Source organism: Hylobates moloch, unplaced genomic scaffold (genome assembly GCF_009828535.3).
Source record: "Hylobates moloch isolate HMO894 unplaced genomic scaffold, HMol_V3 SCAFFOLD_5, whole genome shotgun sequence".
NCBI lineage: Eukaryota > Metazoa > Chordata > Mammalia > Primates > Hylobatidae > Hylobates > Hylobates moloch.
In genome coordinates, this window is record NW_026652280.1 from 76,039,845 (window position 1) to 76,165,237 (window position 125,393).

At 49.0% G+C, this 125,393-nt stretch overlaps 3 protein-coding genes and 1 non-coding gene across 10 annotated transcripts; 1 reads left to right on the plus strand and 3 right to left on the minus strand.

Moving 5' to 3' along the window:
* Positions 1 to 48,584: 48,584 nt before the first annotated feature.
* On the minus strand, positions 48,585 to 73,846 carry TNKS1BP1 (tankyrase 1 binding protein 1). Of its 3 annotated transcripts, none has more exons than XM_032152897.2 (12): positions 73,737 to 73,846; positions 70,655 to 70,813; positions 68,952 to 69,585; positions 66,684 to 66,753; positions 61,397 to 62,752; positions 57,234 to 59,395; positions 51,420 to 51,783; positions 51,021 to 51,171; positions 50,754 to 50,890; positions 49,833 to 49,990; positions 49,477 to 49,549; positions 48,585 to 49,029 (listed from the first exon to the last, which is right to left on the minus strand). In XM_032152897.2, exons 2-11 carry the CDS (start codon positions 70,746 to 70,748, stop codon positions 49,489 to 49,491), a joined length of 5,187 nt encoding a protein of 1,728 aa, XP_032008788.1. In that variant the 5' UTR covers positions 70,749 to 70,813; positions 73,737 to 73,846; the 3' UTR covers positions 48,585 to 49,029; positions 49,477 to 49,488. The 3 variants fall into 3 exon arrangements, with proteins under 3 accessions (XP_032008788.1, XP_058294677.1, XP_032008789.1); XM_058438694.1 differs by lacking the exon at positions 73,737 to 73,846 and adding an exon at positions 73,288 to 73,349; XM_032152898.2 differs by lacking the exon at positions 73,737 to 73,846 and adding an exon at positions 71,102 to 71,180.
* Positions 73,847 to 74,879: 1,033 nt separating this feature from the next.
* SSRP1 (structure specific recognition protein 1) lies at positions 74,880 to 84,755 on the minus strand. The gene is made up of 17 exons (XM_032152901.1): positions 84,595 to 84,755; positions 83,934 to 84,106; positions 83,329 to 83,514; positions 82,302 to 82,407; positions 81,817 to 82,007; positions 81,483 to 81,713; positions 81,241 to 81,344; positions 81,010 to 81,138; positions 80,526 to 80,747; positions 79,726 to 79,798; positions 79,162 to 79,300; positions 78,964 to 79,009; positions 77,188 to 77,317; positions 76,603 to 76,773; positions 76,317 to 76,405; positions 75,592 to 75,778; positions 74,880 to 75,371 (listed from the first exon to the last, which is right to left on the minus strand). The coding sequence occupies exons 2-17, from the start codon at positions 83,985 to 83,987 to the stop codon at positions 75,300 to 75,302; spliced, it is 2,130 nt and encodes a 709-aa protein (XP_032008792.1). The 5' UTR covers positions 83,988 to 84,106; positions 84,595 to 84,755; the 3' UTR covers positions 74,880 to 75,299.
* LOC116470098 (small nucleolar RNA U13) lies at positions 77,751 to 77,853 on the minus strand. The gene has a single exon (XR_004248527.1). It is a non-coding gene; the product is annotated as a small nucleolar RNA U13 (small nucleolar RNA).
* A 2,429-nt stretch (positions 84,756 to 87,184) lies between the features above and the next one.
* On the plus strand, positions 87,185 to 121,477 carry P2RX3 (purinergic receptor P2X 3). 5 transcript variants are annotated; one of them, XM_058438698.1, is made up of 13 exons: positions 87,202 to 87,504; positions 95,370 to 95,505; positions 95,942 to 96,013; positions 96,248 to 96,311; positions 97,007 to 97,100; positions 97,464 to 97,541; positions 98,603 to 98,744; positions 99,539 to 99,675; positions 117,083 to 117,176; positions 117,446 to 117,511; positions 117,644 to 117,859; positions 118,435 to 118,512; positions 119,475 to 119,671. In XM_058438698.1, exons 1-13 carry the CDS (start codon positions 87,386 to 87,388, stop codon positions 119,520 to 119,522), a joined length of 1,344 nt encoding a protein of 447 aa, XP_058294681.1. In that variant the 5' UTR covers positions 87,202 to 87,385; the 3' UTR covers positions 119,523 to 119,671. The 5 variants fall into 5 exon arrangements, with proteins under 5 accessions (XP_032008793.1, XP_058294681.1, XP_058294680.1 ...); XM_058438697.1 differs by having other exon boundaries at positions 118,958 to 119,580; XM_058438699.1 differs by lacking the exon at positions 87,202 to 87,504 and adding an exon at positions 91,991 to 92,112 and having other exon boundaries at positions 118,958 to 119,580.
* The last annotated feature ends 3,916 nt before the right edge of the window (positions 121,478 to 125,393 follow it).

The following is a 125,393-nucleotide window of genomic DNA, read 5'->3' on the forward strand; positions in this document are numbered from 1 at the left end:
TCCCCGATGCTACAGTGTTGAGAAGTGGGAACTTTAAGAAGTGATTAGGTCATTAGGGCTCATGAATGGATTAATGGATGGATTAATACCGTGGGATAGCCGGGCGCGGTGGCTCACGCCTGTAATCCCAGCACTTTGGGAGGCCGAGGCGGGCGGATCACGAGGTCAGGAGATCGAGACCATCCTGGCTAACACGGTGAAACCCCGTCTCTACTAAAAATACAAAAAATTAGCCGGGCGAGGTAGCAGGCGCCTGTAGTCCCAGCTACTCGGGAGGCTGAGGCAGGAGAATGGCGTGAACCCCGGGGGGCGGAGCCTGCAGTGAGCCGAGATCGCGCCACTGCACTCCAGCCTGGGTGAAAGAGCGAGACTCCTTCTCAAAAAAAAAAAATACCGTGGGATAGACCAGTGCTCATAAATGGATTAATTCCATGACCTCAAAGTGGGTTAGTCATCATGGCAGTGGGTTTCCACTAAAAGAGTAAGTTCAGCCCCCTTCCTTTCTCTTGCTGTCTTGTGTTCTCTTGCCCTTCCACCTTCTGCCATGGGATGACACAGCAAGTAGTCCCCGGCCAGATGCTACCACTTTGACACTGGACTTCCCAGTCTCCATAGCCATGAGCCAATAAATTTCTATTCATATGAAATACCCAGTCCATGCCATTCTGTTATAGCAACACAAAACAAACTAGGACACTAGACTAAGGTAGTAACATAATATCCAAGTTTTAGCTGGGAACACACTACGCAGCTATAGACTAGATGTTCCACCTCCCCTTAGAACTACCTGCAGCCTTATCAAAGTGATATGAACAAAGTAATGTGTGCTTCTTCTGGGTCACATTCTTTAAAAAAGGAAATTGCTTACTCTTTATATCCTTTCTTTCTCCTTTCTCATATGGTGGAACATGGATGTGGGATAGCAAGCCAGCTTTGACCATGCAGATGAAGACAACATCCAAAGGGAAGCAGGGCAACAGAGCAACAAGACACTGTGTGCAGGAGAGCTGAGCCACCCATCTACCTCTGGCTTATTAATAGAAAGAAAAATGACTATTTTTAAAGCCCTGTCTCTCTGCCTCATATCTTAACTTGTACCATAACTCACACTTAGGGAACAGTGGAACAAGACCAGGCTTGAATGCAGTTTAGGGCGTGTTGCATTTGAGAAGGTTTTGAGAAATCTAAGTGAAATAGCAATTGATAAGTTAGGCACAAGTCCAGATATCAGAGGAAATGTCTGGACTGAAAATACAAGTTTGTGAATAGTCTCCCTTTCACGTGTGGCTGGTAATTAAAATCTCTCTGTGTGAGAGATGGTCTAAGGAGAAGGAAGAGGGTGAGAAGAGAAGGATGCCTGTGGTAGGTAGCTTCTAAGGTGACCCCAATTATCTGCACCTCCTGGTATTTTTGTCCATTTGCAATCCTCCCCACTGAATGTGGGCTGAACCTAGTGGCTCATTTAAAAAATATATAATATGGCAAAAGTAATGGGATGTCACATCCCAGACTAGATGATAAGAACACTGGCTTCCATCTTGAGTGCCCCCTCTCTCAGTCACTTTTTTTGAGAGAAGTCAACTTTCATATTGTTAGCTGCCCTGGGGACAGATCTATGTAGCAAGGGCCTGAGGAAGGCTTCCACCCAACAGTCAGTGAGGGATTGAGGCCCTTAGTCCAACACCTTGTGAAGAAAGGAATTCTGCCAACTACCTGTGAAAGAGCTTGGAAGCAGATTCTACAATCCCTCTCAAGCTTTCAGATGACTGAGCCCCAGCTAACACCTTGCAACACCTTGACTACAGCCATATGAGACTCTAAGTCAGAAACATCTAGCTAAGCCACAGCCAGGCTCCTGACCCAGAGAAACTGCAAGATAAAAAGTGCCTATTGTTCTAAGCTACTGAGTTTGAGGAGGATGTGCTTCTCAGCAATTAATAAATAAGACAGAGCCCATGCAAGACCCTGGAGGACCCCGTCATTTAGTAGCTGGTAGAGGAGAATGAGCGTAGAACCTTATACATCAGGGTAATCCAGGTGGGTGCCAAATGTCTTTATCAATTTTGTGCTGCTATAAAAGAATGCCTGAGGCTGAATACTTTATAAAGAAAAAGGGGTTATTTGACTCATGATTTAATGGCTGGAATGTTTGAGATTTGGCCTCTGCATGTAGTGAGGGCCTCAGGCTCCTTCCACTCATGGCAGAAGGTGAAGGGGCGCCAGCTTGTGCAGAGATCACTTGGCCAGAGAGGAAGCAAAAGAGAAAGGGGTGGGATACCGGGCTCTTTTTAGCAACCAGCTCTTATGGGAATTAATTGGCTGAGAAGCCACTCGCCTCTGAGAAAGGGCATTAATATATTCATGAGAAATCTTCCCTCATGACAAAAACACATCCATTAGGCCCCACCTCCAACACTGGAGATCAAACTTCAACAGAGTGTTGGCGGGGACAAACATCCAAATCACCAAGTCACAGAATCCAAGAGAAAAGGACTGGTCAATAAGGAGGGAATAGTCAAGAGTGTTGAGATGCTGCTGACAGATCAAATAAGATGAGAGAAGAATACTTGATTGACATTGAGATGCAGAAGTCACTGGTGACCTTAGGACAGAAGCCAATATCTCAGGACTGATAGCCCTGGAAAACCCAACCATTTAAAGTCTCTAGAAAATATCCTAAGGGTATATAGCAAGTGAAACTTTTATTCAAAAACTGAAGTTCAATAAAACAGCAAGAATCTGTGGAACTTGAGCAATGACATGTGTGCTCACTCTTTTTTTTTTTTTTTTTTTTTTTTTGAGACAGAATCTCACTCTTTTGCCCAGGCCGGAGTGCAGTGGCGCTATCCCGGCTCACTGCAAGCTCCGCCTCCCGGGTTCACGCCATTTTCCTGCCTCAGCCTCCCGAGTAGCTGGGACTACAGGCGCCCGCCACCACGCCCAGCTAATTTTTTGTATTTTTTTAGTAGAGACGGGGTTTCACCGTGTTAGCCAGGATGGTCTCGATCTCCTGACCTCATGATCCGCCTGCCTCGGCCTCCCAAAGTGCTGGGATTACAGGCGTGAGCCACCGCGCCCGGCCGTGCTCACTCTTTTGCTCACTCTCTTTCTCTCTTTCTTTTTCCCCTAGTCCTACATTCTCATTCCAGACAGACAATAGAGGCCTCAGTCTGAATGGGTGTGGTCAAAAAAATGTGACTCCTTGTTCCCTAAGTTCCCAGACAAGGGACATAATATTTCACTGGGAAAGACAGACCACCAGCATTTCTCATTTCCCCAAACTCCAAAATGCAGAGGATAAACTCCTGGGAATTGTGGGCAAAATATCAGGAGCTCACTTTCTCCAGCTAGTTCTCACTCATGGAGCAGAGATTCACCCCAGGCACAGCAGACTGAGAATATGGCGGTCTTGATTATCTTTAGTTTTAAGGCAGAGGTTCCAGGCTGGAGGAGGCAAGCTGAGAAGAGGAAGAGTTAACCATTATCACTCAGTGCCCTGCTCTAGTATCTGGGTATAACTAACTCTAAGAGAAGTGGGTCACTATCCCTGTTCCCAGATCCAGAGAAGAGGTTCAAAGATTTTGGCCAGTAGGAGAGGCAGTTCATAAGAACAAAGAGCTCCAAAGCTCTCTCAAGATGAACTGACTTTATTTGAAACAGAGTATAGGGAAGTTCAAGCCTAAGGGTGCTCTCAATAACAGTGGAGATTTTGGTAGTAAGCAATAATAAATGGAGGCCGGTAGCTCCATTAGGGCAGCAAGATAAACCAAAGTCCAGATCATTTACCAGAGATAATTATGGTAAGAGTCAACTAAGAAAAGGCTTCCTGGAGTCAGGTAAAATCTATTGTTGAGTTCCTTCAAAGTCTTGCCTTTAAAACTACCTCCGCAAAAGTCCTACATTTAATTTGATCAGACTGCAAAGCAATTTATGTTCCAGCGCATTGTTAAAAACAATAGAGAAATCAGATGACAATTAGTGAAGGGTAAAATCTCAATGTTATACTAGCAGTCAGACAGTTTAACAAAGAGATCTAAGAAAGAGACAGTCAAAGACAGTCCTGCTGAGACTAGTCATGCAGGATGACTGTATGCATGCCCATGGCTACACTCTCTGAGGAGTGACATTAGAGGCTTCATATTAAGGGGGAAATAGGCTTCACTAAAATAGTTCAGCCAAGTCACTAGACAAATAAGCACACAAAGAACAACAAGAACAAACCATGGAGGGAAGACAGACTCACTCTCCGGCATTCCTAAAATATATGACCTAAAATGTAAAATGTGCCCCATACCTGGGGGGTATAGTAGACAACAGAAAATGCCTGTGAGATGGCACAGATGTAGATTTTAAAGATGTCAAAGCAGCCATGATCAATGCTTTCAAAGAACTAAAGGGAATTATATTTAAAGAAGTAAATGAAGGTATGATGACAATGTCTTATCAAAATGAGAATAAAAATAAAGAGACAGTGATTATTTTAAAAAGAACTGAATGGAAATCCTGAAGTTAAAAATATATAGCTGATATGAAAAACTCACTGAAAGAACTCAACAATAGATTTTACCTGACAGAAAAAGAAATCAATGAACTTGAAGATGGGTGAATAATGATTATGCAATACAAAGGACAAAGACAGGAAAAAAAATGAGGAAATGAACAAAATAGAACACAGAAATGTGGGATACCATTAAACACAGCAAAATATGCATAATGAGATTGCTAGAAAGAAATGACAAAAAGAAATGAGCAGAAAAGAATACTCAAAAAATGGTGGAAAACTTCTTATTTATTTATTTATTTATTTTGAGAAAGCCTTGAACTTCTGGGTTCAAGTGATCTTCCCCTCTCAGCCTCCCAGGTAGATGTGCACCACCATGCCCAGCTAATTTTTTTAATTTTTTTCAAGATGAGGTCTCACTATGTTGCCCAGGCTGATCTTGAACGTGTGGTGTGACCTCAAGCTATCCTCCTGTTTCAGCCGCCTGAGTCACTGGAATTACAGACATGAGCCACCACTCCCAGCAAAATGTTTTTAAATTTAATGAAAAAATACCATCCAAGAAGCTCAATTAACTCCAAGTAAGATAATATACAGCAATCCACATCCAAACACGTCATGGTAAAAATGCTGAAAGCCAGAGATAAAGATAAAATTTGAAAGCAGTGAAAGAAAAAATGACTTGTCAGCTAGAAGACAATCCTAATAACATTAACAGTCAACCAGCAGACACAATAGGTACCAGAATGCAGTAGGATTACATACAAAGTGCTAAAAGAAAAAAAAAATGGTCAACTAAGAATCCTATATCCAGCAAAAACAGTAAAAAAAGACCAACAAGCCAACTTTTAAATGGGCAAAGGATCTGAAAAGACTTTTATCCAAAGAAGATATACAAATAGCCAATAAGCATGTGAAAAGAAGCTCAACATCATTAGCTATCAGGAAAATGCAAAGCAAAACCACAGTGAGAAACTATTTCATACCTGGTGGGATGACTATAATCAGAACTGCAGACAATAGGAAGTGTTGGTGAGGATGGAGAAAAAGGAACCCTCATAACACTGCTTGTGGAAACAAACAATGGTGCAATTGCTTTGGAAAACAATCTGGCAGTTCCCCCAAATGAGTTACCATATGACCCAGCAATTCCTCTCTTAGGTATATACCCAACTCCTATTATCTGGATGTTTATGTCCCCTCAAAATTCTTATGTTGAAATCCTAACCCCCAAGATGATAGTATTAGGAGGTGGAGCCTTTGGGAGGTGATTAGATCATGAGCTAGGAGCTCTTGTTAATGGGATTAGTACTCTTACAAAACAAGCCACAGAGGGCTGCCTTGCCCCTTCCACTGTAAAAGGACATAGCAAGTGACACCATCTGTGAGGAACAAGCCCTCAGCAGACACCAAATCTGCCAGTGCCCTTGATCCTGGACTTTCAAGCCCCCAGAACTGTGGCAAATAAATGTTTTCTCCTTATAAGCCACCTAGCCTGTAGTATTTTGGTTATAGCAGCCCAACAGACTATGACGCCAAGAAAAATGAAAACATGTGTTCAGACAAAAATCTGTACATTCATGTTCATAGAAGCATTATACATAGTAGCCAAAAGGGGGAAACAACTCAAAGGCCTATCAACAAAAATGTGGTACCTCCACACAGTGGAATTTTATTTGGCAATAACAAGGAATGAAGTACTAATAGCTGCTACAACATGGATGATCCTTGAAAACATTGTGCTAGGTGAAATTAGCCAGTCACAAAGAACCACATATTGTATGATTCAATTTATAGGAAATGTCCAAAATAGACAAATCTATTTTTAAAAAGTATATTAGTGGTTGCCTAGGGCTGGGCAGGAAGAAGGGGAGGTGAAAAGGGCAGTGACTGCTAATGGGTATGGGGTTATTTTTCAGAGTGATAAAAATGCTCTAAAATTATTATAGTAATGAGTGCATACCCCTGAGTATTCTTTAAAAAAATTGAATTGTACACTTTACACTCCCACCAACAGTGTATAAGCATTCCCTTTTCTCAGCAATCTTCCCAGCATCTGCTGTTTTTTACTTTTTAATTCTGACTGGTATGAGATGATATCTCACTGTGGTTTTGATTTGCATTTCTTTAGTGACTAGTGATGCTGAGCATTTTTTCAGCCCTTGTGAAAAGCAGTGTGGTGACTTCTCAAAAAACTTAAAACAGAATTATTGGGTATGGACCCAAAGGAATATAAATCATTCTACCATAAAGGCACATACATGCGTATATTCACTGCAGCTACTCACAATAGCAAAGACATGGAATAAACTCAAATGCCCTTCAACAGTAGGATGGAAAAAGAAAATGTGGTACATCTGTACCGTGGAATACTATGCAACCATAAATAAGAACGAGATCATGTCCTTTGCAGCAACATGGATGGAGCTGGAGGTCACTATCCTAAGCAAACTACCACAGGAACAGAAAACCAAATACCACATGTTCTCACTTGTAAGTGGGAGCTAAACAAGGAGAACACATGGATACTAGGAGGGGAATGACAGACACTGGGTGGGAGGGGGGAGAGGATCAGAAAAATCACCTATCTGGTACTATGCTTATTACCCAGGTACGCCAAACCCCCATAACATACAGTTTATCTATATAACAAACCTGCATCTGTATCCGTGAGCCTAAAATAAAAGTTAAAAAATAGGCCAGGCATGGTGGCTCACGCCTGTAATCCCAGCACTTTGGGAGGCCAAAGTGGGCGGATCACTTGAGGTCAGGAGTTTGAGACCAGCCTGGCTAACATGGTGAAACTCCATCTCTACTAAAAATACAAAAATTAGCCGGGTGTGGTGGCACCCACCTATAGTCCCAGCTACTTGGGAGGCTGAGGCAGAAGAATTGCATGAACTCACAGGCAGAGGTTGCTGTGAGTTGAGATCGTGCCACTGCACTCCAGCCTGGGCAACAGAGCGAGACCCCGTCTCAAAAAAAAAAAAAGTTAAAAAAAGAATAAAAATAAACAAAATTTTTAAAAAAGAATTGTACACTCTAAATAGGTGAATTGCATGGTAGATGAGTTATATCTTAATATAGCTGTTATCATTTTAAAATGAAAAGAATCGAGTTAACAAATAGGTGAAAGCAAAAAAAGATAATGATAGCTACCTAGGGGAGGAATTCAAGGACACGTTGAAGGGATAGACGTAGGCAGGAGGACAGAAACTGCCTACCCAGGGCACTGGGATGAATGCAGGTATTATAGGTTTGAAGATTTGGATTTGAGAGTATGACTGTTCTCATCTGATGGCTGAACAGGTAGACAGAGGGTAGCAGCCTTGAAGTTTGAAGAGAATGAGAAGAAATGAAGTAGTTGTGGAGGTGAGATTGTGGTCGCTGAGTGTGCTGCAGTACTGATGTTGCCTCACACTCCTGCCCACTGGCGCCCTCTTCCCACTTCTCCCTTTGGCTCTCCATGCAATTCATAAAGGGCTTCTCAAACGTAAGTGCTCGTTGGGAGTCAGAGTGAGGGAAATGGTTGCCAGGCCAATGAGAAATTGATAACCTTATTCAGATCTGGAGAACAATGACAGAGAGAAAGTGCAAAAGAGGAAGAAGTCAAAATGGAAGGGGAGAGGAGAGGGAAGCTCCAGCTCCACTCAGGACTTTTCTGAACCTTTCAGCAGGGCCATCTCAGGAGCACGCAGCCTGTGCCATTGCACAGAACTCCATGGCGGAAGTGGCTCCCTGTGGTCTCATGTTCTGCTCTCACTGCCTTGAAATTCTTAACATTGAGCTTTTTTGTTTTGTTTTGTTTTGTTTTGTTGAGACAGGGTCTTGCTCTGTTGCCCAGGCTGGAGTGCAATGGTGCCATCTCTGCTCACTGCAGCCTTGACCTCTCAGGTTCAAGCAATCCTCCTACCTCATCCCCCCAAGTAGCTGGGACTACAGGCACATGCCACCACACTCAGCTAATTTTTTTGTGTCGAGATGGGGTTTCACCATGTTGTCCAGGCTGGTCTTGATCTCCTGAGCTCAAGCAATCAGCCCACCTCGGCCTCCCAAAGTGCTAGGATTACAAGCATGAGCCACCGTGCCCAGCCTAAAATTCTTAACAAGTTTTAAATAAGGAAGTGCACATTTTTATTTTTCACAGGCAATGTAAGCCATCCTGCCTTATAAAGAACACTTGTCTATCCAGAACACGGACAAGAATGTCTCTCTACAGCTAGGAAAAAATTACAAAGCTCAGACCTGGATTGACCCAAGAATAAAACCCCAGATCATTTGTCTTCCATAGCCTAGTTACTCTTACTTTCCACAAAATTCCAGTGAGGAACTATGGTGTTTAAACGTATTCGTTGCCACTCCTTGAGGAGGGGGGATTATGCTTCCTTACCCCACTGACATCTGGCTTGGTCGTATGATTTGCTTTAGCCAAGAAAATACCTCATTTCTAAGCAGAAGCAGAACTTGCACATGTTTCCTGTGTTTTATTTTCCTTCTGTTACAAAACCACTAATGGGTGGCTGGGCACGGTGGCTCACACATGCAATCCCAGCACTTTGGGAGGCCAAAGCTGGGATTGCTTGAGCCCAGGAATTCAAGACCAGCCTAGGCAACATAGTGAGACCCTGTCTTTACAAAAAAATACAAAATTATCTAGGCATGGTGGTGTGCACCTGTAGCCCCAGCTAGTTGGGAGGCTGAGCTGGGAGGATCACTTGAGCCTGGAGGTCAAGGTTGCAGTGCCATGATGGTGTCACTGCTCTCCAGCCTGAACAACAGAGCAAGACTTTGTCTCAAAGCAAAACAAAACCCAGTAATGCCCCACATATTGGCTACCAATCAGCCGAGATGTCATGGGGTAGTGCTACAGCTGACCTGGGTGGAGACGTAGAGGAAACAAGAGATACATTTGGTTGCTTTAAGCCACTGGAATTCAAGAGTTATTTGTGATTGCAACATAATCTAACTTCTCCCAACTTATACAGAATGGCCTCATTTTCCAGGATCACATCAACTTAAAATCAGCAAATTTTGAGATCCTAGATGGCCCTTCTCTAACCTTTAGAATCTGGCTTTACAGAGAATATATATTTGTTAAATTCATAGAGGGGAACTCCTATTCCCTCTGAGTCAGATCCAAACTCCTTCATCTGCACTCACAACCCTCCTTGGCCAGTCATTTCAGCCTTGCCTCCTACTACCCCACAAACGAACAATTTGTTCACTCACCTGCACACGCTTTTCATTTGTTCATTCATTCTTTCATGTACTCTTTTATCCAATATGTACTGGTGCCTGCTCTGTGACAGGAAGTGTGTGTGATGCAGAATTGTTTACACAGACATGGTCTCCCTGCCCTGGTGATTTAGTCCCCAGACCTTGGTCTTGCTGTTTCTCTCTGGCAAGAGCATTGTTCTGACTCCTCTCTGCCTATCTAAGCTGCTAGCCCTCCTTCTACACACAACTCAAACCGTGCCTCCTTCCACTAACTCATCACCCCACTTACTCTGGTGCACCCTTTCCTTCCTCTCAACTCCTACACCAATCATTTTCTTATTGATTATGTGGCAATTAGTTACATCCTGCCTGATAGTCTCTCTCCTATTTTGTTTTTTGTTTTTTCGAGACAGAGTCTGGCTCTGTCTCCCAGGCTGGTGTGCAGTGGCACCATCTCGGCTCACTGAAAGCTCCGCCTCCCGGGTTCACGCCATTCTCCTGCCTCAGCCTCCCAAGTAGCTGGGACTACAGGTGCCCGCCACCACGCCCTGCTTATTTTTTTGTATTTTTAGTAGAGACAGGGTTTCTACTATGTTGGCCAGGATAGTCTCGAACTCCTGACCTCGTGATCAGCCCACCTCGGCCTCCCAAAATGCTAGGATTACAGGCTTGAGCCACCACGCCCGGCCTCCTATTTTGTTTTGAATGGCTATTGAAATCTCACTATTAAAATATGTATACCTTTTTTTCATGTTCTTAAATAGGTCCATAGAAGCAGCACATCCCCTAATGCAGGCTGAACTAATTAATTAAAACCAAGTGTAGTACCTTTATTTACGTTAGAAGACTTGTCTACATTCAACCAGTTTTGACCTAGAAAAATGGCACTTTCCCAATAATCACATGAAAAAAAGCTCAACATCACTGATCATTAGAGAAATGCAAATCAAAACCACAATGAGATACCATCTCACACCAGTCAGAATGGTGACAATTAAAAAGTCAAAAAATAACAGATGCTGGCAAGGTTGCGGAGAAAAGGAACACTTTCATGCTGTTGGTGGGAGTGTAAATTAGTTCGGCCATTGTGGAAGACAGTGAGGTGAGTCCTCAAAGACCTAAAGAGACACATGCCACTCTGAAGAATAGGACCTGGAGCCAGGAAACCTGAGAGCTTCCTAGAACTAAATCAGAGACCCATTCAGCTATGACAGAAAATATTCTCTTCATTTACATAGGGCATACACCCAGTAAATGACTTTGTAACTTTATGCTTTTCATTTACATAAGGCGTACACATGACTTTGTAACTTCACTTCATCCTCTTTTGGTTTTTTTTTTTGTTTGGTTTTGTTTTTGAGATGAAGTCTTGCTCTTTCGTCAGGCTGGAGTGCAGTGGCATGATCTCTGCTCATTGCAACCTCCACCTCCCAGTTCAAGCGGTTCTCCTGGCTCAGCCTCCCAAGTAGCTGGGACTACAGGTGCACACCACCACACCCAGCTAACTTTTGTATTTTTAGTAGAGGGGGGTTTCACCATGTTGGCCAGGATGGTCTCAATCTCTTGACCTTGTGATCCACCCGCCTCGGTCTCCCAAAGTGCTGGGATTACAGGCATAAGCCACCATGCCCAGCCTACTTCATCCTTGTTATTTACATAGGGCATACACCAAGTAACCAATGGGAAACCTCTACAGGATATTGAAACCCCAGAAAATTTTGTAACCAGGACACTTAAGCCACTTGCTCGGGGCCTGCTCCCACCCTATGGAGTGTGCTTTCATTTGCAAAAAATCTCTGCCTTTGTTATTTCATTCTTTCCTTGCTTTGTTTGTGCGTTTTGTCCAATTCTTTGTTCAAAATGCCAAGAATCTGGACACCACCCACCGGTAACATCTTTTGGCCAGCAAGCCAGGAGGTAAACCCAAAGTTTGGGATTTATTTTTCTCCTTTCCCTTTTCCCTTCTACTCCATACAGAGGAATCTCTTTTTTTCTCTCTCTCTTTTTCTTTCTAACTCAGGACCCTTGGTGGGCAGTTCCTAAACACAGAGGCAACTGCAGGTTTCTGGCCGTGGCCACTCTCCGGTGAAACTAAGGAGTTTCCATGTGGAGGCTTCTAACTGCCATCACCTGGTTCAGGTGAGAGACCTGGGTCTTTTTCCCTTTTTTCCTCTTTCTTTTTCGGTCTTTCAGTGGTCACTTCCTAGCAGCTCCTTGGCAATTGAGGGCAACTGGCCAGGGCCACTCTCCGGTGTTGCCTGAAGGCCAAGGAGTGAACAGGGATATTTGCCCTGCCTGGAGAGGGAAGGACTCTTTTCTATCTTTTTTGGTTGTGGTCCCTGATTCCTACATGTGGCCCAGCTCATTCGGGCAAATTCACATACGTTTCAGGCCACTTAAACCCTCTTTTCTTATGCTAAATCCTTCCCTTCCTCTACTCAACTGGCTAAGGACAGAAGAAACCCACCCAGCCTCCAGTTCCTAACATGAAAGTTCATGGAACGGGAAGCATGGGAATGTGTGGCCATATCAAATTATAAGGATGCTGGAAGTCGAGGTCTTCATCCAGGGACAAAAGGAAAGTTCATAGTACGCCATTGCCTCTGGAGGGAAAATATGCAAAGCGGCACCAGTGCCCACCTAAGGTCAGAGATGTCTGAAACTCTAAGATTGGACACCAATGGGGGAACACCCCTGGGGATCCTCTGGACCTCAAGCTCTCCAAAGGGGATGCCCTCGGCAGAGGTTCTGACGCCTAGTACTAAGCCTTCCTTAGAATTTTCTCTCACAGCTGCAATACCGTTTGGCCCCAATATTGTTTGGAATCTGGAGTTTGCTATTGAATGGGAAAGCAGGTTGGAGTTGTAATAGCTAGGCTTTTGTGCTGCTGTTCTAAGCAGGATCAGGCCTGGTTATTACTTGATGTTCTTCTGTGGTGCTGTCTGACCCCGGTGTTCTTTGGAGTCTGGGGAGGTTTGGCCTTTAAAAATCAAACGGCCATGGAAACTGCTGTGCCCAAAATTTTGGTTCACAGCCTTCATTGGATTACCGGTTGGGGCAAACAAAGTAAAACTGGTGAGTTTGTATTGCTATCTCATGGCTAGGGTTCCAAAATAAAAGCTATTGGATCTTCATTTATGTGTGTGTACATATGTCTACATGTGTTTATTTGTATGTACACTTATTGTTGTATATTGTGTCTACTAAATTGGCTTATAAGTGAAAGAGCACTTATAAATTAAGTAAGTCTAAGCAATTTTCGAGTGCACATGACTTAAGTATAACTTTACCAAACAAGCTGGTTTTAAAATTATTGGTAAAATAAAAATAGAAATTCCTTCAGAATTGTCAACACATGGCCAGGTGCAGTGGCTCATGCCTATAATCCCAGCACTTTGGGAGGCCGAGGCAGGCAGATCACCTGAGGTGAGGAGTTCAAGACCAGCCTGACCAACATGGAGAAAACCCATCTCTACTAAAAATACAAAATTAGCCAGGTGTGGTGGCACATGCCTGTAATCCCAACTACATGGGAGGCTGAGGCAGGAGAATCGCTTGAACTTGGGAGGTGGAGGTTGCAGTGAGCCAAGATCACACCATTGCACTCCAGCCTAGGCAAGAAGAGTGAAACTTCGTCTCAAAAAAAAAAAAAAAGAATTGTCAGCATACATTTCTGTCTGGATTTTATATTTGTCTCTGCTAGATATTTTGAGGTGTCAGGCTTTGGCATAGAAGGTTATAAAGCTATAAGCCAAAACAAAATGATCTTGTTTGCATGCCTTTTTCTGACAAATAAGAGTAATTTAATGTTGGTAGCTGAATCTTCTGAGTTATTGGCAAAAATACCCGGGCATTTAACTTTTACTTAGGTTTAGGTGAGCACCTGATGTTCCCTGGCTATTCAAAACAGTGATACTGTCTAATATCTCAGCTTACAGAAGTAATCTAGATAAACTATTAAAAATGAAAGAATTGAGTACAGTAAATAAGATAAATATTTTAGGTAAACTTTTGCGTAAATTAAAATCTTAAAATTATTTTTGATGCTCATTGAATATCTGGGTTATTTCCAATTAAGAAGGGGTTGTGATATGGGGAAATATGTTTCTAAAATTGGGGGAAAAGTTTAGATAATAAAATATTCCTTAAAACCTCATAGAGAATTGGAGACATTTGACTAATTAACATTTTCATAGTTAAAGCTCTTAGTCTTGATTAAAGAAAAATAAGAAATATTGTAAAGAAATATGTTGGCTGTTTGGCAATCCTTTTTTTAATATAATTAAGCATGGAGCTGGATTTAGTGTGGAGCCAAATTTCACATAACTGCTTGCTTCACACTATGTTTACTGTTTTTCATGGATAGTGCTGGCACTGGAGTACTTACTGGTCATGTGCCTAGAGTAAATTTCTTGATTGCACAGGATGTATGTTGATATTAGTGGACTTAAGGATATTAAATTGTGGAATAAAATATTCATTATGTGGGTTTTTAGGGCATCTGGGTAACAATGTAGCCTCCAGGGTAGATTGAGTAGGAAACATTTATGGTTGGTTGTCAGTTTATTTGTTTTTGCTTCTAATATTCTTTTGTTTGCTATTTATTCTCCTCTGGGCTTTGCTTATGTATGGAGATATATAAAGCCATGATGCTCTCTTTTTTTTTTTTTTTTTTTAGACAGAGTTTCTCTCTTGTTGCCCAGGCTGGAGTGCAATAGTGCAATCTCAGCTCACTACAACCTCTGCCTCCCAGGTTCAAGTGATTCTCCTGCCTCAGCCTCCCTAGTAGCTGGGATTGCAAGCATCTGCCACCATGCCCAGCTGATTTTTTGTACTTTTAGTAGAGACAGGGTTTCACTATGTTGCCCAGGCTGGGCTTGAACTCCTGACCTCAGGTGATCCACCCACTTCAGCCTCCCAAAGTGCTGGGATTACAGGCATGAGCTACCATGCCCAGCTAGCCATGACGCTTTTTTAGTTTCTAGCAGAAGGATTTTATTTTGTTCTGTGAATAGTTACTTTGTTTCCTATGTATTTCTAGCAAGTAATCATTTATTTCATTTATCTGGAATTCCTAGACTACCTTTGTCCAGCCTGCAATAACTGATGGAGCACAGCAGCTTTTTCTTAAACCTTAAACTAACTTTTTGGATATTAGGCTTCCTGATACTTTGAGTGTGTTGAGTATACATTCGTAAATAGCATTTGAGTCATAGTTCTCTCTCTGCCTAATTTCTCCAAAATTTGTAAATTATTTGTGAATATTCTTAATTCATTGCAATGCATTTGTTTGCATACAGTTGAGCAGGGTTGCTAGGGCCACTCAGGGAAAGAGAACCCTGAACCTGACATGCCACCAATAAGGTAAGAATTTCTTACCAGTCAGACTTCTGCCCCATCTCTCTGTGCAAACTGGTTGAATGAATGGTAAAAGATTATAAGAAGAAATAGGAATGTAATTTTGTAAACCTTTAACATCTTTAATAGACTTCCCAACATCAAACTTCACCTTTAAAATTGTCATTTCTGACATCTAACTTTGGGATGCTACAGAGGGCCCCTGAAGCATCCGAAAGAGAGATAAACAGGATTATTTGACATGTTTAGTTACATGGGAAGCATTGTCAAAAAAAAAAAAAAGTTTAGTCTTTTTCAGGTTAGTGAATATTAACATATGTTACAAAAGTGTATGGGATTTCTAAAATTCTAAATATGTCTGAGTATATACTATCAGTTATAATGTTTATTATGTTAAGTTACTGTAGACCACAGAAATAATCAAATTTCCTTGTATAAAACTACTAACCCAAAATTAAATGAATACCAAGAAAATACATTGCCAGATTTGCATGCTAAATCAGCTGATACTGAAATTGTTTAGATATACAATTTGAATGAACTCCATGGGCTAAGTCAAATTACCTATGATAACCCATTAGTTATCAGTGCTATGCGTCTAAACTGGAGAAACAAATGGTATTCAAGAGGACATAAGTTCAACGTTAAGCATGGACTCAGGGAGAACCAGAATGGCTGCCTGTCCTTCCTGAGTCCTAAAAGCTCTTGTTATTAAGGGTTCTGCTTTCCATGGCCTGAGAAGGACTCCGTACTTCTATATTTGAGACCTTGTGAACAAACCGTAACCTAACTTAGGAATATGCACATGTAACAATAGCTGAATCTTGGCCAATCCCAGCAACCCAAAATCAGGCCAAGAGATAAGGTACTTGTTAAAACATGGAAGGGGAGATCACCTGCTCTGGATAATAGTGGCCATTTTTATATTGCCCCCTTCCAAACAGATGGAATTACTTCCTTTGTAGTAATTAAGCAGAATGTTTCAATTCATCTCTATAACAAACATTCTTGACAGCATTGGTATCCACCCCAATATTCCCATTCAATCTTTTAAACAAATTCACATCCTCTTGCCAAGAGACCATCAAGCTTCAGAAGATCATGTGACAAGGTTTCCAGCAAGTTCCAAGTGAAGGCACTATCTCCTGCCATCAAGAATCTACCCTGCCTCCACTAGACAGAGTAGGGCGAGAGTTCTGTGATTCCCAATAGGTAGGGACTACAGCCCAAGCCAACATGAAGCAGTTACAGAAGAAAGACCATCAGTCCCTCTGCCTCCCATAAAGATTTATGGGGATCACATCTTTCTGGGGGAAATGAGGTAATAGAATAGGGCCTGGAGGCAGGGAAACTAAGGACTTCCTAGAACTAAATCAGATGGAAACACTTGAGCTATGACAAGAAATATCGTCTTCATTTACATGGGGCATACACCCAGTAAATGACTTTGTAACTTAACTTCATCCTCTTCATTTACATATGGCATACACCAAGTAACCAATGGGAAACCTCTAGAAGGTATTGAAACCCCAGAAAATTCTGTAACTGGGGCCCTTGAGCCACTTGTTTGGGCCTGCTCCCACCCCATGGAATGTGTTTTCATTTGCAGTAAATCTCTGCTTTTGTTGCTTCATAATCTTTCCTTGCTTTGTTTTTGCGTTTTGTTCAATTCTTTGTTCAAAACACCAAGAACCTGAACACCCTTCCATCAATACCAATTCGACCCAGCAATCCAATTACTGGTTATATACTCAAAGAAATATAAATGGTTCTATTATAAAGAGACATGCATGTGTATGTTCATTGCAGCACTATTCACAATAGCAAAGACATGGAATCAATCTACATGCCCATCAATGATAGACTGGATAAAGAAAATGTGGTACATATACATCATGGAATACTATGCAGCCATGAAAAAGAATGAGATAATGTTCTTTGCAGGAACATGGATGGAGCTGGCAGCCATTATCCCTAGCAAACTAATGCAGGAACAGAAAACCAAATACCGCATGTTGTCACTTGTAAATGGGAACTAGATGACGAGAACACATGGACACATAGAGGGGAACAATGCACACTGTGACCTTTCAGAGGTTGGAGGGTAAGAGGAGGGAGAGGACTAGGAAAAATAACTAATGGATACTAGGCTTAAGACCTGGGTGATGAAATAATCTGTACAACAACCTCCATGACATAAGTTTGCCTATGTCACAAACCTGCACATCCTGCACACATTCCCCTGAACGTAAAATTAATGTTAAAAAATAAATAAATAAAATGGTGGGGGAAAAAAGGTAATTTCCTATGGTTCAACCTAATAATTCTACTACAAAAAGTAATCTGTTAGCTTTGGAGGCCTCCCCCTTGCTAGGGGTTTCTAGGGAAGAACACACACGATCTGTCCTCACAGGGGCCCCACCCACTGCCTCTGCCCCACAGGCCCCAACACTTGCTAAAATATGTGTCCCTTAGAGAAAGCGTTGGCAGGCATTGGGGAAAGAACTGTTTCTGGGGCATCAGCCCCTTTCAACCTGCTGACCAAGTCCTCCCCTCTCATTCTGCAGTAGGAAAGTTTACAAAGATACAGTAGAAAGAACAGAGAAAACCAAAAAAGGAGAAGGTACTAATTGTTGAGCATTTACTATGTGCCAGGCACTTAGGCTAAGTGTTGCATACATATATGCCTATTGATCCTCCAGGACAATCTTGAAAAGTGAGCACTTCCCATTTTCCAGAGAAGGAAACAAGCTTACAGACATGATGTGTTGTGCTCACAGTCACTGAGCAGCGAAAGCCAGTGTCCCCTTATCTGTGACATTCACACAGCTGGTTATTTGGGAGTATTTGATGGTTTTGTGAAGCCTGTAGCTGACTCCTCTTGTACCCATCTGCTTGATGAATACAATCTCCATCACACAGTTGCAGAGCTGAGCCGCAAAGACATTGAGCCTCGCCTCTCCCATCACACGACAAATGAATGGCAGCAGGATTGCTTCAACAGGGCATGCCAGAATCACCCCACTCAGCCTGGCAGCTTCATTGGCACGGCTGAGCTGGCAACAGGACACTCATGCAAGGCAACTGAATAATCAGAAGCAGTGAGGCCTGAACTCTAACCACTATCATTTTAAAGATTATTATGTGCAGTTATTTCAGCTAATTAAACCTTGAATGCCTGCCAGCTCAGCTTCCAGCTCAGAGAGGAAATGCAGGCATGCGTGGCCTCAGCTTCCCTTCCAGCCTCTGTCTGCCTTGCAGGGGGAGCAGAGCTCAGGGCCTGGGGATGGAGGGAACAAGGACAGCAGCAGAGCAAGGGAGGGGCCCTCAACCACTGTGGCCACTTCCCCTTGGGAACCCAGAAGTTCTGATTCTTGCCACGGGAAAAATCCCCTGACTTTTGTGACCTCTCAGGTATGGGAAGTTCTTTACTGGTTCATCAAGCCTGTTCTTTACTGGTTCCTCGAGGAAGAGTCAGGTCTGGCTTGACGCCTGGAATCGATGCCAAGAGCAAAGTTGAGGTCCCAGCTTTGTGGCTGGTAGCTGTGAGGACCTGGATAATCTTCTGTTTTCTCACCTGCATGCTCTCTGAAATTTAGCTTTTGCACATAAATGTGGAGGTAGGGTACCTAGTGCTGTGCCTATCCAATACAGTAGCTACAAGCCACATGCAGCAGTTTAAATTTCAATTTCAATCAATTAAAATTAAATTAGATCAAAAATTCCATTTCTCTGTCACACTAGGCAATTTCAAGTGCTCAGCAAGGCTACTGTATTGGACAGGGCAGCTACAGAGCATCTCCATCATCACAGGATGTTCCACAGGACAGCACTGGCCGTGTGATTGAGGGTGTGAACCCTAATTCGATTCAAGGCTGCAATTCCAGCTCCACCTAGCTTACTGGTGACCCTGGGCAAGTTACTGAACTTCCTCATCCTCAGTTTTCTCATCTATAAAATGGGAAATAATAGAATCCAGCCCAGAGTTTTTGTAAAGACTAAATGAGAAATGTGTGTAAGATACTTAGAAGAATGCCAAATAATGATAAGCACACTATAAATATTAGCTCTTAGTAACGCATTTTGGGGAGTATGTATAAATTCATTCTATTACAGGGCTTTACAGTTCTATGAAGCAATTTCAAAATCACTATCTCATTTGAATTTCACAAGGGTTCCATGGGGCAGGCGGTGGCACAAGTAGTTGGCTGAGCCCTTTTATTAATACAAGAAGGCAAACTAAAATCCACAGGTTACCTGACTGCCTGAAATGGTGGCAGAACTAAGAACTAGGACTTGAACTAAGTGAATAATTCAAGAACTAACATTTGTAGACTCCTTTACACCTCATGTCCTATTTCAGCTTTAGCATAATCTAAGGAGGCCAGGAATGTGCCTCCCATGTTAAGAGTGAGGTTCTGCGATGGGAGTAATCCCAACACTCACTAGCCCTTACATAGCACAGCCCTTGGTGCTCTTGCACTTGGCCTCCCTCCCTCTCCATGTTCCTTGTCCATTGCTACCTTGGGCTTCCTTACAGCATGGTGGACCCAGGGTAAGTAGAGTTTTACATGGTGGCTGGCTTCCAAGAAAGAGGTGGTGAAGCTGCTAGTCCTCTTTGGTCTTACCTGTATGCCAGGCACTGTCCTGTAATCTCCACAACTCAGTAGGGTAGGTACACATATGATTCCCATTTTAGTGATGATGAAGGTAAAGCACACAGAGGGTAAGCAACTTTCCCAAACTCACACAGCCAGGAGCTGGTGGAGTCAGGACATCAGAGCCCAGGAAGTCTGACTCCAGCCTGGCTTCAGAGATGTCACCATTCACCCGCCCACATCCCTGGACAGGTGCAGGAAGCAGGAGGACAGAGCTCTTTGTTCCCAGGGCCTATTTCTCTCCTTCTCTCACCTGTGTCTAAGGACAGGAGAGTACGGGCCCCTCTCCCAGCCTCAGGGGATTGCTGGGGGACACAGGTGCCTTTCTGTGCCTCTTGCTATCACCCTGTATCCCTTTGCTAGTGCTGCCATAAAAAAGCAACACAGAACAGAGGGCTTAAACAACATAAATTTATTTTCTTGCAGTTCTGGAGGCCAGAAGTCCCAGCTCAAGGTGTCAGCAAAGTTGGTTCTTTCTGAGGGCCATGTGGGAAAGATCTGTCCCAGGCCCCTTTTGTTTGGCTTGTAGATGGCCTCAGTCTTCCCATGTCTTCACATCCTCTTCCCTCTGTATAGGTCTATATCCAAATCTCATCTAAGGAGGACCCCAATAGTACTGGATCAGGGCCCACCCTAATGATATCATTTTAATTCAATAACCTCTTTAAAGACCCTATCTCTAAATACAGTCTTAGTGTGAGGTACTGGGAGTTAGAACCTCAATATGTGAACTGGGGGGCATAGGGAACAGTTCATCCCATAACACCCTCTGTCTGCCTCCATCCCTCTTGCTCAAGTCATTTCTTGGCCACCTGGAGATGTCAGTGGGAGCGAGGTTCTGGGGGCAGAACTGTAAGGAGCTGATGAGTGGAAAGGAGTGTTGATGAAAGTGGAAACTCTGGAGACCAAATGACAGCCTAAACCACTGTTCACTGAGATGATGGGGATGGGCCTGTGGGGAAGGGAAGCATTATTAATCATTGCAATTAGCCTGGGCAACATAGCAAGATCCTGTCTCTACAAAAATAAAAATAAAAATTGCCGAGTGTGGTGGCGTGTGCCTGTAGTCCTAGCTACTCAGAAGGCTGAGGCAGGAGGATACCTTGAGCCCAGGAATTTGAGTTTACAGTGAGCTATAATTGTGCCACTGCACTCCAGCCTGGGCAACAGAGTTAGACCCTGTCTCTAAAGATTTTTTTTTTTAATTCACTGAAATTTACTGACTACCTTCTCATTTCATCCCCACAACAGGCCTGTGATAACAAGTTGGTATTATTATCCCATTTATAGTTCAGAAAAATGATACTCAGAGTGATTTTTAAAACATCTGGGTTGAGGAAGCCATGGAGCTAAGGATCATGGGTCCTAACTTCTCAGGATAAGAGCCAGATCAGGCCGGGTGCAGTGGCTCATGCCTGTAATCCCAGCACTTTGGGAGGCAAAGGTGGATAGATCACTTGAGGTCAGGAATTCGAGATCAGCCTGGCCAACATGGTGAAACCCTGTCTCTGATAAAAATACAAAAAGTTAGCTAGGCGTGGTGGTGCACACCTGTAATCCCAGCTACTAGGGAGGCTGAGGCAGGAGAATCGCTTGAACCCAAGAGTCAGAGGCTGCAGTGAGCCCAGATAGCGCCACTGCACTCCAGCCTGAGTGACAGAGCAAGGCTCAATCTCAAAAAAAAAAAAAAGCCAGATAATTCATTCTATTTGTTTGGTGATTATGTAAAATTAATAACAAAGCTTTACTCTGAGTATGAAAATAAACAAAAACTATTTCTATACCCAAAAAAGTCTCTGACACACACACACGCACACACACACACAAAAGGGTATTTCATTCATGCTGAACCTATGCAAAGTGAAATGAAGTAACTCATCAAAAGTCACCACCTAGCATATCGCAGAGCTAGTGCTGATTCATCCATGTTTTTTCAACTTTAGCATGCAGAAGGGGTAACTGGAAAAAGACCCCACTACCCTAGAAATCTTAGAGCAGAGTTCTGGAATGAGTAGGCTCAGTAGTCACCCTGCTTGGTGAGTGTAGAGATGGAGTTTGAAAGGTTCTTGGTGTGGTCAGTAGTTTATAAAAATGGTGCCATAGATTCCTTCCCTCTCTGGTCTCATTCACAACTCCTCGCATCAAGAAGTTAGCTCTTTTTTTCCTCTCCTTCAACTTGGGGGGGCCTTGTGATTTGCTCTAGTGACTGAAATACGACAGAAGTGACACTGTGCCTATTCTGAACCCAGACCAAAAAGGACTAGCAGCCCTGCTACCTCTTTCTTGAAAGCTAGCCACTATGTAAAAGTCTAGTTACCTTGGGTCCACTATGCTGCAAGGAAGCCCAAGGTAGCTATGAACAGGGACACATGGAGAGAGAGGGCAGCCAAGTGGAAGAGTACCAAGTGTCAGATACATGCATGAAGCCCTCTTAGGCTTTCCATCCCAGGCCCAGCTTCCAGATAAATGCAACTGAGTGAGTGACTAGAGCAGAAGAACCACCCAGCTGAACCCTGCCCAAATTCCTGACCCATAGAATAATGAGAAAGCATAAATCATTGTTGTTTTAAGACATTAAGTCTAGGGATAGCTTATTTTGCATCAAGAGTTAGTTGAAATACTACTCAGAGGGAGAAGAGCTATGGAGGTGTGTTAGAAAAAAGATATGTCATCAACAGGCAGGGAGTAGGGAGGGCAGGTCAAGACAAGAACAAGAAAGAGAATATCATGAGCCTTAGCTGGGCAGACAAGGCCTTCTACAGTCTGGCCCCATGATGCTCTCTGGCACTTCAAGCACACATAGCTATGGGGTGATCTCTAAGCCTCACACGGCTTTGCCTTTTCACATGCCATTTCTTCCTCCTGGTGTGCCATTTGCTCACTTATCCTTCCAGATCCAGTTCAAAGACAGACCAAAAACCCATAGGAAGGCAATGGGTTTTAAGGCCCTTAGAGTCTGACTCCTGTCTGTTTCTCCAGCTTCATCTCTTACCCTCTCCTTTCTCTGTGCTCCAAACACATGGGTCTTATTATAATAGTTATTTGCACCTTTTGCTCCTTCCCTTGCACCTTTTGCTCCTTCCCTCTACAGAACTTTTGGAGGTGCTGTTTCCTCTGCTAAGGATGCTTCCCCGCCTCCACACTCATTCCACTTAGCCTAGTTAATTCCTGCTTCTCCTTCAACTATCAACTGAAGCATTTCATCTTCAGGGAAGCCTCCCATAGATCCCAAAGTCAAATCTGGTTCCTTTGTTATTTATTCTCATAGCACCATGTTCCTGCCCTGCCCCCAGGGTTATTCTGAGAAATCTAATGCTCCCGTTCTCATAGACTATCAGTTCCTTTAGGTCAGGGACCATATCTGTCTGTGGTCACCACTATATCACCAGTGCCTAGAACAGTTTCTGGCACATAGTAGATGCTCGGTAAATATCTACTGAATGAATGAATAAATATTATCTCCTCTAAATAGCTTTAATTGACACTCCTCTCCCTCTGAGATTCAGGCTTTCTTTCTCTTCTTAGTTCCCAGGACACTTAGTTTTTATCTCTGTACATCTTATACTGAACTGTTCTAGTTATGTTTGTCACCCCTTCTAAACTGTGACTGTGATAAGGCCCAGGTCCTGTTTGTTTTTCTCTCCCAGGAGCACAGCTCCGAAACTGGTGCAGACTAATTTATCCATTGTAAAATGTGGAAGCTTGGAAAGATGGAAGGTGGATATGCATGCTAGTGGTGAGATTCCCCATCTCATCGTGTTCAGAAATCCAAAGATGTTCTTTAGAAAACCATGCCAGTGTACCAGTCAGGACTCTCAAATAACTGAAAAAGTCAGCCACCTTCAGGTATGGTGGGATGCAGGGTCTCACACGCAATGGCTTCAGGATGTGGCCTCTGTCTTTCTCTCAACACTAAGCTTTGCTGTGTTAGCCTCACTCTCAGGCAGGCTTTATCTATACTTACTAACTTCCAAAAGCTCTAGGTCATATCCTTCTAACTATGAGTCTATTAAAGAGAGAGATTCTATTCCCCAATAGTTCAAACAAAAGTTCACCAATAGATGCCAAAATTATTACAGCAAAAAAAAAAAAAAAAAAGCTTACCAATAGAATCTCATGGGACCAATTTGGTCACATGCCCACCCCTGGGCCAATCACTGTGGCCTTCAAGAATCAACACTGTAATTTATCAAACATACATCACTTGCCCATTCCTGGAGCTGGAGAGAGAATCAGTCCCACTGAACCTATGGGTTTAAAGTGGGCTCAGCAACCAGGAGACAGGGCAATGGACACGGAGCACATAAAGTCCACCACATTCACTCTGCCCAGACTTTACAGCTCTGTTCACTGGAGCTCCAAACACACCGAAGGGTCTGCAAGGGATGTTGCTGCAGAGGCCATGACAGGCTGCGCATGGTGACATTTCCCACTCACTGTGGCTCTAAGATTTCACTTGAGTGGAGCATAGCCTGGCTTTCCATCATCCTGCTCTCCTTCCACCAGCCCAGAAGCCTGGTGGAGTGAAAGCCAGAGACTCCATGACTAAGGTGCCCTGGGATGGAGATTCCCCTCAACCGCTCCTCCTACAGAGAGAACCCACACCAAGAAAAAGCACTTAGCCTTGTTGCTGGTTTCCTGTCACTGCCCTTCCTATTGAGATGTCATTGGCCTTGGCTCCCTTCCTGACTTTTCTATTTTTTTCTACCTCCTGTTAAAGAGGCAACCAGTCCATAAAAGATTTCTCCCATAACCTAGTGTTTCAGGCTCTATCTCCATGTTGGTTAGACACCCTGACAGATTAATAAATTGACAATTTATTAATTGTTTTGTTTGATGGATGGACGGGTGGGTATATGGACAGATGGACAGATGGGTGGATGGATGGATGGATGGATGGATGGATGGATGGATAGATGAATGTATAGACAGATGGAGGAATGCAATGAAAGGTGGATGAATTGGTTCTGAGTGCCCTCAGAACACTCTATCTCCTCATCTTCTCATATTTACCACCCTAGGCTCCAGATTACTGTAAATATAGAAAGCCCTTTACCTTGTCCTGAAATCAGTTTCCCAGCCCTCTCTTATTATAACAATGACTGATATTTAACATGGTTAATTATTATCCAGGCACTTACCCTGAGCTAAGTACTCATTCAATCTTCACAATTCCATTGTCTGGGTGCTGTTATTGTCTACAGTTTACAGTGAAGGAAACCAAGGCTCAGAGACAGGAACTTGTCCAAGGCACACAGCCAGTCAATGGCAGAGCCACAACTCAAAGTGTGTGACCTTAGCCACTATCTTCTAGGGCCCTATGAACATGAACCTCAGCCCTGTCTACACCAATTTTCTCCTTCTCCCTTGAATATGTCATATCTTTATTCATGGTGCTCTGCCTGGAATAAGGTCTTCCTCCTCACCTATTTGTAGACTTATATCAAGGAATACATTCATCAAAGTAACACTAAGCTACACTCTGAACAAATAAATCCTCAAATTTCAGCAGCTTATCGCAACCAAGATTTACATCCTGCTCATGTTATGGACTAATGTGGGGCAAGTGGCCCTTCTCCATCTGATAGGGGGCCTCCAACAGGGGAAGGGAGAGGTGGAAGAGGAGCACTGGCTCTTTGCTGCCTCAGCCTAAAGGGAACACATGTCACTGCTGCTCACATTTCACTGACCCAACCAATTAGTGTGGGGACATTTGGTGAATACATCCCATCTCTGCCACAAAGAGCCATACACTCCTGTCAGGGGTCATGCAGAAGATAAAGGCTCAGCCAGCCCAGTCAGTACAAATTCGGAGGGCGGAGGAGGAAAAAAGAGCCAAGATTCAAGCTGGTGGCTGGGCAGTGGAGAGAGATGGATAGGATTCCAGAATTAACCAGGTACAAAGCACCCAACACTTGGGTGGTACCCCATGTCTATTGTCTTAAATATTGCTCACAAGTAAGCCAACCCTAAGCTTCTTGGCTAAGACTCAGAACTCTTGTTATCTAAGTTTATGGCTGTTAATTACAGGATTTGACCTGAATTAACTGAACAATGCAGTAAGAATAACAATCCGTGACTTTTCAAACTTCAGATTTTCCAAATCATACAGCAATCATCTCATTTGACCCTCACAATAACCCTATGACGTGGGTATGCTATCTCTACCTCTATTGTGCGATAAGGAAATTTAGAGAAGGATGACGTAATTGACTGAAGTCGCTCAAAACCTGTGCGTGCTGGAATACATCTCAGTGCCAGTTTTCTAATACATGCTAGGGGCTCTTTCTTCTACAGTTCAGCTGTGTCTCATGCAAATTTCTATGGAAATCGACAATGTGAAAATGAACATCCATAGGATTTGAATTCAAAAGCTTGGGTGCTCTGTGCACCAAGAAGGAGTTGTTTAAGCGTACAGGTGTTGAAGTCAGATGGCCTGAGTTTTAATCCCAGTTCTGCCACCTGCTAGCTGGGTGATAGCTGGCAAGTTAATCTACTTGGGCTCACTTTCTTCATTTGGAAAATAAGGATCCACTGTACCTAACCCATAAGATTATGGTGATGATTAATGAGACAAGGAACATAAAATGCTGAGCACGATGCCTGGCTCAACATTAGAACTTAATAAACACTGAAGGGTGCTGCCAAGATCTTTCTTGGAGACTAAAAGATGCCACTATTCCTTTCTTCCTCCCCCAGGGCATGATCATGTCTCACTACATGACACTCTTGGCTTCAGCTGGAGAACAAACTGACCACCTAACTCGGCTTCACGTGCAACTGCCCGCGAGAAGAGAATGTTTTCTTTGTCTGAGAATCGACACTAGTCACTGCCGCCAATCCCGGGTCTTCGTCTCAGATTTGCTGCCACCCAGAGGCCATTTCATGCCATGCCAGGATGACTCTCCAAAGCATTCCTTGGGACAGTAGTTTTCAAAAGAAAGTAGGACGTGGGGGCGGGGGAGGAAAAGGAAAACATGTCCAACTCTTGGAGGCAGGCGAGACTGTGGGGGTTGAAAGAATCCCGCAGGGGACCCTGGCGTGCCCTCCACTCTGTGCACTTGAGGTTGTCTGATTTCGGGGAAGCTGAAAAGAGAGAAAAGGGGAAAAAGGAGTCAAAAGGATCCCGTCTGTCTTCACCAGCACCAGGAATGTATGTCAGCTGGTGCTTCCAAGGGGTGTCAGCTCCACCTCGTGGAATGAGAGCCAGTGATTTGTTTCTGATGCAATTCTTCAGCCAGTAAACACAAGAACAAGGAAGTTATGACATGACCTTTCTAAAGATCTTTAAAAATACACCAGCCAAAGGGACGTGTATGGAGAATATGTAAAGGATCCTTGCAACCTGGCAGAGCATGGTGGCTCATGCCTGTAATCTCAATACTTTGGGAGGCCAAGGTGGGTGGATCACTTGAGCCCAGGAATTCAAGACCCGCGTGGGCAACATCATGAGACCTCGTCTCTACAAAAAAAAAAAAAAAAAAAAAAAAGAAGAACTTTTACAACCTAATGTCAAAAGACAAATCAGCAAAGCGTTTTGTATTAGTTCTCACATTACTGTAAAGAAATACCTGAGACCGGGTAATTTATAAAGAAAAGAGGCTTAATTGGCTCATGGTTCTCCAGGCTACACAGGAAGCATAGCAGCTTCTGGGGAAGCCTCAGGGAGCTTTCAATGATAGCAGAAGGCAAAGGCGGAGCAAACAACTCATATGCTCATATGGCCAGAGCAGGAGGAAGAGAGAGAGTGAGGAGGTGCCACACGCATTTAAACAAGATCTCGCGATAGCTCACTCACTATCAGGAGAACAGCACCGAGGGAATGGTGCTAACCCATTCATGAGAATTTGGCTCCATGATTCAATTACCTCCCACCAGGCCCCACCTCCAACACTGGGGATTACAATTCAATATGACATTTGGTGGGAGCACAGATCCAAACCATATCAGGTCCGAATAGACATTTTTTTAAAAGCCAATAAGCACATGGAAAGGTGATCAACATGATCAGCCATCAGGGACATGCAAAGCAAAATGACAAAGACATGATGTCACACCCATGAGGTGAGCTAAAATCAAAAAGACAGGTGTTGGTGAGGATGTGAAGAAACCAGAACCCTCACACACTTCCGGGGGGTGGTGGGGAGAATGGAAAATGGATGCAACTTCTTGAAAAACAGCCTGGAGGCTTCCCAAAAGGTTATATAGTTACAGTATGACTCAACAATTCCACTCCTAGTTATATATATATCCAAGAGATGAAAACATATATCCACACAAAAACATGCACACAAGTTCACATAAAAGCATCATTCGTAACAGCCAAGAAGTGAAAACAACCCAAATACGCACCAAATAAGATGTCTGTAGTCGGCAGGGCATGGTGGCTCACGCCTGTAATTCCAGCACTTTGAGAGGCGGAGGCAGGCTGGTCATTTGAGGTCAGGAGTTCAAGACCAGCCTGGCCAACATGGTGAAACTCATCTCTACTAAAAATACAAAAAAATTACCAGGCATGGTGGCACAAGCCTGTAATCCCAGCTATCAGGAGGCTGAGGCAGGAGAATCAATTGAACCCGGGAGGCAGAGGTTGCAGTGAGCTGAGATTGCGCCACTGCACTCCAGCCTGGGCAACAGAATGAGACTCTGTCTCAAAAAAAAAAAAAAAAACAAGATGTCTATAGTCATACAATGGAATGTTATTTGGCAATAAAAAGGAATGAAGAACCAACACATGCTATAACATGGAGGAACCTTGAAAACATTATGCTAAGTGAAAGAAGCAGTCACAAAGAACCGCATATTGCATGATTCTGCTTATATGAAATGAAATGAAATGTCCAGAATAGGCAAGTCTATAGAGACAGAAAGTAGATGGGCAGTTGCCTAGGGCTGGTGCAGGTGTGAGGCTGGGGGTGGGGGTAGACAATTATGGCTAAGGGGTACAAGGTGTCTTTACGGGCTGATAAAAATGTTCTTAAATTGCTTGTGATGATGGTTGTGCAACTCTGAATATACTAAATGCCATTGGATTGTACACTTTATTTTTTATTTTATTTTTTTTTTTTTTGAGATGGAGTCTCGCTCTGTCACCCAGGCTGGAGTGCAGTGGCGCAATCTCGGCTCACTGCAAGCTCCGCCTCCCGGGTTCACGCCATTCTCCTGCCTCAGCCTCTCCGAGTAGCTGGGACTACAGGCGCCCGCCACCACGCCCGGCTAATTTTTTGTATTTTTAGTAGAGACGGGGTTTCACCGTGGTCTCGATCTCCTGACCTCGTGATCCGCCCGCCTCGGCCTCCCAAAGTGCTGGGATTACAAGCGTGAGCCACCGCGCCCGGCCGAATTGTACACTTTAAATGGGTGGCTTATATGGCAGGTAAATTATTTATCAATAAATGTGTTAAAAAAGTAAAATAAACCAAGCTCTTCTTTGTACACCTGCTTGAGGCAAGGGCAGTTTCCAAGCCCCTATATTCCCAACAGTATGAATCACGTAAGGAAAACAAAATCAGGACCTCTGGAGGCTGGAGGCAGGAGAGTTGTGTTGTACTGCGACCCTCAGTGCCCAGAGGGCTCTTCAGTCCTGGCAGCAGCTCATTGCCAGTGGCCAGCATGGCCAGGCCCATTGAAGCTGGAGGATACACTGTAACCAGCTGACACCATGTACCAAGGAGAGTAACACAGCTCTACTAGCACCAGGTATGGCTGTAAGGCCGGTGTGGCATAAACTCTGCCAGGTCACACATGGGCTCCAGACCCACAGACACCTGCTCTAAAGACAGAGACAGAACAGAAGCAACATGAGCTTTGGCAACAGACAGACCCAAATTGGCACCACATCCCTTCTATCTATCAGTTCTATGACCTCAGGCCTATACTCATCTTTTAAAAAGTTCAATAATAATGCCTATCATGTGAGCTGCCCTCACTCTTCCCCTCCCCAGTTTGTTTTCTTTTGTTGGGCTAACATTTATTGAAGGTTTACTAGGTACTAAGCAAATGCTGTACAGGCATTAATATCTCTGTTAGTCTTCACTGCAATCCTGGACAAATCCAGAATGATTTCTTATTATGCCATTTTTAGGTATGCAGGAACGGAGGTTCAGAGAATTCAGACAACTTCTCCATTGTCACAAAGCTAGCAAGTGGCAAAGACACTATGCCCAAGTCATCATTTTAAGTGTCATACTATACCCTATCCATATAGCAAGAGTGACATTTCATAAGTAGATAAAGAGCTTGACACAGAGTTGGGCCCTCAGAAGAGTCCTGAGAGCCAGGTGTATCAGTCTGTCCCCACATTGCTATAAAGAAATACTCGAGACTGGGTAATTTATAAAGGAAAGAGGTTTAATTGACTCACAATTCTGCATGACTGGGGAGACCTCAGGAAACTTACAATCATGGCGGAAGGTGAAAGGAAAGCAAGGACCTTCTTCACATGCAGGCAGGAGACAGTGTGAGCAAAGGGGAAAGAACCCCTGAAAAAACTATCACATCTCGTGAGAACTCACTGTCACAAGAATAGTATGGGTGAAACCGCCCCTGTGATCCAATCACCTCCCACCAGGTCTCTCCCTAGACACATGGGGATTACAATTCAAGATGAGATTTGGATGGAGGCACAGCCAAACCATATCACCAGGGTACCAAAATCATTCCCCCTGAGTGGTGTCCCTATCCAGAGGCCACAGACAGGACACCTGGCATGAGAAGGTGACATGGCTTGGATGTGTGTTCTCTCCAAATCTCGTGTTGAAATGTGACCTCCATTCTGCAATTATAAAAGCAGTAAGAATAAAATAAAATGAAACAAACAAAAAAGAAATGTGACCTCCAATATTGGAGGTAGAGCCTAACAGGAGGCATTGCAACATGGGGATGAATCCCTCATGAATGGCTTAGTGCCATCCCCTTGGTGATGAGTGAATTCCCTCTCAGTTAGTTCATGTGAGATCTTACTGGGGAACCTGCCCTGATAGTCACATAGGTTCTTTTCTATTTTCCCTAAGCGTCAGCCAGTTTGAGAAATAAAGGGACAGAGTACAAAAGAGAGAAATTTTTAAGCTGGGCATCTGGGGGAGACATCACATGTCAGTAGGTTCCATGATGCCCCACAAGCCACAAAACCAGCAAGTTTTTATTAGGGACTTTCAAAAGGGGAGGGGCTGTACGAATAGGGTGTGGATCACAAAGATCACGTACTTCACAAGGTAATAGAATATCACAAGGCAAATGGAGACAGGGCGAGATCACAGGACCACAGGACCGGGGTGAAATTAAAATTGCTAATGAAATTTCGGGCACCATTGTCATTGATAACATCTTATCAGGAGACAGGGTTTGAGAGCAACCGGTCTGACCAAAATTTATTAGGTGGGAATTTCCTCTTCCTAATAAGCCTGTGAGCGCTATGGGAGACTGGGGTTTATTTCATCCCTACAGTCTTGACCATAGAAGATGGCCATACCCAAGGGGGCCATTTCAGAGACCCACCCTCAGGCACGTACTTTCTTTCCCAGGATGTTCCTTGCTGAGAAAAAGAATTCAGTGATATTTCTCCCATTTGCTTTTGAAAAAAGAGAAATACGGCTCTGTTCCGCCCGGCTCACTGGCGGTCGGAGTTTAAGGTTATCTCTCTTGTTCCCTAAACATTGCCGTTATCCTGTTCTTTTTTCAAGGTGCCCAGATTTCGTATTGTTTAAACACACATGCTCTACAATTTGTGCAGTTAATGCAATTATCACAGTGTCCTGAGGTGACATACATCCTCCTCAGCTTACGAGATGACACGATTAAGAGATTAAAGACAGTCATAGGAAATCACAAGGGTATTGATTGGGGAAGTGATAAGTGTCCATGAAATCTTCACAATTTATGTTTAGAGATTGCAGTAAAGACAGGCATAAGAAATTATAAAAGTATTAATTTGGGGAACTAATAAATGTCCATGAAATCTTCACAATTCACGTTCTTCTGCCATGGCTTCAGCTGGTCCCTCCGTTTGGGGTCCCTGACTTCCCACAACAAGATCTGGTTGTTTAAGAGTCTGAGACCTCCCTCTTCTCTCTTCCACTCTCACCATGTGACACACCTGCGCCCCCTTTGCCTTCCTCCATGATTGTAAGCTTCCAGAGGCCCTCACCAGGAGCAGATGCCAGTGCCATGCTTCCTGTACAGCCTGCAGAACTGTGAGCCAACTAAACCTCGTCTTTATAAATTACCCAGTCTCAAGGAATACTTATTCTTTGATAGCAATGCAAAAACAGACTAATACAAAAAAATTGGTACCAAAGAGTGGGGCATTGCTATAAAGGTACCTGAAGATGTGGAAGTAGATTTTGAACTGGGTAACAGTTAAAAGTTAGAAGAGTTTGGAGAGTTCGGAAGAAGACAGGAAGATGAGGGAAAGTTTGAAACTTCTTAGAAACTGGTTAAAGGGTTGTGACCAGAATGCTGATAGAAATATGAACAATGAAGTCCAGGCTGATGAGGTCTCAGATGAAAACGAGGAACTTATTGGAGAGTGGAGGTCAACAAAGTTCACCCAGGTTACACCTTAGCAAAGAGCTTGGCTGCTTTGTGTTCAGGCCCTAGGGATCTGTGGGAGTTTGAACTTCAGAGTGATGACTTAGGGTATCTGGCAGAAGAAATTTCTAAGCAGCAAAGCGTTCAAGATGTGGTATGGCTGCTTCTAATAACCTACGATCAAATACAGAGACAAAGAAATGACTTATGTTTGGAACTTGTATTTAAAAGGGAAGCAGAGCATAAAAATTTGGAAAATTTGCAGCCTAGCCATGTGGTAAAGAAAGAAAAAGCATTTTTCAGGAGACGAATACAAGCAGGCTGCAAAGTAACCACTTCCTAGAGAGATTAGTGTGACTAAAAAAGGATCCAAGTGCTAATAAGCAAGACAATGGGAAAAAGGGCCTTGAAGGCATTTTAGAAATCTTCTAGGTAGCCCCTCCCATCACAGGCCCAGAAGTCTAGGAGGAAAGAACAGTTTCAGGAGCCACTCCCAGGGCACACGCTGCCCTGCACAGCCTCAGGACACTGTTTCCTGATTCAGGCCTACTCTGGCTACAGCCTTGGCTCAAAGGGGCCCAGGTACAGCTCAATCTGCCACTCTAGAGGGTTCAAGCTGTAAGCCTTAGTGGCTTCCACATAATGTTAAGCCTGTAGGTGTGCAGAATGCAAGAGTGAAGGAGGCTTGGTAGCTTCCACCTATATTTCAGAAAATGCATGGAAAGGCTTAGGAGCCCAGGCAGAAGCCTCCTGCAGGGGTGGACCCCACCACAGAGATGTTCTACTAGGGCAGTGCAAAGGGAAAGTGTGGGGTTGGAGCCTCCACACAAAGTCCCCACTAGAGCACTATCTAGTGGAGCTGTAAGAAGGGGGCCACCACTCTTCAGACCCCACAATGGTACAGCCAACAGCAGCTTGCATCCTGAGCCTGGAAAAGCCTCAAGCACTCAACTCCAATCTGTGAGAGTGGCCATGGGGGCTGCACTCTGCAAAGCCACAACAGCAGAGCTTCCAAAGGCCTTAGAGTCCCACCCTTCCATAAGTGTGCTCTGGATGTGGGACATGGTATCAAAGGAGACTATTTTGGAGCTTGAAGATTTAATAACTGCCCTGCTGGGTTTCAGACTTGTGTGGGGCCTATTGCCCCTTTCTTCTGGCTGATTTCTCCCTTTTGGAATGAGAACATTTACCCAATGCTGGTACCACCATTGTATCTTGAAAGTAAATAACTTGTTTTGATTTTACAGGCTGATAGGTAGGAGTGAGTCTCAGATAAAACTTAAAACTTTGGACTTGATGCTGGAACGAGTTAACACTTTGGAAGACTGTTGTGAAGGAATGATTGTATCTTGCAATGTGAGAACAACATGAGATTTAGAGGGCCAGGGGTGGAATGATATGGTTTGGATATTTGTCCCTTCCAAATCTCATGTGGAAATGTGACCTCCAATGTTAGAGATGGTGCCTGGTGGGAGGCAATTGGATTATGGGGGCGAATTCCTCATGAATGACTTAGCATTATCCCCTTGGTAATGAGTGAGTTCTCTCTCCATTAGTTCATACAAGATCTGTTTTTTTTTTTTTTTTTTTTGAGACCGAATCTTGCTGTGTCGCCCAGACTGGAGTGCAATGGCGCGATCTCAGCTCACTGCAGCCTCCACCTCCCAGGTTCAAGCAATTCTCTGCCTCAGCCTCCCGAGTAGCTGGGATTACAGGTGCCCACCACCACACCCAGCTAATTTTTGTATTTTTAGTAGAGACAGGATTTCACCATCTTGGCCAGGCTGGTCTTGAACTCCTGACCTCATGATCCACCCACCTCAGCCTCCCAAAGTGCTGGGATTACAGGTGTGAGCCGCCATGCCCTGCCAGATCTGATTGTTTATTGTTTAAAAGAGTCTGCGACCTCCCTCTTCTCTCGCTCTTGCTCTTATTTTTGCCCTGTGACGTACCTCCTCCCCCTTTGCTTTCCTCCATGATTGTAAGCTTCCTGAGGCCCTCACCAGGAGCAGATGCCAGTGCCATGCTTCCTCTGCAGCCTACAGAACCATGAGCCAATTAAACCTCTTTTCTTCATAAATTACCTAGCTTCAGGTATTTCTTTTTAGTGGTGAAAGAACAGACTATATGGAAGGGAAGGATAATGCCTTTGGTAGGCACATCTCTTGAGCACTGTGTGCTTGGGACTGTGTTAAGCAATTTACTTGCACATGCCAGAAACTATCTGTCCTGCCCAAATATTCCATGTGCGCACTTCTTCAGGAGACTCTGATAGAAAGACAACAGTCTACAGGAAAAATCACACCCTTACCAGAAGATGCCTTTTGCTTTAGAGGGAAATGGGGCAGACAATTTACAACTGGCCTAAAGTGAATAAGAGAAGTTCTGAAGACAGGACCAGAGGACGAGGCCAAGGCAGGGCTGTACATCAGCCAGTAGACTTACTGTGGAACAGCCACCCAGTGAGAAGGCTAAACTTACCCTTCCCAAGTCCAGCCACTTCTCACCGTGTGTTCCAGTTACTATTGCTACATAACAAATTACCCCACAATTTAGCATCTTAAAATAACCATTTTTATTATGTACCTTTATTCTGTGGGTCAGGAACTTGGGCAGGGCATGGGGTGAACAAGATGACCAGAGGGATGACTTGTCTCTGTTCCATAATCTGGGGCCTCAACCAGAAAAACCCGAAGGCAAGGAATGATTTGATGGCTAGGGCTGTAGTTATCTGGGGCCATTTTGCTCATATGATGGGAGACTCAAAGGCTGGGATTAACAACAGAGCACCTACATGTGGTCTCTCCCTGCAGCTTGGCTTCCTCAATGCATGATGGCCTTGGAGTACGGAGACTTCCTACTTAGTGGCCCAGTGCTCCAAGCACCAGTATTCCAGCTACTAAGGCAGAGGAATGTCAAGGAATTAAGGAATTTGGAGGCCATGTTTTAAAGCCTTCACACCCTGGCTTCCAGGAAGGACCCAAGCTCAAGGGCATATGCAAAAGAGACTCCAGAGGATCTTCCCCTGTCCGGGGACCTATTTCCTGCAGAATCCAATGGCAGAATCTCCCAGGCATAATGATAAGCAAAAGAACACAGGTGCAAAAGAGTGCTAACTGTGTGGTTCCATTTATGCAGCATTCAAGGAAAGACAAAACTAAGTTCAGAATAGCAGTTACCTGCAGGTGGGGTGCAAAGGGGCACAAGAGAGGGAGCTTTCTAGGCTTCTGGCATGTTCTTTATATTAATACATTTGTTACACAAATGTATTCATATGTAAAAAACTAATCAACTCCTACACTTAAAAGTCATGCATTGACCACACTATGCATTTTCTACCTCAATAAAAATTTTGTAAAGGAATTATCCTCAGGAGGAGAGGAGAGGGGGAACAAAAGAATTATCCTATCCATTCAGAGCAACTCACTCTCCATCCCTTCCCCTAGCCAGATTTACATGCCCTAGAAAAGCAGATTCCCAGGCCTCCCCGCTCTGGCTAGTCAATGGCATGTGGATGCAGCTCTTTAGGGGAGGCGTTTCCAGCCCCTCCTCTGCCCTTCTGCCCGGACTTCCTTCTCCGTTTTAGAATCCAAAAGTGCTGGAAGGTGCCAGGACTATCGCGGTTTCATTTCATACCGTCATTTTATGGAGGAGGAAAGCAGGAAGGGGAGTGGTGGAGGGACTGGAATGTGCAGCCAGGGAGGCAGGTGAGGCCCGGACTCCTCTGACAGCCAAGGCAGAACTACAGTCTTAGGGTCTTTCTCTTCCTCTCAGTGAGGCAGAGCCCTCCATTGCCCGTAAGACTGCTTAGTGTGGGCTCTGTGCATCCATGTCTATCCAAATGGGAGTTTCTGGAAGGCAGGAAGGTTTCTCACTTGATAAGCTTCCGGGACCCACCCAGCTGGGTGGGGATTTTCCACAGGGCCCAGGCAGAGGGATAATGCTAGCCGCTCCTTGGGGCGTGGCTATGATCACAGACCCTGGGGGCTGTGGGCCTGAGAGCTTTCACCCCTCCCAGAATTACCAGAAATGGGATGGGAAGCTGAGATGCTTTCGCTTTCCAGTGAACCTCCTAAGGATCGAACCAGAAGCCAGCATCTTAAATCCTAAAATGTGAAGCCCCAACAATCAAGCTCTTTCCTGATCTGGCTTTGCCCATCCCCCTACCACCCCCTGTCTTTTGCAGTCAGCTTCTATTATGGACAGAATGGTGTTCCCCCAAAATTCATTGGTTGAAGTCCTGACCCCCCAGCGCCTCAGAATGTGACTATATTTGGAGATAGGGTCATTAAAGAGGTTAAGTTAAAATGAGGCCCTTAGGATGGTCCCTAATCCAGTCTGACTGGTGTCCTTATAAGAAGAGGAAATTTGGACACACGGACACACCAGGGATGTGCAGAGGAGGCAGGGCAAGAAGTCAGCCATCTGCAAGCCAAGGAAAGAGACCTCAGAGGAAACCAGACCTGCCAATACCTTGCTCTTGGACATCCAGCCTCCAGAATCATAAGAAGATAAATTTCTGTTGTTTGTGTCTGCGGCGTTTTATTACAGCAGCCCTAGCAAACTATACAACTCCCATTTCCTAAATGTAACACATTTTTACACCTGCCTGGGGTGCCTTTCCCTCCCTCCTCCCTTGACCCTCTGAAAAACACCACCTTCCAGTCCCTCCCTGCCAATTGCTCCATGACATGTCTCTTCAAGCCCCGAGTCAGTGAACTGTGCTACACGGTCTTGCATTGTACACATGTAACCATTATCATCTCTATGACACCATATTTGAGTTTATCTTCTTGCCAGACCTTGATTCTGGAGACAGGGGCCATTCCTTATTCATCTCCGCATCCCCAGCCTGAATAATAAATGGTTTGATAAAATGTCTGCCGGATTGAACTGAACTGGAGAATTTGCTGAGTGCTTCAGCATCCCCTGGCAGGGTCTCTGGCCCTCAGACCCCACACTTCCCCTTCACTGTATCCACCTTGCACCCTGCACAAATGCCAAGAAAGGCTTTAAGGTCAAAAGAATTAGCACTGTCTTAGAAATTGTATAGAGGTGGTCCAGATGGTCCCCAACTTACAATGGTTCAGCGTACAATTTTCTGACTTTAAGATGGTGTAAAAGCAATACACATTCATTAGAAACCATTCTTCAAATTTTGAATTTTGATCTTTGCCCAGGCTAGCAATAAGTGGAAATACGCTCTCCTGTGATGCTGGGCAGCAGGAATGAGCTGCAGCTCCCACTGAGCCACACTATCATGAGAGCAAACAACTGGTACTCAACAGTATACTGTGTTGCCAGATGATTTTGCCCAACTGTAGGCTAATGCCAGTGTCTGAGCATGTTTAAAGTAGGCTAGGCTAAGCTATGATGTTCAGTAGGTTAGGTGTAGTAAATGCATTTTCAACTTACAATGGGTTTATCGGGCACTAACCCCACATCATAAGTCAAGGAGCAACTGTATTATAAAGCAAAGACTGGGGGAGGGCAATGTTTAACCTGGAGACGTGGATTGCTCATGATAACAATGTAGGATGCCAGGGGCTGAACACAGCAAACTTGAGGGGAAGGGAGGTCCCTTCTCACCTATCCAGCACCCCAAAGCTTGAATCAATAGCTCCTTCCCACGCTGGGTGAAATCAGCCCTGAGCTGTCTGTGTTGGAGAGGGTCCAGGGGAGGGATGTATATGTGCATCCTGAGGTGGAAAAATCCCTAAACTCACTCACTTGTGTGGTGAAGCAGCAGGGCTGGAGGCTTCTAGAACCCTAGGGAGGGCGCAGCCTTTGACTTTCGGACAGACCTGGTTAGAAGCCTCACTCGTTTGCTGCCAGCTGATAAAGGAGCCAGACGAAAGGGCCCAGCATAGCTCCTGGCCTTTGGAGCATGCCCTTTATCCATAGGATGCTACTCTTCTCCTGATGTCCATCTTCCCCTAGTGCTGAGCCCAAAGCACAGAAGGCATCCTGTTCCGGGCCAGGCTGGCTGGGGTTAACAAGAGAAAGGCAGCTGTTTCCCGAAAACAAAGGGCTGGGTCAATAAATCTGCCGCGGCAGCCATTGATCCGTGAGGGCAAAGGCTCCTGTGGGGAGCAGCCAGCCAGTTTCTCTGAAACGTCTAGAACAGAGCCATCCAGGAAAGCAAGGCTGAGGCTTGAAAGGCCCTTAGGTAGGCCTGTCCTGGGGTCAATATCCTCAGAGCACAGGGTCCCTCTCCTCATCCCCAGCACCCTCCAGGATCAGACTCAGAGTCTCACAGAATCACAGAGCTGGAAAGGACCCCAAGCATTCTCCAATGCAGTTTTTTATTTGGGACCATGTTAAGAATTCATCCATCTATGCACTTGGATGGGTCAGGGGGAAAAGGTTCACTAATCTATAACTGAAATTTAGCATTTCTTTCTATCATGAACCTAAGCAACAAACTACAGTAGAATTTGGAGAACCTAAGACTTTGTCACCAAGAGACATGACAGGCATTTTTATAGCTCAGTACAGGCATTCCAGAATTCTCAAGACATTGTTCATTAATACTACCTCAAAATTGTGGTAATGATCAGGGCCACCACTAGATCTCGCTTAATGTATTAATAAATAAGCATTGTTACTGCTATATCACAAATTTGTTTTTTTATTTTGACAACTGTATTTTGGTATCATTAGTTAACTTTGTTATTCGATGTATTTTATATTACCAGCCTTCAAAAGTGTCCACGACACAGAAAGGATTAAGAATTCCTACTGGGCTTTAACCCTCACTGTAGATGGAGAAACCAAGGTCCAAGACAGGCAGTGCTTCTTCTGGATGGATGGATGGATGGATGGATGGATGGATGGATGGATGGATGAAGGGACGGACGGATGGTGAGTGAACAGATGGTGAATGGATTAATGGATAGAAGTGCAAATGAAAAAATAGCACAGTAATAGCAATAATAATCCTCATGGACTGCTTACCCTGAGCCAGGCATTATTTTAAACTATTTAATTCTCGCAACAACGCTATGAGACAGATAATATTATTTTCTCCATTGAACAGATAAGAAAACTGAGATATAAAGTTATGAAGTGATTTGGACAAGGCTACAGAGCCAGTAAGAGGAAGAGCCATGTATGACTCAAACCCCTGAGCCTCTCTTCTCTATGACTGCTCTGAAGCAGTCTGGTGAAGCTTGGTTTAGTGCTGAGCTCTGGGATCATAAAGCAAGGACTGAATTCCAATTCTGGCCACTTGCAAGATGGTGACTCTGGGCAACTGATTTCACTACTGCAAATCACGGTTTTCATCCATAACATGAAGACAGTAGTATCACCTCCATCACGGGGTCATATGTAGATTAATAAGTCAGGGAAAGCACATAGCACAGTGCCCAGTACATAGTATTGCTAGATAATTTTGTTTTTAATGAATGACAAGACCAAGGCATAGACCCATTTAGAATGGTGATATGTGTCTCTGTGCTAAAATTGCCAAAAATCAGAAAATTAAGGTAACAAGTCTGGAACCCAGATCCCAGATCCTGGCAAAATTGAAGGGTGTCAAGAACTAACAAGTTGAGGCTGGGTGCATTGGCTCATGCCTATAATCCCAGCACTTTGGGAGGCCGAGGCGGACGGCTCACTTGAGGTCAGAGGTTCGAGACAGGCCTGGCCAACATGGTGAAACCCTGTCTGTACTAAAAATACAAAAATTGACCGGCATGGTGGTGGATGCCTGTAATCCCAGCTACAAGGGAGGCTGAAGCATGAGAATCACACCCGGGAGATGGAGGTTGCAGTGAGCCAAGATCGCGCCACTGCACTCCGGCCTGGGCAATAGAGCGAGTCTATGTTTTTTTTTTTTTTTTTAAAAAAAAAAAAGAATTAACAAGTTGACTTTCAAACTGCAAGAGTTGAAAAAAAAAAAAAAGAAAGAACAAGTGCCTAGTGAAATTTTGCTTTCAAGATGGTGTAGACAAAGGGATGAATTTAGATTGAAGTAAATATATGAAAATTCTAGTAATTAGCAATTCCTTCTGAAGAGTATGGTATGGAAAGGGAGGGAAAGAATAACCTTGCAGTGGAGAAATTCAACAAGCACTACCCCAGCCAGCTGGCCAAGATTAAAGTTACCAGTGATAAATCACGTTGATATGATAGACGTATCATAGATAGATGGCACTTTACCTCTAACTTCCAAAAACTCATGTACCCAGTCTAATCATGAGAAAAGTATCAGACTGACTCAAATGGAAGGACATGCTACAAAATACTTGACCAAAATGTCTCAAAAACTATCAAGGTCTTCAAAAAACAAGCCTGAGAAACTGTCCCAATCTAAAGGAATCTAAGGAGATAGGATAACTAAATGTATTGCAGTATCCTGAATAGGATCCTGGAGCAGAAATAGGACATTAGGTAGAAAGTAAGGAAATGTGAATAAAGTATGGACTGTGGTCAACAATACTGTATCGATATTGCTTCATTCGTTGTGACAAATGTGCCATACTAATGTAAGCGATTAACATTAGGGGAAACTGGGGGTGAAGTACAGGAGAACTCTCTGTACCATCATTTCAGCTTTTCTGTAAATCTAAATCTATTCTAAAAAAGAGTATTCGCTTTCAAAATGCTAGTAGTTGATCTGGTGGTGAGATTACAGGCAATTTCTTTTCTTAGTTTTATTTGTCTGTATATTTTTAATTTTTCTTCTTTTTGAGACAGGGTCTCTCTGTGTTGCCAAGGCTGGAGTGCAGTAGCTATTCACAGGCTCAATCATAGCATACAACCGCCTCCAACTCCTGGGCTCAAGCACATAAACTGAGTCTGTAGCTGCATCTGTATTTTTCAAATGGTCTATGAGGAATACATACTGCTTTTGACATCAGAAAAAAAATTCAATGAACATTACTTTTTTAAAAAAATGAATGGATGTTAGGCTCTTTGGAGATAGTACTATATACATAAAAGTATAACTAGAGTCGTCCTTGGACAGTGACTAAAGCCCATTTTATCGGCCGGGCGTGGTGGCTTACGCCTGTAATCCCAGCACTTTGGGAGGCCAAGGCGGGCAGATCACTTGAGGTCAGAAGTTCAAGACCAGCCTGGCCAACATAGTGAAACCCCATCTCTACTAAAAATACAAAAATTAGCTGGGCATGGTGGCGGGTGCCTGTAATCCCAGCTACTCAGGAGGCTGAGGCAGGAGAATCTCGTGAACCCGGGAGGCGAAGGTTGCAGTGAGCCGAGATCATGCCATTGCACTCCAGCCTGGGCAAAAGGAGTGAAACCATGTCTCAAAAAAAAAAAAAAAAAAGGCCAGACGCGGTGGCTCACGCCTGTAATCCCAGCACTCTGGGAGGCTGAGGCGGGAGGATCACAAGGTCAGGAGATCGAGACCATCCTGGCTAACACGGTGAAACCCCATCTCTACTAAAAATACAAAAAATTAGAATTAGCTGGGCATAGTGGCGGGCACCTATAGTCCCAGCTACTCGGGAGGCTGAGGCAGGAGAATGGTGTGAACCTGGGAGGCGGAGCTTGCAGTGAGCAGAGAGCGCGCCACTGCACTCCAGCCTGGGCAACAGAGCGAGACTCCGTCTCAAAAAAAAAACAAAACAAACAAAAAAAAACACTTTATCACTCTGCACCCAGGGCCTGGCACTCTCCCCGGGGGAGGGTGGTGTGCTTCTGAACCTGCCAGCATTTTTTCTATCTATGAAGCACTTGCTGGTAGAGGTCAAAGGGCTATCCCGGGTGAGCCTACACTGCTGGCTCGAGAGGCCCCAGGCAAATCAGCCCCAGGAAAATCTCGTCCATCAGCTTCTAGGCCAAGCCTCAGCCTGCTCTAGGTCATCAGTCTGGGAGGCAGGAAGACTGCAAAGGGTCCTCAGTTCTCATCATACGAACAAAAGACAAGACGAGACTCGCCAGGAATGTGTGGTTTGTCCCAGGCACTTTGTCCTGCATCCAGACCTCAAGCAGCTGATTCTTTATTTTTGCACTTCTTTTAAAGCACAAAAATAAAGCTGATTCTTTATTTTTGCACTTCTTTTAAAGCTCAGGCTCAGAGAGAGAGTCCCCAGTTCACAAGAGTCAGAAGCAGGATATAAACTCTGATCTACTCACTCCAGAGCTGCCCGCAAGAAGGACACCTGTCTCTACCTGTCTCGGGAACGTGCCATGACCACAGCAGATGGCTGGACTACATTTAGGAGACAGGATGCTGGAGAAAGGAAGTGGCAAGCAGTGGGCAGCACCCTTCAGACTTCCCCTGAACCAACCACTACCACCCCAATACTGCGGACTCCATGGACAAAGGCCAGCTCGTTCTTGGGCCCAAACACCAGTTGCAGCTCTTGGATCCTGGGAAACGTCAGAAAGCACCAGCGACTGCTCCCTGGGCTCCACTCTTGTTCCATTCCCAAGGGCATCCTCCATCATCCTGGTATCCAATTCCTAGGCGGACGGGCCCTCCCCTTGCTGAGGACCTCCAAAGCAGGGGCCAGGAGAGAGATGGTGCTGACACATTTCTACTGTAATTGCATTGGGACCAGACTGTTTCTCTCTCTCAGAGTTGGCAACAACAACCCCTGAGAGGAACAACTCAGCTTTCTAACAGGTAGCCTTGTTTTTTTTTTTTTTTTTTTGAGATGGAGTCTCACTCTGTCACCCAACCTGGAGCTCAATGGCACGATCTTGGCTCACTGCAACCTCTGCCTCAAGCAATTCTCTCACCTCAGCCTCTGGAGTAGCTGGGATTACAGGCACACGTCACTATCCCTAGCTAATTTTTGTATTTTTAGTAGAGATGGGGTTTCATCATGTTGGCCAGGCTAGTCTCGAACTCCTGACCTCAAGCGATCCACCTGCCTTGGCCTCCCAAAGTGCTGGGATTACAGGTGTGAGCCACCGTGACCAGCCACAGGTAGCCTCTCTAAAAGGCCTTTTTTTTTTTTTAATACAAACACTGAGATGTTGGCTTCAAAGTGGTCCCCTGAAAGGCTGTCCAGTTATTCTAGTGAATTCTCCAGAGCTCATTCAACTCTTCAGAAATTGCCTTCAGGGCAACCTTTGACCAAAATTGGTCAACCTGCTTGATTGTCCAAAGTATTCCCCAATACGGGTAGCCAAAGAACTTTCAGCTATTTCCAAAATCCAAATTCAGGTTCAAAAGACCAAGAGCTGCCCCTCTGAGGCCACTCCCAAGAACCCTGGGCATAGTCTGAGAAAGGGCTGCATGGCAGACATATCATTACTTTCTCAGTTGTGTTGTCAGACAACTGCCTTTAGGGTCAAAGCTTGTGTGTGTTGGCTTCCTCCCTCCCTGATTCCCAACAAACGCTCTGAACCATTCCCCAGATCTTGGCAGAGTGTGGGACACCCTCCTCTGACTTCCCCAGAAGCGTGGCCCCCTGCCCCTTCTCCCTCCCAGCACAGAGCCCCTGTGCTGGGATCAGCCCAGGCTCCACTTGTTCCTCTAATGAGTCTTAAGTATTTGGCTTGGGCTCCTGCCAGACCTACTCCTACAGGGAGGAGGGAGTGGGAAGAATGGGCCAAAGCTCATGCCAGCTCAGTTCTGCTCGGCCCTGGGCAGACTGGCACAGGGGCTGCCTGGCCCAGACCCACCCAGGGGTGCAGCCAGGCACCCATTTGAGGCCCACAGCCTTTCTTTACCCTCCACTTCAGGGGCTTCCCACAGTGCAGATTCCTGGGCATACTTCCTGGGTTGGAATCCTGGGGTGAGGCTCAGGAATGTGCATTTTTAATAAACACCTCAGGAGATTGTGATGCATAATGAAGATCAAAAACCAGTGCTCCGGAAAGTCAATGACAGGGATTCAGGCTGGCTTGTGAAATTGTGTATATGTGCATTTTTCTAGAGTCCACAGTTGTCAAATTCTCAAATTAGGTCAATAGTCCCCATAACCCTTTAAAAGTTTTTTAAAAACAAGCCCGATGTGGTAGCTCACAGCCTATAATCCCAGCACTTTGGGAGGTAGAGACAGGAAGATAGCTTGAGGCCAGAAGTTCAAGACCAGCCTGGGCAACATAGCAAGACCCCATCTCTACAGATAAGTAAAAAAAATAATAACTTAGCTGGGCATGGTGACACATACCTGTAGTCCCAGCTACTCAAGAGGCTGAGGCTCAAGGATCACTTGAACCCAGGAGCTTGAGGCTGCTGCAGTGAGCCATGATCATGCTACAGCACTCCAGCCTGGGTGACAGAGCAAGACACCATCTCTAAAAAAAATTAAAAATTAAAACAAAAGGCTAAGAAGCACTAGTAAATGAGATGATTCCTAAGTTCAGTTGTAGCTCTGACCTACTACAACTTGATGACCCTGTTCAGGCCCCCATCAGGGCAAGCCCCCAGGATGCTCTCCTTTTACCAAACCTCAGGGAAAGATAAGGCTGGCCTTGAAAAAGGCTGGCAAGTCTGGGGAGACCAGGATGACATAGAACTAGGCTGAGGGACAATAGGATGACAATGGCCATGGGCTTGGGTAAGAAATGACACAGGACCCTTAGATATCAATGAAGGCAAACCCCTGGCAAGAGGGGTGAATTTTTACCAATATCAGGTCCTCTCTCTCTGGCCACATAGCTAAACTACATTTCTCACTCCCCTGTAGTTGGCGGAGGTAATGAGTTGAATTCTGCCCAATGCAATGTGGATCTCTGCTATGGTCTGGATGTTTGTGTCTCCCCAAAATTCATATATTGAAGTCCTAGCCCCTAAGGTGATAGGTTTAGGAAGTGGAGCCTTTGGGGAGGTAATTAGGTCATGAAGGTGGAACCCTCATGAATGGAATTAGTGTCCTTACAAAAGAGACCCCAGAGAGCTCCTTTGCCCTTTCCACCATATGAGGACAGTGAGAAGGCACTATCTATGAACGAGGATGGGTGATATGGTTTGGCTCTGTGTCCCTACCCAAATCTCATCTTGAATTGTACTCCCATAATTCCCACGTGTTGTGAAAGGGACTCAGTGGGAAGTAATTGCATTATGGGGGCAGTTTCTCCCATACAGTTCTCGTGGTAGTGAATAAGTCTCACGAGACCTGATGGTTTGATAAGGAGAAACCTGCTTTGCTTGATTCTCATTCTCTTCTCGTCTGCACCATGTGAGACATGCCTTTCACCTTCTGCCACAATTGTGAAATCTCCCCAGCCACATGGAACTATAAGTCCAACAAACCTTTCTTTTGTAAATTGCTCGGTCTCAGGTATGTCTTTATCAGCAGTGTGAGAATAGACTGCTGAGTTCACATGAAAAGGCCCTCACAAGACATCAAAGACATCAAATCTGCCAGTGCCTTGATTTTGGACCTCCAAGCCTCCAGAACTATGGGAAATAAATGTTCGTTGTTTGTAAGCCACCCAGTTTAAGGTATTTTGTTACAGCAGCCCAAACGGACTAACAACAGAAAATGTGTATCAAGAAGTAGGGTGCTGCTATAACAAATATCTAAAATGTGGAAGAGGCTTTGGAATTGGGTAATGAGTAGAAGCTGGAAGAATTTTGAGATGAATGCTAGAAAAAAAAATCTACATTGCCATAAACAGACTATTAAAGGTGATTCTGGTAAGGGCTCAGAAAAGGGGTGCTACAGAGAGAGCCTCACTCTTCTTAGAGATCACCCAAGTGGTCATCAGAATGTTGGTAGAAATACAGATGGTAAAGGCTGTTCTGATGAGGTCTTAGATGAAAATGAGGAACATCTTATTGAAAACTGGAGGAGAGATGACCCTTGTTAAAAAGTGGCAAAGACATTTGGCTTTTGTTCATGTCCTACTGTTTTGTGGAAGGTAGAACTTGTGAGCAATGAAATAGGATATTTGGCTGAAGAAATTTCTAAGCAAAGTATTGAAGGTGCAACTTGGCTCTTCTTAAATGCTTATAGTAAAAAGCAAGAAGACAAACTCTAAAGATGGAATTTTTCATCAAAAGAGAAGCAGAACTTAAAGATTAGGAAACATCTCAGCCTATTTATATTGCAAAAAATGAGAAAGTGTGCTCAGGCATTTGCTACAGAGACTAGCATGAATCAGACATGTGCTATTCATCAAGACAATAGAAAAATGGCCCCAAAGGTATTTCAGAGATTATAGGGGCTGCCCCTTCCATCACAGGCCTAGGGTGCCAGGGCCTAAGGAACAGAATGATTTCAAAGAAGGAGCCACAGGCCTCCACAGGCCCTCAGTGCTCACTGTCCAGCATCACCTCAAGGCTCTGCTCCCTGCATTTCAGTGTAGTCCTCCTCACCATCCCAAGTTCAGCTCCAGTGGCCACCCTCCTCCCACCCCTAAAGGACATAGGTGGTAAATTTTGGTGGCATCCGCATGGTGCCATCTCAGCCAGTACACAGAGTATATAAAGGCTGTCCTGATGAGGTCTTAGAAAGACTACTACTACTGTGGGGACATGGTTACCTTCACCTAGATTTCAAAGATGCTCCAGAGAGCCTAAGGTGCCAGGCAAAGAACCACCGCAGGGGCAGGGCCACTGTAGAAAGCCCCAACGAGGGCAATGCCCAGGGGAGCCACGAAAGTAGGGCTACCTTACAACCCAGACCAGTGGGGCCACCAGTGTGTGATCCCAGCCCAAGATAGCTACAGGTGCACAGAGCCTCCACAGAAAATGGGACCACAAGACAGAACTGCCATGGAGGCAGGACCACCACCCCAGTGGGTCCAGAAGACAGGACCTCTCTACCCCTGTGGACTTAAGAGGGCAGAGCCTCAAGTCAAAGATGACTGTTTTCCATCCTTAAAGTTTTGCACTTGCTAGGGATCTGTTACTCCTTCCTTCCTATTTCTCCCTTTTGGAATTAGAATGTCTATCCTATGCCTACCTACCCCACCAGTGTATTTTGGAAGCACATATTTCACATGTTCACAGCTGGGGAACATTTTGCCTCAGGATGAATTATGAATTATGCTTTGAGTCTCATCCATATCTTTTTTGAGATGGAGTCTCACAGTCGCCCAGGCCATAGTGCAGTGGTGCAATCTCAGCTCACTATAACCTCCACCTCCAAGGTTCAAGTGATTCTCATGCCTCAGCCTTCTGAGTAGGGGCTACAGGCACACATCACCATACCTTTTTTTTTTTTTTTTTTTTTCTGTATTTTTAGTAGAGATGGGGTTTTACCCTGCTGGCCAGGCTGGCCTTGAACTACTGACCTCAAGTGATCCACCCACTTTGGCCTCCCAAAGTGCTAGGATTACAGGTGCGAGCCACCACGTCCAGCATTAGATAATATTAAGATGAGACTTTAGATGGGTAGAAAGCCATGGTCTGAATGTTTGTGCCCAACATTTGTTAAATGTTGTTAAATTCCTAACCTCTAAGGTGCTACTAGGAAGAGAGGCCTTTTCTGAGCATGGTGGCTCAGGCCTTAATCCCAACACTTTGGAAGGCCAAGGTGGGCAGATGAGGTCAGGAGTTCAAGATCAACCTGGCCAAGATGGTGAAACCACGTCTCTATTAAAAATACAAAAATTAGCCAGGTGTGGTGGCGAGTGCCTGTAATCCCAGCTACTGGGGAGACTGAGGCAGGAAAATCACTTGAACCTGGGAGGCAGAGGTTGCACTGAGCTGAGATTGCACCACCACCCTCCAGCCTCAGTGACAGAGCAAGACTCCATCTCAAAAAAAAAAAAAAGGGAAATGTTTAGTTCATGAGGTTGCAGGTCTCACAAATAGGATTAGTGCCCTTATAAGAGAGGCCCCAGAGAGCTCTCTTGTCCCTTCTACCATGTATGCAAGGATGCAGCAAGAAGGCACTCTCTATAAACCAGAAAACAGGTCCTCACCAGACACTGAATCTGTTAGTGCTTTGTTCCTCAGCTTCCTGGCCTCCAGAACTGTGAGAAATAGGTGTCTGTTGTTTATAAGCCATCCAAGTCTACAGTATTTTGTTACAGCAGCCTGAATGGACTCAGAGTGTCTCCCACAAAAGATTCCCCCTTTCTCCATTAGATGTGGCAGAAGACTCCAAGCCCTGAAGATGGCCAAGCCACAACAGGGAAAGAGCCCGGGCTCTGAATGACTTCAAGGTGCAGAGTGCCCCTATCACCAGCCCACCCTGGACTGTGTCATGGATGAAATATAAACCTTTTTGTGTTAACTACTAAGATTTAGGGGGTGTCTGAATTCTTGACCAGCCTATTGTAAACCATATACCCTTCTCACTGATGTAAGTGAAAGGGAAGTGACACATCCAATGTCAGAGTGAGCCCCTGGTGGGGCAGAGTGGGAATCAGCATTTTCCAACTACAGCCTTGGAAGAGGAGACGGGCAGCCATGAGCTTTGTCCACCACCTGGACAGCACCAATTCCCAAAAAACTTTATTTATTGTTTCAAGTGGCAAAATGTCATTGGTCTCTGTGGGGTACCTGGTGGGGCAGACGGAGACCTGGGGTGAGGCAGGGGTATAGTCCCACCCATTATAAAAATCAAAGGCTTTTATAAAAAATGCTATAAATTGGTATCAAAAGAAAACCCAAGGGAGGCTGGAGGAGGAAGCAGAGAGGGAGAGGGAAGGAAGAGAGGAAGGGACAAAACCTTCAACCACTAGTGACGAAATCCAGGGAAAGGAAGGTGTGGGGGGAGTTGGGAAGGTGATACAAAGTGCATAAATGTGCCTCCCCAGATGCTCCTCAGAGTTGGAGGGGGACAAAGGCTGCAGCCTGGGGCATGGTGGGGCTCCAGCCGTCTCCTCACCCAGGGACCCCACAGGAATGGGCACTGCCTGAGACTGCCAGGTGGGAAGAACCTGCAATGGGAAGGGAGGAAAAGACATCAGGGAAGGACACTGTGGAGGCTTCAGCTTCCTCTCCCCTACACCCATCTTGGTGCCCCCAGCTAAGCCTGGTCATGGAGCCTGGTAAGTGCCCACAGGGTCCCAGACCAGAAGGGTTGGCTGACCACTCTCCGTCCAGCCAGGGAGCATGGGGGGACTGTCCCTGAGCACAGGGAGGCTGGCTAGGATAGTAGCCCTCCTCCTCTTCCATACCAGGCCAGACAACACCCTGAGCTCCCTGTGGACAAAATCTAGAGGAGTCAAGGGCCTACCGAGTCTCTGGAGCTTGGCTTCACCTGCTGTTTCTTAACCTTGCACAGAAAGGGGTGGGAGCTAAGAGACAGAACGGGCACAAGGCCTCCCAAGCCTCCAGGGCAGGCCCTCCTCAGACTGGATCCAAGCCCAGGAACCTGTCCTCACCTCAGTGACTTCTCAGACCTTCTTCTTCTTCAGTTTCAGGGCTTGAAGCCAGTTGGGTGACGATCCTTCTGACCTAGGAGGCAGACGGCAAAGGTCCAGAATGCAAACTTTGAGGAAACTGAACAAAACAAGGAGACGTGATAGGGACAGAAACCACACTCTAACAAGAAGAGGCAGTCTGGGGCCTGGCTGCAGGGACCCAAATTCTGACACCATCTTCATACCGTTCACCTGGGGCATGTCCGACTGAGGCTCCTCTTTGAGCCTCCGTTTGCCTCTTCTGTGAAGTGAGAGTTTCCCTTTTCATCAGGGTAATACAGTGAGGTCAGCAGATGCCCACAGCTTAGGTCACCTACCCTGAGGATTTCTCTGGCTTGGGAGGTAACGTGAGGGGCTTCCCCAGCCCTGGGACCTTGCAGGATTTCGAACGCTGGACCACAGACTCCTTCTGGCTCGACTTGCTCTCAGCCGGCTCCCCCTCCTCAGCTGAGCGATTCCGGGGGCGCAGCTTGGCCTGAGAAACAAGTCCAGATGCAGATAGATAGTAGAGGGACAGGCAGTAGGATTCTCAGGGGGTGAGACCTTATCTCAAGAGTGTGCAGTCCCCAGAATCAAGCAGAGACCCCTTTGCAGTCCTTTCACTCCAAAGGATGGGAAGTCAGTTAGAGATGCCCTTCCCGCAGAACTGAGCTATGCCTTGCACACCTTTCTGTCCTCAAAAAGATATGGCAGGATTGAATTCAGACAAACTGGGTGGGACAAAGCCAGTGGTGACTTCCCACCCCTGCTCCCTCTGCCTGCAATGCCACCCCACCACCCCGGCTCAGGAGCCAACTCCTGTGCCTGCCGCCGGCTAAGATCAAATACTTACAAGAGGCCTTCTCCAATCCACCCTCCACTCCCCTTCCCCTCCACTCTGCTGTTAGGAAATAACTCCTCTCTCTCTGAACAGGCCCAGCCCTTATCTATGCCTCTCCTCAGGGACACCTAAACTTTTTCCCTCATCCAGGCTAATTATGGGCATCATGTCTCCCACTGCCCCTGAGGTTCCAGGACAAGAACACGTCTTGTTCTTCTTTCCATCCCATTTGGCACACAGCACAGGGCCCAGCAGGGCACAAAGGGATCTTCTGGAGCCCTCAATGGAGAGGAGAGTGAGAGGGGGAATGGGAGAGGGGACAGGGGAATGAATTGATGGATGGAGAGAAGAAAGACAGCATGCAAGGTGGCCACCTGGCCAGATGGCTGGACATGTTTGCTTAATGATCAGATGGTACCTTCAGGGCTGAAGGGCTCAGGCCAGGAAAGAGGTTGACTTTCAGCCCCTTGGTGCCCAACGACATCCGTGTCCGGCGGCTCTGAGGTTCCTCCACTACCTCTTCATCTGAAGATGGCACCCGAGATGCCCGTGGCTCTGCAAAGGCCCAGGAAAGGGGCTCAGTGAAGGCAGCACACCCAGACTCCCCAAACCCGTAGACCCTGCAAAAGCTTGGCCTAATGCCCCAGAGATCAAGAGACATCACAAAATAATACATCAGCCCTACCTGTAGAGTCCTGGAACAGGCGTGCGTCCGAGTCTGCTGCCTCCGACAGGCCCAGGGTACCCCCAGGCCGAATGGCTGGGGCCCGGTGCCCACGCTTGCGCCCCAAGTTGGCACGGCTCCGATACATGGCACTGTCGAGGATCTCGGTGTCCTGCTCGGGACAATGGTGACACCGCTGCCATACTGCCTCATCCCACAGGAGCCCCTCAACAGTGGCTGACCAGGAGCTGGACCCCTCCTGCAGCCGGAGCTTCACGTTCACATGATGCACCTAAAACCCGCTTTCTGCCTCCTGGACTGGGACTGCTCAGGGAAGCTCTGCTCAGGGAAGCTCCAGGAATGGGGCTCTGGCTGCATTGCCCTCACCCACCCACTGTCTTGGGCTCACCCTCCACTGACCTCAATGAAGGAGAAGTCCTGACTGGGGGATCTGGCAGGAGGGCCTTGGGAGGGTCGCCGAGAAGTCTGTGCTGGCCCCCGATCGCTCCACCTGGCTGCTGAAGAGCCCCAGGTGCCATCCACGTCTTCTGTCTGGCTGGCCTCACCATCAGGCTGGGGCCTCCAGGAGGGTGGAGAGTCCCTGCGAGGCTCCAGCACCTCCTCCTGGGCAGCACCTGCCCCGGCTCCTTCCTCCAACAGGCCCCCAAGGCCCGAGGCCGCTGACTCCCTCCGAGCCACCGACTTGGAGCTGCTGGCTGCCAGCATCTCCTCCAGCAGGCCCTGGGAGCCGGAGGGTGGGGGGCGGGCTGGGCACCTGCCAGGGCTGTAAAGGGGACAGACAGAGAATGAGATCATCGTGAGGCCCCATCTCCCTGCCCTGAAGCCTACTTCACAAGCTCCTTCCCCCAGCCCCCAAACTCTCCCTTGCCCTCCTTCCCATGCTTTTTCCAGACTCCTTCAAGAAGGACACGGTCAGGGCCTTAAGCAACACAGCACACAGGTGAAGAGCTGAGCCAGTCTGGCAGGTTCAAATCCCTGAGACCCTGGGTGAGGCCCCTTCCCTGGAAACAGCTCAGGCTCCTCTAACTGCACGGAGTTGCTGCAAGGATGAAAGAAAAATCTAAAGCACTTAGCGCAGTCTTGGTCAGCACGCACCCCAGAAGGAGCAGCCATTATTCCTCCTGCTGTTGTTGTTGGATGCTAGCAATGTGTTCCCTCCCAGGGCCACGTGCTCGGGCAGTCACACTCCTTGGGGTGAGCCAGGTACTGGCCCACCTGCCTCTCCAGACTCATGTTGTCTTCAGCCCCCACGTTATGCCTCTTCATTCCCCAGGCTCACAGAGCAACCAGGGACCATCAAAGACACCTGGCCCTCACATGCTGCTGACTTTGAACGAGCTGCTCCCTCTTCGGGAAAGCTCCCCGCACCACACTGTCCCTGGTGGTACTGTCCCCTTGGTTCAATTCCGCTTCCGAAGCTGCCCTGCCCCCTCCCAGCCACCATGGCCGCCTCGGACCTACCAGCCCTGGGCTCCAATCCATGCCAGTTCCTGCTTCTGTCCTGTGGTTCTTTGTCCCCACAGCCTGTCGGTGAGCTCCTCAAGGGCAAAAACGGGGCCCTTTCTGCCTTTATGCCCCCAGCACCTGACCCAGAGCCTGGCTACGCGCTGGACTAAGCAAATGTTTGCCAAGCAAATGAGGGGATGGGTCACCTTGGACCTCCATGCAGCATATGCATCTTCTGTCTGCTGCTTCCTCAAAACACAATACAGCTGGACATGGGATGCAGGGCTCACACCTGTAATTCCAGCTACTTGGGAGGCCAGGGCAGGGGGACCACGTGAGCCCAGGAGTTCAAGACCAGCCTGGGCAAAATAGCAAGACCCCCATCTAAAAACAAAATACAAACACAGCAGGAGCACACCACACACTCTCTAACTCATACTACCCACCCTGTCCAGCGGCCACTCCCCAAAATGACAAGACACATTCACATTCATCACACACACTCAGGCAGAGAGCTTGTGTGCTGTTTGTCACTCCCCCAGATGAACCTCGCACCCACCACGTCTACAGACACGGCACAGAGCCACACCTGACACAAACACGCGCATCCCCGCGCCCCCACCCCCGCACACACACACACTCATACCACGCACAGAGGTGTGGGAAAGGCTGGCACGGCAGTGCCTGGAAGCCAGGCCCCAGGTTCCCACTGGGATTAAAGCAGGGGGAGAGTGGGGCAGGTGAGTCAATATCAAGCAGGAAGAAGCGGCAGGGAGAGAAAGCATGGGTGGCAGTCTGTCCTTCCACAAGCTGCTGACAGATGGAAATTAAAGTGGTCTGGGGAGAGACATTGGGGGAGGAGGCAGTGGCGGCAGCAGAAGTACAGCAAGGCAGCAGAATTGGGAGCTGCCCTGGCTGGGGGCCAAAGCCAGCTCACCCTGACAGCCAGCTTAAAATCAGGGAGGATTTGGAGGGAGGGGGCGGCAACAGCACCCCACCCAGCCTCCAGAGGCCGGGCCCAAAGCCTCTCCCTGGGGTGGGGCAAAAGAAGGCTAAGGGCAGGCCCCATGAGCTAAAGAGATGTAAAATGCCCAGGTAGCTAAAAAGATCCATTCCAGCCAGGCGCGGTGGCTCACGCCTGTAATCCCAGCCCTTTGGGAGGCCAAGTGAGGCAGACGAGCTTGAACAGGAGGTGAGGTCCTTTGAACAAACACTGCAATCAGCCAGGCAAAAGCAAGACTGTCTTCAAATCCACTCCTAAAGCAAGAGGTGGCCCAAGCCACTCAGGCAGAGGTCAGTGAGCTCTGGAGGTGGCCTTGAGGAGTGGAGAGTGGCGAGTGGGGAAAGCCCAAGAAAGTGCAGCTACGTCCACCCCGCTGGACTAAACCCCGCTCGCCCTTCACCCCACCTTAGAAGCAGCTTTTCTACCCCTAAGCACCCAAATCACGTACAAGCTGAGCCCCTCCCAGCACGGGAGCAGGAAAGAGGGGTAGTTAGGAACACAGGTGCTGAGTCCTGCCACTCCAGGACGCAGCTAGGCTCTGTCTCCTCCTATGCCTGTGGCTTTGACCACAAGTTACTTGTCCCACTCTGAACCTCAGTTTCTTTATCTGTAAAATGGGGATAATAAAAGTACATAAACTGTTCTAGTTTGTTGGCAGAAATATGTGCCTAACACATAGTTAGCACTTGACAAATACGACAAATTATTAGGATAGTCATTATCATCCTCAACACGGGTCCCTGGCCAGAGAGGATGTGCCTCATCTTGTCGCATCTATACCCTTCACCTGGTCTAAACTTTAGAGTACCCTGAGGACCAAGACTGTATCCCACTCCACCCTCCACCACTGCTCCAGAGGCAAACATGGCACTGGAACTACAAAACGTGAATATCCCAGTGTTCTGAGACCTGAAATGAGGGAGGGGTGAAGCTGGAAAGATGTGTCTAGAGAAACAGCAGCTGACCTTGACCCCAGAGAGACAGGGAGGGTGCCCAGAGAAGACTGCAAGGCTTGGGCCCAGGGGGACAAGAAGAACCCACAGCCACCAGCCATGGGAACCGGTGCAAGTTACACTGCCTCTCTGGGTCTCAGTTTCCCTAGTTTTTGTGAGGACCAATTAACAAAACCCCATGAGTACTAGGAGTAAGTTACTCCCAACTTACAGACAAGGAATCGGAGGCCCACAGAAGAGAACAAACTTGCCCAGGGTCATAGAGGTGGTGACAGAATCAGAATGCAAGCCTGGCAGATGGACCCAAAGCCAGACCCCTCTGAGCTATTCTCAAGGACTTCTCGTTACAAAGGGAACCTCCAAAATTTTCTTTAAAGAGAAAGTGCCCATAGTGGGCCAAGCATGGTGGCTCATGCCTGTAATCCCAGCACTTTGGGAGGCCGAGGTGGGTGGATCACCTGAGGTCTGGAGTTCAAGACCAGCCTGGCCAAAATGGTGAAACCCCATCTCTGCTAAAAATACAAAAATTAGCCGGGCGTGGTGATGTGCGCCTGTAATCCCAGCTACTCGGGAGGCTGAGGCAGGAGAATCGCTTGAACCCAGAAGGCAGAGGTTGCAGTGAGGCAAGATCGCACCATTGCACTTCAGGCTGGGAGCCTGGGCGATAGACCGAGACTCCGTCTCAACAAAAAAAAAAAAAAAAAAAAGAGAAAGTGCCCATAGTGTAGAATTTCCCTACATCAGAATTTCCCTGCTCAGAACACTAGGTTCTTGGACATTAGCCAAATTAGCTTGGAAAATACTGCATTACTTGTCTTTAAGGTACTAATACATGCTAATATACAGACTAAGTCTTCCGTACGGCCACAGAGTACCCAGCACATTCCAAACATATTCACAGACTGGTACTCTTTAGGACACATGTTAGTTAGAAAAGGCTGCCCGAAAGCATAAAATTCAAACAAGCCCCTGGAATTCCTCTCTAAAGCAACTGTTTCTGTTCAGCTTTTGAGAAGCCATGCTTTCTGTTAGGAGCCACGCTTTCTGTTGCATACAATGAGGCTCACCTGTATAGCATCACTGCTAACCCCTGAACTCAGGTTAAAGTCAACACTGGCCAGATTATGGTAACACAGCCACAAAGGCCTGGGTGCTTTAAAGACCCAATGAGACCAAAGCTCAGTGAGTGCTTCCCTGCTTCTCTGACACTATCCTCCTCTTCCCCTAACCTAGTCCTATCACAATCCCCGCCCCACCTCCCTCCATCCTAAACTAAGGGAACAAGATGATCACTTTCCACTTCTTAAGAGCCACCCCACACAGAACAGAAAGGCAGAGAGCGGTGGGTCCCACAGCGGCCACACCTGAAAGCAGTTAACATATACAAGTGAGAAAGAGGTGCTCCTGACTCTTTGCCCTTAAGGGGTCACACCACCTTTCGACCCTCCAGTGGAGAGGATAAAAATCACTTTCCTGCTTCACAGAGCAGCTGTGAAGATCAATGAGGTAAGATGTGTGGTTAAGAATGGGGCATGCAAAGTTCTATGAGTCCCAGGAAGAGAAATCAGGAATAACCACGCCAAGCCTGGACTCTCCCCTGCACTAAGAACATTAAAGCTGGAACTCTGCACTTCCTGAGTCAAACCCTGAGAAACTGAGGCTCAGAGCCCAGCAACCTGCCCAGGACCACAAGGCCTCCCGACTCCTAGTCCTGCGCCCTCCCCTTGTCCCTGCAGTCCTCAATGCAGCCTCAGTGGTTCCCTGTGCTCCGTCACCACCCCCTCAACAGCCTGCATCCACAGGAAGCTCCCCTTCCTCAAACCCCCCTGGGCATCTCCCTGGGCCCATCTTCCTCTCTCCCTTCTCCTCCTCCATCCCATATGTCTCTCCCGACTCCCCAAGACCACCATGATGTGCTCTAGCCCCTTCCTGCTCCTCTCCTCCCACCACCAACCCCTTCCACTTATAAAAGCCCCTGCCCCACACTCGCCTTGCCTTCCCCACATACCCAGTGAGAAGCTCCCACTGTGGGGCTGGAAAAGATAACATTTTCTGCTCACTAAAGGGAATAAAAGCGAATCTCAATGGATGCAAATGTTAACAAAGCGGATGCGATGCCTTTTTAGCACCTTTCTCAGCTGCAAAATCGTCTCAGCTGGTTTTAAAACATCCATGAAACAGATTGTGCTTGGCTTGCAAAGCCTTTGGAAAGTTCTTTCAGCAAATTTGCACATAGAGGCCAAGGTCATGGGGCCACGTCCCCATACCCTTCAGGTTCTTGAACTTGCTATTCCAGGCTTCATGACAGGACAGGCAAGAAGCACCAAGTCCCTAACCTCTTTGAGAACCCGTGGGTGCCACCGTCCACTCCACTCCTGGCTGTGGTGGTCCCGGCCAAGAAGACACAGAATTCTCTGCCCTATGCCTATGAAACCACCTGTGGCTTCAGGGCTGAGAGGCCTGGGGAACGGCTACTGTGTACAAGAGTAGAACCCATCAGAAACCATCCAAGCTATGACATGCACCATTTCCTCCATCACAGTCACAATTCCAAATCACCAAGAAAGCTCAAACACGGGTTGCAAAAGTAACACATTAGTCATCCTTCAAAAAAGGAACTCACCTGTATGTGTATCATATTTCAATTTTTTTTTAAGTAGAATTAAAAATTCTTAGTCCAAAATGTCTCAATTATCCAAACACTAAAAGTCCTCAGGAAAAACTGTTTCTTCCCTCCTCAGAAAGGTTCCGACTTCTTGGACAGCCCTCACACGTTCCCTCCCACACTTGGGATGGGGCTCCGTTCATTACCTGGCTCCGAAGCTGAGGGCTTCTCCTGTCTCCATTCCAGGGTCTGCAGGGTGTGGCTCCAAGGAAGATGAGGAGTCATCTTCACCCTGGGTCTCTGGCCCACTTGTCTCACCAACCCCCAGCTCCCTGGCCTCCAAGGGGTCTCTGGCCTCCAGGCCAGGAGACAAGCTGCCATTGTGCCTCAGGCCAGGCTCCGGGCACTGGCTCACCCCACCCACCCCATGCTCCCTGGCTTCACTCGGAGCCCCAAAGAGCTCCACATTCCGGGGTGCCAAGTCCTGGGTCCAGTCCATCTGCCCCACTCCACATCCCCGTAGCCCCTGAGAACCTCCAGACTCTGGGTCACAGGTCACCTCCAAATCCCTCAGGCCCAGATTGTTACCCCAGTCCATCTGGCCCACCCCAAGCTCTTTGTGCTCTCCAGGACTGCAGACTGCCCCTGGGGCCATGTTTCTCAGCCCGAGGTCAGGTGTCCAGTCTGCCTGCCCAACTCCACGCTCCCTTGATTTAAGGAACTCTCCGGCCTCCACACCTGACCAGTCAGTCTGCCCCACGCCACTCTCTCTGGCCTGACTGTGGCCTCCTCCCTCCCCGACCTCAGCCAAATCTTTGCTCTTCACATTAACATCAGAAGTCCAGTCCTTCTCCCCAACTCCGATTCCCCCGGGCTCTTCAGACCCTCCACTTTCCAAACAGCCGGCCAGGTTCATGTCTCTCAAGCTCAGGCCACCTGACCAGCCCATCTGTCCCACGGCATTCTCCCTGGCCTCGCTTGAGCCCCCAGAACTCACACAGCTGGACACTTCCAAGTTCCTGAGACCCAGCTGGTCAGTCCAGTCCACCGAGCCAGCTGTGGTCTTCCCAGGAGGCACAAAGTGACCACCTCCCATCTTGCTAGAAGGGCTAAAGCCAGCACCACTCACTCTGTTGTTGCCAATGATGCCAAACTGATAGCTCCTCTCACTGGCCTCGATGCAGAAGTCCCGGCTCCAGTCCTGCTGCCCTGGGCTAAATGCTGCCTCTCGCTGGGGGCCAACACTGAGGCTAAACTCACCGACCCAGCCTCGCTTTCCCATCTCCCCATCTTCCAGGTCAGCACTGCCAGGGCCCCGAGCCCCTGCCTGCTGTCTCTCCTGATGCCCTCCCACCTCCTGGCTAGCATCACTGTTTTGCCAGCTGCTCTGGTCTCTCTGCCCGAGTGCCCCATCCGGCACGTGGGCAGTGCTAGGACTGAACAAGCCCCCTGATTCTCTCTCTCCTGGCCGGCCAGCATCCCTGCTGCCCTCTCCAAGGCTGTCTTCCACACTTGGAATCTTCTTCTCAAATTCCTCATCCTGTTGCTGGGCGTCCTCGGGGCTGAACCCAGAGCTCAGGGGTCTCGTTCCAAAGCCTCTGTCCTGGGCATCAAGGGTCCTGGAGCTGCCACCGCTGCTGTAGTCCCTCATCCAAGTGCTCTTCCCAAACTCCTGTTCCTGTGGCTCTGCACCCCGGCTGCCATAGGTGCTGAGTGACACATCTCTCTTCTGAAATTCCCAGTCCTGCTCATCGGCATCCTGGCTGCTGTACCTGCCATGGTGGTCCCTCTTCCCCAAATCTTGGCCCTGCTCGTTGGCATCTTGGCTGGCATAAGCACCCAGAGAATCTCTCTTCCTGAATTCCCAGTCCCCGAGGCTTACATCTCGACTACTGTAAGTACCCAGTGAATCTCTCTTCCCGAATTCTTGGTCCTGGAGTTCCGCATCCCGGCTGGAGTAAGTGCCCTGGGAATCCCTCTTTCTGAACTCCCAGTCCTGAACATCTGCCTCCTGGCTCCGCTGGGTGCCAAGCTGGGCTGGCTTTCCAACTACCCGGTCCTGGGCTGTGAGCGCCCCTGGGGCAGACACTCCACTCTGGTCTTGGCTGCTGCTGGCCTCCATCTCCTCCTGGCCGATGCCACACCTGCTGGCCCACTCCCTGGTGCTCCCTTCCCCTGCTCCTTGCCCATACTTGCTGGTCCAGTCCCTCTCTCCGAGACCTGGGTCTCCTCTAGGACTTGCACCCCCAAGGCCATAGTCCTGAGAAGCACCTTGACACCAGCTGGAAGGACTGAAACTGCTGGGCTGTGGGTCTCCTGTGATCCCAAATTCACTCTGCAGATCTTTCTGGGACCAGCCAAGGAGTCCCTGGGAATAAGAAAAAAAGTAGACAAAGAAACAACGATTAGATTCAATTGGGGTGGGAGTCAATCCAGCAGAGTCAGCGCTGCCTAGTGCCTGAAAGCCCCACTTTGGCAACAGAAAGCTGTGTGACCTTGAGAAAATCACTTAACCACTCTGGGCCTCGGCATCCTCATCCTTAAACGAGGATAATTCCTATTGCATGGGGCTCGTGTGAGAGGATTAAATGAGATCATTTAGACCAAGCACTCAGCATGGTGCCTGGCATGCAGTGGGCACTCAATCGATGGTCCCATGGTCATGTTTACAAGTCTTGGGCAATACTTGGCTAACAGCCAGGAGAGGAGTGGTCTTCACACAGGAATGGCAGGTAGTGCACCTTCCTTTTGATTAGGAGAGGTCAAGATTCAAAGCCTCTCTGCGACTTCCCTTGCAAGGCAAGGTTCCAACACCAATGACAGCTTTTCCAGCCCGTCCTCCCCCATGCCCCATCTGACCCCCATCCTCCTATAAGTACCCAGGCCCTTCTTCCCCAACCAAAGTGCCGTCTGCTCAATCTTCCCCAGGAAGACCTCTCAGCCCTCACCCTGGCCCAGGAAAGACAGGAGGGGCAGCCAGCCTCTGGCACAGGGGAAAATCCCAGCCAGGGCTTCTTGCACCCCACCCCCCACCTCACGCTCCCTGACTCACCCTTGTGGGCGGGAGAGCCCTGGGCTCAGGGCTTCGGAGCCGGCCAGCCTCATCCCTCAGCGCAGCGTTGGCCAGCAGCCGCTCCAGGATAGACATGCTGGCCTCCCCATCCCCGGGCTGGGCCATGGCCCCCCGCCCCCAACCTGCCTTGGGGCTGCTGGGTGCGGCCAGCCGGGCGCAGGGATAGGGCTGGGCTGCTCCCCGCGCTGGGACCTGTCCGACGGCTCTGGCGCTGGCTCTCCCTCACCCTGGCCCTGCTCCCTCCGGAGCAGCTGCAGCTTGGGCAGCCCCGCCCAGGAGCCAGTTGAGTCACCCACATCCCGGGACAGACACACCTACTGCAGGAGTCAGCTTAACCCCTTCCTGCTCCTCCTTCTCCCCGCCCCCCAGCCCCTAGAGGCCCCCAGGCTCCTCCTTTCCTGCAGCCCCGCCCCTTACAGCCCAGGCCTGGCTTCAGAAATAAATTTCACAAGCCACCTGGCCCCCAGCCCTTAAATTCAGAGGCAGCCTGGTAGGAGAAAGGGCACTGGGCCGGGAAACGGCGCTGGCCCGGGCCCAGCCACCAACTTGCTGGGTAACTGCACAAGGCTCGCCTCCTCTGAGGCCTAGCTGCCTGTCTACAAAGCAGGTCTGGAGCTCAACGTTAATAACGTTTGTAAAAGCCAACACTTCTTAAGCACTTAGGATGAGCCAGGCGCTATTCTTGGCACTTTAGACATTACAGATCATTGAACCCTTGCCAACACCCTCGGAGGTAGAGCTCATCTTGTTATCCACATTTTACAGATGTGGAAACTGACGCAGAGGGCAGAAAAGTCACTCTTTTAAGGTCACACCTGGGCAAAGGAAAGCAGAGCCAGGAGATGAACCCAGGAGCCCATGCTCTAAATGGCTACACTATTTTGCCTTGAACGATATTCCCGTAATGAGACTGAATACCCAGCACCTGCCACACACTGTGCCTAGAGCTTTCCGCCTCGCATTTACCCACAATATAACTCTAAGAGGCCAATGCTACTATCAGGAAAGCACTCTGAAGCTCAGCAGTTAAGGTACATTCTTCCCAACACCGATCAGCTAGCGAATGCTGGAGCTGGGATAGAGTCTCACACGAAACCCCACACACCGTCCTGTGTGGCTCTGCAGAGCTACAATCTGCAGGTCCACAGCTGCCTTGCTCGCTACGTAAAATCCATGTTCTCGACACGTAAAATCCATGTTCAAGCTCGCGACACGTAAAATCCACGATCAAATGAAGCCCACCCAAGCCCTGGCCTCTGTCCCCAGAAGTCCCACTCTCCCTATGCCCATTCTCACCTCAGAGCAGGTACTTGGGGACTGTGCGTCCTTCAGCTCAGATCCAGCTCCCCGCCTTGCACTGCCACCACTGGCTGGTGGTGAAGCCAGGAGGTCGTCCAGCCAGCGGGAGCTGCTTTCAGGGCCCGGAGGCTCGGGGGACGCCCTACACAAGTCTTGAGCCTCTGTCCTGGGTTGGGTGGTCTCAGCCCGGGCTAGGGTCACGGCCTCCTCCTCAACAGGCAGTGCCTGCCCAGGCTCAGGGGCATCAGCAAAGAGAACACAGGGCTGGTCAGGGGGTGCTGGCTGCTCCTGCCCCAGGACCGGCTCTAGGATGGGCAAGGCTGCCTCCCTGGTAGCCAGGGGGAGAGGGGACTCCTGTCCAGCCAAGGGCTCCTGCGACTCGTATCTCTCCTCTGCCTGCTGCAAAGGTAATCCAGGTGTGCCCTCAGTTGTAGGCAGGGGCTCAAGGGGAACAGCTGGGAACTGAGGTTGACTCTCCCCATCGCCCTTCTGGGTGAGGGACATGCTTGGATCATCCCCCTGCACCCAGGAACTTCCTGACCCACTTGGAGCTGACCCGGCCCCTTGCCCCTGCTGAGACACTCCTTCTTCCCTGCTGGAAACGGCCAAGTTGCCAGCCTCAGCAGCTTCGGCGGCCTCACTGGCTTCAGTGATGGGGGAGGGAGGCGGGGAGTCCAGCCGCCACACGCCCAGACCCGAGGGCCGCGTGGGGAAGGTCCATTCGAAGGACTGTGATAAGCTCCAGTTGGACTCTGCCCCAAAGGGACGATCCAGGGCCAACTGGCTCCCCTGGCCTTGGGGCAGGGCAGCCAGCGAGCCCCCCAGCTTCTCCTGGTCCTGGCCGGGTGACTGGAGCACACCTTCGGAGAATCGGCGCTGAACCAGGCTAGTGGGGCGGAGGTGTGCGTCACCCTTGGCGTCCTCCTCCCCGCCAGATGGAAACGTCCGAGTGAGATCCAGCAACTCACCCACCTCGATCAGGGGCCGGGGTGAGGTGGCAGGGGGCTGATCCAGGCTGTGAGGCTCCAAGACCTCAGGGGGAGGGCTGCTGGGTCTGGGGGCCTCTGGAGCCCCCTCGGCAGGGAGCCCCGGGCTGGGGGTATGGCAGGAGCCCTCGTCAGGCAGGGCTGCACTTGGAGCTGATGGAGTCACAGGGGGGCAGGGAGAAGCTTGGGAAGCTTCAGGACTCTGGGCTTCCAGAAGCTGCGAGTGGCAGGGAGAACTATTGTCAGGTGAGTGAAGATGGGGAGAGCCAGGGCCTGAGCCTGAGGCTTCTGCAGGGAGGCCTGGGCTGGCAGGGCCTCCATTCTCTGAGGAGGGGGCTGGACTTGAGGGAATCCAGGGCTTGGAAATCTGCAAGAGAAAGGTCAAGAGCTGTCACTCACCCCTCAGCGGGGTGGGGAGGGTCCCCTCCGACCCCACACAGACCCCAGGTCAGCTTCTCCCAGGCTGGGAGGAGGAAACTGGAACCCGAGGGGGTCCTCTTGGGATAGATGGGAGGGGCCCCACAGACGATGCAAGGCAGGACTTCTCAGAGCCCCCTTTAGACCTTCTCCCCCAGAATGCGCCTATCCTTATTCACAAAGCATAATTCCTACCATCTCAGGTAGTTGGAACCCCTCACCCACTCAACCCAAAGCTCATCTGAGGATCTCCTCAGAGGCCACAGTTTGGGGTCCAGAACACCGGCTTTATAAAGGGAAAAGGAACATTGAGAATCTAGCTCTTGAGGCACCTCAGCACATGGGAGTCAGGAGGGGAGAGAGGGTTTTGCGTCCAAGCAGGACTCAAGGTGCAGTGCAGCTACAGAGCAGCTCGCAGGAGCGGCTACAGCGTGCAGGGGGTGCCCCTCGTGGCACGGAAGGTGCCAAGGAAGCAGGAAGGCCATGGGACCCAGGCAAAAGGCACTGGGGGTTGTGACAGCCCCTGGCTTGAGCCATCCCAGCACTGCCTCTTACCAGCATGTGCCCTCCCTCACGTATGGCGGACACTTGGTCTCTCTGAGCCTCAGCTTCCCCATCTGTACATTAGGGCTGGTGGCAACAATGCTCATCTCCCAGTTAGGTGAGGGTGAAGGGAAATGTGTGCACTGGCCCCTCGGCATAGGACTCATGGGATGATGGCGGCAGAGAGTGGGGAGGACATGGAGAGAAGAGGGGGACAAACAAGGCACCAAGCACCTGGCACTCCACCTGTCCCCAGACAATGAAGTGAGTCTGGCTCCATCTGACCTTTGCCCTCTGCAGAGGTCACGCTTCCCTGGCTGCCCTCTCCCATGCAGTTATTTCTCCCACATCATCAGCTACTAGGCCTGGGCAAAATAAAGGGTCCTGCTTGCTTCTCAAGGTCCCTTCTGTTCCCTCCATGCTCACTCCCCTCTGCAACGTTCTAATTTCAAAGTTCGTGCCCTTAAACTACAGCACACACAATTCTTTCTTGTTATCGACCCTTAAACACCCATCATTCCTTGAAAACCATAACCGCTGGATCACTGCAACCCTCTCCATCATTGCTGTGATAGCTTACAGTCAACTCCATAGCCAGATGCGACCCTTCCAGCCTCTGGTTTGTTGACCTCCTCTTCCCAGTGACTGTGCGACCCATCCTCTCAAGGTCACACCCTAGACCTCATCCTTACCAGTGGCTGCAACCTCTGCATCATCTCAATCCCAAGTATCCCGCTTGCCCATCCCCACCGCCTATCTGACTGGCTCACTCTATTTCCCCAATGCCCTCATTTTCAGCCCCTCTCGTAGCACAGCCCCTTAACCCTAATTCTTTCTCATTGTCCCCCACTCCCCTCACACCCTCACCTCTCTTCTTATCACCATTAACGTCACTTTTTACCCAACGCTCAACTCCCTCATCTGCTTCATCACACTGTTTAACCTGTTTAAATACAGCTCTCCAATACAGCTGGGCCAGTCCTAGCCCAGCACCTGAGTAGCTGCATGTGGCTGGAGAAAAACACATAATCGTGACAGCTGGTCTCACTCCAGATTCACCACTGACCTCAAGCCAGCCTTAGAGCTGCCCAGAATCCCACGGCATTCCCCCTCCCATTCACTCCATGACTCTCCCAGGCAATGTTTTAGCATCTTCTCCCGTCAGACCTCCACACCTCCCCCACCTCCCCCAATCCTCTCTCAGCTGATGGCCTTGCTTCCTGTTCCCTGAGAACACAGAGGCCACCAGCAGAGAACCCGACAACCGCCGCCCCCCCCCCCCCGCACCCGGCCCCCTGCCACACACACACACACCACCCACTTCCTGCATGGGAGCCCAAGCACTCTGCTTCCCTTTCTGCTATCAGGCACTGTCCTCGCTTGGGGCTGAGGTCAATCCCTCCTCTCTCTCCTGCATCATTGATTTTTTTTTCCCTCTCTACTGGATCATTTCCATCAGCACACAAACTGCTCTAATTTCTTCTGTCTTGAAAAGCCAAAAAAGCAAAGCAAAAAGCCACTCTTGACCCCACATCACTCACTAGCTACCACCCATTTTCTTGAAAGCCCTGTCTACATTCACTATTAATATCCACAGTTCTTCTTGTCCCCTTCTCTCTTGAACCCACTCCAAACAGGCTTTCTCCTTTACCTTGCCACCTAACTACTCTCGTCAAGGTCACGGATGACCTCCCTGGAGCTGAATCCAATTCTCTGTGCTCACCTTACTTGACCTGTCAGTGGCATCTGACAGCTGATGGCGCCCTCCCCCAGTCCTGGAGGCTGTCTCCACTTGGTGGACTCTCTCACTATCCTCCCAGTCTCCTTGGCTGTGCCTCCGGGCCCTCCCCTCCTGCACCATCCCCACTCTCAGTAATCTCAGCCAGTCTTCGCAAGCATCCCTACTCTGACAATTCCCAAGTGTTTCTTTCAAATTTGCTCACTTCCCTTGAAGGCCAGACTCGACTACCCAATCATCCGCTTGACGTTTCCACATGGATGTCTGAAAGCCATCTCAAATTCAACAAAGCAAAACTCCTCCCATCTCCCCCGATCCTGCTTCACCCTTAGAAGTCCCCATCTCGGCAACCATAAACTCATCCTTCCGGTTGCTCAGGCCAAAAGCCTTGGGGTCACCCTTGATTCTGTGCTATCTGAAAGTCCTTTCCACCATGCCTTCAAATTCTATCCAGAACCAACCACTTCTCCCCTTCTCCACTGGTGGCTACCTCCAGGGTCCAAGCCGTCATCATCTCTCACCTGGACTATTCCAACAGCCCTCCCTGACTGGTCCATGCTGCTGATCTTACCTCCCTGCAACTGATTCTTAATCCAGTGGGCCAGGTGACTCTTTACAACTGAGACAGCAGCATCCCATGCCTCTCCTGTAAACCCTTCAAATGGCCTGTTGCTCTCACTCTAGCCAAAGTCTTTATAGAGACCTTCGAGACTTGACACAATCCAACCCCACCACCCGTCGGTCCTCACTACCACCTAACTCCTCTCTCACTGCGAGGCAGACATCCTGGCCTCCTTGCCAGGAAAGCACCAATGCCTTTGTACTTGCTGTGCCCTCTACCAAGAATGCTGCTCCCCAGACATGCACACAGCTCAGCCTCTGCCCTTCACAGTGACACCTTCCCTGACCACACTCGTCCCTGCACTCTCTACTCTACCTTGACAGCTATCCCAACATCCAGCTCCTAACAGGCACTCAGTCACTGCTTGCTGGATGGACAAATGAATCAAGTCAGATCTCCAGCTAGCAAGGGCTGTATGAGCAAAAAGGGCCATCCTGTACCTTGTTTACTCAAGAAAGCAGGCCGACCATCTTCAAGAATGAGAGTATGATGGGAAAATCTCAGCAAAAGGACTCACCCCTCTTCTGAACCCAGAAAAGGCAGCCCAGCCAGGGAAAGCACACAGCAGCTCCTGCCTCAGCCTAAGTTACTTACCCTTTGTGAGTACAGGTGCTCTTACCTCTCACATGGGACTAACCGGGTCTACTAGCCAGAGTTATCACAAGGATTGAGTTAGTTAACGTTCCCGGGACAGACCCAGCACATAGTAGGGACTTAATCAATGGTAGTTGCTGCGGATACTATCATTACTGTTTATGATGAATGGCCTCATGGCCTTAACCACACTTAGCCACTTTGGTGATCAAGAGCACTGGCCTAGGAATCAAAAAATCCCAGGGCCAGCCCTCCAGTGAGTCACTCTCTCCATGGGCCTCAGTTTCCCCATCTGAACTACAAGGAGAGTAGAAAAGATGATCTCAGATGACACTTTCAGCTCTAAAATACGTGATTCTGATTCATAACCGGAGGATAACTCACATCAGCAGGTAGCTCCGAGCTGGCTGTCTTAGCCAGGTCCCTGTTGAAGGCCAGGTCGGAAGGAAGGCTCCTGTGAGGGATGAAGACAGGAAATGGAAGCACGGAACGTTAGAGTCTGTCACAGAATGGAAAATGTGGGAGAGTCTCCCAGTGCAACTTTAACAGCACCCAAAGGTTAAACCCCCCTAGCCATTTACTCTTGAGCCCTGCCTGGAACTACTAGGGACACAGAATCTGTCCATTTTCCATTCGGCAAGTGTCCCGGAAAACAGTGCTTATTCCCTACCTGAGCATGAAGGGTTAAATTCCCCAGCTCCTTTAGGAAAAGCATCCCGGATGCCCAGCCCTCTCAACGGCTCCTAAAAAGATAACTCCTCTTTCCTTTAACCCATAAAGAGTTAAAGTTCTCCTCTAGCCAGGAAGAGTGCAGCTGGTCCTGCTGCCCTGCCAATACTTCTTGAAGAATTGCAGTGGGGGAGGGGAAGAGGAAAGAGTGATTTTCCAGGGTTGAAGTTGTTCTTAAGCCCTACTTGGAGTGAGGGAGAGAAGGAAGATGGCGGGTGGAACCTAGCCTGGGCAAGAGTGTGACCTCACAGCACCCTGGTCTGGGACAGGCAAAGGAGTAGCTCTGGGGCCAAGGCTCCGGACACTTTCAGGTGAGAGAAGGGCAAGGCCAGAGGGCAGGGCAGGGCAGGGCCCCTCAGCTTCCCGTTCAACCCAGACCACACCAGCCCTCGCCTTCATAGCAGCAGGAAGAGAAAGGGAGCCTCTGAGCCCAGCACAGCGGTCAAAGGCCCAAGGAGCCAGCCATACCTCAAGCTGGCTCTCCCAGCACTGAGGACAGCCTCTGTGCAGCTGATGGCTCCTGAGATGCCTCAGCCTCTTCCTCCAATGTCCTGTGCCCACCACCCCAAGAAGCACCTCCTGGCCAGCCTTGCTTTATACTAGTGGCAAATCTGGAGAAGCGTATCATATGCAAATATCTCCAACCAGCCAAAATCTCTGTGCAGACACTAGCTGGCCTGGCATCAAGATGTGTTCTTCTTGCCGGGCGCGGTGGCTAACACCTGTAATCCCAGCACTTTGGGAGGCCGAGGCGGGCAGATCACGAGGTTAGGAGATCGAGACCATCCTGGCTAACACAGCGAAACTGCGTCTCTACTAAAAATACAAAAAAATTATCCGAGTGTGGTGGCGGGCGCCTGTAGTCCCAGCTACTCAGGAGGCTGAGACAGGAGAATGGCGTGAACCCAGGAGCTGGAGCTTGCAGTAAGCCGAGATTGCGCCACTGCACTCCAGCCTGGGTGACAGAGTGAGACTCAGTCTCAAAAAAAAAAAAAAAAAATTGCGTTCCTCTCTTACCTCTCCCATCAGATTCTACCTCACAGGCAGAGACTGTCCCCTACTCATCCTGACACATGCAGCCCCACCCCAAGACTGGCACACTGCTCTGCCCACTGTGAGAGCTGGCAGTTAAGAGCAGAGGATTTGGAATCAAACAAACGTCTGTCTCTGTCTCTTAACTTGCTGAGACTATGGGAGTCATTTTTGAGCCTCAGTTTCCTCATCTCTACAATGGATCTAATACTCCCTTGAACAAACAGGATGCCAATGAGGCAAAGTTTGGTGCCCAGCTCTCAGTACATAGAAACTAAAAATAAACTTCTTGGCTGGACATGGTGGCTCACGCCTGTAATCTCAGCACTTTGGGAGGCCGAGGCAGGCAGATCACCTGAGGTCAGGAGTTCAAGACCAGCCTGGCCAACAGGGTGAAACCCCAGCTCTACTAAAAATACAAAAAAATTATTAACTGGGCATGGTGGCGCATGCCTGTAATCCCAGCTACTCAGGAGGCTGAGGAAGGAGAATCACTTGAACCTGGGAGGCAGAGGTTGCAGTGAGCCAAGATCGCACCACTGCACTCCAGCCTGGGCGACAAGAGCAAAACACCATCTCAAAACAAACAAACAAAAAAAGTCTATTGTCTATTAAACTTCTATACTGTACATTTGAACTCTCTAACATAAACCTGAATCAACTCTGTAAAGAAAACTACAACTTTAAAAGCATACAGTAATGATAACACCATCTGCTGGGGAATGATTTGTGACCTAGATCGGGATCTACCTGTACTCACAGCACACAACCAACCTACAGGTAAAAGTCACAACCCTATATGGGGCCATGCACTTGGTCTCCAGCCCCCACCCAATCCCACCCCACCTGACCTCCAGGCTGCCACAAAATATACAACCTCCCACCCTTCACCTCTCCTCAGGGGTCTTGCTGTGCTCTTCCTGGCACTCTGCTGGAGACTTTACTGGCCCCTCCTGGGACCATTCCCTGGAGAGGGTGCTGCCATCCTCATCCCTGGGAGCAGTGGTCGTGCCGTAGGTCCTGGGGCCATACCGCGAGCTGCCATCGTGGTTAAAGGTGAGGCGGGAACCCCACAGGCGGTCAGGGCTGGCAGGGACCTCCTTCCGAGGCTGCTCCATCTTGGCCAGGATCTCTTCCACCGTGGTGGCCGCGAAGCGCTCTGAGGCTGGGCGGAAAGGGGCAGGGGCCTTCCGTACGCCCCCTGGGGCGGCACATCGAGCTGGGGGTGTCAAAGGGGGTGGCTCCTCTTTCCCAGCCTCCTCTTTCCCAGTCTCTTGGGTGGCTTCTCCTCCAGTGGAGGCCTCAACTGCAGGCCTTGGTGCAAAGGGAAGGGGGCGCTTGCTGCCACCATAGGGCTGGGGTCCTGCCAGCATGTTCATCTTCCTGGCAGAAGGCAACTCAGCCAGGGGACCCCGGGGAGGCCGAGGCCCAACAGGCACCAGCAGGCTGGGTTTGGCAGGCAGGGCTGGCTTGGCAGGCAGGGCCCGGGGTTTGGGCTTGACAGGGGGTTTGGCCCGAGTGTCACCTACCAAAAGGAAAGGGTTGGTGGGGGAGCTGTCAGAAGAACCACGAAGCAGAACTTCTTTGTTTCCTGTTCCACCTCAACTCCCACCCTCCAATTTAAGAATATTCACATCTTTCTAGGCACAAGTCATATGCTACCTCTTCCATGAAGCCTTCCTTGATTTTCTACACACATCCCAAAAGCATCTTCTCCCTTCTTCAAACTCCCAAAATGTTTTAGCCGATTCCCCTTTTAAGCTGAAGCTATTTAAGGACCTACCTGGCACCTTATTTCTTCCTGTACTGTATTTTGTACCTAGTATAAGTTATAATTAAACAAAAGAATGAATGAACAAATGAGCCAATAAACAAATGCCTGCCTGCCCCTATCAAGCAGTCAGCCCCCCATATTCCCAATCTAGTTTTTTCACCTTATGTGACACTCTTCTCTATCATCCATAGTAAACTTTCAATCTCAGCTAAGCTTCTCTATCTTGCCTCCAGGCTGCCTCCTCTCAGCCACGGCACACTCCCAGGCCACCTCCCCACTGTCATCTGGTGTGTGACTGGGAATGCAAACTTACTATTGACCCAAGTCAAACAAAAGTAAATCTGCTACGGGGAGAAAAAAAACAGGACCAGAAATCTACCTTCTACATAAAGCTAAATGACCTTGGAAGTACCCTCGTCCACAGTCCTCCTGATAGAATCCCGTATCTCCTACACGTTCGGCTAAATATAAGAAAAGAGTCTACACAAGGAGCCAGGAGGTCTGGGTTCAAACTCCCACCTGTACACTCCATTTTTCCCTGTGGGCCTCAGTTTTCCCCTCTGCAAAGCATGTAGCTTGATCCATATCATCTCAAAGGTCCCTGTCTGCTCTTATACCTGTTTGAGATTTATGATCCCAAACAGTTCTGAGTCTCAAGAGAAGCTGAGAACCTTTCAAACTCATCCTGCGCTGCCTTGGTACTCCTTCCCTATCTCAACAGAATCATCACTCAACCATCCCCCAAGACAGAAAGAGGGGGCAGCCTTTGCCCTTCCCACCCCCTCCCAGCCACCCAGCTCCACCCTGCACCCATTGGTACCTGGCTCAGAGCCAGCAGGCACCAGCTCCTCCTCCATCTCCCGGGGCAGTGGGGAAGCCATGGCTGAGCTTTCCCTGAGAGTAGACACTTTCATCACATGCGGCAGACCCTCCTTGAGAGCGGGGAGGCAGAGAGGTAGGAGCCGGGGTGGCTGCAGACCTAGGAAAAGAGAGAGAAGAGAAGGAAAAAAAGAGTTGGGTGTTGCCAGTAGGTTTAGCAGAGAGAAGTCTCCTATTTCTAGCAGAGGCAGAGTGTGGGACAGGGAGAGAGAACTTGGGGTGGGGGTGGGGGAGGGTAGGAAGAGGTCAAGGGAGGTTCCCAGCAGCCATATCCTCAACTCTTCCCAGATCCTCCCCAACTCTTATCTCCTAACCCCAAAGTCCTAGCGCTTCAGGGAGTCACTCACTGCTCCCTCCTCTGACAAGCTCTCCAAGACACCCCACTTACAGTCCCCACAGTGCCCCTTGGGTAGGACAGCCCTGCTGGAGGTGTCTACTCAAAGCAGAGCTAGAGAGCTGCAAAGTATGAAGTCTCTCTGTGAATCACCTCACGGGAGACGGGAAAAACCCGCTCCTCCCCAACCTGGGCTCCGCCCCACTGCCTGCCTCCCCCTTCCCGCTCACCCTCCTTCCCTCTCTCCCTCCCTCCTGCAGCTGGGAGTGGTTCCTTCTCCCCCCTCTCCCTGTTCTCCTTCCACATCCCTGCCCCACTCTCCCCTCCCTCAGAGCTGTCTCATCCAAACACGGAAAAATAAGAAATAAAAAGTAAACATCTGGAATATATTTTTTTTCTTTAATTTCTCAATCGCTTGGCTTCAGCTTGGAATTTGATGAGGTAAAGCCAGGGCCTAGTCCTGTTGCCATAGCAATGGCCTCCCACTGGATTTCCAGGGCCTAGCCAAGAGGAAGGAGGAGCCGGCCCAGGCCTGGGCTGGGAGAACGGGACAGGGCTTGAGAACATCCGGGGGGTGGAGTGACTTGGGGGAAAATTCCCTGGGGCTCCACCTTCTAAGACAGTCAGGGTGGAGCAGCCACAGCCTATGAAAAGGGGCTATGTGGGCTTCACTCACCAGCCTAGGGTTGGCTTTAAGGAGTTCTGAGGGGGACAGAAGAAATTAAACCAAGTGGCACAGCCCGGTGGTAGAAGCCTGCCACATGAGCTTCGGGATCTGATATACCAAGATTCAATGCTGGGTGGGTCTACCACTTTCTAGCCGTGTGACTTCTCCAAGCCTCAGTTTCTCCAACTGAAAAATGGGATTATTGAGACCCTGAGGGGGCTTACATGAAATAGTACATGAAATAGGCTTAGCACAATGCCTAGCACATAATAAGGGTTCAACAAATGTTGCCTATTATTACTGTGATTCCATTCAGTGTCACCAATGAGCTAACATCCCTGATAACCACCTCCTCCTCTTCCCTGACTCCAGGCTACCAGCATTCCCGGACCATTCCTTCACTCTCCCAGGCCCTAGTCCTATTACCTGTTCTTCAGATACTCCACCACCTCCTCAGTTCCCATCCTGACTCCTGAAGCACTCTCCCACCCACAAAAACATGGAGACCCTGGGGGATAGGGCCCTGCACCTCTCATGCAAGGCAGAAGTTTCCCTCACTTGGTATGCAGAGCCCTGAGGACAACCCAAACTTCTCCAACCTGCAAGGGGCATTGCCTCACTTAAAGTCACCCACTCCAGCTGGTCTGGGAAGACAGCACCAAATCCTTAAAAGGGACCCCCAGTGCTCAACCTCTGCAAAATCCAACTCCCCTCCCCTAACGCTGACCCTGCCCCAGGTGTTTCAAAGATAGCAGAGGGTATGAAGACAGTAGAGAAACCTAGTACTGTCAACCCATTGGTCAGTCAACCACCACGAAGACTGCCCACTGTGGGTGGGTGAATAACTGTGCAGAGCCAGGCCAAGTGTGGTGGGGGGAGGGGCACATAATAGAAAAAATAAAATTAAAACACAAGATTGTTTCCTTGTCCTTGAACATTATTACTAGGGACATAGTGTGGGTGGTTGGAGATGGAAATGAATTGGCTCAGAACCAAAAAAATCCTTTCACCTGGGGTTCTGATGGGCCCCTCTGCGGTATGAGGGGCTGCAGCAATGAAGGCGGGCTCAGAGTCCCCAGGTGCGGAGGTGGCCACAGCAACTCAGAGACCCGAGCCAGGGGCCCCAGGTGACCAAGGCCACCAAGGCTGTGGCCAGAAGCTGCAAAATCGCAGCGGTTCTGAGCACTCCCCACCCCCAAGAGACCGGGGGTAGAGGGTATCGGGGCAGAGGGTAGCAGGGTAGAGACGAGCTGACCCCTGGCAGATAAGGCCTCCAGAAGGGCTGGGCAGCTCCAGCCCTGGAGGGGACTCGGCGCAGGCGGGGTCGCCCCTATGGAGCCCAGGATCTCCAGCCGGATCCGAGGCTAGAGAGGTCGGCAGAGACAGCACGTAAACTGCTGGAAAGAGGGAGGGCCAACGGGAAGATGGAACAGCCCCGGGCAATGGGCTGTCTGGAGGGGCCCAGTGGGGAGCTCTGGACACAGAAGGGACGGCGGCAGCCGAAGAGGAGGAGGAGAAGAGGATGGAGGAGGAGGAGGAGGAGGGGGCGGCGGTGGTGGCAGAAGCGGAGGACCTGTGAGCGGGCTGTGAAGCAGCCGGCGAACAGACGGTGGGCTGCAGACGTCGATCAGGTGGGGGCGGACTGGGGTGGCTGGGGGCGTGCCGAAGGAGCCGGGGGAGGGGGCTAGCGCGGCCTGGGGGAAGAGGAGGCAGGGGTCCCTCCAGCGGCTCTGCCCGCCCCCGGCCCCGCCCCAAGCCCTCGCCCCCTCCCCCCTTTCTTCTGGCTCCGCCAGCACGAGCTCCAAACCATACCCCGTCCGCCCCCGCGCACACGCGCCACCTTCCCCCGGGCCTCAAGCGTCCCCAGCGCCCCCGGCCCCTGCAAACTTTCCTGGTGACCCCCCGACCACCACCACCTCAACCCAAGGTGTCGGCTGGAAAGCAACCACCCCTTCCATGCCCCTCCCCCGCCCCATCCAGGACCCCGCCCCCTCCTTCGCCCGCCCGCCCCCGCGCACTCACGCGCTCGCCCAGGATCCGGCTCCGCTCGGCTCGGGGCCCCGATGCCAGTCCCCGCCGCCGCCGCCGCTGCTACCGCCGCCGCCGCCGTCACCGCGGGACGAAGCCACTGCGAGCCCCGACGGGGCCCCGCCCCTAGCTCCGCCCAGGCCACGCCCCCAGGGCGCTTCATGAATATGCATGAGCCTGTGGAACCCGCGAGTGGGAAGCCTGTGCAGAATTCGTCCCACCGTCGGCAAACAGGCGCGGCCCAGTACTCAATTATTCATGAAGCTTGCAGATAAGGGGCCCGCCCCAGGCTCAGACCGGGGCGAAACTGACGCAATTCAGCCGGGAGCGCTCGGGTAAAATGGCCACCGAGACGACTGCCTAGAGAAACTGCCTTGGCGGCCTCTCCCGGGCCCCGCCGCCTGCACAGAGCACAGTACCATCGAGCTACGCCGGCAAGAAGGTAGCCGCCGGCGGACTGGAGCGGCTTCCTGGTACAACCACCTGAGTGCTGAGAACGCGCGCAACGTGGCCACTCTCCTGTGTCAATTCAGATTTAGAGCCACCGTGAAGAAGTCTGGCAGCTCTGCATTCCTCATTAGTGACCTTTATCTCCTTTTAGGCCCCTTCTCAGACATGGGAAGGCCTACACTGAAGTTTGTATCCCCACCTTCTTCCCGTAAGAACAAAAGCTTCACATATACTCCGTACTTTTCTTGCACCCCCACCAGGCTGCAACCACCACCACTCTACACACACGCTCATCCTCCCCGACTCCCCAAGCTCAGGTTTCCACTCCCCCGGCTGCGGGAAGGACAGTCAATCCTGATTTCATTATCGAAAGCCTTGGAAGACCCTTGACTCATAGGTAAGGATGCAGCCAAGAGCTGCCTCCTCCTAGCTTGGTTGGCTAATGGAGTGTAACTGGGAGCGACTTCCTAATCAGATCAGCTCTCATTTCTAGACTCTCAGGTGGCCCATCCGGGCAGAGGCGGGTGAAAACCAATGCTTGTCCAGCCGGGAACAGAACAGGATGTACCTCGAGACTTGCTTCCCGGCTGGCCAGGAAGGCCCTGCCCAGTCTGACCAGAGCAGTAAACACCACCAATAAAAGTGGGAGCAACACACCAGGGCTACAAAGCAAGCATGAGGACATGGTTTCCAAAGTCAGTTCCCTTTATTAAATCATTTTCACAGACCAGAAATACAAAATAAAAGTAGAAATAGGCCCCAGGTAGGAGCTACAGGCCTGGCCTCACATGACCCCTGCTCCAGCAACTTGAACAGGACAAGCAGCAGCTACATCCTTAAGGTCGGGAAAGTAAGATGAGGATTTGGAACCTGCATTGCCCTGCCTCCCACCCTATCTCTTCCCCAAATTATAAACAGCCATCCTTGGGAAGCAGCAGAGTTAAGACATCTCCCCACTGCCCTAGTGACATACACACCAACAGGAGAGCATGTTCAGATGGCACAGAATCCAGGGACTGCATTTCATGAGGAGAAGCTGGTACCAAAGTATGGGTGGGGAGTCTGGGGGTGTGAGAAGGCAAGCGCAAAGAGAACCTTCCTCCGTTTCTACTCATCGGATCCTGACGCTGAGTCCTCTGAGCTGGGGGGAGTACTGGCGAGTTCTTCTTCTTCAGAGTCCTGAAAACCAAAGGTGTCTTAAGGGAAAAGCTGGAGTCCTGGGTGCCCCACCCACTCTTCAGTGAAGGGCCCGCAATTCCCTACCGCCCCCAACTATAGCACCCACCTTCAGAACCTCAGAATTCCACCATCCACTCCAACTCATTACTCTTACAGACCAACCCCAGACACACATGCCCCTCACCCTGCCCAGCCCACAGCCCCCACATTCCTGCCGCACCTCGCTCCTCCTCCTCTTCTTTTTGCTCTTGTTCTCTCCCGAAGAGCTCTCATCACTAGACACAAACTCTTTGCTCTTGAAGCTCTCGCTTAGCTGCTTTGAGGACAACTTGGATGATGAGCCCCTAGAGGGCGTGGATTTCTTTTCCATCTTTACCTTTACTTTCTTCTTCTTCTTTGACTTGTCCCTGTATTGGCAAGAGGGAAGAGGAGCTGGGCCTTCAGGTCCCCTATCACCATGACCAAACCTCTCCCAGCTTTAACAAGGCCTTTCCCAATCCCAGCCACACAGCCCATTTCACTCTGAACGTAAATGGCTGTGTCAGCCTGAAGAGCACCAAGGGAGAGTATCATGAGTACACCAGAAGAATCAGAGGGCACAGCCTAAAGCAGCCCCATATGCAAAACCTACTTGACATTTCTTGCTTTATCTTTTAGAGTTCATGCGAACTGTGCACTGCACTCCATAATAGTATTTTTTTCGTTCCCCCGTACCTTCAAATAAAATGGTCTAGGAAAATGGGCCGTATTTCCCCAGTGACTTGAATGCCCTGTCATGTCACCCATACTTGGGCAATGGCCTACCCAGGTTTGAGAAGCACTACCCTATTGCAGTCAGAAGCATATCTGCTGTCTTTAACTTTCCAATGCTCAACTTCAGCCTGTTAAAAAAAAAAAAAAGTCTGCCACAAAAATCAGTGACTGGGCCACGTTCTCGACACTCACCTCTTAGAAGACTCGCCTCGGCCCCCTTCATATTCTTTCATGGCTTTTTCATAGTCCCTCCTGGCATCCTCAGCCTTGCGATCCCACTCCTGTCACACACACAGAAAAAAACAGTGAAGAATAAGACCTCTCCCATCTCCCCTCTCCCCTGATGCAGGCAAAATCGATATAGAAAGTCCCTCCAATGGCTCATACTGCTCCCCTATCAGTCATGAGACTCGCCACCCCAAGAGAGCACCTCTCGCCAGCCCATAAGAGGCATCACCCCTCCTCTGCTGCTACTCACCTCTTTCTTCTCTTTGGACATTCCCTTCCAGATCTCGCCTGCCTTCTTGGAAAGATCTGTGATGCTGATGCCAGGATGGTCTGACTTGATCTTCTCTCGGCTGGCATTGAGCCACAGCATGTATGCAGACATGGGCCTCTTGGGGGCATTGGGGTCTTTGCCCTTCTTCACCTACGTAAGAACCCAAATACCTTCAGCTATTTCCCATAGAACCCATACATTTTCCCAAATAAATTATTTAGATCACTTAACGTGGAGAAAAAGTGGAGGACTAAATAGCATCAGGCGAGACGAGAGCTCCCTAAGGGCAAGGATAGTATCTCCTTCCCCTCTGCAATTCAGTGCCTAGCTTACCAGGACAGAAGCCCATCTCCTAATTCAGACCTTCCAGAAGCTTATTAATCTCAGGGCTAGTGAGAAAAATTTCCAAGAAGATACCCCTCAAGGCTATCATCACTGGCTATAAAAAACAGCCCCAAGGAAGAACAGGTCCTACTGGTGGTGGACAGGAGAAGGTAAAGAGAATGCCTCCCACGCCCCCCACCCACTGCACCACACACAGCCCCTCCCATCTACAGTCTGCACCTCTACAGGCTTCTTGCGGCTCTTGCGGTCCTTGGCCATCTTGGCCTTTTTGAGCTGTTTCCGCTTCTTCTCATCCCGGTCACTGTCACCCTCATTACTGGAGGAGCTGGCAGAGGCGTTGCTGTCAAACCTGCCAGAGAACAAGCCAGGCTTAGACTTGAGGAGGGAAGACAGGACCCCACGGCCTCAGGACAGGAAGAAAACAAATCCAAAGATACCCACCCAAAAGGGGCAAGGGAGGAAGACCACAGGACAGTATCCACCACCAATCCCCAACACTGCTTCCTCCCATTCACTGAGGTGGCTTCAGCCATGCCCTCTCCAGACCCAGCCACAGCAATTGGTTACTTGATCAGAATTAATGAATGAAAAACAAATCAATGAGCTTCAGCGGATCTCCCTGGGCGTGGCCAAACCAGGTCCTAGTCCATCCCCAGGACACCACAGGCAGAAACACTGCCTCATTCATGCCTGGAACATGGCCCAAATCCACTTCACCACTTCCTTCGGAGTAATCACCTTAATCTACCCTATACTCTTTTTCGTCTTTTTTTTTTTTTTCATGTCAGATGGGTAATGTGTCGACGTCATAACAAGGCTGGAGGGTGGCACGTTTCACACACGCATGTAACACCCAACCATTATGTTTATGAACTACAAAAGGACTGGCCCCTACAGTCTTCTGATGAAAAGATAATCAGTTACTACAAAAAGAAGAAAACCAACTTCAGTCCAACCCAGTGCCTACCCCTGTAATTGACAGTCTTATCTGATATATGTGAAACTCCTCAAAAAATGCAACTACCTTACTTACACCTGTATGCTGCTGGACAGTTTTCAAGGCACTTTCACAAATATTTGCTCATTACACCTTCATAAACTTTCATAAATATGTGGCAGGCTGAACTAGTGGACTCCTGTTGGGTGTTTTTTTGCTGCTCGACATTCTTTTACAATCCTTCTGGATTAAGAGAGCAGAGTCCCAATTTTCTGTTGGGAACCACCTTGCCCCCACTCAAGAAGGGTTTACCCCAACCACAGGCTCTAAGGGTGGGCACTTGGCCTATTTCTGGCCCATCAGACCCCGGCCCATCCTAATAACTCAGGCTAGAAAGGGGCAGGTAACCATTGTGTTCACTATGCTGTTCACCAAAAGAGGCACTTCTGGTGTTGTTTTAAACCAGTAGGATTAAGCCTGCCCTGAGCTTCTGAGAGTCACTGGGCACCCCATGGGGTAAACCTATTTTTAATTAAGGAAATCGGAAGAAATAGATTTGAGCGCCTGAATCCAGTAGTGTCTGAAGCCAATTAAATCCCCAGACTCCGCAGTAACATGAACTTATGAAATTCCCTTTTATATGTTCCCTTTTAAAGTGAGAGTGAGTCACATTTCTGACACTGCTAACAAAAAGTCTTAACCAGTTTAGCAGGGGTCCTACTGCATTTCTACCGATGAGGAAACTGAGATTCAATGACTTACTTGACCAGCTCTCATTCCCATTCTCTCCTCATCCAACTGTGAACCAGCCCCGACTGGCACATTCAGGGTGGTATGGCCATAGACCCCCACTATACTTTTGTGACTTCAAAATATGACTTGCACTTACAAAGCCCTTGACAATTTCCAAAACATTTTCGTGTATCACCGCATTGGAGGTCACTCTCCCATTCTAGGTCAGTAGCTAATGCTGGGACCTGAGAAATGTCCAGAAATCTTCTGGTCCCTTAAGCTTATGGGTCACCATCTTATCCCCACAAGATACCACCAAAACTCACTCCTCTGCCACATCTTCCTCCTCTTCACCTGGGTTGAATGATTCATCTGAAAAAGGGCACAGGATGCATCAGCTTCTGCCCCAGTGGAAATCCCCCCACCTCACCCAGGCACCCAGCTCTGGCCCAAGGGTGAGTCCAGCCCGGGCCACAGCGAGGAGTGTCTGACCATCCTCGTGCTCAGCACGGAGGCTAACCCACCGGTTTCTTCTCCTGAGTCATCGCTGCTGTCATTGGCATTCTCCTCCCGGATCTTGCCCTCCTCCTTCATCCTCTCCAAGTAGGCATCATGCTGGTCCTCATCAGAGTCGGCATATTCATCGTAGCTTGGGTTCATGCCCTAGCCAGGGAAGAGTTCACAGTGGGGCCAACTCACCCTCGAGCCAGAATCCCTGCACACTCAAAAGCACACCCCCATGCCTGTCAAGTCAGAGCAGCAGCTCCCAGAAGACCTGGGGCTGGATTGTCCACACACAGCCAACGTGCAGGGCCTACGCCCAAGTACTTCCTGCCAACTGGGTTAGTCCAAGCCCCAAGCCCCTCCCTCTCCCAGCCCCACTGGGGGCTCCTGAGGGGCTGCATAGACTGGTCTAAGGTCATGCAGAGGAAACCTGCACCAGGAGGGGGAAAGGGTCACACGCACCTCTTTTTTCTATAAGGGTAAGAAGAGAAGAAAGAGTGAAAAAGAAGCCGGAAAAAATCTCCACCCCTTTCTCCCCTACAGAAAGACCAGGAGAGGGTCTCATCCTCCCGACACAGAAGTACCTCTTTCAATCCTCGGTTTTTGATGTTGAGCTTTTTCGCGTTGACAAAATCAAACAGTTTCCCGTACTCCTCCCTGTGAGGAGACATGCACCATGTTACCAGAGAGGTAGTGCCAACACAGGGGCAGACCAAACAATGTTCTGATTCCATGAGCTGGGGTAGACTGTGGAGCCTGGAGGCCTTGACTATGCCACCCAACCCAACAGCTTAGAAACCCCCAGAGGACAGCAATAAGGCAGAGCCAGAGCCAGACATTAGTCCTGAAAGAACTGCATGGCTTTGAAGAGCTCTGGGAAACAAAAGGCAGGGAGGGGTTCGCACCTGTTTACCAAATAAGCTCAGAGGGGAGTAAGTATGGGGCAGGGGATGTGGTCATCTTTTTTCATACTTCACAAGGTTGATATGAGGATTACACGTGAAGATGCTTATAAAACGTTTAGTCCACAGTGAGCACTCAATAAGCATTAGCTGCTATGTTCTCAGGCACAAAGCTCATTCCAGGAAAGAAAGAGATAGCATTTCCATCATGGTGGGGAGTGGAGGAGAAAAAAGACCAGTAGTGAAGACATATAGCTTTCAGAATACGGAAAAAGTTTGTTTGTTTGTTTTTTAATGACCAGAAAGAAAGCAATGGAGAGGTTTCTAAAGTCTGAGCACTCCAGGGAAAAGGACCAAATCCTGATGTAGCAAAAGAAAAATTCTGCTCCAGGGTTGGAGAGTGCCCCAGGCCATGCCAGCCTTCCTAGATAAAGCTGGCTCGGGACGAGGATGCCCAGAAAGTGACAGGTGGAGGTTCTCACCTCTCAATGCTGCTGAAGGTATACTGAGTGCCCTGCTTGGTCTCAATTTCAAAGTCAAAGGAACGAGTAGTAGTGGTACCACGAGCAAAGTTGACAAAGGAGATCTCATCGAAGCGGATGTGCACAGGTGGCTTGTGGACATAGATGAAGCCCCGCTCCAGCGGGTAGAGCAGTCCTGAGCTTGCCTTGTAGGAACAGGTAATGCACTGGGCCCCTGAGTGCCTGACAGAGGGTGCAGGGAGCCTGGTTAGTGCCAACCTCAGCAGAGGTAAAGGGCATATCTAGCAGCAGCGACACGCATGCTCATGTCCTCGACTAAGTAAACCTCACTGAGCTGTTCTGACAGAGGCGCTGACACCTGTTGTGACACAAGGTCCCATCCAGGCCTCTAACAGGCTGCATTCCCATCTCAGGAAGGGTTTACCAAGGAGACACGGCATTTCCCATACCCAGGCAGGGCAGGATCCCAGGCCCACACTCTCACCCTTGGAAGTTGCCTGGCACTGTGATCTTGCGGTTCACCAATGCTTTCATGACCCGGCTGACCATCTCATAGAGGGATCCTGACATGTTCTTGGTGAGCCGACCCTCAAAGCGCTTCTCCACTTCTTCCCTACAAAGAAAGCAAGGTGAGGTCACAACACTACTGCCTTCTAATGGCACACCTGTCTCCTGCCTGGACAGTGGCAGAAAACGAGTCCAGGGAGACACTCACTCGTTCATGTTCAGAGTCAACGAAATGTCCTCGTCCTTGGAGAAGAGGAGGATCAGGAAGTGGTAGCGAGTTTGGCCTTGCTTGATTGGGGGATCCAGGCTGATCTAGTAAGGAAGAGTACTAATTGACACTCTACAACAACTTGCAATTAACCAGCATAGAATTCTGCACACCAGTGAGATCCATCTACTTAACACTTAGGCAAAAACCAGGATTATCCGGCCATAGGGATTTCTGCTTACCACAAAGAACATCTGGCGCTGGTCTTTGTGGGGTAACAAAAACAGACGCAGTACTGTGGTGTAGGGGATCTTATAGTCAAAGGTCTTGCCATGCAGGTGCAGAAAGGTGGGGTAGATCCGAATGTCGTAACGACCACGAGGAGTCAGACACTGCAGCTCCCGGAAGATGCAGATGGCATCTCCCGTGGCTTGGATTACATCCGCCTTCGACAACACATTCTGGGCAAAGGCCTGCAAAAGCACACACTGGTAACCAAGCAGCAGGCCCTGCTCCCAGGCCAGCCAACGCCTGCTCAGCACCATCTGCTGCCAAGGCAACCAGGGGAAGCCTCACCTCAACAGGGTCCACACCATCCTCCTGGGTGGGTGGGACGTAGAAGCGCACCTCCATGAGCGACACCTCTGCGTCATCGTTTTGGTGGAATTCCAGTGTCACCTCATTCTTGCCTGTGGTGCACTGGGACACATTGCTGAGGGGTATCTCAAAGACTGGCTGGTCACCAATATCAAAGGAAAGCAGCTGCCCTGTGAGGAAAGGGCTTATCCAGCCACAAGCTCCTCCCCTTAAGTCTGCATAAGCAATATTCCCACCAAACTGAGTTCCACAGAGACAGGATACTGGGGTTAGCCTGTTTAGACTGTAACCCCAACCCCAAGCACAGTGCCCAGTATACTGTAGGTACTCAATAAACACATGATGAACATGCACACAGATAGGAAATCAGAGACAGTGGCAGAGGGAAAAGAGCAAAACAAGTAAAAGGCTGAAACCCTTCACCCTATCTTCCTCCCCAAATCTCAGTCTTCCCCACGACTCACCACCAAATTTCACTGTCCCCCAGTTCCAGCCCTTCACACAAAGGTCCTTCTCCATTAGCTCAAGGCGATAGTGAGTTTTGAAGAAATCAGAGAGTTTCTCAAACTCCTGTGGGTGGAGGGAAGAAGACACAATCCCAGTAAACCCTGGTGGCCTTAACACCGACTTGAATGTCCTGGGATTATCTATTTCTGAGAAACTGCCCCAAACAGGCTTTATAAGAAATCCATGCTGACTTAGCAACCCAGCTCATGGTTTAAAAGATTGTTGAAAGAGGTTGCTTCTAGCCACTGGATCTGACATTCCTGGTTATGGGCCATCTGACTTTATAAACTTTGTATAGGTATTACTTTAATGAAAGTGGAAATTAAAATCAAATAAAGCCTTTAACTCAAGCAGTTCAAACTGGAAAACAAAACCCCACACTTTAAGACATCAGGCTAGCCAGGCACAATGGCTCATGCCTGTATCTCAACCCTTTGGGAGGCCAAGGTGGGTGATCCCTTGAGTCTGAGAGCTCAAGACCAGACTGGGTAACGTGGCAAAACCCCGTTTCTACCAAAAATTATGAAAAATCAGCTGCGCATGGTGGCAGATATTCAGCATCTGTGGTACCAGATATTCAGGAGGCCGACGTGGAAGGATTACTTGAGCCCAGGAGGCGGAGGCTGCAGTGAGCCAAGATTGCGCCACTGCACTCCAGCCTGGGTGACAGAGCAAGGCCCTGTCCCAAAAAAAAAACACACAAAAAGACATCAAACTAAGATTCTGAACCTTGATAAAAGCCACAGGCAGAAACTACTGTCTAAATCAAGACAGAAGAAAATCTTCTGGAGTCAAGGCACACAGAAATTCACAAGACTTCAACGCTCAAAGCCAAACACTGATTGCCTGATGGCGTCACAGCCCTGCTCTAAGGAGCCCAAACTAGCAATCACAGGGTTACATGAGAAAGGAACATCGAGTCTCCAGAAGATTAAAATAAGATGATGCAGTAAAAAGGAGGTTTACAGCCATGGGACATCTCACCGATTCTCGGAAGCCATCATACTTGTAGACATGGCCATTCTTTGTAAGCAGTTTAAGTCCATGGCCCAGAGCAACACGGCGCCAGATGCCTTCTGTTAACTCCCCAGCCTGGATGTTGTCCACTTTGCCTGTCTTGCTATTCTTGAAGATGATGCCCTGGCGGCTCAACCTCAGTCGACCATCATTCTGTAAGAAAAGCAGGCCCAGATGCATGGAGACAGTACACAGCATGTCCTGGGTTCTACAGCTCTACCTAACACACATTCCTGCTGCAAGTGGACTGGCCAGATTATCAATGCAGGAGCAACAGCTGAGGGGGCCAAGGAGTCTAGATTCTAAACCAGACTCTGGTATCTAGAACCTTTAACAGATTCTCTGTTTCCTCATTTGTAAAACAGGAATTGGGAACTGAACAGCATATACGGTCCCTATAACTCTGAGACTATGTCTCAGTATTGCCTTGTGTTGGCGGAGACACGAGGTATACATTATACTGAGTCTTCTTTTTCCAAAATAACGTTACCAAAGCAAGCTCTCATTAATGGACAAAAACTCTACCCTCCTTCCTTCTCTCTACTTGTATCAACTGTCCAAGCCATTCTCACCATGGAGCCTTTCACCTCCTGATAGACATCGTTGAACTCCAGTGTTTCTGCCATGTCGACCCCTGCCTGTGGTGGCCTGGGCAGAGCCCCAGGCTGCACAAGGGAAACCAAGTAAACTGGGAGCTGGGCCCCAACTCCTCAGTGAGTGTGCGGATGCTCAGCAGGTTGGGAATCTGAATTCAAGAGGAAGACAGATAAGCATGAAAGGCAGCACCTCGCTGTGCTCACGGATGGAGCCAGGTAGCAACTCCCAACTGCGCCTGGATGTCTCAGGATTTCCTCTGCCTGGAAATCTACAGACGGACGCCGCAGTGCCCGAGGGTCCAGGCCCAGGCCCGGGTGGAGAACCGGGCCTGGAATAGCGCTGACACCCAACCCGACGTCCGCTCTGGCCGCTCCGGCGGGAGCCATGGCAACGAGCAGCGGAACCCCAGGGTCTGCCCGGAGTCCGCACCTCGCACGCGCCCCAATCCAGCTCAGAGTACAGGGTTTCCCTCGCACCGCTCCCACCACCCTGGCCCCAGAAACACGGTTCACCCCCGCCCCACAGAATGGATTCGCCCGCTCCCCGCGGTTTCGAACGCGGAATGGTCCATGTCGAGCGTCCCGTGGGGGAGCGGGGCCCCTGCCTTACAGGGACCGGGGGACGACCACTACCTACCTCCTCAGGCTGCAGCCTCGCGAGGGCCCCGGCGCGGGAGGTGGGCTCTCTGGGGGGACGTGGGGGGGCGAGGGGCGGGGGATGGGGGGTACACCGGGGAAGCTTTTCCCGCGTGCGCGGCCCGCGTCCCGCCACCGGAAGCCGCGCACAGGCCATAGAGAAGACGAGCTGGCTAGAGAGACGCGAGCCGGGCCCGCCTGCGAGACAGTCGCATAGAGCGTCAGCGACTCTGGAGGACCTGAGGGAAGGGTGGTTGCCGTGAAGCCTCTCTCACCCGGCTGGAATCGCCTAGAAAATGTGTGTAGGGATCTTTAGAAACTACAGACACTTCTTCAGTCGAGACTAGATACTAAAGAGAAATTGTGTAGTTTTATTGTATCAGACTTAGTACAGGGGTGGGGTGGGGTGGGGGTGTGTATTGGAATGATGCGTGCCCGTTTCTCTGCAAAATAGTTTCTGTGTCATGGAAAGGAGTCTATGGGACAAGAAGAAAAGTATTTGAACAGTTGTGGGAAGAAACGACCTCTCCCACTGGCTGCGGAGAGTATGCGGGTGTTGGTGTCATCGTGGGTACACTGCTTTCTGGCTGAACTGTCAAGTTCACTGTCTACACCCAAAATTTTCACATCCCTAACCGAAAATTATAGGTACCTCCAAGAGGCTGGCAAACAGCCGTATCCAGTTCAAGTCCTGATGTCAGATTCACCTTGGAGCCAGAACTGATTTGAAACCATATCATCCTGGGGTTGCGGAAGCCAGGTCTCCCCCGTATAATCCCAGAGGGCATTTTGCAACATCAGAGACCACACCTGGAAAAGATGTTTTAGTTTTTCTACCCCAACCTCCTTTTACTGATGGGAAAACTGAGAGCCAAAGGGGAGTGAGTTGCCCAGGGTCTCAGTGCGTTGGCAACAAGGCTAGGACCCAGACCTCCTTAACACCACCAGTCCAGTTATCTTCTGTCATAATCACAGTGACTGTATGTTCACAATGACTATTGATATGTGTCCTACATGAAGACATTAGTACAGAATATGTAAACTCAAGATTTCCCTGACAATCAGTACACCAGCTTGCTAACTCAATCCTGGGGTAAGAGACAACAGGAATGCACCCTTCTCCCCTGAACTCATAGCTTTAACCTCTGAGTAGTGGCTATTCCAGCATTATCTAGCAAAATAAATTCAACTGGGTTTAACAAATAGATATTAAGGGCCTATTACTACTTTAGCACACTTCTCGGATTTGAGGAAACTTGAACAAGGTGAAAACATCCCCGGCCAGGTGCGGTGGCTCACACCTGTAATCCTAGCACTTGGGGAGGCCAAGGCGGGGAGATCACTTGAGGTCAGGAGTTTGAGACCAGCCTGGCTAACGTGGTGAAGCCCCGTCTCTATTAAAAATACAAAAATTAGCCAGGCATGGTGGCGGGTGCCTATAATCCCAGCTACTCAGGAGGCTGAGGCACAAGAATTACTTGAACCCAGGAGGCAGAGGTTGCAGTGAGCTGAGATCGTGCCACTGCCCTCTGGCCCGGGTGACAGAGCGAGACTCTGTCAAAAAAAAAAAAAAAGAAAGAGAAAAAAAAAAAGGAAGGAAGGGAAGGAAAGAAAGAAAAAAAAAACCCAGCCCCAACCTTTCAGGAAAACATAATCTAACAAATGATTTTGATAAATAAACTGACAGTTTAAAAAAAAAAAAGAAGTTGGCACATATACACCATGGAATACTATGCAGCCATAAAAAAGAATGAGTTCATGTCCTTTGCAGTGACACGGATGAAGCTGGACTCCATCATTCTGAGCAAACTTTCGCAAGGACAGAAAACTAAACGCTGCATATTCTCACTTATAGTTGGGAAATGAACAATGAGAACACTTGCACACAGGGTGGGGAACATCACACACGGGAGCCTGTCATGGGGCGGGCGGAGTGGGGAGGGATAGCATTAGGAGATATACCTAATGTAAATGACGAGTTAATGGGTGCAACACACCAACATGGCACATGTATACATATGTAACAAATCTGCATGTTGTGCACATGTACCATAGAACTTGAACCATAATAATAAAAAAAAAAGCAAAACAAACAAAAAAAAGAAGTGCTAACTGCTATGCTACAGGTAGAGCGAAGCTCATTAGCAACTGGAGTTAGAAATATGTGACTCTTTACTCATCACACCCCGGAAGACCCAGAAAAACTTTCAAGAGACCCTCTCCCCCTGACCCATGCCACCGGGGGCAACTCAGGAAAGGAGGAGACGGCTGCAGAACTGGGTGGAATTTGGCAGACACTCAGGAATGAAGGGGTCCTTAGCTCAGGCAGGTTGTTAGGTGACTGGGGGATGGGAAATTGCAAGGGGCTTTAGGGAGAGCGTGAGCAGCTGGTGAGCTGGGATGAGGATGCTGCAGAAGAGAACAGAACAGAAACAGTAGACAGAGTGCAGATAAAACATTAGTCCCAGAGGGCTCCAGCCAGCTACATCCCAGGCAATCAGGAGCCCAGGATTGGAGACCCCACCCCTGCTGTGACATCACAGGGGAGTGGGGTGGAGACGAACAAAAAGGGGGTCCCCCGCCCTGGTCCCGGCCTCTTGGAAGCCAGAGTATCAAGAGCAGAGAGAACCTGACTAGGATTGCCTGGCTTAAAGGGACAGGCTCCCCATTCCTCCGACCCCTCTAAGCTGCCCCCTCCAGGTCGTGATCTCATCTCCTTGTCCTGTAGGACCTCCCTCTCCTGAGGCCACCACTGGGCCCCCTTCTGAGTGTCCCCTGAGCACTCTCTCAGCATGAACTGCATATCTGACTTCTTCACCTATGAGACCACCAAGTCGGTGGTTGTGAAGAGCTGGACCATCGGGATCATCAACCGAGTAGTTCAGCTTCTGATCATCTCCTACTTTGTAGGGTGAGTCTGTGGCCCTTCAGGTCCCTGGTGGGGTGGGCTGCCTGGCATCCCATCTTCACCCTCCTGCCTCGGTGCTACCGTCCAGCTTCCTGAGCTCCTCCCCTCCTGGGAGAAACAGTTTCTTCTGCGGAGCCGAGTCTTAAAGACTGGCCTCTGCCACCCCCACCTAGGACCTGAATTCACCCAGATGAATTCTTTTCCCAGTTCATCCTCCAGAGTTGAAAGTGGTTTCAAGACACACGCTCGGAGGAGTAGGGTCCCTGCCCTGGCACTGCCCTCCACCGAGGGAGGGCTCAGGAGCTCCATCTGCACCCTCCCTGCTCTCATCTCCCCAACAAGAGAACAGGCAGACCCCCTCCCACATCTTCGAATTCCCCTCAGTCAACTCTTCGGGGTCTCAAAAAGACAAGACAGCACAGGAATAGGGAATGGAAGGCACTGAGACAAGGGGGTGGTGGCAGGTTGATCAAGTTGGTGGCCGGGAGGGAAAGAGAGAACTGGATCCATTTTAGAATGAGGAATTTCCTTCTGGCATGGATGGGTGAGATGGTGAGAGAGAGAAGGGCAAGGGAGAAGCCCTCTGCTCTTGAACGGGAGGACAAAGAGGGAACTGCCCCTTGATGAAGAAACAAACACAGGCCCAAGGGAAGAGGGGCCAAGGAGAAAAGGAGCTTTCCTGAACGTGGTGCAGCTCCCTCCCCAGGAATCTAGAAATGCTCCTCTTTGTCAAAAGGCATAAGTTCCCTACCTCTCCTTGACCCTGTGCCATGTAACCCATCCTAGGAGTTGCTTAAGAGCCAGGAAGGTGCAACCATCCCCTCTCAGCCCCCACCGCCTGGAAGCACACACACACGCACACACACACACACACACACACACACACGCACACACACACAAAGGGCTGTGGAGCAGACAATGGCTGGGGAAGAATGCAGGTCCTATCCTTCTTGTGGTCATTTCCACACACTGGTGGGCACCAGGAAATACAGGCAGAAACCTCAAAGATTTTCTTTCCTGGCATGCGGGTCTCCAATCTTATGCTGTTCTTTCAGACAATGGGTCTTTGCATTTGAGGCAGCAAGCCACTGACTGTGAGGAGTTAGTTCAAGCAGGTCAAAGGAGAATCCTGTGTGCCTGTGGGCTGAAGCTGCATGCAAACCTGCTTGTCTGAAAAGTTGAAGTTTATGTGAGGGTGTGGAGGGAAAGGTGGCTAGATGTGACTTTATAGGTGATTTTTCCCTCTGTGTGCTGGGCAAGCCCTGGTAGGCTTCAGTGGGCAGGTATTGTAAAAAGGCTGCACCATCCAGTGCTCCTTTGGGAGATTTTAGAAAAGGGATTCAAGCTTTGGAATAGCATTAAATGGCCACAAAATCCCTTCCAATGTTGAGGTTTTGTGAGATACGCGGTTTGCAAATGTTCGCTGTCTGCATCTCTAGAGCTTGGCTCAAAGTTGGTTCTTAAATGTTCTGTGTTCACGTGTATATTCAATGCTGTGGTTGTTTATAGCCACAAGATGGTATGTTGGCCTAGGTGAGTGCAAAAGCTGGCTCAGCACATTCCCCATCTGGCCTGGCTCCACTGGCTCCAGGCAGAGATTGATGGGGGAGAGAGTGGGCTCCTAGACCAGCCCGCTCAGCCCCCACTGCCCTTGTCTCTGTCTCATCATGATCAGATCGAATCCTCCAGTCCTCAGGGCTGGAGCCCAGCCTGCTGGAGCGAGTGTGCGAAGCTCTTTGGCATCTTAATTTCCAACCCCATCCATCTCCTAGCCTGACAGCTCCCCACGGGACACTGCCTTCCAGTTACATCGGTGCCCTCTGCAGCCCAGCCCCCTGACCTGAGTCCCATCTCGGTGTATGTGAACCCATGCACGTTGTGACTTCATGAGTCCACCATCATTAATTTAGCAAAAATGTACCAGCATCTCTGTATGCCAGGCACTGTAGACTGAGGACAGAATGGTGGGCAGAAGCAGACAGGGTCCTCGCCCTCGTGGGGCTTACAGTGGAAGGCAAGAGATAGCATTCATCTGATGATCTCTACAAATGTGAAATGTCAACTGTGGCTTGGAGGTGCACAGTTATAGGAGAGCCACTTCTGTGAAGGTGTTTGGCCCCGTCAGGGAGTAAGGGAAGGTTTTCTGGAGATGTGACATTTTAGTCAAGACCCGAAGGATGAGTAAGAGCAACCCAGGTGAAAGAGGGAAGGAAGAGAGTTCAGGGCAGAGAAACCTACCTCTGTAAAGGGAAGGAGCCTGGCAAACAGGGGAAAGAAAAGAAGGTCATTGTGGCTGGAGCCGAGGGAGCAGAAGTGAGTGAGGGTGGTGTACGGTAGATGGGAACACACACAGAGGCTGGACCTCAGACACCCTTAGAGAGCTTTTTTTTTTTTACAGGAGATGAAAAAACAGAAGCCATGGAAGCATTTTAACCCATGTGTCTGTGTGCACTTTTGTGTGTGTGCACACGTGAGTTTGAGAGAGAGAAACAGACACGATGAGATCTGAGTTGGGAAGAGCACCCGGGCTGATTCGTCTGGAAGCGGAGGGAGTAGGAGTGGGTGCAGGAAAACCTGCTACGAGGCAGTTTATGGAGAGAGGTGACAGTGGCTTGGACCCAATCGAATTTGAAGGGATTTTTAAGGCTATAGTGTTAATATTTCACTGATACTTCAATCCCTTCCCCATCATCCCAACCAGGTCGACAACCTAGACTCTGCCTAACATGAGCCCATCATTTCTCTGAGACCTTGTCAGCAACACACCACCTGGTCATCTCACATACATTCTCACCCCACCCTCAGCTGCTTGTCTGTAGTTGACACCATTTCATCACTATTTTCCTTTACCCACTCCAGGGCACACAGAGAGGCCTGGACTTACTTGATGTTTCTCACATCTTTTCTGGGTCCAGGTGGTAATCCCCACTTGCCTCTGTGGAGTGGGACTTCCCGAGAGTCCATCCCCGTTCTGGATTCTGTGGGGACCTGAGAAGTTGAAGGAAATCCCTGGGATCTGAGTCCCTGGAAGCAATAGCCTGTGCTTGGCCTGAGGTTGATTTCCAGGGCCTTCCTGGAGGAAGCTGCCTCCTTGCAAACTAGGAGGCCAGGGACTTACCAGGCCTTTGATGCCCCATTGCCCTGAAGGGTCACTGGTGGCTTCTGGAGCCTCTGACCCTGTCACAGCCCTGCCCTGCCTGCCCTGTTCCTCCCTCATACAAGACTCAGTCCACAAACTTGCCATCTGTACAGCCCCATGCTTTGGTTCACAATATGCAGCCTCATTTCAGATCTTAGGTGGGAGTTCAATACATAAAGCAGGTGAAAGGGAGGAGCTGCTCTGGTTTAAAGAGAAGGATCTGGAATCCTACCTTCTTGGCTCTCCACTCCATCCTCAGCCCAGGGTATCACTGTGAGGCACCTTGTCAGCACAATTAAGTGACTGATATGGTGGGAAGAGCTGTTATGGTGGGAAGAACTGTTGGGCTGCCCCATCTTTTTTTTTGTTTGTTTTTTTTTTTGAGATGGAGCCTTGCCCTGTCCCTCAGGCCAGAGTGCAGTGGCGCAATCTCAACTCACGGCAACCTCCGCCTCCTGGGTTCAAGTGATTCTCCTGCCTCAGCCTCCCTGGTAGCTGGGACTACAGGCATGTGCCACGACGCCTGGCTAATTTTTGTATTTTTAGTAGAGATGGGGTTTCACCATGTTGGCCAGGCTGGTCTCAAACTCCTGACCTCAAGTGATCCACCTGCCTCGGCCTCCCAAAGTGCAGGGATTACAACATGAGTCACCATGCCTGGCCGGATGCCCCATCTGGACCAGTCATCCTGGTCCAGAGAGAGGAGTGACTCTCATTCCTGCCTGCCCTCTCCCCCAATATGGAACATAGAGCACTTGGTTAGAAGCCTGGCTCTGACACCAACTAGGAGAGGGCCTCCTAAGAGTGACTTTACGTCTCAAAGTCTCAGTCCCCATATCTGTAAAATGGATTTAGGAATACCTCCTCCCTGGGAGTTATAGAGAGGGGAGGTAACATATGTGAAGTGCCTTGCGGAGATGGTGACTCAGTAATAGATGGCAACTGTGACTACTTCACAAAGACCCAACCATCACCCCTCCCCCTTTCCCTCTGCCCAGCTCACACCTTCCTAAGAGACCCCTCTCCTCCTCCCACACACACAGCGTGCACTCTTCACACCCACTCCCCAGCCTCCTCCTTGACTCTCTGGGGGCGGATGGGAGGGTGCTGGGGCGCGGCTCTGGCCTCTCTCCTGCACATCCCACCTGCCAAGGAGCTGCCACACGCCTTCCGCTCTATAAATAATAAACCATGAATGCGAGAAGAAAATAGTCAGAGCAGCAGAGTAAATGCCAAGAATTGAAGGCTCAGGCCTGCCCTAGCTCCTGAGCCCTGGCCTCCAGAGACAGACGCAGCCCCTCCGTTCTGGAAATGAAGCATCCCCTTCTCTCTAGCTGCCTTGATGACATCCTGAGGCCCCGTGAGGCCATTGAAATTCTTCCACTTGTTATTTAAGTCAGAGAGAGAATTCTAACGTGGCCTCTCCGCCCCACTGGGCACAAGAAGGAGCCTTGAAGGAGGAGGAGGAGGAGGTAGGAGATTGGTTGATTGTTCCTTGGAGTCCTCGGCTCTTTCCTCCTGAGACTATCCTAAGCCAGGAGGTGCTTTCACTGGTGATGGAGCAGGAGCTGGTAGGAAAAGCACAGGGTCCTGTTCAGGGGACCAGCATGGCCTGGCTTTGAGCTGGGACACAGCTAGAGACCTTCGAGTGAAGGGGCTGTGAGTGGTCTGGAGCAGGTTGTCTGGTTAGAGCCGACATGCCAGCTGTGAAATCCTGGGCAAGTTAGCACCCTATCTGTGCCTCGGTTTCCTCGTTCATGACATGAAAGTAATAACGAAGCTGTCTCAGTAAGAATGTAGTGAAAGATTCAGCTTAGTGAGTGCCGCATTGGTTATATAATAGTAATCTGAACTCTGCATCTCCAAATGTTCCTGGACTTTAAGGACGCAGGGCAGGGGCCTCAGAAAACCATTTCCTTAGGTCGACACTGAGAAATATGTCTATTCTGTGACTAGGCACATTGAGGCTCGGTTCCAGAAGGGTGTGTTTAGACCACAGTTTGCGCTCTGCGAATGTACAGCTGCGGCCAACAGCCATCTTAGCTGGAAGCAGAGAGCCTAGGCCCCAGACCTCACTCCCGTCACTCTGCAGGGCCGCGGGCTGTGAGCTAATAATGCTCATTTGGGTTTCCTGTGACAGGGAGGCTCCCGTCTCTTCTGCTAGGATGTAATTTGGCAGATGGGATTTCTATCTGTACGTGAGGCATACTTCCTTGTGAAATCTGAATGAAACCCCTCCCCTTCCAAAAAAAGAAGAAAAGAAAAGTGCTGGGAGATAAAGCAGCACCACAAAGCCCCATAGAAGGCGGTGTGCATGAGAGCATTTTACAAGCATGCAAGTCACTCTAAGTGGTGCATTAATCAGGATGCCGCCTGCCTGCTCTAAAGCAGCAATAGGAAAACAGGTAACGGGTTTAAAGCCATATGCCGGTGCTGTGACTACACCCTTTCTCTCCTGCTCAAGAAATCATTCAAGAAATACTACCAAAAAAATGATAAACATGTGAGGTAGTAAATGTGATCATTAGCATGACATAATCATTCCACGAGGCACAGGCATATCAAAACACCCACACTGTGCCCCATGAATACATAACAATTATTACTTAACAATAATAAATAAGGCTGGGCATGGTGGATCCCACCCGTAATCCCAGCACTTTGGGAGGCCAAGGCAGGCAGATCGCTTGAGGCCAGGAGTTTGAGACCAGCCTGGCCAACATGGAAAAACCCCGTCTCTACTAAAAACAAAAAAGTTAGCCAGGCGTGGTGGTGCCAGCTACTCAGGAGGCTGAGGCACGAGAATCACTTGAGCCCAGGAGGCAGAGGTTGCAGTGAGCCGAGATGGCGCCAGTGCCTGGGTAACAGAGTGACACCCTGTCTCAAATAATAATAATAAATAGTATTTATTTATCAAAAATTTAAACTTAAATTAGAATAAAAAGAAAAAAAGATTCCAGTGAGCAAAGGAAGACCCATGATGGGGATAACGCCAAACCCTCTCACTGAAAACTGAACAAAGAGCCACTTGCAAATATCCGCTGGGGTTTGCAGTAAATAGGATTGTGGTGTCCAAACTATAAGTGGTTGGGACCCCCGGTACGTTCTGGGAGCTGCTGCTCTTTGCATGTTCCAACAGTAGGTGACCCCAGAGATCATTCAGTCCAACCTCCACCTGAGGAAGGGGCCTCCTCTCAGCACACCTGCCAGGTGAGCAACACGCTGTCCTGGAGTCTTCCCAGACGTGTGGCACGCATGTGGTGACTTCCCGCAGCAGCCAGTTCTGGGATTGAAGTCCTCACCCACCTCCTTATAGAATCCTCAGGTCAGCCCAGCTCCTGCCTCTGCAGCTTCCCAGCCTCTAACTCCTACGGCTTTGTCTTCTCTGGGCTACACAGTCTCAAATTCCTTCCACTCACCTCCATCTGGTGTGGTTTTCCAACCTCGTGCCACCCCGGTTAGAAGCAGAAAATGCCCTCACCCAGCATTTCCAAAAGTGTGCTCCTCAGTTCCGTGAGAGGTCACCAGTATTTCTCCAAGACTGGCTTTTGTGGTCAAATAAGATTGAGAGACAGTGAGGTTAACAAAATGTAACAGATGTATTTATTTGTTTACATTGTATGTTTCTCGGGGAGGGAGGAGGGTTGCATGGCATTTTCTAAACGTATTTGATGAGGTTTTCTCATCTGTCGAATGGGGATGGTGGCAGCATCTTACCTCCCAGTGTGCCATCAGGAACAAAGGCAATCTTGCCAAAGGCTGGAAGTGTGGGATTAAGTGAGGCTGAGCGGGGACTTCAGCCTTGAGGGCTGATTGGCGATTTCAAATGGAAAGGCAGGCACTTTATAGGAAAGCAGAGGCACAAGTTGCCAGTAAGTATCTGCAGGCCCTTCTTGCTCAAGGCCGGGAAAGTCTGAGAAGGAAGGTAGGGATGGAAGAAGGGAAGGCCTCATCCACGTGGTCCCATAATGGCTTAAAGCTGCAGGAAGGAGCCAGTACAGGTAAATGACCACTGGGTGGCAGCACAATCCAAGGAATAAGATCAGACTCCTCCTCTTCCCCCAGCCCCCCACCTTCAACCCAACTCCTTTACGTACCAGGTAAAAGCTCAGCCGCTGTCCCCACTTCCTCCTCTGTTCTCATCTGACACCTGGGCAGATAGATTCTGCCAAGCACCCAGCTCCCAAGGACCTTTATTGATTTGTTTACTGAGCTACTTTGTGTTGGGCATTAGGGTACAGCCGTGGGCCAAGGCTGGAATGCACGGGAGCAGAGGCCTGGGATCCTCTGTCCTTCTGTCTCCTGGGTGCCTGCCAGAGAAGTGGCCCCCATCAGCAGCATGGAATGACTTTGAGCCATGCATTCTCAATGGGGCCATATGGCCCCCGAGGAGGCGAAAATTGGTTCTCACTCTTTTTATTCATAAAGCACAAATTTGCATACAGTACATAAACAGATATCTGTGATATCAGAGTTTCATGGAGGGGGGGACCACTAGGGGAGAAAATGTCTAGAAAGGCACCTGAGGGGCAGTAATGGGACAAAAGGTGGAGAAACGCTATTCTAAGTCAACCAAGGGCTCACTCTAGGTCTCACACCTCCAGAAGGAACCACCCGCACACCCTGCCAGGCATGGCCAAGTGTTGGCAGGAAGGTGTCCTCTCCCACCTTCTGTCTGCCGGGTCTATGGACTCCTCTCTTTCTCTTAATTTATGCTCTCCTGCTCCAGGTGGGTTTTCTTGCACGAGAAGGCATACCAGGTACGGGACACAGCCATTGAGTCCTCGGTGGTAACCAAGGTGAAGGGCTCCGGACTCTACGCCAACAGGGTCATGGATGTGTCTGATTATGTGACGCCACCTCAGGTACGGTCCCCCTACCCAGAGAGGCATGTGGATGCCCAGACGCTGGGCAGGTTGGAAGGGAGAAAGCGAGCAAAGAGTGCCAGTGGAATTCCCAAACTAGAATCCATGATGTCACTAATCCAGAGGAACTCTCCCCCAGCAGCTGAGTGCTGTGCGGGAGTTTGGGCCTGCGGTGCGAGGCATCAGGAAAGCTGGGTTCCTCTCCAGGCTCTGCCACAACTTGTAATGCAATCAAGGACCACACACACGGGGGAAGGGGGCCATGTGGGTGGCTGCAAAGAGCCAGCTCTGCCCCTCACCAGCCCTGTGACCTTGGCCAAGTCACTAGACACAAGCCTCGCTTTCCTCATCTGTAGAGTGGGGATAATCAATTATAGTCCCTGTCTCACAGTTTGGGACTGCTGGATGTTTTTCTCTCCCTTCTTCTCCCCGCAAGGGCACCTCGGTCTTTGTCATCATCACCAAGATGATTGTTACTGAAAATCAGATGCAAGGATTCTGCCCAGAGGTGAGGGGAGGAGAGAGGTTGGGTGAAGCAGGTCAAGGCTGAAAATGTTGGTGGGAGTGGGAGTGGTGGCAGGGAGGGGCGGGATATGAGCAGAGGCCCCAAGTCTGGCCTTGCAGCTGGGACCTGGGACCTCCACCCTCCTGAGGCTGCTGGTTGTGGGGAGGTCGTGGGAGCCGAGGGGCTCACCAGGCCAGGACAGTGTCCTTCACCAACCTGTGACCCGTCTGCCCACAGAGTGAGGAGAAATACCGCTGTGTATCAGACAGCCAATGCGGGCCTGAGCGCTTCCCAGGCGGGGGTGAGTCCAGCCCCTTCCCCACCCTACAATCCCAAGTGTTAGTGGGACCCATGGGGGAGAGCCCGTCGTTGGAGAGGGAGTGGGAACCAGCCTGTTCCATGTCATTCTGCTGGCATTTACAGATGCTCCCTGGGTGCCACACCCGGCGGGTGCTACAAAGGTGGCATGGGCCCTGCCCCCAGAGGAGTTCCCAGTCTAGGATGGTGGTGACAGACAGGGGTGCTTGAAGTGGCATGTGCTGTCCAGGAGGTACAAAGGACTGTGGAGCCTGGGGGAGGGGGAGAGATTGCTTCTGGGTAGGCGGTACCCAAAGGTTTCCTCGAGGCGGTGACATTTGGGATGGTCCCTGAAGATGAATAGGATTTGGCAGGACAGAGGGGGCTTCAAAAAGTGCATTCCAGACAGAAGGAACAGCTGCAGCACAGACTCAGAAGCAAGGAAGGAAGAGCAAGAAGAAGAGGGGTCCTCAGGGTTGCTGGGGCTCGGAGTACATGAAAGGAAGGCTGTCACCTCCCTTTGGCTGGGTCTGGGGCTCAGGAGAAGCAGCAGTAGAGAAGTCAGATCCCTTTTCCCTGACGGTTCTTTTCCCCCACTTGCCAGGGTCCCTGATGGGGCGAAGGAAGGGAAGAGGGAGGAAGGGAAGGGAGAGGAGCAAAGGGCAGGCAGCCACCCAGCAGCTGTGGCTCTCACTTTAGGGATCCTCACTGGCCGCTGCGTGAACTACAGCTCTGTGCTCCGGACCTGTGAGATCCAGGGCTGGTGCCCCACGGAAGTGGACACGGTGGAAACGTAAGGCTCCAAGCCAGATGGGAGGAGACAGGCCCCCACCTCAGCTTCCCTTTGCCCATGTGGGAGCCGTGTGTCTCTGAGCTTGAGGAGGGTCTGTGGCTCTCTCTGGTGTTGACCCTTCCTGGTGTGGGAGGTGACCTCAGGCCCAGGGTATCATCTTCCCCAGCCCACCCACCTGCCTCCTCCTCCCGCTCTGACGCTCAGGCACAGACAGCCCCTTCCTATGGTCCGCTCTCAAAGTACCCTTTATCTATAAGAGGTCTCCTTTTGGAGGCACCCCCCAGGAAAGGTCGCCCTGGGGTGAAAGCCTTCATTTCCTCCTCTTCTTCCTGGAAAGCTAAGGCCTCCTGTGCTCACCCACAGGCCCATCATGATGGAAGCTGAGAACTTCACTATTTTCATCAAGAACAGCATCCGTTTCCCCCTCTTCAACTTTGAGAAGTAAGTCCCCACTTCTTCCCTAAAGCCAAGATGCAGGCGCCCCCAGCCCTGCCAACCTGTTTTCAGGGAAGTGGAGATGCCCCCTCGCCACAGTTCTTCCCACTTTTGCTCTGCTGACCCATCTCCCTGGGGCTTCCATTCCCAATCTCCCAGCGGGCCTTGGCCACTGAGGATCAGGTGAAATTTGGGGTCAGTTTCTCTGCCAGCCTCCCCGCCTTGGGGCTCAGACCCAAACAGGAGTTTTGCTTGGGGTAGGAGAGGGACAACTTAGGCCTAGTCCTGGGTCGAGGATGCCTTCAACGGTTGAAACCCTTTCGGTCTCGTCCCATTTCTTTTTCCCCACATCTAGCCCATGTGTGGAAATCCCTTTTCTCTTAGTCAGTTCAGCCCCCATTCATTGACTTATTCATTCCACAGCTACTCGGTGGGCATTGGCCATGTGCAGAGGGCAATGCCAGTCACTACAGAAGTGCACCAGGCCAGGCGCAGTGGCAAACGCCTGTAATCCCTGCACTTTGGGAGGCCGAGATGGGTGGATCACGAAGTCAGGAGTTTGATACCAGCCTGGCGAACATGGTGAAACCCCATCTCTACAAAAAATACAAAAAAAAAAAATTAGCCAGGCGCCATGGCGCACCCCTGTAATCCCAGCTACTTGGGAGACTGAGGCAGGAGAATCACTTGAACCCGGGAGGCAGAGGCTGCAGTGAACTGAGATCAGCCACCACGCTCCAGCCTGGGCAACAGACCGAGACTCCGCAAAAAAAAAAAAAATACACAGAGTAACCAGGAATGATTCCTGCCCTCCCGAACTCCCAGCCTGGCAGCTGGAGATTAGTCACCGACATACATCACCCTGATACAGGGAAGGGGGTGATGGGGCACCAGAAAGATGCAGGGAAAGGAAAGAGGGAAGGGAGATGGCGAGGTCTAGATGAAGGCTGAGGGCTCAGATCCCCCCTAGGCGTGGAGGGCCCTGAGGCTCCGGAAGGCGGGGAGAGATTGCACAAGCCGATCTTCCCATGAACCCTGGGCTGACCTCTCTCTCTGCTCCTCCCCAGGGGAAACCTCCTTCCCAACCTGACAGCCAGGGACATGAAGACCTGCCGCTTCCACCCGGACAAGGACCCTTTCTGCCCCATCTTGCGGGTAGGGGACGTGGTCAAGTTTGCGGGGCAGGATTTTGCCAAACTGGCGCGCACGGTGAGGACCTAGCCACTCTTCCGCGACCCCAAACTCCCCAACTTCAGCCCTTACCCAGATTTCAGGGCCCTTTGGCCGGCACTGGCCAGGAGCCTCCGCGAGACAGCGCCACCTGGTGGAAGCATCCCAGGCCTGCCACTGGCTTTGTGCCTGAATCCTTTCTGCTCTCCCCGCGCAGAGCGGTCTTGCCCCCCGGCCCTGGCCGAGCCCACCTTTCTGAAGCCTCAGTTTCTCACTCCCATCTTCACACTTCACCTCAGGGAGAGACCTTAGATCTGTAGTAAGCCCCAAACGATGGGAAAGTAGACCTGTGGCCACTTTCTCCTGCATTGTAGCTAAAGGACTGAAGATCCCAAAATTAGGATCTGTCGCCCAGGCTAGAGTGCATGGCGCGATTTCGGCTCACTGCAACCTCCGCCTCCCAGGTTCACGCCATTCTCCTGCCTCAGCCTCCCGAGTAACTGGGACCACACCTGGCTAATTTTTGGTATTTTTAGTAGAGTCAGGGGGTTCACCGTGTTAGCCAGGATGGTCTCGATCTCCTGACCTCGTGATCCGCCCGCCTCGGCCTCCCAAAGTGCTGGGATTACAGGCGTGAGCCACCGCTCCCGGCCACCACAGCACTTCTTTAATGAGCGGCATATGACACATCACTTTCCGTTCTCCCTGCCTCCGTCTCCCACCTGGAGGATGGGAGGAAATCATTTGTCACGACCTCCACCCCAACCCCACCCTGGCCCAGTGCAGGGAGTCAGAGGGCGAGGGGAAAGCTCATACCCGGCCCGTTTCTTCAGGGGGGAGTTCTGGGCATTAAGATCGGCTGGGTGTGCGACTTGGACAAGGCCTGGGACCAGTGCATCCCCAAATACTCCTTCACCCGGCTCGACAGCGTTTCTGAGAAGAGCAGCGTGTCCCCAGGCTACAACTTCAGGTAATTCCCTGTCTCCTGGGACATCAGGAGAAGAAAGTGCGGGCTGTTAACAGCAATGTTTATTGGGGTTACAAGATCCCACATCCATCCATCCACCCCTGGCCCCAAGTCCCACCTCAGGTTTCATTTCAAATCAGGAAGGACTCTCTAATAGCCATTAGGATCTAGCTGGTTGTCCTGGGAGACAGTGTCTCCTTATCACTGAAGGGGAACACGCCAAGGATTCCTGCTGCAGGTCAGTAGTTAGAAGAGAGGGCCAAGGTCTCTGGAAATGTTGGGGTTCTGCGATTCTTTGCCTGTTCCTAACGCTGGCCTGAAACTGTAACGTGCTTAAGTGACTTCCAGATAGGCCCATTGCCTGCCCTGGGCCTGAATTTTCTAAGGTTTCTCGCTCTACAAAGTAAGGGTGATAACTGGTATCATTTTACATTTTACAAGATGGCAACTTTGCATTTCTGTCCACAAACGTGTGTCACCAGTAGCAATTATAATTGTCAGTGGTTCTTCAATGCCTCTCCAAACGAGAACTCAGACCAGTCTTTAAATATCATCCCAATGGCTTTGAGACTTCAGGGATCTTTTCGGGTTTTGTTTTGTTTTGTTTTGTTTTTCCATTTTGAAGAAAGGGAGAGAGGAATCAGAGGACAAACTGTTTGGAAGCAACTGAAAGTGCTTGAACAAGCCATTGGTCTTCTCCCATCCTGATTTCCCCACCTATGAAATTGTGATAGTACCGCTGTGATCTTCAGGATTCGGTTAACCAGTGTGTGAAAAGCTTCAGCTTTCTGTTTTGTTTCTGTCTTTGTTTTTTTCTGAATCATTCATTTATTGATTCATCCATTAAACATGTACCAATTATCTACTACATGCTAAGGACCATACTCAGTTATCTTAGGTAAGCAGTTCTTAAAGTGTAGGCTACAAGGTCAACACTACTTATTAAAGGTTTTGTTTTCTTTTTAATTGATAAATAACAATTGTATATATATATATAGGATACAATGTGATGTTTTGATACATGTATACATTGTGGATTTCCCCCAATTTTTGAAGATCCTGAAGTTTCTGGCAGGGCCCTGTTTAAGTACACAGCATTATACACTAAACAGCTTAAATAGACCAAATAGGCAGTGACCAGGGGAAAAAAACACAAAAGAATATATTTCATTTACATTTGAACATAAGAATATATATTTGAATATAGTCAAATAAATGTTACTCAAATTTCCTTTGTTGAGGTGGTAGTCTCTGATACAATGGCATACACAAGCCAAAAATAATCATTTCACCTTTTTTAAAATGTTAATTTATAACTTAAAAAAATAATCACCCACCCCATTAAGCTTTATATTTAATAGTTTAAAATATACATGTGTATTCTCTGGAAAGAAGAATCTTTAAAAATTGAAAGTACTTTCATAATCAACTCCAAACTTTAAAAAAACCATAGGAAACAACACATATTTTAAAGTAGGTTAAAAATACTGTTCGGCTCACTGGCAGAAATTGGCATATTTATTCAGTTGGTATATCACACTGAGATCAATACAAAGGATATTTGTATGGTGGCTTAAAATAGTAACTATTAATAAAATTCTCATGATCTAAAATGCAAGTTTTCATCTTCATAACCTCCCTTTGGCCATTGGGAATTCTTTAATCCTCCAAATAACTCATTTGGCAGGAAAGCTTATGAAGAATGTGAATATTATAAAGACCCCCAACTACTGATATCATACAGTTTTAGAACAGCATCTCTCATCTAAAGAAGAATTGGTCTGAAGTTCTTTATCTCCAATTCATTGCACTGTGGCTGCCTTCCCTCGCTCCCCACCTGAGCACAGAAGGATGTGAGATAGACCTGGTCCTAAATAAGCTTGGAGGGTATTTGGGGAGGCAGGACAGAGTGTCTCCAAAGATCCTGCCTGCATAATTCCCAGAGGCCTAAGAGAAACCACTCCCTCTTAGGATCTCAGATAAGTGACTCCCCCAACAAAGCCCCCCAGGCCAGAGAAGAAGGAAGCACAGCTGCTTAGTTTGACCCTTGTGATTTAAAAGTTTCCAGAGGGCCCAAGTAATAGCCTGACACTGGGGAATATCTGATATCCGTGGCAAGCAGAGGGTTCTGCCCAAGCCCCTTCCCATCCCTTCACCTGGGTGCCCACCCACCACCCTCATGCAACCCTCAAACTACTGGCACCCAAGGCTAAGCTAAGAGCCCACGTGTGGGAGGCTGCAAAGCCATCTTTCTGAATGCTGGAATAAGAGAGAAAGGGTCACAAAGCCAGGTTCAGTGCAGGGCACAGTGCACTTTCTATGATATGGTAAAATTTACTCTCTTTTTTAGCATATCACCAAGCTACTTATCAGTAGAAACCGTACTAGTCACCCTGTGTGCAAAACGTTTTGTGTGCTTCAGCTCAGCGCTCCTTGCCCGCCCAACAAAGTAGATGCTGCAATATCCCCCCCAACTTTACAGAGGAGAAGATGGAGTCTCACTGTCAAATAACGTTCTCAAAGTCACAAAGCAAGCAAGAGGGGGAGCCTGGATTCAAAACATATTTCTTTGGATGATCTCAACCCCAGCCAGGAAGATTAGGGACATTTGTACTTGTTAATCCTCAGAAGAAAAAAAAAAGCATGCCTATGTGGTTGATACTTTCATCCCTGCTTAAAAACAAAGAATCTAAGTTCCAGGGAGATTTAAAGACTAGCAGATGCAGGCAGCACAATTCATAGCCTGGCCTTTTGTCTCCCAAACAAATTCATTTGCCGCTCCCTCCAACAGAGGCAGATTTTTCAACACCCCTACTGTTGCCGTTTGCTCTGGAGGGAATGGAATTATTCAGCCAAGATTCGGCCTTGCTTGAATCCGCTAACTAAGACATCCAGAGGCAGCTAGAGATTCACATTTCCATCACTAATTACATTCGCAGCTCCCTTCCAAATGTCACTCCCCCCCGCCCCTACTTTTTGTAGCTCTTTGCCTGCAGAATCAGAGATTTTGAGAATTTATAGCTGTTGAAGTTCCCTTGCAGTCACCCAGAGTAAGGCGGTCACTTTGCAGATGAGGAAGCGGAAGTTCCAAAGGGGGCATCTTAGTGTAGCCTCAGAGGTCATTGGATCTCAACTCCTAATGTGACCCTTGTGATTTAAAAGAGTTTACAGAGGGCCCATGTAATCACCCTGACACTGGGGGATATCTGATATCCATGGCAAGCAAATTGGCCTGCTCCAGTCATTGGAAAGGTGACCTCAAATTGAGCCAAAATATGTCTCCCTTCAATTCCTCTCCAGTGTACTTGGTGCTATCCATGCAAGTTAATCTTTATTTTTGTGATCCCCTAAAGATTCTGTTCTTCCCCTACCTGAAATTTAGTGGAGAGATTTTATTTTTACTCCTTGGTCTGTTCTGCGTGGCTAAAGACTCCGTGGGCCGCTTTAACTTAGTATTTTTATGAAGCCTCTTTCCAAGCACACTGAGATTGCAGTTGGTGGGGTCATCTGGATTTCTAGCAGACAAAGTGCAGCAATTTCTAAAAATAAGAACTGTTGAGAGTCACCAGTTCAGTGCTGCACAAGTGAAAGGCGCCCTCAGCAGAGCCCTGCAGTTCTTCAGGAGGCTGTCTTCTCTGTTGGCAAGGTTTCTGTGGCCCAGGTAGACCCTCAATTCACAGGAGCAGGATTTTAACAAGAGTACTATATTTCCCAAAGTCCTGGGAGCAGGTGATGTTGTGTGTGTGTGAGTGTGTGTGCACATGCAAGTTCGTGAGAGTGGGTGTATTTGTTAGTGGGTGAATGTGTGAGGCTGAGAGTGAGTGTGTCAGTGTGTGTGTGTATGCGTGAGTGTATAGGCATTGATGGTGCAATGACAGATTAAAAATACTGTATCCGTCAGGGTCCCCGCAGGAAACAGATGGCACATTCTAACTGGGTAATCTGAGGAGAGTTTAATAAAGGGACTGTTTCAAAGGTGTGGGCAGGGTGTACGGAAACCACACAGATAGTGCAGTGCCAGGGCCAGAAACAGGACACTGGTTACCACCCAGGTCTGAAGAGGCGAGGAGAGGAAGCAGTGACAGGAACATGGAGACGGACAGAGCTGTGAGCAGAGGACAACCTGACATGTGGCTGTGACTCAGGAGATCCCCGCCAGAAGCCAGAGCTGAGGCAAAGCGGCCCACTGAGGCAGCCAGGGCAGGGCGAGGAAGGGAAGAGCGTGGACCCGAGGGGCACCTGCAGAGATGTCCGGGACAAGTCCTGACAACTTACATCTGTGAAATCACAGCCCTTCCTTAACTTTCAGAGGTCTCTAACTGCTTTATGCCCCCACTGAAAGTGGGGACCATTGTCCAAGGAAGACTCACGTATTCATAGACATGAGCAAATTCGCAGGCAAGTTCTCTTCTTAAAGGATATTTTATTTCTTTTTTTTTTTTTTTTTTTTTTTTTTTTGAGACAGAGTTCTGCTCTGTTGCCCAGGCTGGAATGCAGTAGTGCAGTCTCGGCTCACTGCAACTTCTACCTCCCGGGTTGATGCAATTCCCCTGCCTCAGCCTCCCCAGTAGCTGGGATTACAGGTGCCCACCACCACGCCCAGCTAATTTTTGTATTTTTAGTAGAGACAGGATTTCACCATGTTGGCCAGGCTGGTCTCGAACTCCTGACTTCAAGTAATCCACCCACATTGGTCTCCCAAAGTGCTGGGATTATAGGCGTGAGCTACCACGCCTAGCCAGGTTATTTCATTTCTACAAATAAGATATAAATACATTCTCAGAGCAATAAATCCAACCAATACTGATATATACAGAGTAATGACATGGGAAGTCCCTTTCATTCCCCCAGGCCTGCACCCTTTGCAGGGAGTTAACAACTGGGACAGTTTAATGAGTTTCCTTCCAGTTCTTATTCTATGCATTTATACTTATGCAGCATAAAATTCCAAGACTTTGAGGCCCTCTAAAAGCCTATCCCATAGCCAGGTGTGGAGGCTCCTGCCTGTAATCCCAGCACTTTGGGAGGCTGAGGCGGGAGAATCCCTTGAAGCCAGGAGTTCAAGACCAGCCTGGGCAGCAATAGCAACACTCCTTCTTTACAAAAATAAGATTAAAAATTCTAAAAAATAAATAATAAATGAAAGCCTATCCCTGCACCTCAGATTAAGAGCCCTAGAGTTAAGTTTGCAAAGCCCTTTCACACCTATTTTTGACAGGATTCACAGCTCACCATCTTCCCCCACCCCCCAAGGTAGGCTCAGAAAGATTTCAAAACTTGCCTGAGATGATACAGCCTAATTAAGAGGCACATCAGGACTCAAACCCAGGAATTTGATCTATATCCATTGCTTCCGGCATACCTTGCGCCATCACATGGCTTGCAAAAAAGGAAAAAAAAAAATAGCTCTGAGAGATATACCTGGTAGTGATGGCTGGTGTGATTGACGGGAGAGAATTGAAACAGTGCATTTCAAAATGCCTGATTTCTTGTTTCTCCTCTGAGAGTTCCTAAGACAGCTTTGCTACTAAAAGGCAACGCAGTTTTGGATTTCCTCTTTTGGTGTCTGGGACAAAAAAACACTTGTTCAGCTGCTAGATGTTCCTGGTGTGGTAGGTGTTTCTAGTGATCGTTTCATGTTGGAAATGCACCCACAGCAGCTTTCATGAAGCTCGGAGATTTGGCGCCTGTCCTGCTTCCAGGCAGAAACGTGTGGATCAGCAAGATCTTAGGCCAATTGACAGAGACAGAATCGAAGTGCGCCCTTGGCTTTGATCATTCTCTCTACAATCTGGATTTTTCTCTTTCCAAAAGCCATAGAATATGTGTTATAAGCAGCCAGCACCGTCATTTCCACAGAAACACTTGAAGGCCCTCTTCCATGGGAAATATACTTGCTCAAATTCTCTATAATCCATTTTCTTCTTCATCTTTTTTAGGTTTCAGTGGAAGTGATGCAATTAGAGTGATCCTGGATTTAGATAGCCCTTTATCATGTTCATGTCTATCCTATTCTCACAGCAACCAGTATTATTCATAGAAAATATTAGCTGACACTCATTGAACACTTACCAGTGAGCCAGAGAATTAGCAGGTACTCTGTGTGATTATCTTGTTGACCCTGAAGAGGGAACATTTTAGAGCCAGGTGTGGTGGCTCACACCTGTAATAATCCCAGCACTTTGGGAGGCCGAGGTGGGCGGATCACGAGTTCAGGAGTTCGAGACCGTCCTGGCCAACATAGTGAAACCCTGTCTTTATTAAAAATTAAAAAAAAAAAAAAATTAGCCAGGTGTGGTGGCGAGCACCTGTAATCCCAGCTACTCAGTAGGCTGAGGCAGGAGAATCGCTTGAACCCAGAGACGGAGGTTGTAGTGAGCTGAGATCTCACCACTGCACTCCAGCCTGGGCGACAGAGTGAGACTCTGTCAAAAAAAAATAAAAAAAGATATAACAGCTCAAGAGAACATTTTAGAACTGGATACCTGAGCTCAGGGGTTTCATCTACCTGCCCAAGGCCACACAGCTCCTACTGCTGGAGCCAGAATTCAAACCCTAGCAGCCTGGCTCCAGAACCTGTGCTTGCAACCACGAGTAGGACCAGTATGGTAACGCCCATTCTACAGATGAGGAAACCGAGGCCAAAAAGATCACAGGAGCAGACAGCGAGTAACCTGGCTCTCAGGTACATCTTCTGGCTCCAGGTCCATTGATCTTTCCCTACCTTATTAATTAAAGATAAATTAATAGTAATGCATTTTTAAAAGATCAACAAGAAGCATTTTTTTAATGTCTGCCTTTGAGGTTGATTTGGTGCCTGGAATATGAATAAATAAGTATGGCTTTGGGCCCTTCTCTAAGGAGAAGAGTTCCAGCCTGTTCTAAGGATGTTGCCCCACCCTGAAGCAAAGAGTCTGCCAGGAGATATTTTCCTATCAGTATGAAATCAACTGTAAAAGTGTATTTCAGCTGGCAAAATTACTTCCCACCAGGCAAAGCTTTGCTGAGAACACCACCACTTTCACTTAGAAACCCAAATTCCAGGCCCAAGTTTTCCCTTGCAAGTCAAACCCGGCTCCGGCAAGTTTGTTGCTGTTTTTCCTGCTGCTGTAACAGTTACGTGTCCCTGCTTTAAGAAGGAATTTCCACCACTCGATGAGAGGATGGATCATTTCTAAACAGATGTCTGAGAGCTTCCAAGGGATTTGTACATCATGATAAAAAACCCTTCTCCATTCAGCAAACGTTTATTGACTGCTGACTACTGCAAATGTCAGCTCAGCATGGGGAAGTACTTCTAACAGTTAGAGCTATCCAAAGCTAAATTTGGGCTGCTCCTACAGGTAGTGAGTTTCCTTGCACTGAATGTATTCAGGCATCGGCAGGGAAACCCTTTGTAGACAATGTAGGGAGAACTTTGAAGGTCTCTTTCAACTTCCAGATTATATCACATGCTGGGCTTTGTGGCGAATACAGAGATGAACAAGACCAGTTCCTAGAATCAAGCAAGTTTTAATATAGTGATGATAAACTTGAATCCAAATAACAAAAAATGCTCATACAAAAGAATATATATATATATGTTGTGCAGGGGCAAGCCAAGGATAGTCAAGATGAAGCAGAGGTAAAGCAGAAGGATGTGGGCTACAGTTCAGGCCTTGCTGTAAATGCTGGATGTGATGTTAAGCACATCTCATTGCCTCTGTGGGCCTCAGTTTCCTCCTCTGTAAAATGGGCTAGTTAAAGATGATGACCTTTTAGGCTCCTTCAAGCTGTAAAAGTGTGAATCAACATGTGTAGGTGTCTGAGGAAGGGCTGTGGAAATTTGGGCTGCTGAAGCATGCACTATTATTTATAGACCTATCACAATCACATTGGAATGGAGCTCCAGCCCTGCCCTGCAGAAGCGCATCTGACAAATGATTTATTATGGTAATTGACATTTGTACTTACTCATTCTTTATCTCTTGCTGGTAATGCCACAAGGGAGCGCGCGCACTCTCACACACACACACTCACACGCACAACATCCCAGCACTATTGGGCCTCAGAATCATTTGATTGAGTCCTGTGTTAGAGGTGTCCTGTCTGGTCACAGCTAGGGGTGTCTCAGTGAAGGCCCGGGAGGGAAAGCACATTCAGCTGGGGTTTGTGAAGAAATTTACACAACAGGAACCAGCATGGGAGTCGAGGCGCTCAGGAATGAACAAAGCAGGAAGCCGTCACCACTATAGACCTGCCGCCCCCGCGGGAGGAATAGGAGCCTGGTTTTGAGCTGGGGTGCCTGACAGGAGCAGCAGTCAAAGTGACACAGCCACAGGCAAAATCAAGGCAGAGCAGGGAAGCGGTGAGCGGATACATACCCCATCCCCTCCTTCCCACCCTCGGGTCCCCTGCCAGTGCCTCCCATTGACCAAATTCCCCAGAAACCAGGGGGGAGGAAGCCAGGGAATGTGGGCTGCAGAGGTCCACCTGCAGGGCTCCCCAGACCAGAGGCTGGCTCCCGGGGCAAGTGCAGAGTCTCTGGTCCACCAGATAACCATCCCTGCTTCCCTTCGAGTGTCTGGGCTCCAGTGGCCCTTCCAGCCACGCCTGTCAGAGGAGCCCCCGACCCTGACAACTCCAGCCCTGCCTGTGCCTCTGGAGCTGCTTTCCCCTTTTCCAGCTCAGCGCTGGCAGCTGTCCGGGCTCTGTTCTTTGCTCTGATGCCTACGGCATCATCGCAGTCACAGCCATGCTATGCTTTCTCCACAGCTGAGGTGTTTTCACAGACACCAGCTTAGCAAGCTCCCTGCCCACTGAGGCTGCAATGAACTCCTTTTGGCTCCTCTCTTAGGGAGGCAGTAGGGGTAGGCAAGGGCTTTGGAGTCAGGCAGCCAGATTTCAGATCCCAGCTGTGCCCCTTGCAGGCAGAGTAGCCTGTGGAGCATGTCTGTGCCTTTCCCCAGCCTGTAAAATCAGGCATGTTGCCTGATGACCAGTACACAATATTAAGAGAAAGCTGTGTGCTAGGTACTGTGCTCAGCCTTCACATTCCGTAGTCATTTAATCCTCTAGGCAACCCTACAGCCACTGCTCTCATCTCCATTTTACAGATGGAAAAACAGACTCAGAGAAGTAATTCGCCCCAGGTCATATAAACTAGGTGGCACAGCTGGGATTCAGGCCCAGGACTATCTCATTTCAAAGTGCGTAAGCCGCCAGCTACCTCGTTCAGCTGTTGTGGGGCCTAAATGAAACAACAGGTGTGGAAGCCTGTAGCCTAGTGCTTAGCAGGAGTAACTGTCCCACATACATTTTCCTACTCTTTCCCCCATTGCCCCTATCGAGAGGCTGGCTCCCACCAGTGGCACCCACTTTCCCACCTAGCTAGCTGCCGAATCTAACTGTGTTCTGCTGGAGAGAGAAGCAGCCTGTTGTTATCACCTTATACTAGCTCCACCTGCAGAATCAGGAGCATTTGGAGAAACCAGTGGCAGCAGGAGGGAGCCCTGAGGACAACCTAGCTAAACTCAATCTTTGAGATGTCAAGAATCTCAGAAATTCATTTATTCTTCTAGCAAGCATTTACTCAACCCCCTACTGTGGGCCTTAGGCCTTTGGGCAAACAGAAACAGTCAGATAAGAGGCCAGGTGCGGTGGCTCATGCCTGTAATCCCAGCACTTTGGGAGGCCGAGGTGAGCGGATGACAAGGTCAGGAGATGGAGACCATCCTGGCCAACATGGTAAGACCCTGTCTCTACTAAAAATAAATACAAAAAGTTAGCTGGGCATGGTGGCACACACCTGTAATCCCAGCTACTTGGAAGGCTGAGGCAGGAGCAGCAGGCGGAGGATGCAGTGAGCTGAGATCGCTCCACTGTGTACTCCAGCCTGGTGACAGAGCAAGACTCTGTCTCAAAAAAAAAAAAAGAAAAACAGTGAGATATGGCTCATAGTCCATAGTCAAAATTATTAGCTATAGTCTGGTGTGGCAGATACTGTAGTAGAGGCCTGAATCCTAATGGGGAGAGAAAAGGCAGCCCTGGGGGATGTCCCAACCTCAGCTCATGCCCCTGGTTTGTAGCATTGGCTAGATTTCTGTGAGGTAAATACTCCGGGATGGTCAATTTCAAGCTACCAGGGTGAAGTCACTAAACGTGGAATTGGGAAGAGTTACACACAATTGGCTGCCAGCTGGGGCATGTGGACCCAGCTGCTGCCACTTCCATCTGCCTCTACCCAGCAGCCCACCAACCCTCTTCCAGCTGCTTCAGAAACACCACGTTCTTTCCCATGAGAGGGTCTGCAGTTCCCCCAGCCAGGAAAGCGGCCCCCACCTCTGGCCTCCTTGCCCTTTTAACTCTCCATCCTTCAAGCCCCAGCTTGAGGGTCACTTTCTTTTTTTTTAAGTTTAAATTCTGGGATACATGTGCAGGACGTGCAGGTTTGTTACATAGGTAAACGTGTGCTGTGGTAGTTTGCCGCACGATAAACCCATCACTTAGGTATTAAGCCGTGCATGCATTAGCTATTTATCCTGAGGCTCTCCCTCCCCCTGCACCCCCAACAGGACCCAGTGTGTGTTGTTCCCCTCCCTGTGTCCATGTGTTCTCATTGTTCAGCTCCCACTTATGAATGATAACATGCAATGTTTGGTTTTCTGTTCTTGTGTTAGTTTGCTGAGGATGATGGCTTCCAGCTTCATCCATGTCCCTGCAAAGATCATGATCTCATTCCTTTTCATGGCTACATAGTATTCCATGGTGTATATATACCACATTTTCTTTATCCAGTCTATCATTGATGGGCATTTGGGTTGATTCCGTGTGTTTGCTATTGTGAACAGTGCTGCAATAAATATGCATGCATGTATCTTTATAATAGAATGATTTATATTCCTTTGGGTATATACCCAGTAATGGGATTGCTGGGTTAAATGGTATTTCTGGTTTCAGGGTCACTTGCACATGAAGCCTTGCCTAACCCCCATCCTAGGTTAGACATCTAACCGTGCTCATAGAATGGCACTCCTCTCCTTCCCAGCCCTTCCTTATGTCCAATTTAACTACTTATGGGCTTGTGTGGTTAATTAGTATTTCTCTCCTTCTCATGACAGCAGAGCTTGGCAAGGTATCAGCAATACCTGGAACAGTATCTGGCACAGAGCAGGTGTGCTCCAAATATTTGTTGAATGCTGAAAGAACGAGAGGCCATCTGAGCTGGGCCCTAATGGATGAATAGGAGTCTGCAAGGTGGAAAAGGGAGGCGAGAGGAACAGCATGGGCAAAAGCATAGATGTCTGTGTCTGTGGGATGTGTTCAGGAAATGCAGGAAGGCAGGTAGTCTGGTGTGGCTGGAACTTGAGTATGTGGCAGGGAGAAGAGCCTGCAGATAAGGCAGGTGGACTGGGCCAGGTCGGGAGGGGCCAAGGTATCGAATGGTCCTGTCATTTTCACCAACCCCAATCCTAACCAAAAAAACAAAAGTGATCTGGTAAGAACCAGAGGACTTGGGGGAAATCAAGGCTTGGGCATGGTGTATGTAGCTGAGCCATTCCCCTTTTTAGATGAGGAGGCTGCAGGGTCCTTCTGTCCTGACACTGCATGGCCCCCCAGGCTTCCTATTCTGCTCCCAGCCAGTGACTCTGGGTATGGAGACCCACCTAGCAAATGCAAAAAGATGCCCCAGCTGGAGAATGAAATTAGTTATGACCCAACAGAAATAAAGTAACAAAAGAACAGTATAGAATGCTGGCTAAGAGTGTGGGTCCGACAGCTGGACTGCCTGGGTTTGAATCCCAGCTTCACTCACTGTTGGTTTTGTGACCTTAGACAAGTTGCTTCACCTCTCTGATCTTGATTCCTCAGCTGTGACACGGGAATGGCAACAGTACTTAAATGCAATGGGGTGGTTGTGAGCATTAAATGAGCTAATAAGCATAAGCACTTAGCACAGTGTCGGGTCACAGAGGAGTACTCAGTAGATGTTGGCTGTTATTATTACTAATATCATTATCTACAGGAGCCAGGAGAGCGTAATGATTAAAGTAAATGGAGATATTGTTTCATTTTATCTTTATGCTAGGATAAGACAGGGATGTGTTTTAAGCACTGGCTATATATGGACACTCTCTCAACTCATCCTCCTCAGAGCTCTTTTTCCTCCAATTTTTCAGTTGAAGTAAAAAGCTCAGAGAAGTCGAATGACTTTCCCAAGATCAAGAAGCTAATTCACAACAGCCATAGCACCATACCCAGATCCTCTAGGGCCTCCTTAGAGGGTTTACTCCTGGGATATAGCAACATGGGACTGTGCCCTCTGTCTAATCCTGAGTAACTCCCCAACTTCAGCTCTTTGTCCCTTGGCAAATTACATCTCTCAGCCGTGAAATTCTGGGAGTTTGTAACAGGGTTAGTATTGCTAGTTGCTATAACAAACAAACCCCTCATTTCAGTGGCTTAACGTGAAGGCTGATTTCTTGCCTATGGCACAGTGCACTGTGGGCCAGCGGGGGTGGGGAGCTCCATGCAGTCATTCAGGGATCTAGGCTCCTGCCATCTTGACTCAGTCTCTCTAGAGCCTCAGAGTCCTTTCCTGACTCCTGAGCAACTGGCCATCAGGTGAGGAAAGGGAAGACGTAGAAGGTACACTGCTCTAAACCACCTCAGTCCAGAGGTAACAAACCTCACGGCCATTCACATTTCATCGGCAAAAACTGGTCATGGGGCTCCAGCTAAATGCAGGAGACTGGGAAATGTGGTCTAATCATCTGCAAAGAGAGGAGATAACCAGACCCTGGTGACCAGTGAGCCATCTCTGTCACAGGGGTGGGCAGATTCTGTGATCCCCATCGGCCACAGGATAGTGCAGAAGCTGGGAGTTCTGGGTTACCCTCCCTGTCTGCAGCCTGGGCCCACACTCCCTGAGCTCTGTTCCTTCTCCCTCCACCCGGGAAGAGAACCAGTCCCTGCCAACCCTCTTCAGAGGGTGGGTGGTTGGTGAGATAATGATCTTACCATGCTTATTGCCTCTTGGAAGGCAGGTGCTGGAGAAAAACCAAGTCTGCTTTGATTTTTCTCCCTGTTCCCTTCACATTCCTTTCCAGGATAAATTTAGCCAGCCCTCACTTTGAACGGCAGTGCCCAGGATACGACTTTTTGTTCTCCAAGTTGATGTCACCGTCAGAGCCGTTTTCATGGTTGCAGCCTTTGGCCAGCAGTAAAGATTTCAGGATCACAGGCCCAGCCTCTGCCCTGCCCCAAACCTCTGTGATCCATCCTCTCACCCCTGCCCACTACCCATGGACATGAGGAGCCACATCTCTGAGACAAAGGCCTTAAATTCTCTAGTGATGTGAGACAGAACACAGTATTTAGAAGGCTTTGAGATCTTGCACAAGGGCTGCGTTATGCTTAACAGCCTCCGAGAGCTCAGAGGCAGGACGGTTCAAGGGGCATGAGCATGAACTTTAGAGATATCAGTATGGATTAGAATCCCAGCTCTGGCAAGTTATCTTCTCACCTGTCTCCTCATCTGTACAATGGGTCAACAACAGTATAGTCTTCATGAGATTAGTGGAGATGCTTATATTAAGGAACTGCCTATATTGTTGGTGCTCTATAAACAGTGGGCATGGAGACAGTGATGGTCTATAAGGACCTCCTGGAGCCTTCTGCCCATTCCAGATACTTCTTTTTTTTTTTTTTTTTTTGAGACGGAGTCTCGCTTTTTCACCCAGGCTGGAGTGCAGTGGCGCAATCTCGGCTCACTGCAAGCTCCGCTTCCCGGGTTCATGCCATTCTCCTGCCTCAGCCTCTCTGAGTAGCTGGGACTACAGGCGCCTGCCACCACGCCTGGCTAATTTTTTGTATTTTTAGTAGAGACGGGGTTTCACCGTGGTCTAGATCTCCTGACCTCGTGATCCGCCCGCCTCAGCCTCCCAAAGTGCTGGGATTACAAGCGTGAGCCACCATACCCGGCCCAGATACTTCTTTTGCAGACTTCTTTAAAATCTCCTGAGAGTCCTCCTTGGAGAATTATGTTCTTAGACTCTGTCATCTTTATAGAAATGACGTCCTCTCTTGTGTCCATCCTATTATCCTCCTTTTGCTGCACCTTGAATTCATTCTGTTTTGCCTTGGTTGTAAGGCTGTCCTCCTCCACCACCTAGACTTGAACTTAGCATCATTTTAAAGCTGGTTTAGCCCCTCCCGTCTTTCCCTGACCTCCAAGCCCTCTTCCGGCTAAGTGGTTGCACTTCTTTCTGCTGCCTTCCCAGGGCCACTCTCATTCTTACTCTGGGTCTTACTCTTTCTTGGGATCCTCTTGCCTCCCCTGCCTCTCCCTCAGCTGCACAGCCCACAGGGAAACACCTTCCCAGGTCAGGCTCCCCTGGAAACTTTTTTTCACTGAGTCGTTCTCAGCCTTACTGGAGCAACAGGTACATCACTCAGGCACACCAGCTCTGCTCGTGCCCACGCATAGGCAGAGACAGAAAATGTGTCACGCATTCTCCTGTGCTCCCTCCTGACCCAGATAAAGCTCTCTAGGACTGAGCTTGCTCCTCTGTAAAGTGGGAGTGGTCAGGGTAGGTGTCCTGAGGGGAAACAGTGCGTGGTCTCACAGGGGTGACTGAATAAACAGACTATACACAAAGGTGCATTCCAGGTCAAGGGAAGGGAACTAACCAGGCCAGTGAAGGGCCTCTGTGCTGGCAGTGATGTCAAGCTGCTACCACCTAGGCTGTCGGGAGTGAGGGGAGGAGCAATTCCCAGAACCTGAACAAAAGCCGAGGCTGCCCAGCCACCTCAATGCCCTGGCCTTTCTATTTCCCTGCCCTCTGATCTCCTGTCAGCGCCTTCCATTGGCTGAACCCACCTGGAAACGGAGGCCAAAGTGGTCTTTGCAGACCAGGCTCTCAGGGCCCAGACCTGGGCACAGAAGGGACAAAGAATGGCTGTGGAGGAGCAGACAGAATCTCTAACACAAGAATCTCAATGGTGTCCGCGTTTACCCTGTCTCACCAACAGAACTTCTAGCAGGGCATGAGCACACCTGTGCTTATAGACATGGAAACGGACACCCTGAAGGCTAAGGAACACCAGAGGCCACATGAACAAGTAGTGGAGCCAGGATTTAGATTCATCTCTGCCTAATTCCGGAGTGCCCCACTGCCAGATGGCAGCCAGAGCAGATAGTGGCAAACGTTTTCCTTCCCCATCACAAGTTATCTTCCTCCCATGCCTGTAATCCCTCAATGATTGATTCGCTGGGGCTGAGCATTTCCTTCTCTCTGTTGTACAGGTTCAAATGCAAATGTCCCTGTCAGGAGCGTCATGTCAATCAATGAACACTTTCAGGAAATCAGTTTCTCAGGCCCCTGGTGGGAGAGGCCTGGGAATCCGTGGGGACTGGAGACCCTGAGAGGGAACAGTGTCGACCCCACACGGCTAAGGAGCTTTCTGGGCCCTTTCACTCCTGTGATTTCACTTAATCCTCACCACTTTCCAAGGTTACTGGCATTAGGAACCCATTTTACAGCTGTGGGACAGTAGCCCAAAGAGATGACACTTTCCTAATGTTAGAGTTTGGCCCATGATGGGCAGAGCCACACAGCAGAAAGTGCACTGGCTTTAGAAGCCAAAAGACTGAAGCGATTTGAATCCCAAATCCAGCACTTCACTAACTGCAAAACCACAGGCAAATCTCCTCCCCAACATAGGCATTTGCAAAATGGGGGTCTGAACACTCATGTCTCTGTGTTGAACACTAACCCCTGTTTGTGGTGAGAATGAAATGGGATCATTTTCCTAAGTCCCCAGCACAGTTCATGGCACCCAGAAGCCAAGGCAGAGAAGGTGCAGGGGTCAAAGGCTTGGACTTGGGCAAATCTAGTGCTGAGCTCACCAGCTGGTGAACTCAGCACCAGCTCTGCGTAACCCCAGACAAGTCACCTTACCCTCTCAGAGCCTCATTTGAAAAACACAGCAATCACATGCCTATCTATAATCATCCGCTTTCTGTTGCTTCTACAAAATACCTGAATCTGGGTAATTTACAAAGAAAAGGAATTTATTTCTTCATGTATAGAGGCTGAGAAGTCCAAGGTTGAGGAGCCAGACGCATCTGGTGAGTCTTCCTACTAGTGGGGACTGCAGTCTCGGGCGCAGGGTGTCACATGGAGAGGGGGTTGGGTGTGCTAACGTTGTAGCTCAGATCTCTCTTCCTCTTCTTACAAACCCACCAGTTCCCCTCCCATGATAGCCCATTAATCCATTAATCCACGAATGGATTAATCCATCCATGAGGGCAGAGCCCGCAGGGTCCAATCGCCTCTTAAAGGCCCCACCTGTCAATACTGCCACATTGGGGATTAAGTTTTGACATGAGTTTTGGATGAGGACATTCAAACCATAGCACTATCCCAAAGGTTTGTTGCAAGGGTGAAATGAGATGAGGAGTCTGAAAGCACCTTTCGAAACTGCTCTATAAATGTAAACAATAACACTGGCCAACATCAGCGAGTGTTTCCTGAGTGCTTACTGTGTTCCAGGCACTGTCTACACCCCTGACGTGTGTGGTTTCACTCAATGCTCATGGCAGCCTTATGAAGCAGGACTTTTGTATATTATTCCCACCCACAAATGAGGAAATTGAGTCTTAGAGATGTTAAGTAACTGGCCCAAGTTTGCACAGTCAGTAAGCAGCAGAGCCAGGCTTTGAGCCCAAATAAGCAGAGTGAGCTGGGCTCTGGGAGACCCAGACAAATGGAACTGAAGAAGTTTGGAGTCTAGCAGTGGCTCAAACTTTCTAGCACATCAGAATCACTGATGGAAATTATTTAAAAGGCAAGTTCTGGCTGGACGCGGTGGCTCACCCCTATAATCTCAGCACTTTGGGAGGCCGAGGCGGGTGGATCACTTGAGGTCAGGAGTTCGAGACCAGACTGGCCAACACGGTGAAACCCCCTCTCTACTAAAAATACAAAAATTAGCCAGGGATGGTGGCGCGTGCCTGTAATCCCAGCTACTCGGGAAGCTGAGGCAGGAGAATCACTTGAACCCGGAAGGCAGAGGTTTCAGTGAGCAGAGATCGCACCACTGCACTGCAGTCTGGGCAACAGAATGAGACTCTGTCTCAAAAATATAAAAATAAATAAAAGGCAAGTTGTTGGGCTGCACCCACAGAGATGCTGATTCTGTGGGTTCAGGGTGGAGCTCAGGAATCTGCTTTTATAACAAGCCCCCAAGATGATGCTTGTGCGAGGGGTCAGCTAACCACACGGGGAGGAGCGTGGCAGGTGTCTCAGCAAACCGTCGGTAAGGGTTGCTCAGTGAGCGAAGACACAGGGCTCTGGACACCCACAGAAGGTTCAGGCAGGAGAGACAGGATCCCACAGAGGGACCCATCTCTGCCTCTGACCTCCAGGTTTGCCAAGTACTACAAAATGGAGAATGGCAGTGAGTACCGCACCCTCCTGAAGGCTTTTGGCATCCGCTTCGACGTGCTGGTGTACGGCAATGTGAGTCCATGGGCCAGGCAGATGGGGTTGACAGGGGAGGCAGCCCAGACCACCTCTCGGGTTCTGAAGAAGCTCCTCTGGGGTGCAGGGGTCTGCTGCTGGCCAGCTTTGACACCCTCAGTGGGTCACTCTCCCATCAATTCACCTGCGCCGTGAAGGGGAGGGACCTGCTGATCCACCAAGAACCCTTCTGGCTCCACGTGCAGCCTCGGGCCTCACCCCCATCCCATGGGCCCTCTGCCCACTCGCCTTGGTCTTTGTGCACACAGGCTGGCAAGTTCAACATCATCCCCACCATCATCAGCTCTGTGGCAGCCTTTACTTCTGTGGGAGTGGTGAGTTCAGCCCCTCCACGCTCTGACGGGCCAGTCAGAGTGGGGCCCGGACTGGTACCAGCAGGCAGGGGAGTGACGGGGGCAGAACTCTGCCTCTGCCTGGAATGTAAAACCCCTACTCCCACTTGCTAGGTGCTTCAGTCTCCTTGGCCACCACCCTGCTGCGTCAGCCCTGGCTGGAACGTCTCCAGTTATGGAGAGCTCATTACCTCCGGAAGCAGCCTTCCCGTTTTCAGGAGGCTCCACCTGTTACAGAGTTCCTGTTTCTCACCGTATAGCTGGGGGAGGAGGCTCTGGGTTTCTGCAGACCTGAGATGCCTTAGTGAGGAACAGAGCCCACGTGGCATGGTGGGCACATAGCCTGCCTTCAGGGACTTCCACCCTTCCACCCCACGCAGTCCTCTCTCTGTGCAGCTGTGGTCTGGGTCACCCCTAGGAGCTGGGAAGGCAGCCCTGAAACATCCTGCAAAGTCCTTGGGCATTTTTCTAAGAGGGAACATCAGTCAGGCGTCCCTGGAGGACTGGTCCCCACCCTGGCCTGCAGTCTGCTAACGTGCTAGCTTGGATCTCTCTTCCTCTTCTTATAAAGCCACCAGCTCCTCTCCCATGATAGCCCATTAATCCATTAATCCATACATCCATGAACGGATTAGTCCATCCATGAGGGCAGAGCCCGCAGGGTCCAATCACCTCTTAAAGGCCCCACTTGTCAATACTGCCACACTGGGGATTAAGTTTCAGCACGAGTTTGGATGAGGACATTCAAACCATAGCACTATCCCAAAAGTTTGTTGCAAGGGTGAAATGTCCTGCCCACTGTTTAGGCAGCTTGGGGGTGCTGCCCGAGCCCACTACTTCCTGCCACCCTGATCCCACCCACCCCAGGGCACCCCTGGGAGCCCACCCTGCCTCTCCTCCTCCAGGGAACTGTTCTCTGTGACATCATCCTGCTCAACTTCCTCAAGGGGGCCGACCAGTACAAAGCCAAGAAGTTTGAGGAGGTGAGTTGGGGGAGGGGCACCCTTGGATAAAAGGGAGAGGGGGCAGGGCAGGCAGGGGCAGGGACTCTCAATGGCTCCCCTTCTGAGGCCTTCTGAAAGGGGGTTCACCAGGCCTCAATGAATATTTGGGGTCCAGACAAAGGAAGGCTTGGCCAAGACTGGGCTCTGCAGAGAATCTTGCGGGTTCTGTGGGTCATCTCTGTCATGGTCCCCACCCTGTCACCTCCCCTCTCCATTTCTGGGGCAGGACTAGGGGAGGCCATGGGATGAATGGGGTTTCTGTTTGCCCTCGGGGTACATGGGAGGGGCCTTGGGATCACAAAGATGTCCTGGCTCCCCTCGTGACTAGGTCATGGGTGCCCACTGCTGAGTCTGTCAAATGGGGTCACAAAAGAGGATATTGCCCATAGTCAGAACTCGACAACCCCAGCTCTTCTGCCTGCAGGTGAATGAGACTACACTGAAAATCGCCTCTTTGACCAACCCAGTGTACCCCAGCGACCAGACCACAGCGGAGAAGCAGTCCACCGATTCGGGGGCCTTCTCCATAGGCCACTAGGGCCTCTTTCCAGGGCCCCACACTCACAAAGGCTCCAGGCCTCCCCACAGAGGACCCTGCCTGAGCAAGGGGGCATGGGAGGGAAGAGGGGCTCTCATTTCTGCTGCTCACTCCATGAGCATAGCTGGGACCCAGGTGTCTGGGCCTCCCACTGCTCCAGCAGACAGGCAGTGCTCCCTGGTGAGACCCCAATCTTACCTTCACTCCTTGCCTGGCCCCATCTGCTTCCTAGGACCCCTGGGGCAGGAGCACCTGAGCCATCCCTTTCCCAAAGAGTAGAGATGATAATGTAGGACAGAGGGCCACAGGGGCCTACCAAGTGCCAGGCACTTTCACACACGTTATCTCATTTAATCCTTAGAATAATCCTATGAGGTAGATATTAGTTTCCCTTGTTTTGAAGATAAACCAAGGCTCAGAGAGACTGAGTCATTTGCCCCAGGCCAGATAGTCAGGATGTGAGAGAGCTGGGATTTGAACCTCCGTCTGACTAACTCCATCGCCCACACCCCATGAGAGAAGAATGAACTCCTGGGGGCCGTCAGCCCTGCTGCTTCAGCTGCCTCCACCCTGACCGTGATTCGGTTAATAAAGAGTAAGCCCCATGCCTTTCCCAGCAACAAAGGCTGCGTTTTCGGGAGACTGGTTAGACAGTGGTGAGGGACCCCATCTCTGACTTGGGTGCATCCCAAACTTAGAAGGAAACAGAAGGCATGGCTGTCGGTGAATTTTTCCTCATCACGCCCCACAGCTCTCTCCCCAAACCAGGGAAGGGGTCATTCTTGTTCTTCTCTGGGACCCCACACCCACACACATCTGGGCCCCCTCACTCTGGGGATTTGATTCCTGGACCTGGGGTCCTGTCGTAGGCCGGGACCCTGTTCCAGGAGTTCAGCAGTCCTCATTTATAACATCAGTGAAAAGGCTCCAGTAAGACCTGGTGCCTTGTGAGCTGCTCAGCTGGGTCGGCCAGGCCTGTCCCCACAGGGTTTTAATAAGGTGCCCCGTTTTCTAAGGTTAGAAGATAAAGGGGCCTTAGAAACCATCTTATCTAACCCTCTTGCTTACAGATGAGCAAACTGAGGCCAGAAAGGGAAAATGATGGGTCAGTGCCACAGTTCGTGGCCAAAAAGGAACTCGCATGTCCTGGCCCTTCAGGGAAGGAGGCGATAACAGGAGGCTGGGTCCATTGACCCAGACATCCTCTATCCCCTTTCTGTCCTCTCTTATAGTGAGAGGCCCAGAAATTGCCCCAGGGCAGGGCTCTGGGGCAGACCTAGGTTTTGTGAATCCTAAGCATATACAATTTGGGAGCATCTCTTTAGAAAGAATACAAAATCAGGTATTAGAAGGGGCTCATGCAAGTGAATGAGCCTAAAGAATGTCTCAATAGCTTCATGATAAATCTGCATCTGGCAGTCGGAGTGGGCATGATCATGAGGTCGTAGCAGCACCAGCTCAACTGTAGATGGAGGGTGGCCCCTCAACACAAGGCACAGGAAGTGGGGAAGGGACAGCATCAGGAGTAGTTCAGGAGGCTCAAACGGTGGGTACTTGCAAAGGCCTTGCCCAATGACCCCCCACCCCAGGGGGAGAAGGGGTGAGACCCTCCCCACATAAAGCTCAACACTGCTTCCCTCACTCTGCCCTAACCCACAGCCCCATGCCCAGGATGGTGGGGCGTATCTGCCCAGGGTCAGCCTTGGGAATTGGGCAGTGCCTGGAGATCTGACCAGGCTATGCTTCTCCAGCAGAGACATCAGTGAAGGCAGCACCACATTTTAAAAATTTCTCCACCTGGGAGTCCCCCAGGCATCCCTGGGGAATTCAGCTCTTGGGAGGCTGGGGTCACAGGGATTCTCTCTAATGGGGAGATGGAGGCAGTGGTGTCCTGAAGGGACCCTCCCCCCAACCCCTCCCTTTTACCCAGATGGAGGTGGTCCTCCTGCAGGTGCCTCAGCCCCTCTGGAGCCGGCCAGCAAGTGTGTGTGAGCCTGAGGTTGTCCTCCCCATATCTGAACTAAGTTACCACTTCTGTGTGCTAGATGTAGGATTAATATCAGTAGTGATAAAAACAGCTACCTTGTCTCTGTTTGTATTATGGTTTACTCAGCACAATCAGCAACATAATCACATGGACCCTCACACCAACCCTGGTGAGTCCGCTATGGTTTGTTGTTAATCCTATTTGATAGAAAAAAATTTACAGTACATGGAAATGAGATCGGGAACCCATTCCTATTCCTAACACTACATTGCCTCTTTAATCATTCAGCATAAAAGCCAACATTGATTACTTACTATTGGCAGGCAATGGACCAAATGAGTGACGGGGATTGTCTAACTCAACCCCCCACTTTACAGAAGAAGAAACTGATGCATACTAAAACAAAGAAACTGAAATAGGAGAACTAGGATTTGAACCTAGAACTTTATGACTCTGGAGTCTGAGATCATGACTTCTATGCTCTATCTGGGGAAAATCCAGAAACTCCTTTTTTTTTCTATGTGTGTTCACTCAGGTAATACAGGTTTTGCTGCAGTAACAAGTAAAATCGCAGGGTTTAATACAGCAAAGTAGGTCAGATAGCCCCCTCCATCTGGTAGCTGTGCCATCTGAGACACATGGACTGCCAGGTCACTGTCACAGGGAAAGTGAAAACTGGAGGAGCACAGGGGGTAATCTGAAGGCCAGGCCTGGAGTGGGCTTACTTAACCTCTGGCCACTTTCCATTGGCAGGATTCAGCAGCGTGCTGCAGAGCCCAGCTTTACTGTAAGGATACTGGAAAAGTCCTAGTCCTCTTGGGTGTCTAGGAAGAGAAAATAGTGAGCACAGCCCTGGCTCTGCTTTGTTGTCTCCATTTTAATAGCTTCTCTTCTCCCCCTCCCACCCCACTCCCACCATTTCCACTGACAATTCCACACATCCTTCCCTTACTGTGTTCCTTCTCACAAAACCTTGTTCTCAGCAAGCTGCCAATCAGCCTTCCAGGGGTATTAATAGATAACATTCTGGGGAATTTCTTCTCTCAAGAGTATTTCCTTTTTAATCAGGGATTATTCAAGACTGGAAGGGCTTAATCAGCGAAAGGAATGAAAATATAAGAGTTGATGTTGAGGCCTAATGCTAGACCATGCTGGAGATTTGAGGGACATCTTATCTACCCTGGTCTGCCTCAAGTAAGCTTCAGTATGGAGGAGTCTTAGCCCCTCTTCTTTCCCCTCCCTACCTCTACCACTGGTTTTGACTGGCAGGATGTTGGGCTACTGGATTTGGCTACAGTTTATTCTCCATCAGGGAGATAAGTAGAGGTTGATACAAAGGGCTTGGCATTCAGCTGAAATGCCAATCCCCAGATCATGTGCACAGAACTTCCTTTATCGCCTGTCCTTCCCACCCCCACAGACAGACAACACTGTTCTTCTAGAAGCATAGCATCAAAAATGGGCTTATTCTAAAGCATGACTCTCCAATAGGAAAACAAGAAAAAGAATGGGCTTATTCATATAAAAAAGAAAAGCTCAGTATCACTGATCATTAGAGAAATGCAAATCAAAACTACAATGAAATACCATCTCACCAGTCAGAATGGCTATTACTAAAAAGTCAAAAAATAACAGATGCTGGTGAGGTTGTGGAGAAAGGGGAACACGTGCTCCCTTGGTGGGGGTGTAAATTAGTTCAGCCATTGTGGAAAGCAGCATGGCGATTCCTCAAAGAGCTAAGAACAGAACTACCACTGGACCCAGCAATCCCATTACTGGGTGTATCCCCAGAGGAACATAAATCATTGTACCATGAAGACACAGACACGAGAATGTTTATTGCAGCATTATTCACAATAGCAAAGACATGGAATAACCCTAAATGCCCGTCAATGACAAATTAGAAAAAGAAAATATGGTACATATACACCACGGAATACGATGCAGTCATAAAAAGAACGAGATCATGTCTTTTTTGGGAACATGGGTGGAGCTAGAGACCATTATCCTTAGCAAACTAAAGCAGAAACAGAAAACCAAATACCTTATGTTTTCACTTATAAGTAGGAGCTAAAAACTCATGAACACAAAGGAACAACAGACACTGGGGTCTCCTTGAGGGTGAAGGGTAGGAGGAGGGGGAAGAGCAGAAAAATATTGGGTAGGCCAGGCGCGGTGGCTCATGCTTGTAATCCCAGCACTTTGGGAGGCTGAGGCGGGTGGATCACGAGGTCAGGAGATCGAGACCATCCTGGCTAACACGGTGAAACCCCATCTCTACTAAAAATACAAAAAATTAGCCGGGCGTGGTGGCGGGTGCCTGTAGTCTCAGCTACTTGGGAGACTGAGGCAGGAGAATGGCGTGAACCAGGTAGGCGGAGCTTGCAGTGAGCCGAGATTGTGCGACTGCACTCCAGCCTGGGTGACAGAGTGAGACTGTCTCAAAAAAAAGAAAAAAAAAATTGGGTAGTAGGCTTAGTACCTGGGTGATGAAATAATCTGAACAACAAACAAACCACTGTGACATGAGTTTACCTCTATAACATACCTGCACATGTACTCATGAACCTAAAATAGAAGTTAAAAAAAAAAAAAAAAAAGAAGGGACTATTGTAGTGTGTAGTGTGCGGATCTGTGTGGGGCCCTACTCCCAGGTAGCTCCCCTTCCATGCCCTTGGGGAGAAGGACAACTTGACATGCTGTGATTAGGAGCTGCCTGAACCAATTTCCATCCATGGCAGTTGGACAGACCCCTCTACTGAAGACAGGCCTTTTCATGTAGAGACAGTCCCTGGGGCCCAGCATGGATAAAGTCCCTGGCAATGCCAGTACCCATTCTCCTGTTGCCAGAGGCCTGCCCATGTTTAAGGGCCTCATCTCTGTGCTTTCTCCATCACCCACTTTCCCCAGGGCTCTCTGATCCTATCTCCTCAACTTTAGCACCCTTAGAAACACAGCACATCTGGGAAAAGTTCTTTTCGCTCCTGAAACCACATCCCATCAGATGCTGGTACAGATATACACACACACACAAACATAGTCCTGTATGCAGGTATGCTCAGACACACACTAAGACATATACCCACCCACATACATACTGGTCAAAGACACAGAGGAAGACACATATGCATACAAAGAGACATTCGGGAACATAAGGCTGCAAAGCTATGCAGACATATGCATTCACAGGTGTACGCAGACAGACATATCCATAAATACACGGAGATATATAAACATATGCACACTCAATATGCAAATTCATACTGACTCGCAGATTTATGCACATTTACATATATAAATTCATACATATACAGGTATACACATGTACACAAACACTGACTCATGTACACACCAAGATATATATGCACACATGTACATGTGCACACACAGAAATACTTTTGTATTCTCCCTGGGCCCCATGTAGAAGCACACTCCCAAGAAGTCTCTCTCTCCCCACCACCTCCGCCCCCCACAATCCAGGGCTCTCTACCCTCTTGATACCAGGTCTCAGGTCTGAGTTTCCTACTTCATCAACTCTACATCCTTCCTGGAACCCAGTACCTCATCTGTGACAAAGTTAATAGCAACAACAATAATCTCTGTCAATGTCCCCAGGGTCTGAGAAAGTGGGGGATGGAGAGCCACAGAGGCCTGGGGCTGCAGAACTGGGAGTGGGAACTACCAGACACCCTGGCTTTGTGCCCAGGGCCCTGCTGGGGAGAAGTCGCTCCCTCCTAAGGATGTGGCCCCTCTACAGAGGTAGGCCAGGAGGAAGGAAGGGGAGGACCACCACCCTCCTGGGAATGGATGGGGAACATGCCTCAGAGGAGGCTGGGGACTCACAGAGGTGGCTGGAAATAAAATTGAGGGCCACTATCAGAAGCCAGAAAGACATAGGGCCAGAGGAGCAGTCTGCCCCAAGACAAGACTGCTTTCTCCCCACTTCCTGGTGTTGTCCGCTAGGTGGGACCTCAGTGTTCCACACCAACTCTTGAAACAACTCTATCACCTTTATTTTGGAAAGCCACCCCATCCTGCACTGCATACTGAATCCAAACAAAGCAAGAGGACCAGCAAAGCACCCCACACCAACTGAGCTCCCACCCCCACCCCCTCAGTCCTTACCCATACTCCCAACCCCTCCCTCCACCACACCCAACCCTACTCCCATCCCCCCACTTCCCACCCCCACCCCTACTCCCATCCCCACCACCATCTCCACCACCTCTACTCCCACCCACCACCCCCCAATCCTTACCCATACTCCCAACCCCTCACCTCCACCACACCCATCCCTACTCCCATCCCCCACCTCCCACCCCCACCCCTACTCCC

What these genes read in the sequence shown, in the direction of transcription:
- TNKS1BP1 (XM_032152897.2), bottom strand. Translation starts at nt 70,748, where the DNA reads ATGAAAGTGTCTACTCTCAGGGAAAGCTCAGCCATGGCTTCCCCACTG. An exon ending in CCTGTTCCAGGACTCTACAG is followed by an intron (nt 50,891 to 51,020) that starts GTAGGGCTGATG and finishes GGGCCTTTGCAG; the next exon opens with AGCCACGGGCATCTCGGGTG. An exon ending in TGAGCCCTTCAGCCCTGAAG is followed by an intron (nt 49,991 to 50,753) that starts GTACCATCTGAT and finishes CTTGTTTCTCAG; the next exon opens with GCCAAGCTGCGCCCCCGGAA.
- SSRP1 (XM_032152901.1), bottom strand. Translation starts at nt 83,987, where the DNA reads ATGGCAGAAACACTGGAGTTCAACGATGTCTATCAGGAGGTGAAAGGC. An exon ending in GTGCCAGGCAACTTCCAAGG is followed by an intron (nt 80,748 to 81,009) that starts GTGAGAGTGTGG and finishes ACCCTCTGTCAG; the next exon opens with GCACTCAGGGGCCCAGTGCA. An exon ending in TGACTCAGGAGAAGAAACCG is followed by an intron (nt 79,010 to 79,161) that starts GTGGGTTAGCCT and finishes GCCCTTTTTCAG; the next exon opens with ATGAATCATTCAACCCAGGT.
- P2RX3 (XM_058438697.1), top strand. Translation starts at nt 87,386, where the DNA reads ATGAACTGCATATCTGACTTCTTCACCTATGAGACCACCAAGTCGGTG. An exon ending in GAAGTGGACACGGTGGAAAC is followed by an intron (nt 97,101 to 97,463) that starts GTAAGGCTCCAA and finishes GCTCACCCACAG; the next exon opens with GCCCATCATGATGGAAGCTG. An exon ending in CCCCTCTTCAACTTTGAGAA is followed by an intron (nt 97,542 to 98,602) that starts GTAAGTCCCCAC and finishes GCTCCTCCCCAG; the next exon opens with GGGAAACCTCCTTCCCAACC.